Here is a 144179-nt window from a genome sequence, read left to right on the forward strand (position 1 = left end):
TAAGAAAGGAATAAAAACCATCAATAAACACAAAACACTACTCCCTATCACTTATAGGGAAATGCAAATTAGGGCAGTTCTTAAAGATTCCACATCAGATTTGGCAGATGATAAAAAAGGACAAGGACAATGAAAAAGGACAGGAGCACTAATGCACTATTGGCAGAACTGTAAATTGGCATAATCATTCTATAAAACAATTTGGAATAATATGTGAAAGTCACTAAACTGTCCAAAGCATTTCATCCAAAAATATCAGTAAGTATACACTTCAAGATCAAATAAAAAGAAGCATCCATATATATAACAATTTGTAGTAGCAAAAAGTTGTCCACTTCTTGAGGATCAGTTAATTTGGGGGTATAAGAATGCTATGACATTATAAGAAACGATAAAATGGACAATTTCAGAGACACTTGGGAAGACTTCTATGTATTGATTCTGGGAAGTCAGTATAATCAGAACAATGTATATACTAACCACAATATGAGGAAAAACAACTTTTAAAGACCTTTTTATCAATGCAATGATCAATTACAGTTTCAGAAGGCTGATGATGAAGTTTCCTTTCCAGGGGATGGATTCAAGATGCAGAATGAGGTATATTTTCAGGTATGGGCAAAGTAGCAATTTGTTTTGCTTGACCACCCAGGTGTCACTGTGGATAAAACACTGGATATGAAGTCTTAAAAGTCTTGAGTTCAAAATCCAGTAGACACTAAGCAACCCAGGGCAAGCACTTGTCTGCTCATTTCCTCAACTGTAAAAGGAAATGACACCTAACCTCAAAAGATTGACATGAGGATCAAAAATTCGTAAAGCACTTGCCATAGTGACTGAGTAGTTGCTTAATAGAATATTTCTTTCTTTCCTTCCTTGGTTACAGTATTTGTTTCCTCTCCTCCATTCCAATACCCTACGCCATAGAGGTGAGGGAGTCAAAGTATTAAGAAAGCAAAATAAAAATAAAAAGGGTCACTTAGGTTGTCTTTTTTAATGGCAAAAGCAACAGAAAATTGTGCATAAGAGCTAGAACTTCATGTACAATCTTTTTCGGTTTTTATATATAAACATCTATCTGTTAACTTGGTGTTGAAATTCATAAAAAAAATTTTTCTTCAAGTATTACTTGGCCAGATATTTCAAATGTGCAATGAGCTATGCTACAATAAATTGAAGAAAAGAGCTTACTTTCCCATCAGGAGATAGATTAACATTCTTTTAAAAAATCCCAAATTCCATATTTTTACCATATTAATTTCTTGCAAGGCAATGTGTGACCTTGTGTCTTGGGGCATTATTCTCTAAGATTTAAAGTTGAGTATTACCAAGAGGCAACTGGTGGGTATGAGTAAATTGTAGCATCAAACTACAACTGATAGTAATTGACTATGAAAGGCAGTTAAGTTTAAAAGGGGAGAGACCAGGAAAATAAGACACACAGAGCAAAGGATATACAATGTGCAATCCATATGCTACACTGGTATCCTCATAATGTTAAGAACATGTGAAAAATATCCCCAAAATATTGAACATCTCAGTGAAAAACTTCATGGCTGAGAGGCACATAGGATGAATAAGTTTGGATGGGTTGCAAACCATAAAGTATAACCATATCAATGAAGTAAAAAATTCAACGGATTGACATCTAAATATCTTTGAAATTGATAGAATAGTTGCTAGAGTTTATTTTCCTTCTTAGACCTCAAATACTTTCATGAGATGAAACTCGGCCTGTATCAATAAATACAAAAATGAATTCTACAAAACCCTAGCATAGTTACTGCAAATTATATTTTTATAGAAAAGCAAGTTCTCCATGTTCTAATAAAGCTGAAATGCATTATATGATGATAAAATTGTAGGAATTAGTTCTGAGATAAACCTCATGTCATCTATTACATTTCTTTATCCATTTTCCAGTTAAGAAACTGTGGTACCAGGGAAATTAAATAGCATAATGGAGATTGGAGTTATGAGAGATCTAAGTTTAAATATCTCCCAATACTTATTAAATACGTGACAAGTCATGATGGTTAAATACACATCTATAGAACTAAAACTGACATTTACTTAACATCTTAAAGAGTTTCAAAGTGTGTCAAATACATATGAACTCATTTGGACATTACAACCCTGTTAATAATCACCATCTCTATTTTATAGATAAGGACACTGAAGTTCAGTTTAGTTACATGCCTGTGATCAGTTAATTCCAGGGGTGGAAGTCTTCTCAGCACTACTCATATCACAGCTTCCCACATAATGTGCTCTGTAAATCTTCAACCACCATTATTACTAACCTAGAAAGTAAAAAATTATCTAACCTACTATATTTAGCCAACCCTAGACAATGTTTCACATCCTATTCACCTTACAGACCAGAGCCTATATAATACAGGTATTTATTACTTGCCTCAACTCAGTAACTATTCCCAATGTGCTATGCATTCTTTTATGAAAATGTATACTCTATATGGTTACTTTTATACATGTAAGGCCAGCAACTAACCCAATGCTTAGTATGCAGTATACAATTTTTAAAAAAATGATTATTTACTGACAAGATTAGATAGATCTGAGATACATTTAAATTCAGCTACTGATTCTAAATAATTTTAAATGATCCTTCACCCACTTCTTGATAAAGCCCAAATCAATGCCTAGACTTAATATTTTAAAATAACAAAATATCAAAAATTAAGAAAAATATTTAGACATCTGAAAATAGGCATAATCAACTGCTTATTCACATTAAGTAGTTGAATAACTCATATTTTCAAGTTAGATTTAGTACCCAATGGTGATAAGACAACATATTAACAACTTAGTACAGAACTGAAGTGTTAAATAAAATTAATGCATTATACATCAAAGAGAAATGAAGGTGTGAAAAGGGAGTTTGAATGTATCCTATTAAGAGGCTTATTCACATTAGCTATATCAGAAATCAATTTCTCAATGAAGCGGCACTCTGTGAAGTATTAAAATCCTTACTTTACAACCTAAGTAAGGCAAGAAAGCAATTCAGGTATGCTGTAATCATGTCACATTTAAAATTCATTAGTTTAATTGAAGGCATATTATATGAAGAAAATGAACTTGAGTTCCTTTTCCTTCAAATAAAATATAATTATAAGATATATTGAAAGGCAACTCTTCATAAGCAATATTGAGCTCAGATGCATAGAGAGCCCCTTTTACTAAAGTATAAAACTATCCCTATCACTGATCCATATACATCGGCAACAGGAACCAACTTCACACCAGACTTGAAGGCAATATTTTCAGCTCCTGCTGTCACTATATTCATGCTACCTGGAATGTCACAATCAACACTATATATGTCCTCTATGTTAAAGGATTTTAACATGCCCTGCAAGAATATTTCAATACACAGTTATCAGCTGGTTATTTGTTTATAAGTTTTCTAACCCATACAGTTAGATTTGAAGTTTCTTTCCCAGGAGCAGGTAGAAAATCCCATAAAAGCCAAAGAAATGGCACTAGGATCAGAGATGGCACTCATAAGATAACATATGTACCTTTGATGGAAATATACATATTATCTAGGAACATAAGCTACTAGTCAAAGTTATGTGGACAAGAATTAAAAAAAATTGTCAAATTTCCTGGATATATGTATATATCTGTGTGTATAGATATATTATTTGAACTGAATAATATTTAGGGGATACTACTTCATATAAGAACATAAACAATCCTAACTGTACAAGTTATTCCCTGATAAGTTTACAAACACACTGATTCCATTTTTAAGTTTATTTAAAAGAACAAAGTAATTTTTCTAAGTTAATTTACTATTAAAACAAAAACATATGGAAAGGTTCATAATAAATTCAAATATAAATGAGATATATAAATCCTTAACATGTTTTTAAAGATGATTTAAATGTTTCATTTTTTACAAATATTTGGAAGACAGCTCCTAGATTTTTGTCATTTCAAACTCTACCAAAGCAGGCTTTACAATGTAAAAGACTCTTGGCCATGTAAATGTATTTCCATTTTATAATTCTTTATCAGAAGGTGCTAAGGAAAAAACAAATAAAGTAAGTGGGCTATACTATATACGGGAATTTTTTTTTTCCTAAATGTACTCAAAGGTTTCCCCATGTTTTCAAATTCTATCTACTAAGAAAGAAAAGTTTAAATTGTTGCCAATTCTTACTACGAATGAAACTAGTGGAAATAATGGTTTACTTTCTTACATTCAAAAAAACAAAGGAGAAGGGGAAAAGGAAAAAGAAATAGTGTAAAGGAAGACAGGGAGGGAAAGGTACAGATTCCAGTGCTCTCTTCAAAAGGCCACTATAAATACAATGTGCAATGAAATGATTTGTTCATCTGGCTTCAACATTTGCAACAACTGTCAAAGTTCATTTCTGACATAATTTTTTTACATTCTAAAGAATTTTTTTTCCATAAAAACATTCAATCCACAAATTAGTAACTATATAGCTCCAATTCATTTGCCCAGATTATGATTTAGGGATTTAAATAATTTTTAAGTTGGAAGGGAAAAGGGGAGAGAGATAATTCCTTTTTCATTGTTTATCCAATTTATTTCTAAACCACATGATCTTTGAAAAATGATTGCTACAAAGTATACATGACAAACATTCTATTAGCATTTACTCCCATTCTCCAAGAATGAAGTTTCACATATATTTAGCAAATTCTCACATTTCAGAATCATTCCAAATGAAAACTAGTTTTTGCTCCCAAATTCTGTAACCTAGACTAAAACATACTGCAACTTTTTTTTAAAAAATTGGTCTTCATCTTTTGGATAGATTTACTTTAATGTTCTAACTATATATTATTTTCAAGGATAACACATTTTACAGTTCAAATATTGACATTATTGATGCAATCATACTGTAGAACAAAAAAGTGTCTAAAAGATTTCCCTCTTCTGGTCTTTTGTACATAACGGTTATAACTGAGTTCAAGATAATTTTTCCCACCACACACACACATTATAAAGATTTTGATTTCCACAATTTCATAGAATGTAGAAGAAATTACACCTAATATACATAAAATCAAATTATATTGCTTTTTAAAAAACATTAGAAAAGGTAGTTGTTTCCATTTATTTTTTTTTTTTTTGCATGATTCAGAGATTTAAAAATGCAAGAAAATCTAACTCGCATGATAGTTACTGTAGTTGGTGACTGGGAGGAAAAAAAAATCAAACTGTGAATATTCATTATGCAAATAAAAATATCAAATGTTGGTGCAGTTATCAAAATGAAAGCAGTCAATATTTTAGTTCTAAAATTACATACTTGTTTGTACAAAGCACATAAAAAAATTCTTGCTAACCCAACTGCTAATTGTAAGGTCTTCAGAAAATTTATCATTTAGCTTATAAAGAGATTGAAGAGCTTCAAACAAATATCAAAAGAAATTTTGTGTCTTTATTGGAATGGTGTTAGGTTTTATATACACCAATTTTGATATCCAGATTTTTTTAAAATTAGAAATGATACTACATAACTGCAATACTGGTCCAACATCTTGTCTTTACTTTTTTTTTTTTTTTTTTTTAAAGCAGGAAACAGAATGATAGTATTCAGAAAGCACTAGCAGGCATCAGTTAATCCAAGATACTAGCTTTAGTTCCAAAAAGCACTTGCAAAGAAAACCAGATTTTTTTCTTTTTGGATGGTTGAAAATTTTAATAACTAGGATAACATGAGTGTGTAAGCAAGTGTCATGAGGTTTTTTTTTTTAATTTACCTTAGAGTTGGTCTCTCTTTTACTCAAATATGACAGTTTTTCTTTGACATTTTTTCCTCAAAGTATAAAAAAGTATGAAATATAAACAAGCTCTTGCATTGTACACTTTGCTGTGTACAATTCAAGCATTATAGAGCTATCTACATACCATTAAATTCCATCAAATCTTGGATAATCCATTAATATACAAAATATCTGGTCACAGAAAGAACTAAAACCCATTTCTTTTTGTTACACACAGATTCAAATATTATCTAAAGGAAAACACTTTTAATCATTTTGGCTTTCTTCTACATTCGTATGTTGATACATTTATTAAAATATTCCTGTTGAATTATGTTTGGTCTTTTTCTTGTCAAGTCAGTTTGCTATCTTATCAGCCATCCAGACAAAACAGGTAAATCAGAAAGATGAGCTCTTCCCCACTTCCCTAACTGTTATAACTATGAAGTCAATTTTAAGACATAACCCCAAACACTGGGTTGTGGCGGCAAATACTAGGTCCAATTTCTTCATAATCCTTTTTGGTGTGGCATACTTGGTAGAACTCAGGCTGGAAAAGAAAATACAAAAATTGTCAGTAACATTTATTACCACACAATATATTTCTAAATGAGTAATTTTTTTTTTTTTTAAATCTACATCATCTGCTGAGTGAAATGAGCAGGACCAGGAGATCATTATATACTTCAACAACAATACTATATGATGATCAATTCTGATGGATGTGGCCATCTCCAGCAATGAGATGAACCGAATCAGTTCCAATAGAGCAGTAATGAATTAAACAAGCTACACCCAGCCAAAGAACTCTGAGAGATGACTATGAACCATTACATAGAATTCCCAATCCCTATATTTTTGTCCACATGCATTTTTGATTTCCTTCACAGGCTAATAGTACACTATTTCAAAGTCCGATTCTTTTTGTTTGGACATGTATACTTATATTGTATTTAATTTATACTTTAACATATTTAATATGTATTGTTCAACCTGCCATCTGGGAGAGGGGATGAGGGAAGGAGGGGAAAAATTGGAACAAAAGGTTTGGCAATTGTCAATGCTGTAAAATTACCCATGCATATAACTTGTAAATAAAAAGCTATAATAAAAACAAATCTACATCATCAGGTTTATCAAGCTTTACTAGGGTTACTTTGAAGTAAAAAATTTCTGAATCAAATAATTAGTAGTACTATTGGGAAAAGATCTATTTCACAAATGAAGAATGTAGGTCAAAAAGAAACTTGGCTCAAAGCATTCTGTTGTAGTTTCTCATTAAAGCTTTATAATCTTTGCCTATCTCCAAAAACTTTTAATATTTATTTTATTTTAAAATTTTCATTTTTACAGGAATTTATTATCTCTCTTTCCCACTACCCTCCCTGCTACAGAAAATTAAAAACAAAATAAAATTCTCACAGATAACACCTATTCCAAGAAAAAAAAAAATTCCAATAGTGACCACATTTAAAAAACTGTTTCCATTCTGGAATTTAAGTCCATCATCCAGTCTTAAGTCCACAGAGTTACAAAATTGTTATTATACTCTCTGACCCAACAAAAGCAATATTGGATCTTTTTACACAAGATAACCAAGGGAAAAAAAAAAAAAAAAAAAAAGAAAAGAACTTATATGTTCTAATTTATAACATCTCTCTTTGTGGTGGCAAAGAAGTGGAAATTGAGGGGATGACCACCAAATGAAGAATAGTTAAAGAAGTTGTAGCATATAATTCTGGTAGAATGCTATAAGAAGTGATGAGTGGGCTAAATTGTAAAGAAATATGAAATAATTATAGCAATATTGTTCAAAGAACAACTGTGAATAACTAAAATAATGAGTGTTACAAATATTCAAATCAAATATAAAGGACCCATAAAAGAAGTTGTATCCAGTTTTCCAGGGAAATATGTGTTTAATGATGGCCTTCTCCAGGGTTGGATGGAGGGAGGGAGAATAAAAAGTGCACAATAGATAATAAAAAGAAAACTCAGAAGGAAGGAAGCATAGAAAAGCAAGGTAGATTTGAAAACAATGGCTATTCTTTATTGTATAGTTTTTTTGTTTTTAAAGTAAACTGTGGAACAGATTCACAGTTTCGCATCAATTCCTCAATTCTGTGCTATGCTGTGCACGTGGAAATTTTTTTTTTGGTGTTTTTGTGTAAATTCAAAATGAATAAAAAAAATTAAGTCAGTCATCCCCCTAGTAGGAGATGGGTAGTATGATTCATACATAAACATTTTGTAAGCAAGCACCAAGTTGAGGCATGACGTTTTCATTTTGGATTTTTAAATTTTGGCTTTGCTCTTTTAATTGATATAGTTAACTGAGGACTTGGTAAAGAAGGGAAATTGTCCCTTAACATTTTAGCTATCTTGGTTGAAGAACACTTGTACAAATCTCAGATAGAATCATCAATCTAAAAATGAGATAAAAGTGGAGGTAGAGACAAGATTCAATTCTACATCGTAGTACAACAAGCTTCCAAACTTTTTATTTCGACCCCAAATTAGTTTTAACAGAAATAGTACTGTATTCAAGGTCAGTTAAGTGAAATGATGTCCCTGTTTCTTAAGGGCTAGAAGACAATGTTGGTTGGACTGTATCCCAACTGAAAACAATCTGTAAAATGAGAAGGTTGAAACATGATCTGAGATACAATTCTATCAATAAAGTTTGAAATCTACGACTTGAAACAAATTATGTGTTTCCTTCTATGTTCTCATTATCTATCTGAAGATAACCACAAGACAATTAGCTTGCTAAAAATAATATTTCACAACATTAGAGATATACAGCTGGAAGGGCCTAAAATGCCAAAAAATCTAAAGCCCTCACTTTCAGATGAGAAAATGAAGCCCAAGTAGTGACTTGTTCAAGATCAATAGTAATACAAGACACAATTTGAACCAAAGTCCTTTGACTCCAGAACCAGTGCCTATTAAACTCCATAGTTGTTTCCCTCTATGTTATGAATTTTTTAGGCTCTTCTTTAGAATAATATTAAATGAGTTTTTAAATTTGTTTTAAACAGATCTGTCTCTTGAATAAGTAGGGAACGGAATCTATCATGAAAAATAATAATCCAAAATAAGCTCATGTTCTATTCATAAAAATTCCCATCTTAAAACTACATTATACTATATTATATAATAAATTTAATACTTAAAGCAGCTAATGTAGCAAACACAAAATAACCTCATTTAATTTTGAGGAAGATGAGATACTAAGTTAAGTGACTTGACCAAAATCACATGGTTAAAAAAAAAGTTTAAGTTGGGACTTTAATTCATGTATCATTCTTATTCTACTACGTTGCCTTTCAAAAGAGAAAATATTAATATGTGTATCCTTACACTTCCACAAAGCTCAATAAATAAATCTTTCCGGGGCTTATTGGGATGTGCCATATAACTTCAATAAATTCAATATATCTTTTCAGGGCTATACAGAAACAAGTTATCAGTTACTATAGAAGAAAATATACCTTGAAAAAGTTAATATTTAATTTAAAAATTAATAAAGTAAAGAAATAATGCCAAAATTTATGATTTTAAAAGATGTGGAGGCTACAAGTATTTAATTAAATTAAAAGGAATTTACTTAACTAGTAAGAATTTATAGTATATTATTGACAGAATACTAAATTGTACCAGCATATCGGCATCAAGAAGAAAAGCAATAGAAAATGAGAAATAAGGATAATATGTATTGCAAACTTACTGTGGAAGCTAGCATTGATCCCCCAAACCATACTGCATATCGCTGCATGTGGTGTGTAATGACTTGCACATCAATAGGTTTAGGCTAAAACAGAAAAAAAATATATTAGGTATTAAAGCCAATTTAGGATTTAAACTTCAATATTCCTCCTATGCCAGGCAAAAATTACACATGTTGAAACAGATGCAATTAAAAGTTAATACTTATAGTTGACAGGGGAGGAGAAAAAGGAAAAATGATAAATCCATTGAACAGGATGACATTATAGAAAATGCATCTAATTGCACATCAATGGTGTGAATCTATGTATTTTCACATGAGGGATCATGATTAAAATGTGAAAATGAAACCAAATTTTAAAAGCTCTTCAAATGCCATTTACTTAAAGTGCATTATTGGGGAAATATTAATAATACCCTGTTTTTTATTCTAAACTTTTAAAAAATGTTGTGCAGTTACCCCCCAAAAAATAAAACTTTTTAAAACATGTCAAAAATCATTGATTTTTTTTTTTTTAAATGAGAAAATACAAATGTGACTTCTGGGAAGATTCACTTTGATTTGTTAGACCTCCAAAAAGTGAGTTGGTGAGAATCAAAATCCAGTAATTATGACAGAATAATTACAAAGTAACATTAATGTTACTTCAATATTAAAAGATAGCATGACTGTAGAAATTATACATGCCAATTATTTGGCAAAATAGAGATCAGTCAACCAACCAATCACCAATCATTTTCTTAGCATCTTGTACACACCAAGGTGGTAGGTGATACAAAGTGCAGGGTATTCAAGTACAAAGAGTGAAAAGAATTCCTTCTCTCATTGAGCTTACATTTTAATGGGGGAGACAAATACATTTATATAAATATATTCATCAATACTACAAAGGACAAATGATAAATACAAGTATAATCAAAGTAGTTAAATACAAGACAGTTTGGAAGGGAAGGCACAAGCAAATGCAGAAATTAAGAAAGATTTCATGTAGCGAATTGTAAATGTCATGTAGCGAACTGTAAATGTTAAAGGAAGAAAGGGACTCTCTGAGGCTGTGTTAAGATCATGTGAGGCAGTCAGTGCAAAGACAGAGCTAAGAGATGGAGTGCTGTACATAAGGAACATCCCAGCAAAATAGGATAGAACTAAGTCGTGTAGGATTTTAAAAGCTAACCAGAGGAATTTATATTCTTAAGCTAGAGGCAATAGGAAGCCACTAGAGTAAAATCTCTGCTGAAGAAAAAAAAATTGTCAGCAGTAGGATAGAATGGAATAAGTATGCTATTTAGATGCATATAAAAAATTTAAGCAAAAGATGACAAGGATTTTGAACTAAAAGCATCTTAATAGAAGATGATGGATAAGAGTGATGTGGAGATAAGAGCAGTATCTGGCAAGTGACTGACTGGCAAGGTGAGATGAAAAAGGAGTCAAGTCATTCAACAGCATTCAACTCTGAAGTTATGCATGAATCCAGGAAAATGGAAGAATGGAAGTGTCTTAAAAGCAAATAGGGAAATTTGAAAGTAAGTAGTATTTGGAGTTAAAGACAATTAATTCTGATCAATACAAATTATTAGCATGATTAGCACATTTCCCATGTCAAAGAACCTTAGGGGGGAAATTTTTTTTTTGTACAAGACAAAAGCTATTACAAAGAACAATAAAACTGACTTTAGTATTAGGTTTTACCATTATGGTTTTATAATTCAATAATATTTAACTTGTGCCTTGAATCCACCCATATACTTTTCTACTACATAGCACTCCAGGGAATGCTTTCATGAAGAAAACACAAAATAATCTCTCACCAAATATCATATCTCAGATCGTTTTAGTCTACATTTAGACAACTAATTACTATTTGTCTCAAGATCCCTTAATTATTTTCCAGGAAAATATAAAATGAAAAATATGACCCAATAAATGTGTGTATGTGTACTTTTATATGCATTTATTTAAAAGTGCCTGTTCTCTAAGAGTCACTGCTACAAATAATTTACAAGTTATAATAACTTCATTTGATATTCTATTTACCACAGATATGTAATATAAGTAAACAATCTATTTTAAAGAATAAGAATTTATTACATGATTCATAATTCATAAACATTATACTGAACATATACTGAAAGCTAAGAGATCATGTCATAAAAGCTGAGAAATAATAAGTTATAACTCTTCTAACAACTTGAATGATTATGGAATTTTACCAGGATGTAAACAGTTGAGTCATATGACTAACCTATGCATTACTATGTACATACATTCTACTCAAAATGCAATTAAGAAAACCAACCTTCAGTCTACCACCACTTAATTCTTCACTTAGCTTCAGTCTTGCATCAACAGTTCTTTTCAAATCTCGTTGTAGTCGACGTCCAAAATCCCTGAACATGGTTGAACCCCCAGAGAGCACAATATTCTATATTGGAAAAATCGAAATGGTTTTTAAAACTTATTTTAATATGAAAGCGCTTTAACATTGAAATCCCATTTTGTACTTTTCCTAAAAATGTTTACTTTTTAATGGTGTTAAAAATACTTTTCCATATTTAACAACTGATACCAATACTACAGGATTACCTTGCATGACACTTTCACTAAAATACTAACCTTGTAGAGAGGACGTCTGACATCAATGGGACAATTCTGAATTACCTCATCTACTACTTCTGAGATAGGCTGTGTGAAGTCTGGATTAGCAAACTGAAAAATAAGACAAATTGAACAAGTACAGTAATTAAGAAACAAAGTTTTTAGTTTCAAAATAATAGAAATTTTATGAACAACAAAAGTACAGTACTTGACTGATAAATAATAATTAATTGCTGTGCAGTGAAAATATACTTGACTAAATTAAATACTTAAGTCCCTAATTTTATTTTTTATTTGTAAATATAAATTAACTAGATGTTTCATAAGATAAATCAACTGTCACATAGAAAATATTTATTATAGAGAAGTCATTTTATATACAGAATTTAAATAAACTGAGAAATAACTAATAAATGGTCATCAATGTTTTAGTTTAAAAGAAAGTATTCATCAATATTGGTATAAGAAGAAAAAACTTTAAATCTCATTTATTAATGAAATGAGGAACAGGTTCCCCTCTTTTTCTATGTGCTTATACTGAAAGATACTGTTTATTTTACATGTTACCTCTAGAAATCAGATATTTTCAGCATGGGAATGAGAATAAGTACTATTAAACATTTACTATGTGCCAAACACTATACTAAGCACTTTACAAATAGGGTTTCATTTAATCTTCATAATAACCCTATCCAACAGGTTCTATTATTATCTCCATTTTACAATTGAGGAAACTGAAGCAGACAGAGGTTAACTAATTGTCCTGAACTCCTCAATTAGCAAGTATCCTGAATTTGAACTCTGGTCTTCCTGACTTCAGGCCCAGTGTTCTATCCAATGCCTCCTAGCTTCCTCTTAAGAATTCTGCAGAAGATGATAATCTCAATTAGTTGAACTTTTGGGAAAGGGGGAAAAAAAAAAAAACACACCTCCAAGTGGTCATATATCTGGATCTTTATGAATTAAAATAATGCATTTTTAAAGACTTTATTTTAAAATATAAAATATGAAGACTGTTTAATAAATTAAATTGTTCAAGTTCTATTCCACATTTCAATCAATAGTAGATCTACAAATCAGATTGGCACTTCTTAAACAAGTGCCTAAAAAAACTCCTAGTCTACTGCAAAAGAACATTTTATTGGTCATCGAAATTTTAGAGCTATTTATGATACAAACTTCTTAAGACTGTGAAGCATAATGAAGAAAATGGCTTTATGCAGAATATAAAAGTTCTAATTAAATTATATGATATTCTACTATCATGAAAAAAGAGGGGAGGGAGAAAAGGAAATCACAGAGATGATCTGTAGTAAGAAAATATAAGCAGAATAACTTTGCAAAGCAAATTATTGGGATGTCCATGATAGAGGAAAACCATGATGTATCCTAAACAAAGAAAGAGGAGGATAAAAATAGAGCTCAGGCATCTTCCCCTATCAAAATGTATCAACCAAATTCAGATAATAGGGAAAATTAAGTTGTTTACTATTTTTTCTCTTCCATCTTTTCAATCTGCAATCTCATTGTCTTCCTTTTTCTCAGGGAATTCAACATTCATGATAATGTTCCCTCTCAAACATCTTCTCAAGTTCTTCACTATCCCCCAAGCCTGTGATTTGCTATTCCACTCAACCTCAACCATGCTGGGATGAACATGCCATAAAGTTGGCTTTCATTCAAATGTTTCCAATTTCCATCACCAAAAACTATCATTCCTTTAGTATCCTATCATTCAATCTCTTCCTATATCTTATCCTTTCAAAATTTATTTTTTATCCTCCTATGTTATTGAATGTCTTCATCACAGGTCTTCATTATCTCTCACCAGACTTATTAAACCATTTTCCTAACTTGCTCTGTCTGCCACAAGTTTCTCCCCATTCCAAGGTACTTTCTTAAACCATTATCTCTGCTCTTGCTTAATTTTCTTCTCTTTCAATATCAAACCTAGATTCAACCAGTCTAATTTAACTCTCTCCTCTCAAATTATTTCTGTCCTATTTTACTAATTCTCCTATATATCTAACTCTAAATTTCCTTTGCTGCTTTATAATCCATTTCATATACCCTAACCCTTATTACAAGGCTCTAACATGGACTCTTCTCTTCTCTCTCCACATATGATCTTACTTGGTGAGCTCATTAACCCCTACTGATTTAATGATCTCTATACTAATACTTTGAGATTTAAATATCTCTTCTCTCTTGAGCTCTCTTCCACTGGATACTTCAAACTGGATATCTCATAGAATCTCAAAGTCAACATGTCCAAAGAGAACTCATTTTCCCTTTTTTTTTTTTTAAATTTCTATCAAGAGTACCAATATCATTTCATGTCTCAGGTTTGAAACATTCTGTCATCCTTGGTTGGGTCTTTACTCACTAAAAGTAATTAATTAGTTGCTAGTCTTGAGATTTCTACCTTGACAACATCTTTCAAAAAGATTGTTGATTTATCTTTCACATAGCCATCATTCCAGGTCTTCATTATCTCTCATCAGACTTATTAAACCGTTTTCCTAACTTGCTCTGTCTGCCACAAGTTTCACCCCATTCCAAAACAGCCTCCACACAGTTGTCCGTTTTTAATCAAATTCAAAAGTTGCCTACTATCTCTATAGTAAAATGTATATGCTTCTGATTTACTCTTAAAGACTTCACAACCAAACCCAAACCTACTCTATTATCAGTATTATTATGTTAATTCCTTAATTCAAAAAATGTCAAAGTGATCTTCTTCTTCCTCATTTTCAGCACTCCATCAGTAGTTGATGGTGATCATCATATTTTTCTTTTACATTGATAATGTCCATAACTGTAATGCATTCCCCTCCTCACTATAAATTCTAAAATTCCTTATTTTCTCCAATACTCAGATCAAGAGAAAATCTCTTCCTGCTTCTCCAATCGCCAGTTCCTTCCCTTTTGAACTACTCTGTGTTTACTTATTTGGTATATTTTTATGTACTTACATATTTTTTTCTCAGATAGAATGCCAGATCCTTGAGAATAGGTACTTAAGAACAGATAAAAAAGGGGGCACTTTGACTGGGAAAAAAATCTCTAAAATTTACAAGTGAAAAAAGTGCTAAATTGGGAACAGGAGTCCTAAAGATGTAATTCTGCCTTTGTCACATAGTTATTTTGTTTCTTAAATTTCACAAGGTATTTAATTTCTTAAATTAATCTCTCTGCAGCCTCTGACCAAGTCTATCACCCTTTTTTTCCTCCTCCTATTTACCTGACCTCTTCTCAGTTTCCTTTGGTACATCTTGTCATGTTTGCTCTTTGTAGAAACAAATGTCTCACTGAATTCTATTTTGGATTTTCTTCCTCTTCCACTATACAATTTGCAATATCGACTTTTCATTATCTCGTATGATTCCCCCCCCCCACATCAAAACTGTTGTCAGACCTATCAATTTGACCATTGCAACATCTTTCAAATATGCTTCTTTCTCTCCTCTGATACTGCTACCACCCTACCAAAGGTCCTCATCTCACTCCTGAACTACTTTAATAATAGCATAATGGTTGTTCTGACTGCCATAAGTCTCTCCCCATAATGCATCCTTCAGTTGCCAAAGTACCAAAGCTTCCTGAAGTACAAGTCCAAACATGTCACCTCCTATTCAAAAAACTCCAGTAGTTCCCTTTCACCTCTGGAACAATTCAAAATCATAAGTTTGATAGTCAAAGTCCTTCATAACCTAGCATCTCCTCTCTTTCCAGTTTTCTTATATCTTACTTCCCACTAGGTAGTCTGATCCAGTGACACTGGCCTCCAGACTGACAAAGGAAAAAGACTCCATTTCTGGCGTCCAACATTTTCTCTAGTTGTCCCTTATGTATGGAATGCCCTCCCTCCTTATTTCAGTTTCCTAATTTCCTTGGCTTCTTTCAAAACCCAACTAAAATCTCACCTTCTACAAGAAGCCTTCTTGATCCATTCTATTTCTGGTGCCTTTCCTCTATTTCACATTTATTTATATATAGCTTGTTTGCATATGGTTGTTTGCATGTTGTCTCCCCAATTAAATTGTGAGCTCCCTGAAGGCAGGTTAAACCCAGCACTTGGAGTATCTAATACATAACAGACACTTTAAAAATATTTTAATAACAGAAGGACATATATTATTAAGAACTGTACCATTAAAACATTGTTTTAAAATGCCAAAAAAACCACCTAACCAACTTTAATACGGAAAATTTTCCTTACATACTCATTTCAAAATCTTTATAATAATTTTAAACTATTAGACATCAACAATTATTTCAGAAAGCAATATTCAGTTTCTAAAAACATAAAATAAATCATATATACTTTCATATTTTTACTCAGGTGACTATGATAAAACTATGAATAATTTCTATTTCTTTAATTGAAGATTACTCCTCTCTCAATAAGAAATATTTGTCAACTAATTGTGACTATCTAAAACTAAAGTTAACATTTTCATACATGTAAAATCACAAACTCACCTCTGGGTGAAAGAAAATTTCTGGACCCAGGAACCGTTCATAACCAACATCAATTGAAAATTCTTTTTTTGAGATTGCATTGATTCCAGTATACTGTTTAATCCACTTTGACCCATCTGTATCATACTTGTTAAATTCTTTGACTAAATCTGGGCAGACATAACTATAACGTTCCTAAGTTTAAAAAAAAAAAAAAAAAGGTATTTCATTTCCAAAATAAGAAACATAATGGAATGGAATAAAGAAGGCATTATCAATGAGACAGAATTGCATAGGTAAAGAAGGGGAAAAACCACTTTGGAGAATAATTTAGGATGTAGGAAAATGAATAAGGCTGCCAGATAATTTCATAATTACAGTTTATAAATTAAATATTTGATTTTCATACTTTACATGTATGAATGGAATATGTAAGAAAAATAGTTCTGATTTCTATTTTTCTTTATGAAACATAAAAATAATACTTGAACTAAACCAGACTCCTATCATGAATGTCTTCCTTTTGTAGAACAAGTTAGGAACAATAATAAATGTTTACAATACAGAAAGGATGAAGTACATGCTACATCTACAAGGAAAAAAAAATCTTCAAAATTTCTCAATCCATTACAATAGGTAATAGAGTAACATATCAACACAGACCTTTGAGTCCCAATATGAAAAAAACTGAAACCATAAACTACTGGGCAAATAAATTTGTTGCAAAGGTTTTATTTTCCATTTTTCTCAACTGAGTGGTGAAACTGAGGGAAAGTGAATTGGGGGAAAGGAAAAATTATGAATAAAGCTGTGCCCCTAAGGAAGAAAAGATGAAGGAAATAAATATATTTTTAAAATGCTTTGAAATTTGTTTTTTTTTAAATTTTTTATTACTTAAGAGAAAGCCAAAAGGAGTTACAAAAAGTAACATGATGAATTTATTATACTTAACAAGAAAAGCAAGCTGTGAGATTTGCAGTTATAAAACTCTTCTTACATACAATCTGTGTGTGCTTGTTTTAGTTTATATTTATTAAGGTAAAAATAAACACTGCTTAAGTAAGATTAATTTTTATAAAATAAAAAAGGGGAAAGATGTAAACCAATCTCTTTAAGCTACTTGTGAACAAAAAAAAAAAAAAAAAAGAGATGTTATTTTCAGTAGCAGTCTACATCTTCTTGGTATTATAAATACTAATATAAAATGTGTACTAAAAATTCAATCTAGTTAAAGATGTAAAATTATGACAGTGAAGCAAAACTGCTTTAAATGGGTTCAACAAAGAATTTACTTTAAGAAAGAATGCAGAAGACATATTTACTAATTTTACTTCAGGTCCCTACCCAAACTAGTATGACTACCTTTATAGAGGGTAAATAAAAGAATGAAGTAGGGAACTAATGAATGGTCATTTGCCTTACAATAAATTCTGTAAGGACACGAGCCCAGATAAAGATGAGCTTTAGATTCAATGCAGACTAAAATATCACAAGGAGATGGAGACTCACTTAAGAGCTTAGTTTAGTCTTGTCCTAGTTCTTTGTTTGCTCTGAACTCAACCTGATGTATGTAATTTTTTGGTTTCCTTACAGGGAGTTTATAAACAAATATGACAAAAGGCCAATCACGGTAATCATAAGAAACAGCAAACAAGACTAAAGTTTGCCTACTCATACAATATACTTCTGGCAGTTTCATGGAAAATTTATTACAATTGTCAATGCTCCCAAAATAGGCATCTGAAAAGTGAAGAAAAAAACAGAAATGGTATTTACATAGCTTATATTAGAGGGAATAACAGAAGAACTTTGTCATATGCAAGAGAAAGGGAGGAAAAAAAGAAGGGAAGGATATTCTGGTCAGGTAAGAGAATTACTCTTTAGCATTTTTGAAATAAGTGAACATAGATATGCAAAACATATTACAAATGTTCCAATAAGTTAAATAAAACACAGACATGAAGGAGACTTATGGTAAATGAAAATATTTAATTCAGAACTAGTATTTCTCTTATATTTGCCAAAATATAACCAATTTAAACTTATGTAATTTCTTCAACTCTAAAATCTGTTGATGAGAACAACAGTATGACATTAATCAAGGAAACATGTGTTACAGAGAATACAAGGAATTTTACTAAAAAATCCGATGTTTAAAAATTTGCATTAAGGGATAATTTTTTTTACTTTTATCAAAAGAAACATATATAAACAATGTGTAATGACACTTGTATATAAGTATTTTCATTTCCAAGTTTTGTGAACTATGAAAATATTAAAAAGAATGTGCTCTAAAACAATTGGTTTAGTGCTGAGAAAGAACATAAAGGTGCTAGTAATTCTCAAGGACTATTTGTAAGAAATACAAGTAATCAATAATTAGTTTTAATGGGTAAATAACTTTTAAGATTAACAAACACTATTACCACTTAGGGTATTTTATGCTACATATTTAATTTTCAATTCCTAGGTACACCTCACCCTTATCCCAGTCAATAAATTTCCATTTTACCTTCACTGCCTTAGCTGTTTCCAGAGATTGTTCAGGAGGAATTCCTACTTCTCGTTCTCTCAATAATTGCTGAATAAAATATGTTATATCTCTCCCAGCAATTGGAATGTGCTTGATACAGCTGCCAATAACATACCCTTCAGCCTAGAAATAAAAAAACAAAAACCAAAAAAAGGTTAATTCAAATTTAAATAACTGTTATGTAACTTTTAGATCCAAGAGTCTGATGATATAAGCTGGGGAAAACAAAAACCCAAAAACCAATTGTTTTGTTGTTCACTTAGTAAGATACAAAGACAACTAAAATATATGACATAACAACACAAAGGCATTACAAGGATGCAATATAAACTGCTACATAAGGGGAAAGTTGTTTTTAATAGAAAAGATCAGGGAAGTGGCATCAGAATAAGGCTTTAAAGGATGAATACAAGATTTCCTATTAACAATTTAACAGCAAAGTTAATATGATTCAATTTGTAAATACTACACTTCCATTTATGTACCCTCTCAATCTGAGAAAACTTTCCTTTTAAAAAAAACTCCAACATCATTTTTCATTCATTACTTCTAACAAAAGTAGTAAAACTCAAAATTAAGACAGAGCAGAAATTCAATTTTTCTAACTAGGTAATTAACTATTCTAAGTTTTTTCTTCTATTAATATGAGAATTTATAACTGTATGATCTCTATCAACTAAAAAAAAGGTTGAAAATCTGTCTGTCTAAACTTAAGGATAGTGTACCTGTACTGTACTGTACAGTGTACTATAAGAGGTTGCCAACCTTCAGGTATCTTTGGACAAATGCAAGAACGCAATTCAGATAATTGGGCATTCAGATAATTCAGATAATGAGGACGTTGTCATAAGATTTGAACAAGATGGCGCTGGGAAGGAGTCCCGCCCTTCTGAAAAACAAGACTAAGTTCTCAATAGAGTGAGCAAACTTTTCACAGGTACTCCATGGGTTTGTTTTCTGAAAGAAATTCAATACTAAACTACTAGGTACTATCACACCCATCTCATGCCCATCTCAGACATGCCACATAGTCAACAGGGGCGAGGGCTGGCAACCCCTTACATGTACTTTCTATCAAACCAGGACAGTTTTTAAAGCTCTTGGATTTTATAAATGTACATTACATACGTGCTTCAGTAAGAAGCACTAATATTTTTTATTCAAGCAAAAGCAAAAGATTCAACTTTTTTGGCTAACTACTGGTCTAGAATAGAATAAACTTTGCAAAATACAAGAAAAGCAACATCCTTCTCTCTGTAAGTCTGTAATGTCATACAGAATGACAATTCAATTTCCAACTCCAAAATTTCCCAACTTATTAAGCCAACAAAAATATAATATAATGCGACCTATGAGTTGTCTCATGATTGTTATTATTGAATTAGAATTTTAAAATGGTGCTCATAAGAGGTTAATTAGGTCCAATGATTCTCATCTATAGGATGTACACTGAATGTGACTTTTAAAAGTAAATAGCACTGCCAACAATTTAGAATAAGTATTCTTAACTTGGGGTCCATGAACTTTAAAAAAAAATTCAGTATAATTGTTATCTTTTGCAATTCTATATATTTAAAATCATTCCAAGAAGTATTCCATAGGCTTCACCAGACTTTTAAAGGGATCCATAAGAGAAAAAGATTAAAAACACTGCTTTCAAAAATAAGATCAAACAATGATTTCCTGATTTAAAGAAGAAGCAGCAGTAACTAAAATTATTCAGAACTTTTAAGATATGCCAAATATTTTACATATATTTCATTTTATCCTCATGAAACAACTCAATGATAAAGAGAATATTGTTACCTTCTTTTTACAAATAAGGAAACTGAGGCTTAGAGAAGTTAGGTAATATGCCTTAAGTCGAACAGCTAGCTAGTAATTGTCTAAGCAAAATTTGAACCCAGGTTCCCTACCTCAATATCTAATACTCTATGTGCTATGCTCCACTTCTCTTTTTGGAATATAATACTAAAAAGGCATTATCTTAGGAATAGTTATTAAAGCAACAGTATTAAAAATATGGATGAGGATAATGAAGCAATAAAATCTCAAAATGTAAATAGGAAAATAAAGCAGTAATCTCTCAATACTCAAAGCGATCTGTAATCTCTTGATTTTGGAGTTCCCTCCAAAGTGAAGATCAAAACTTATTCATACTTTTGAAACACTCTTCTTTCTGTTCTCCCAAAAGTTCACTACAGAAGTCCAACCAACATGCTAGAGGCCTTTCTTACTTTCACCCATTATTTTAAGGCTGCCAGTGGAGCATTCTAACTTGTCAACGTGTCATCCCCTCCTCTTGCTTCAAAACCAGTTTAACTTCTCTTCCTAGCATACAATCCCTTGATGAAATGTTTTATCTTGTTCTTCTTTGAAATTTCTTATTAGTTACACAATGAAAGCCTGCTCACAATCACCATAAGACTGTCTGTTGCCCTCTCTATATTATTTATCTTCTCTATAAGCAATACCAATAAAATTTTTAGTATGGAGAAGGTGGTCTTTGCTTTCATGAATATCTTGGAGAGGATACACAAAATTTTGAAATTTCCAGAAAGCAATCCAGATGACTTTTTTTTTACTTCTTTTCAACTGTGGACACAGCCCAATGTCCAAAATATAAAATATTCATGTAAATAAGTACTGATATTGGCCTTTCCTAGAAGCATAGATAGGTTAAACTCCTTTGAGTGATATTTTCTTGAAGGTTCTGCAATATCTTGGAACTGGATGCAATTAACACCACATCTTTAACAAACAAGACTATCTGGAGAAACTCAGCATCCACAAAGAACTTTTTCTCCACCCCAATTATGCACTAGACTTTCCTCCATCACAGAAGCAAATATCTTTGATGAGTACATATCTGTTTTATATCTTAAGTGATGCTTATAATCAGATAAGTCACTGAACAGTAAAATCTTCTGAGGAATCTTAAGTGATCCTGAAATATGAATGAAAGATATCTTGCTTAAGTTTTTGCAATCAACCATAAGTCCAATGAGATCTTATATTCTCTACATCTTTTCAGTAAATTTGACTTGGCAAAAATGTGGTCCACTATTGACAAACTAGAAAAAGTGTGTTCCACCCTTATTAATAAACTCATTGAATATTCCCTCAATTCATGAATAGGTGACCCTTATAAAGATTTTATATACATAAGAGCAGGCACATGAGTCAATACTTATTGATATACTTTTGGTCCTCTTTTTCAGCATCAATAATGTCCCAGATTTTTTCCTCATACTTTTACAATCTTTCCAATACTCAGATACCTTGTATATCTTGTCTTCTGATACTCCCACAATTATAATGAATCATATTTAATGAAGTAATTTAACATATTAAAAAATATAGTTATTTAAAAGATGATTTCAATTCTATAAAAATATTAAAAATTTAAGGTTCTTATTAAGCTCAGTTATTTTCAGTAGTCACTTTAAATCCATTTGGCATAATGAGAAATGATGTAATTTATCTTTAAGCATTAGAAATGCAATAATTCAATAAACTTTAACAGAAAAAAATGCACTTTCCCCAAAGAAATGTAATCTGCCAGTTTTTATTAAAATGTTTTACTAATCAGAAATAGTTAAATATAATCACAACTAAAGTGTTACTTCAATTAAAAAAAATCACTATGAAAACTCAGTGATGTGCTTACTATTAATTTCAAAATATCCTTTGAATTTTCAAACTGCTAAATTATGAATGGACAGCCATCAAACAGTTATAAAAATGTCTAAAAATGAAACAAGCTAACTTCTTGCTGATTAAAATACGAAATTACATATTCCAATTATAGATTTTTGCAATGTGGTCAATTGTCCACAATGTAAACCATTCTTACAGCAAGAGTACAATATGTTTTTTTAAAACACATTCCAACATTTTTATCTGAATATATCAGTAACTAAAAAAAATTTCCAAATAACTATAGAAACTTCAGAGAGGACATTTTGGGAATTTAATAAAGTAAATTTTCACATTCTAAATATGCCATATTGGCTTTTACTTATGCCTGATAGTCTTTTTTTACACTGACATTCTCTTACTCAATATTTTAAAAACATTCTTACCACAGGAATGACGTGAGTGACACCATCTCCACTGTCTATAACTGTACCAGTCAGAGTCCGCTCTCCTACCTGTCTTGATGTCCAAGATGCAGCTAAGGCAAGGACAGCCTTGATAAAAATATAAAAAAGAAAAGTCAGTGAGGAATATCAAAAAGCATATTGGCTCTGTTTTCCTTTATAATCTCAAAAGCAAAATCTTCCCAAAAATGAGAAAAATCAAAACTGCCCATTTTTTAAATTTTCAATAAAAGAATTTAAATTCACTCAATCTTACTGATTTCTATAGTTAAAAAAAAAATAAGTTAATAATACAGTGCAAAAGATGCTAGAATCCTTCAAAATATTTATATGGGCTATACTTAGAAAAATATGGTGACGTAACCTCAGTGAATTAAGTTATAAATTATTGTTCTAATTAATTGGTCACATCCTTATACAAAAATCACTTTTAAAAGAGATTTACAGTTCCATTCCAAAGGCTCTTTGAGAAAAGAAGGAATTGTTTCTTGAGAAATGATCATATATAAGAAAAATGAACAGTAAAAAGGGAAAAAAAAAAAACCCAGCAAAGTTTATCACAACGTGGAGGAAAACTCTTCCAAGGCTCAAAATTGTAACGATGGCATAATCAATGGCCAAATCCCCTTTTTTCCCCTGAGGAAGGATCAAGGGACATTAACACTAAAATAAGTTTTATAAAATTCAGTCTGGGAAATGTATATAATTACTTAATTTTGAAATCTAGTCACCTTGCAAATAAGGCCAACTCTAACGGTTAACATTAAAAAATTGTTCATAATAACTTTGTGAGAAAAACACAAAAAGTAAACTTGAATGAGCATATGCCAAATATAGAATGCTAATAAAACATCAGCTTCTTTTTTATTCACTTGCAAAATGTTAGCTGAAAGAGAGGGAACAATCTCCTCTATTCCAATCCATGCTTTTCAGTAGGACCACAAAAAAATCCTTACAGATTTGAAGCTTTGGTACTAGTCCGAGCTTTAAAAATCTCAAAGGAAAGATTCCCTATGTTTCCACATTAAGCATTTCCTAGTCCTTAAAGTATGCTATAAAGGAATGAACATTTTTTTTTCTATTAATTCCTTCAATTATAGTCATGGAAAGTGTTTCTAAATGTTTGTCTTTTTTCATATATATACATTTATACATTTTCAACTAGGGGACTAGGGAAACCTATTTCTTCTTTATAATCTAGCATCTCAGTATTCTGTAAGAGTCCAGAAGTTTTTGCTGCCTGACTGACCACCATAAAAATTCCAGATGATAAAATTAATAACATTTAGCTATCATTAAGAATCAATAGGATACCAAATTAAGGACTTCAGATTATGAAGGGAAAAGTGCTCAATTTTATGGTTTTAAAAAAAAAATCAAGTTAATAGGAAATAAACCTAAAAGATTACTCTTAATTTTTGAAACAAATATATTTTCCCTTGGGACATTAACATTTTTCTATTTCTCCCTCCAATATATTTACAATTGACCAAAAAAAGGCAATGGAGTAATGGATGTGGGGGGGAAGAATAAGCATTTATTAAGCACTTACTTTGTACTAAGCACTGTGCTAAGAATTTTACAAATAGTATTTCATTTGATCCTTGCAAAAACCCTGTGAGGCTTATGCTATAGTTTTTCCCATTTTACAATTGAAGAAAATCCCCAAAAAAGATATAAGACTTGGCAAAGGTAAGATAGCTAGAAAATTTTTAAGGCTAAATTTAAATCAAATTTTTCAGATAGCAGGCACAGAACTTCAATCATAATTCCCCCTAGCTATATTGTGAGATCAAATTTCCAATGATGACTTTGGCTCCAAACATGTTATAAAGCTTACACAGGCAATATATAAAGGGAAAGGGAAGTTGAGCTTATTATGTGGTACATAAGGTAAAGAGTGAAGGACCCCAGATAAAAAGACTTACAGGAAGGCCTTCAACTCTGAAAGGGTATAATGGAGGTGGTTTTATAGAAAAACATAAATTGTACAATAAATACATGGGAAAAGAAAGCATGAATAGGTCGAGATCTGTACCAATTTGAAGTATTAGGAGGAACTAATGGTATAAATAACACACTTAGACAAATTTTCTGAATAAATTAGAATGACAATCTTATGTATAATGTATAATAATTAGCAAAAACAAGAGATTTGTAAAACAATGAATAGTACATTATATCCATTATAAAGAAAAGAAATACTAATAGTCACAACTTAAAATTTACTAAATATACTATGCTGAGAAATAATTTTGCTGTGAAAAACATGGGGAAAATATCATTTAAAATATGAAATTTTTAAATATTCCAAATTTTTATTCTTAAGATTCAGATTTAGAGAACTATAAGCATATGCTTACCTGTACAGCTATGTATAGGCCTGGTACATTAAAGGATTCAAACATAATTTCAGCTGTATATTCCCTGTTTTCTGGTGTATTTAGTGGAGGTTCAGTCTATTAGATAAAGAGTATTTAAAAATAAGCCAAATCCAAAATTTTCAAATAGTCCTATTAATGAAGAATTCTCTTCTAAGTAAATAAATATAAATGAGTAAGAATTTATTATTTTGCATAAACCATCACTAATTGATTCAATTAACTTCAACTATCTGGCAAAGTTATAGAATGGAGTATTCTAATTAACCAGATATAATGATCAACAGAAAGCTACCACACAGAATATGCCAAAATTAAAACATTCTAAATACTTAGAATTCAATTAAATATGTTTAACATAAATAATTACAAAGTTAATAGTCAATAACAGATTGATATATCACTTTGTTGGACATAAGTTACAAGGAAAATGTATTTAAAACCTTAGAAAGTTCTAAGGTATGAGTTATCTACTCAGCAAATATTTATCAAGTATTCTATGTTCAAGCCACTCTGCTTGACATTACATGACATAAAGTTAATAAATAAGAAACACCCACTGCTTGCATAAAGTTAAAATCTAATATAAGAGGAAGACGTGAACATACACAAAAAATAGAAAATGGGTATAACAGATATAAGAGCAACATACTATGAACATTCATAAAAGCTAAAATGTGGAAGAATTGAGAATGTAAGGGAATAATAGAAGACTTTAAAGAAGGAGAGAGTTTTTCCACTGGGTCTTAAATACTAAGGAGAATTTTAAAAGTTGAATCTAAAAGAAGAAAAAGAGGTCATGAGAGAACAACAAGAATGGAAATAGTAATGATGAGTAGAAATGATTGAAGAAATAGTACAGAGGTAAAAATAACAGAATTTTTACTATATGGTTATAAGAAACTTGGAGGAAAAGAAATCAAATATTATTAATCTTAATGTACTACACAAGGCTTACTTATGTTATCACCTCATAATAAAATAATTTTAAGCACTTGAATTAGAGCTTTATTATACCATTCTTGTAATCTAAAATATAAAAGTGTCTTATAAGTAAAACTACCTTAACAACTTTTAGATACATTTAATGGCCCAATAAAAACAGAATATTGCTCTGAAAATTTTAATACAAAAAAAAAAAAAATGTACTTTGCAACTCAAAAAAATTTTCATAAATCTTTACTAAAGTGTAACAAAACTGATATCTGAACTCACCAAAAGAAAATAATGATCTTCAGGTTCTGCCCGTAGATATTTAAAGATCACTTGTTCCATAAATCTCTCCATCAAGTCCCAATCTTCAACTATACCATGACGGATTGGCCACTGTTAAATAAACAGACAAAATAAAGCCCTGTTCTAATTTTATAATAGCACCAAAAAAATTCATCCAATTTAACTCTTATCCACAAGTAATAATTCACAATAATACTGTTACAAAATTGTATTTAAGTATTTTGTTAGATCATTAAACCAGTTAATAAATTATTTCTTAAAAACTACTATGAACTTTGATGTTAAAAAACATGAAAAATCATAAACCAAAAATATTTCTGCAAAACCTTTAAGTATGATCTTCAAGAAAGCAGAAAGCCTATTTTACATTTTTAAAAAGAGCCATGGCAAGATTTAATATGTACAGTAGTTAATGAATATATATTTTCTAAAGAACCATATAACTAGTAAGCTGTGGTCATGATTCACTGTATTCATATACACACATTCCTATTCATTTCAATGCATCCATCCTCCATTTCTTCCAATCCTCAAACTCCTAAAACTATTTCCTGGAGCTAACACTTCAGAGTTTATTTTTGCCTAAGCATGTTTTAGTCCTAAATTAATACTTTCATGTAACATGTTTGATAATTAGGTACCTTCAGGAAGACAATGCTTTTTATTTTAATCAATTTTTTTATTTGTTATTGATTTTTTAATCTGTCTTTTTTAAAAAGCAATATTTTTAAAAAGATATTTTAATATTTGATTCAACTCAAAAAGTATTAAAGCATTTACTGATTCTGAATAGTTATGAATTAGGATTAAAATGGAAAAATTAAATAATCCCTGCCCTTGAAGAGTTTTCATTCTATTGGGAGATAGGTGACAAACAGGGGGGCAAATGGGTAAAAATAAAGCAATTTAAAAGAAAACAGTGTTAATAACTAAGCAAGACTGGACTAGCCTACACACAAGAGGTAGGCACCTTAGCTGAGCCTTTAAACCTTTTTTCTGCCAAGGACCATCTGGATATTTTTAATATCATTCATGGGCCATATAAAATTATCAACAAAGAACTCAAGCAGTGAGAAGTTGTTGTACCTAGCTTTCAGATTACCACTGCTTGCAAGTTGTCTTAGGAAATGATTCTGAAGGCTGTTTAAGGCCCACAGGCCAGATTTAACTATTCTGGTCTTAAGACAACAAAAGACTTAAAGAAACGTAGATCATAGGATTATAGTTTTTGAAATAGAAGCAACTTTGCTGCCACCTATTATAAATCCTTCATCCTACAGAGGAGGAAACTAAGTATCACAAAAAGTAAGACTTAAGCAGAAAGTGACAAGAGCCAGGATTCGTAAGGATAGAAAACAAATATTTGTAGAAACACTATGGAATTTTTAAACAAAATTTCTCATATATCTTGATCGCCCACATAATCATACCTTTGTTGCATAAGTTGGCTTTTCTATTGCTTCATCCCCAATAAAGAAGTCTAGATCATCAACACCCTTCATCACCCTCCTTTGTGCTTGATCTCCTACTTTTGCAGACTCCTTAATAGCAATACCTTTAAAAAGGAACACAGGTACTTACAAAAGTTACAAGTTAGCAATCTTCCAACTATACTTAAATAATATTTTTCATCTATCCCATCTTGGATATAAACCAAATCTAAATCTTTCATTTTATCATACTGATATCTGAGATCATATATGAAATTTTAAACAGATAATGTCATGAAGAAATTTTAAATATAATGAAAAGCTAAAAATGTAGACAGAATGTTCTTTGAGTATTTCAATAGCTATGAGATTTATTTCAATTTTAAATAACAGTATTATCACTATCTCAAAAGTCATCTGAGAGTCTGGAAAGGAAAAGATGAAAAAAAGAACTGCAGAGGAAATACAAAAATATTTTCCCTTCAAACATTTCTAAACAATAATTTTGTATGACAATATACAAATCGATAATTTAAACTAAAAATTCTGATAGTATTTAATTTTAAATGTCATTTTTTTAAAAAATTAAGCCATTTTTTCAAAACCAACAATAATCCTCAAACTAGCAAATTAAACATATCACATCACAACTAAAACTTACTTAAATTATGAAATTTCTGAATCTTTCAAGTTAAACAGTTCTTCATTCAGAACAGTCCTTATCTGAATGTACTTAGGTTGATCTGGCATTGAACCGTGTGGTACCATCATTTTTAAAGTTATATCCTTAATAAATAAGGCAGAGAATACTGAAAGAGAAAAATTCTATATCCAAAGTCAGCCCCTTCTAACTTTTATATAAAATTTTTTACTACTAGAATTAGGAAATGTTATAAATCAGAAGAGAATGACATGCCCAAGATTCCCCATAAACTTGTCCAAAAAGTTGCTCAAATTGCTAAGCATTCAGAAAACCAATTGGAAAGCCATTATCTTGAATTTATTTTAGTAGATTTCTAAGTTGTTTGCTGATATATATATATATATATATATATGTATAAAGGAATACTACAATTGCATATTCCAGGTCTAGTTTTTCTGTCAATTCAAGAAAACAGGTTAAAATGGATTCAGGATAAAATGTATTTTAAAGTTCATCTTTAGTGAACCAATAATATACTGTAAGATCGAAGTACTATATGACCTGAGGATAAAATATTAATCCAAAAGGGCTAAATGTTAAAAATTATGAAATTGGTAGGCTTTTGAAAGCTATATGCAAAACTGTCAATTACTAGTTAGTCTAAAAAGTCATGCTTATTCTATTATTTTGTCATTCAGACAGTGGAAGCTAAAAATTATGTATCAAAAATTAATTACTGTTTAAAAACTTAAAATTGAGAATACTATACTATTTAAAACTCAAAAAATTCATCATCTAGGTCATAGTACTTTCAGACCTCATACAGAAAATGGTGCTCCAAGAGACTGGCATTATAAACAAAAACATGTAACAAGGGTTAGCTTACCAACACCTCATGGATGTATTTTGAAAAGGAGGGAAGGTGAATAATTAGCATGGTACCAACCTTATTACCATATGAAATATAAGAGCAATGATCACTACTACTGAGATCTTGTAAGCCATCCAACTAACTACCTGTATCTACACATACACACACATTTTTATCCCCACTGTTTTAAAAACAGAAAAATTTTTGTAAGATACAATTATCCTAGAACTATCCTATAAAACTCCCTATATTCCTTCAGCAACTCCAGGTGATTTATTAAGATTTGTACCAATAATTAACATGTTCTACATTATCATAAGCAATATTTCTAAGTCATAATGGTACCTATATGGCTCAAAATAGGCTATTCAAAAGTATTACTAACAACTTTCTGCTTTGAATACTTATGATTAAATGATGAAAATAATTATAAATACCATAAATTGATTATAATACTTAGTCAGTAGCCTCAGAACTAGTCTGGTAAGAAAGACTTGAAATAAATAATTATACTAATTATAAATATTTCAGATCTTCATAAGAAAAAAAAGAATAATAGTCAAGTTTGGATTTTTAAATGAAATGAACTTCTGAGAATCTATAATCCCGGAAATGAGAATGCAGCTTTCTAACAAATTAAACCTTCTAAATCCCGAAAGGTAGAAATATATCCAATTCCTCGATGTTGCTTAAGAATTAAAAAAAGAGATTTTTGTATTACAATTTACAGCTCAAAGGAACCTCAATTAATCTGGTCTTATCTTATTTAATAACTGAAGAAACAGAGTTCTGGAGGAAGTTTAAGTGGTTTGCCAAAAGTCACACAGGTAAAAAAGCTACTCTCTAGTAGATTTCCTGTAATACACTTATAACCATCACACTAAATTCATTGGATTAAAAAATAAGATTTTGGAAGAAACTTTTATACACACACACAGACACACACACACGGAACTACCTATATGTATATATAAATGCTACTATTCTCTATACATATGGCTCAAGACATTTAGCAACAGAAATGAAATCTATCACAAATTTAAAAGATAATATGATATATAAAAGTAAAGACAAAAGTAAAGAAGCAGGGCATCCTTTATCAAAACTTAAAGACTTATCACTACTGAAATATGGAGACAAAGTTCAAGAAAACAGCATTAGCATCAAAAACAGTAATAAATCCATTTGAAAAGACATTTTTATTATCATTCAGTCTACAAGCACTATACCTAAGTGGCACAGTAAGTAGAACATTGTGCTTCACTTCATGAGTTCAAATATGACTTTCAAATACATACTAGCTGTGTAGCCCTAGGAAAGTCACTTAACCATGCTTCCTTCAGTTTCCTCAGTAAAATGAGCTAGAGAAAGAAATAATAAGCCATTCCAATATCTTTGCCAAGAAAACCTCATATGTGATCAATGAAGAGTTGGACACAACTGAAATGACTGAACTACAGAGAGATCTTTATGATAGATATCTCTGAGACAGCTAAGTGATGCAGTGGATAGAACAATAGGCTTAGAATCAAGAAGACTCATCTCCATGAATCTAAATCTGTTCTCAGAAATTTACTAGCTATGTGATCCCATGTAAGATGCTTAACCCTGTTTGCCTCCTCTATAAAATGAGCTGGAAAAGGAAATGGCAAACCACTCGAATATCTATGCCAAGAAAACCCCAAATAGGATCACAAAAAGTTAGACATAACTGAAAAATGATTCAACAACTACAAGCATCATTAAGCTTAAAAATCATTGTTAATATTAAATGACATTATTAAAAACCTGAGTTATTATTAAGATTAAATGGCAACACGTTATACAATATTAAATAACAATGCTTTATCACCCATAATGGTCCTGGTATGCAAACTATCAAGACTCAAGGGATGCTTGTTGCAGCACTGCTCCACAAGGTTTTATGTGAGGGTATAAGAAATCAGGAAAGCTGAGGTGCTATAAGCACAAAAGAGACAAACAAATATACTTTAGAGACATACTAATAAACCACTTCAAATAATCAGCAAAGCCTGTAGTAGTGGAAAATATAGTGATAATGAAATATTATACTTCATTTGAACTAAGTAGGGCCTATAAAGAGAGCTGCAAGAATGCCAACAGATACAAGTCCTGTAAACAATGGTTAAGAAACTATAAATCAAAGAAGAATCCTCCACGTGTCTATAATGAAAAATAATCAGTTACCCATACTCATGAAGAGCAATGTCAACAGCCCTGGAGGAAGAAAAATTTTTTTAGGGAGGTGGATTTTTTTTTCCTTTTTGTCTTATTTCTTCTTTCACAACATGACTAATTTGGAAATATGTTTTTACATGACTGAACATTATAACCTGTATCAAATTGCTAACTGTTTAAAGGAGGAGAGAAGTGAGAAAGAGAAAATTTGGTATTCAATTTTTTTAAATGCGTGTTAAAAATTGCCTTTACAATAGTGTAATAGGGAAAAATATTGTTTAAAATTTTAAAAAAGGGAGGCAGGGAATAGAAAAGGGGGAAATATTTGGTTTAATATTTTCTAACAACTACTAATCACATTCTTCTTTTAAAAGAACTTTCAATTCTAAATGTAATTTGATGTTACATGTATTATTTGAAGTATAGTCATTTCTTCAATTCAGTCTTAGAATGGCACACTTCAAATGTGGCAAACTTTATGCCTATTATTTTAGTAGAATTATTTCCTAATTAGACAGAAGTTTATAGCTAGCACAAACAATATTAATTCTATTTATGTGTATAGTTGAGGAAGTACTTACATGAAGGGATGATAAACTGTGGTTCTGTATTTCCAGCATATCCAAGTTTTGTATACCTGAAAAATAAATAACATTCTGTTAAACCTTTCATTATAATTATTTGAAGCTAATCCATTATATTACTGAAATTTAATAATGATCTGCCCTTGGAAAAGGAAATGGATAATGGTATGTATTATAATAAAGTTGTGTGAAAAGTATCATTTTTGCTTGCCAGAGTGGATTTTCATTAATCTTCCTAAGTATATAAAATGAATTTTTGAACTATTATAATTTAAAAACATAACAGCTGAAGTTTAATAAGTAGAGTGTTTTAAACTATATGTCTAAGATTAAAAATGAATTGTCTTGTGGTCAATATCAATAAATCCATTCAGAAGGGTACAGGCTACTCTCTCTTGTCTTTCTTCTGTATATCCAGAATCCACTAGGAAAGCCAAGCAACAGAAAAAAAACATCTGCCTCTTGGGTTGGCCTATTTCTTTGTCTTCCTTCTTTACCCTAACTTCCTTTTTTTTTTTTTTTTCTTTTTAAGATGAAAGACAAAGTCATCCACAACTTTATTATCCATCTTCTTCTATACTCCACAATCCTTTGGCTCTACTATTTGTATTACATGACCTAAGCACTCTGGAGCCTTAAAATCTACCAAAAAGCTGAACTTTCCTTTAGATATGGTTTCCCCGGATAAGACTGTAAACGCCTTGAGAGTGGATATTGTCTTTCTTTTTCTATTTCTATTCCCAGCACTTAAATCAGTGCCAGGAACTGTGTATATGTTTGATAAATACTCATTCACTCATTCATAGATAAAACATAGGTTAAAAAAAAAAAACACCTAATCCCGAAATAAATCTTTTTTTTTTTTTTTAAAGTAAAATACTTTCTAAGTACCTCCATGTATACACAAAGCATAGAGATATAAGATAACAAAAGAAAGGTCCTGCCCTCAGTGAGTTTACATTCATATTGAAGGATGTGAGAAATTTTAAGGTGAGGACAATTATCAGAGACCCTTTGCTGAAAGAAGTGGCACACCAGTCAAGCCCTAAAGGAGGAAAATTCTACAAGACACACATGAGTGAGGATGGAACACACTTCAGGGATGAAGAAAGTCTGAACAAATTCTTAGAGGTAGGAAATAAATAACTAGTACAAATAGTTCAGTTTGGCTGAAATGTGGAATGAGTGTAGAGAAATAAATAGTTAGGTTAATTAGAATCAGAGAAAGTACTTAAATTACAGACTACAATTTATATTTTATTCTATAAATAATGGAGAAAGTTGGATGTGCAAAGCCGTTGAGATAAGAGATAAAATGTGATATCAAAAGAGTTTCAAAGACTGCAATCAAGAACATGTGAAAGATACTAATAAAAAACAGAAATAGAAAGAGCTTCTAAGCCAATTTGTAGGGAATTTTTAATGGCAGACTGAGAATTTTGTATTTTGTTCTAGAGGGGAAAGTGACTTCAAAAAATGTAAGAGTACGGTCATATCCTCATTTGAGCAATATCAGTTTGGCAGCTGTGTTTAGAATGGATTGGAGAGGGAAGAATAAGAGAAGAGCAAATGAATCACAAAGTCAAGAGCAATGATTTAGAAAGTGTTTTGGGGCGTATGAAGGATGGATCAGAAAGGAAAGAAATTGAAAACAGAGTGGTGAGGCTATTATACTTGTGTAATGCTCTCATTCTTCCCCATTCCCCTCTCTCCCTCTTTGTCTTTCAGTTAAAAAACAATTTTCTAGAATCCCAAGTAATTACCCTATTTCTCACCATTCTTACTTTTCTCAATGGTTCTAACTAGCAGTCTCTAAGCAAGTCACTTTATACTCATTCTTCTCTCTCTCCTCACATGCAACACACATCAGTATCTTCTGTTATTTTCTTCCTTAATTTACCACATCCAATATCCCCTCCATACTATTAATACCAACATCATCATAACTGTTCAGTCACTTTAGTCATGTCCAATCCTTCAAGAATTCATTTGGGATTTTCTTAGCCATGATACTGAAGTGCTTTGCCATTTTTTTCTCCAGATCATTTTACAGATGAGACACAAGGATTAAGTGACTCACCCAGACTTACCCAGAGTCACACAGTGACTAAATGTTTGAGGCCAGAGTTCAACTCAGAAAAATGAGTTTTTCCTCATTTACGCCCAAGACTCTATACACTATGCTACTTAGCTGCCATCATCATATTATCTCATCAAGTCAAAATTACTTTAAAGGAACTTTTAAAAGTACATATTCCCTTCTTTTTTAATCTATCCTACATAACACTGCTACTAAACTATACACTTTATGACTACACAGGAGTTGTATTATATATCAATATTTTATATTTGTATATCAATATATTCCATATATCCATATTCTCAAATGAAACTATGAAATACCAAAACTTCCAAATTAAAGTTTCAAGTCAACCAAATAGTAACGGACAAGTACATAATGGTTTTAAATAGCTAGCAGTATATTTTTAATTAAAAACTCCAAAAAATACAAACAGAGAAAAATCAAACAATATGAGCAACAGATCAAAGGTATTTCAAAGTATTCTCTCTAGCAACTATCATTGTATTCTGTACAAGGTAAAAAATTTCATGAATGCTTGTTAAAGGAATAAATGCTAAATCTTCCTAAAACACTGTAAAGGTACTGACATTTATTCAAAATCGTGCAACAGCTCCTTATGGACAAAAGGCATTAATTTAGCATTCAAAGTTATCTATAATCTGGCTCCTCTCTAACCTTGTTACCTATTATTTTCCTATACAAGACTTATGCTTCAACTAAAACATTCTACTTATTTTCCAAGAACATAATGAAATGAACTGGAAAACTTACGTTTCTTTGTTTCATTTTCTCCACTTAGAAATTAAGCTCTACTCCTCCTTAAAAGGATGATAGGATCACTAAATCAAAGATTTAGTTAGAACAAAAAGAAGCCTTACAGACTCTATACTGTAATTTCTCACATTATGGATGAAGAAATTAAGGTGCAAGAATTGAAGTGACTTGCTCAAGCTCTCACAGCCTCAGAGGCAGGTATGAACTGAGGCTTCTTAATTCCAATCCAGTTGGTCAATATTTTTTTAAGCATCTACCATGTAGCAAGCACTAAGCACTGGGGACACAACAAAAGAAAAAAGCCAGTCCCTAGTCTCAAGTTCACAATTTTATGAAGAAAAAGATATGTAACAATTATGTATAAAGCTATACATAGCATAAATTGGAAATAATAAAAAGGAAGTGACTAGAATTAAGGGCTAAAGAAGGCTTCCATAAGTGTAGTATTCAACCCATCCAATAAATTTCAGATCTCTCAAGGTATAAAAAGAAAGTTTTATTCATTTCTCATGAGAAGCAGGCATCACCGCCCCCATACAAGAAGTAGAAGTGAGGCCCTGAACTTATTAAAGGCAGGGGCAATATATATGTTTCCTACCACAACATTAACACCCTTTCCACTGGTTCATACTCAATGACTGAGAATGTGACCTTACATTGTAGGGCAAATGCTACAGCAAATGGGGAAGCAACATATAAATTCAAATTTAAACAATGATATGCTTTTTACTGACTCTGAGACATGTGTTTTCAACATATGGACTAGGTAGATAAGGGAGGGCTGAGTCAATCTGTTCTATACCTTCCCAGAACTGTTCTATCCACCTATATCCTGGGAATTATTTGCCAGTAAGGAAAGGCAGGGGAGAATAGGAACCTGATCACATAGCTTGGTTAATTTGTAGTTTTCCTTTTGAAGAAATATCAAATTTTTCCTATTCTGGTGGAATTTTAGCTAGAACTTGAAGGAAGCCAGGGGACAAAGATGAAGGATAGCATTCTATGGTGGGGGATGTAACATATAAGACTGGAAAAGTAGGAAAAGGTTATGAAGGGTTTTGAAGGCCAGACAAATTTCATATTTGTTTCTAGAAGTGATTGGGAGTCAATGGAATTTGCTAAGTTGGTGGGGGTGACATGATCAAACATGTGCTTTAGCAAGATCACAATGGTAACTAAGCAGAGGATGGACTAAAGTGGAGAGAGACTTGTGGCAGGTAGAACAAGCAGGCTATTTTTTCACATACTATTCCAACTATATATGAGTGAGACATATCTCACACCAGGTTACTGGCAATTTCAGAGAAGAGGAGAATATGAAAAAGACATAAGTTACAAGATTATAAAAATCAAAACATCTTGGCAACAGATGAGAGATGGGAGTGTTGAAAGAAAGTGAGGAGTAGAAGATAATCCCTAGGCTATCAGCCTGAGGACTGGGATAAATGTGGTAAACTATAATTGGGGACTCATAAAGCAAAAAAAAGGTTTTGTGTAGAAAGATACCAAGTTCAGTTTTGCACATACTGAGCAAGAGAAGTCTAGAGAATACCCAACTGGATATGTCTAACAGGCAGTGAAGGTTTTGTATAGAAAGATACTAAGTTCAGTTTTGCACATGCTGAGCAAGAGAAGTCTAGAGAATACCCAATTGGATATGTCTAACAAGAGGTAGGAGATATAAGATTGGAGGTAAGCAGAGTTTAGACTAAATAAGGAGATTCAAGAATCATTAGTATACGGATAAGTGAATTCATGAGTTAATGAGATAACCAAAGTGAAACTATATAGAGGAGAATAAAATAGAGCCTAGGACAGAGAGATCTGTGTGAAACCTACAGTTAACAAAAGTGAACTGGATTAAGAGCTAGTAAAATATTTCAGAAGAAAGTTAGATGAATAGGAAGAGAACCAAGAGAGCAATGCCCCAAGCAGCAGAGAGAAGAGAGAAAAAAAGAAGAGTGAATAATAGTGACAAAGGCAACAGATAAGTCAAGAAGGATGAGAACTGAAAAAAAAGGCCATTAGATTTGTCAATTAAGAGATCCTTAGTAACAACAGAGAAAGTAGCTTCAGTTGTACCGTTTCCTCTATGCCATGGTCCTTCTAAAATGGAAGTTAAGTCCCACTGATCTAGTGTCTTCTCCACCAAGGTACAATTCAAACTGTATAAGGTAATTAACAAATACTATATAATTTCATGTATATCAATTAGACCTAAGGTCCCTAAGGGAAGGAAACAATCTACAAATTGCAGTAAATCTAGCTTTGGATAAATCCTAATACTCCAACTTCTGGTATAAGAACTCAATATCTGACAAAAATTGCTGGGAAAATTGGAAAATAGTATGGCAGAAACTAGGCACTAATACCTAACACCCAATACCAAAATATGGTTGAAATGGATTTTATTAAATTAAAGAGTTTTTTTACAATGCAGCCAAGATTAGAAACAGAAAACTGGGGGGGGGGGGGGAGAAGGGGAAATTTTACACGCAAGGGTTATGATAAAGGCCTCATTTCTAAAACATATAGAGAATTGACTTAAATTTATAAGAATACAAGCCATTCTCCAATTGATAAATGATTAAAAGATCAATTTTCAGATGAAATTAAAACCATTTCTTAGTCATATGAAAAAATGTCCCAAATCACTATTGTAATCAATGCAAATTAAGACATCTATGAGGTACCACCTCATACCTCTCAGATTGACTAAAATGACAGGAAAAAATAATGATGAATGATGGAGGGGATGTGGGAAAACTGGGACACCGATACATTGTTGGTGGAGTTGTAAACTGATCCAATCATTCTGGAGAGCAATTTCACACTATGCCAAAAGGGCTATCAAACTCTGCATACCCTTTTATCCAGGAGTGTTTTTACTGGGCCTGTATCACAAAAGGATCATAAAAAAAGGAAAAGAATTTACATGTACAAAAATGTTTGTAGTGGCAAGGAACTGAAACCGAGTGCTTGCCCATCAGTTGAGGAATGGATGAATAAGTTATAGTATATGAAACAATCAGCAAGATGATTTCAGAAAGGCCTGGAGAGACTTACATGAACCGATGCTAAGTGAAGTGAGTAGAACCAAGAGAACACACAATGTATACAGCAACAAAAAGATTATTAATTATCAACTCTGATGGATATGGCTATTTTCAACAATGAGGTGATTCAAGTCAATTCCAATGACTTGTAATAGAGAGCCATCAGCATCCAGAAAGAGGACTATGGGGATTAAATATGGATCATAACATAGTATTTTTGCTTTTTTTTGGTTGTTGTTTGCTTACTTGCTTTTTTTTTCTTTTGTTTTTTCCCTTTTTGATCTGATTTTTCTTGTGCAGCATGATAAATGTTGAAATGAGTACAGAAAAACTGCACATATTTAACATAATGAATTACATGCTGCAAGTGAGTAGGAGGAAGGGAGGGGAGAAAAATTTGGAACACAAGGTTTTGCAAGGGTGAATGTTGAAAATTAACTTTGCATATAAATCTATTATTTTAAAAAATTATAGTTTAAAAGAACCTAAGATGCCATTGAAACCAAGCACCTTGGCTCCGTCTTTCAAACACAGAATTACAACAGCTATTTTTATTTTTTTTTGTTCCCAATAGAAAATCTTTAGAAAATAATTTAGAAAACAAAGTAACATAAAAAATGTAATCAAACATTTCCTCTAAAGAGAAAAGTAATCTATAACTAGATTTTAGTTCAGAAAAATAAATTTAACCAGATTATATGGTTGTTACTATGCTAATACAAAAATCAAAGACAAACATAAATTTTAATGTTTCACAGACACAAATCTGTTTCATAAAAGAAATTTTCAAACCCAGAAGCTGTTCTGAACTCTAATTTCCATTAGAAAAATTCTCCAGTCAACAAAGATTCAAGTAGCATCATTCTCATAAAAATGATATTTTAAGTTCTCTAAAATTTATAATTCTGTAACAGAAGAAGCACAAGTAAGATCAATGAGTTATATGTTGATTTTCATGGATAGAGGGAGTTTCCCCTCACCTGGGAATTCCCCATACACAGGACCAGTTGATACCCCTATCCTTCTATTCCTTTCTTCAGGTAGAACCTCAATTTTCTGAGTACCTGAAAAGTACAATGTCCCAATTTACACAAAAAGGAAAGATGATGAACTTGCTAAATGAATCTGATTGATTCTTGGCACAATTCTCGAATGTATTATTAAGATGACAGTTAAGCATACCACATAGAAAACAGTAATGACAAAAGAGATAGAAAGGCTTTATCTTAAGGATAAATTCACACCAGATTAATTTCATTTCATTTTATGACAGGGTCATTAAACTAAGTATATCAGGCAAATGCTATAGAGTTTACCTAGATCTTAGCAAAGCATCTGACAAAATTCTCATATTACTGTGGAAAAGATGGAAAAAGCAGCTATGTATCATAATATAGATAGGTAAATTCAGAAGTGCGTGAATAGCAGAATTACAAGTTGGAAAGTCATAGATGTTAAGTTTTTTAAATCTGTATATAATACAAAGCTGGAAAGACAGTTAATAAATATACTTTATTATAAAGTATGATGATAAGCTAGAACACAAGTCAAATCTATTAAATATAGAGAAGTATAAAGTCTTCCACTTGATTTCAAGAAACTGAGTATCAGATGATGAAAGTATGACTAGAGAGGAGTTTGAAAAAGATCTGAAGGTTTTAGTGGGCTATCAAGCTCAATGAGGCAAGAAAAAAAAAATGCATTTAGGCTTAGGACAATGCCCAGTTCTTAGTTATACTTTCCCTTGGTTAGATCCCAATTATAATGCTATGTTCAGTTCTAGAAATTACATTTTACAAAAGATATTAACAACCCTGAGAATATTCAAATGACAACAATCCAGAAAATGAGGGGTCTTAAGGTAAGGCTACATGAGAATCCACTGATGAAAATGGAGATAATATACTTGAAAGAAGAAAAGATTTGGGTAGAATAATACAGTATCTGTTTACAAATATCTGAAAGGCAATCATGAAGAAGAGGGATTAGACCCTGTTCTTTTGATTCTGTAGCTAGGACTAGGAGCACTGGATAGAAAATGAAAATGACAGAATCAAATTTGAGATTGAAATAAGGAAAAACTTCCTACAAATATTGTATCCCAAAACCAGAAAGGGCTGCCACAAGATACAGCACATTCCTCTCTCACTTGAAGTCTTTGAACAAAATCTAGATGACTACTTACTGCTATGTTGTAGAGGGTCCAAGACCTCTGCCAAAAAAAAAAAAAAACACCTTACAAATTTTTTTTAGACAAAAGCCATCACACCTTCTTCTAAATAGTAACTATAGGGAAAAAACTTTTTTAAAACTCTGTACAAAGTACAATAGAACATTTAGAAAAATGACTCTTAAACATGTACATTAAATCATTGTTGGAAAGGTCAAGCATTAGTACAGGTTAACTTTTTAATTTAGAGAAGGAAAAAAAAGGAGATATTAATTTACAATGCTTCTAAACTTATATAGTCACTATTGTCTAGAAACAGAATGACTGATGACAGGAAGACCAGTTAGAAAAGTACTATAACAGTCCAAGTTCAAGACAGTCAAAGCTTGAACTAAAATGACTACACTGGGGATGTAAAAGAGAATAATATTAAAGAAATTACAATAAAACTAGAATTGACAAGACTTGGCAACAGAATGTACATAAGGCAGAGAGAATTTTGTTAAAGTTTGAGGCCTCGCTGACTATGGACAGATAAGCAAGAAGGGCATAGATAAGGTGGAAAGATTATGAGTTTAGCTTGAGAAGACATTCAACTTTTCTTTTCACCATTAAAAAATTTCTCTCAAATAGTTTCCTAATCAAAATATATGCTGAGCTATTCTTCCTATGAAAAGATGATAATTATTTCTGTAATTAATAAGATGTATGTGTGTGCATAGGTGAGTGTATATGTATGTGTGTATATAAATTATTAAATATATACATATTTTAATCCAGGAATGAAAGTCAATCTTTTTTTGTCCACTGAGTCAAATATTTAAACTGTTTACTAAATAGTGAAGGGATACCAAAGGAATACAAAAATATAGTTCTTGATTTCCCAAATACCTATAATATACTTGTAAATATGCAAACCATATTTCCTATTTAATGACTGGGAGTAAGGGGAAGGGAAAAAATATACTTGTGATATAACATGCTGTTCAGAATATAAATGTCATAAAACTCCTAAGCAAAGGATAATATATGATTTAAGTGACAGAATGAGTTATGTGGTTATTAAGTAAAATTGAAGTTCAGAGAGTTCCTGACCAAAGTAACTATAAAAGGAAAAGTAATGACAAAATTAGAAATTTTATCTGAAAAATTAGATTTAGAGAGGAGAAAGGAAAAACTACATTTCTCTTGGGCACACTGTTGTCCAGTTAGTAATAACACCACAAGAAATAGTTGGAATGAGCAAGGTACATTTAGTGATGAAAATTCCAGAAGGCGAAAAGGGGACTTTTAATTTAATAAATTTAATAAAGACTAGGAAGATAAGGTTTATTCTCCTTTTTTACCTATGGTATGCATATATCAACCAAACTGGTAGTCTGTAGTGAGGAACAAAGGAACATAAGAAGTGAAATAAAGATATCACTAAAATGTATAACTTTAGAGGTAAATAGAATACTAGAAAAGTTAAATATGATAGATCTCTGGAGAAAACAAAATGAAGACAGAAAGGAGTACACTTTCTTGGATAGGTTCATGGAACCTATACAAAAAATAGACCATATGTTAGGACATAAAAACCTCAAAACTCCAATGCAGTAAGGCAGAAATAGTAAATGCATCCTTTTCAGACCACGATGCAATAAAAATTACATTCAACAAAAAGCCAGGGGAAAGTAGACCAAAAAATAATTGTTAACTAAATAATCTCATACTAAAGAATGACTGGGTGAAACAGCAAATCATAGACATAATTAATAACTTCACCCAAGAAAACGACAATGAGACATCATACCAAAATGTGTGGGATGCAGCCAAAGCGGAAATAAGGGGAAATTTCATATCTCTAGAGGCCTACTTGCATAAAATGGAGAAAGAGAAGGTCAATGAATTGGGCTTGCAACTAAAAATGCTAGAAAACGACCAAATTAAAACCCCCCAGTCAAACACTAAACTTGAAATTCTAAAAATAAAAAGAGAGATCAATAAAATTGAAAGTAAAAAAAAAAACTATTGAATTAATTAATAAAACTAAAAATTGGTTCTATGAAAAAAACAACAAAACAGAAATGTATAACTTGGCTGTGATTTCTATCAAACTCCTAATTTTAAACTCAACTGTATAATACCATACAAAGATTGTTAGTGTTTGTACATAATCAGTGGCACATTATCAAAAGATTTAAATTCATTGAAAGCAGTATCTTTTACATAGATAATTTATATAGATATTATAGTAGTTAGCTGCTATCTATTACAAAACTGAAGCTAGAACCAAAAAGGAGGAAAGTGAGAACAGAATGAATATAAGGTAGCATTTTCAATGATCCTGACCTGCACCCTAGAGCAAGATAGCTAGACAGCATTAATGTTCTCCTAATTATGTTATATGGCTACAAATCATGAAATGCCTTTTTTACCAAAGAATCAAAATTTTAGGTGATCCAAAAAGAAATAAAGGAAACTGTGTAAACAAACTGCAAACATATTACTGGTTTATGCACAAGAAATGAAATAAATATATGTCACTGAGATGTATAATTTAAACAGGTGGATCATTCAAGGGGTGTGTGAGCATTAACAAATGTAGATCCAACTGTTATATTACAACCTACAAAATAGTAAAAGACTTAGGTAAAAGTCTCCAATCTCCTGAGTTCTTTGAATAATTCATAAGAAGCCATGTTACAAAAATACACAGGAAAAAGAAAAATAGTTGTAAATTATTGTACTTTAACTTCTTTCATAAATTCAATATATTTCCTATAATGTGGTGCAACAAATAGCATGCTATTCATGGAGTCAGGATGTGAGTTCAAGGTAAGGCTTCCCATTTATGAACAAATCACAATAGTGGCTTTCATTTCATCTGGGGTTAAAAACAGTAAAGTATTTATTACATAAAATGATTGTAAAGGAAGCATCATATAAATGTGAAATTCTTGTCTATGGTAGTATAATCTTTTTCAAACTTAAATAACCTCTCCCTATTCTGGAATTTTTGCTTTCTTTGTTGATCTCAGCTTTAAATTACTTTAGGCAACCACAGGCAATGATGAGCTGAAAACTAGGTTCGACAACCTCTTATAGTTTTGAGTTCTGTAAATTGATAATTTTATATGGCCTGCAAATGATGTTATATATTCAAATTGCCCTTGGCAGCACCTCCATCCTAGTCTCATAGAGTCAACATTCAAGCTTAGGTCCTCTGACTTTTTCTGCCCCAGTTATAATGGAAAAGCAAATTTTTTTGTTGGCTCCCATACATTTTCACCATTACTTGACAAAAGTGATTTAGTCAAAACTTAGTGACAATACAAAGGGATTAAATTGTCCACGTGCTTTGAATGACAAACTCCTTTACTACACTTATAACCCAAGTCGTCATTTAAAAAAAAAAAAAATACATACATACATACATATATATATATATATATACATACATACATACATACACACACACCAAAATGTTTACAGCATTTTTTTTGTGATAGCAAAGAATTAGGGGGGGAAAAAAAATAGAGGTTTGGATAATGGCTAAACAAATCATAGTAAACTTTTAAAAATAATATTTGTTGGGGGCAGTTAGGTGTCACAGTGGATAAAGCACCAGCCAGGAAAACCTGAGTTCAATCTGGTCTCAGGCACTTTAACACTTCCTAGATGTGTGATCCTGGGAAAGTCACTTAATTGCAACTACTTCAACAAAAATTATATATAATATATACGTGTGTGTGTGTATACACACACATATAATTTGTTAAATGAGATGGCTCGGGGGGATGGGAAGGAGGCAAATAGCCATTTGGATTAATAACTATGATAGTGCAAGAAACAGAAGACATCAATAAAAACTTATTTTAAATGAATGACAAATTATATTTTTTAAATGTATACAATAAAATGCAAAGTATACATTTTGAATGCAAAAAAATACACTTCATAATATTTAAAACATCAATTAAACAAAAACATTCAAGCAACATTAAGCTTCATTTGAAAATGAGTGTGCCTATTTCTATAAACACGTTAAATTCCACCTATTAAATTAATTTTAATTTGTTAATTAAATTAATTAAATTAAATTAAAGATTAAAAAGAGCAATTAAAAAGATTACAAAAATGTTTTTCATAACAAAAAATAAATCTTTTAGAACGCAGATTTTCTGAAACAAGTGTAAATCAATTGTTTACATAATAATGGAACATTATTATTTTAGGTTAAAGGAATCACATAAAATTAATACTTGTCCGGTCAAAATGCACACAGCAGTCTGTAACATATAGGTCCATTCAATCAGCATTTATTAAATACCTGAGACAGAGATCCCAGTCCTCAAAGAGTGAATTTTCATTCAGCAAAGGTATATTAATTACTTACTGAATACAGAATTCCTTGTTAGGAGCTGAGGGAGAATACAAAACATAAACAAAATAGGATTCTGCCTTCACAGAATCTGTAATAGACATCTAGGTAGTACATGTACCACTCATTGTACCTGGAGTCAGGAAAACATGAGCTAGAACTTAGTAGCTGGGTGACCGTGGGGAATTCACTCAGCTACTACTACACTCAACTACACTGAGTCACTTCACTCAACTCTTCTTTGCCTATTTCCTCATTTGTAACATAGAGAAATAAGTACTATTTATGGTAATAAATATAGCTTATAAAATAACCATATCAATAAACACATTCAAGAATTACAAATAAAGTATTATCATAAGTTTAATGGAAAAAAACAAAGAAATCAATAAAAATTAATTTAAAAAAATAATAATATTGAAGGAAATTGTGAGTGAAGGGTGGGAAAGCTTATTTCTAATATGAACGATTATAGCATTTCATTAAAGGGGTAGCATTTAAAGTTGTTTTAAGGGCATTCACCAATAAACTTTAATTTTAAAAAAACAAAAAAGACAAAAGCTGCACAGGCAACTAATGTTGTTTTAGAAGTACAGCTAAAGGTGAACTGAGTCTACCAAGTGAAAAAGTATGGGGGGGGGGGGGGGGAATGATGAGGTGGGTTTTTTTTAACTGAACTGGGAAAAGAAGGGATCAAAATCAAAGAAGAAATAAGATTTCTGCTTAAGATGAACTGGACAATAACAATACCACCAGGGAGAAAACTCAACTTTTATTTTGCTTCTATTTTTTTTCTGCCAATGAGAACAACTTTTGACCTGGAAAAAGCAAAACAATAAATATCTAAGAGTTTGCTGATACCCAAGATAGGCAAGAAGATAAGAGAATATCTAGTGACTCTTCACTAATTCCAAGTCCCCTAACTCAAAAGAATAAATTCAGAAAGAATTCAGAAAGAACAAGCAAATGTGACTACTAACTTATGTCAGTGGTATTTAAAAGGTTATAGACAAAAGTAATATAGTAAAGGAAAAAGCTTTCTATTGGGCCTATATCCAAAAGAGATCTTAAACTAGGGAAAGGGACGCATATGTGCAAAAATGTTTGTGGCAGCCCTTTTCATAGTGGCAAGGAACTGGAAATTGAGTGGATGCCCATCAGATGGAGAATGACTGAATAAATTATGGTATATGAATGTTATGAAATATTGTTCTATAAGAAACAATCAGGAGGATGATTTTAGAGAGACCTGGAGAAGCTTACATGAATTGATGCTAAAAGTGAAATGAGCAAAACGAGATCATTGTACACACCAACATCAATATTATAAGACAATCAATTCTGATGAACATGACTTTTTCCAATAACGACATGATTGATGCCAGTTCCAATGATCTTGTGAAAAGAGAGCCATCTAAACCCAGAGAGAAGGCTGTGGGAACTGAGTGGGGATCACAACATAGCATTTTCACTCTTTTGGTTGTTGTTTGCTTGCATTTTTTCCCCTCATTTTTTTCTTTGATTTTTCTTGTGCAGCAAGAGAATTATATAAAAATGTTTACATATGTTGGATTTAATATATAACATATATTGGTTGCTTGCCATCTAGGGGAAGAAGAGAAAAAATCTGAAACACAAGGCTATGCAAGAGTGAATGTTAAAAAGTTATCTGTGCATATGTTTTGAAAATAAAAGGCTCTTTAAAAAATAAATAAATGAATGAGTGAATGAATGAATGAATAAATAGAAGAAATGGAAAAGGCAAAGTCTTCATTTTCAAAAATGGGTAAAGAATGAAAATAGAATCTGAAAACTATGAATCAGTTCATTTAACTTCAATTCCTAGCAAAATTCTAGAATGCATTACTAAAGAGATAATTAAGAAACATCTGGAAAAGAAAGCAGCATCAAAAAGAGCCAGTACGGTTTCACTGCCAAGTCAAGACAAGCTAACCTCAATATCCTTTTATGTTGGGGTTACAAGATTGGTAAACCAGAGGAATACGATAGATGTAGATATCATTCCTCTGGCTCTGGAATCAAGAGGACCTAAATTCAAATCCCAACTCTGCTACTTACTATTAGGTAACTAGTAGAGTCTAAATCTCAATTTCCTGATGTATACAGTGAAATGAAGTAAGATCTTTTCCAGCTCTAAATCAGAGTCTATTTTCATGGCCACCAACCTTTTTAAATGCCCATCACCTTACACTCAAAAAGGTACAACAAAGTATAATCTTCCCTCTCTGATTCTAATCTCCACTTCAGCTATCTACCAGTCATATTCTACTGCCAGATGAAGTTTTAAATACCACCTGTGTTCTATCATTTCCCTGTGACTTTTAAAAATTATTTTATAATAAGTTATGGGGAGTTATGTTATATATAACTATATAATAAGTTATAAGGATAATAAGTCCCTGTGAGGAACTCTACCAAAGTAGATGCACTTTCTCTAATTTCTCATCATTACGCAAAGAAAACCATTCAGATTAATCTCCTTGGTGTCCCAAAGGTCATATATAACTGAAAGATTGTCATGAAGTTCAAATGAGAATGTATCTTAAGAGGATTGTGAATATATAAATATCACTTCTCTATTCTTCATAGCAATGATATTCCTGAAAAGCTTTTCATCACAATGTATCAATTTCTCCTGACCCTGATCTAGTTCTATTTACTATATAACTTTTCTCTACTCAAAATCTCACCTATGTTCCCATTCTCTGAACTCCTAAATAGTTTAATATATCACACAAATAAGTACTTATTAACAACTATTATTTGTCATTGTTTGCTATATTTACTAGAGCCCATACTTAAAGTCAGGAAAACCTGAGTTTAACTCCTGTGCCTCTGACATCTCAAATAGCTTTCTGTCTCTGGGCAAGTCAACTTCTTTCAGCATCATTTTCCTCATCCGTAAAATGGAAATAATATATCACCTATGCTAAAGAACTTGGTTGTGAAGATCAAAGGAAATAAAATAGAAAATTGCAAACAAATTGTTATATAAATGTTAACCATTCTCATCTTCTCCCCAATTAGGTCATAAGTCCTAAAAGTAAAACTGTCAATTATTTCAAGATTACTTTTTAGAAAGTATAGAAAATTTTTTTAAAAATCAGAATGATCATTAATATTAATTATATTTGTTTTAAAAGATAAATTTTGTCTTATTTGCATAGGTTTTCAATTATTCTTCCATAGTAATAACCAAAATATATTTTCCTACAGAAACAATATTTTTAAAATATTCATTAGGCTCCAAGAGCTAGTCTACCAAAGTTTACTTAATTCCTAATGTAAATAAACAATTCCTGAATAACCCAAACAATACCATTAATTGGTTCTGAAGAAACATGAGTTTAGATTCAACAGTATTAAATGGGAAGAATTAGTTTCAAAGTAACAATGTTCCACACGTGGAAGATACTGTTCAGGGCAGGGAAAATTCTAACTAAAAAGTTTTTTAAAGCCTTTACAGAGAACTGCAATTCATGGCTAACACAGGACATCAGAAAAGGTGCCGGAAATATATTCCTTATGCACAGTAAGCTGAGGAATTCAATCCAATTATATGCAATTGTTTAAGGCAATGAAAATACAAAACCAAAAAAGTTCAATTTTTCCATCACAGTTCATAAATTATAATACAAAGCAAGGTTGGGGGCAAGGGAAGGGAATGAAGAAGAGATCACAAGGCTCCAAGAAAAGATGAAAGCTAAGAACCAACTAAGTGCTGGGAGAACTTTGTCCTTTGTTCTTGAAGAGGACCATGATGATCAAGAAGGGGATGACATGACTTCCAAGTAAATTGAATTAAATGATGTGGGCTGTGCAAGGTCCACAGCCTCATTCCTCTCCAGTCATCTGGGTCTAGTGGTAAAATAAACATCAGGACAACCAGTGATGGGCTGGGATGCTACAGAAGGATTGGTTTTTTGTTTTTGTTTTTGAGGAGAACTGGTAGGACTTCCCAGACACCTGAGTTGAAACTCAAAGAAAAGGATTCTAAAGTGAAGGTAAAGAGGGAATATATACCATATATGTGTGTGGAAAGGTGAAGAACTTACAGATTAACCACATATTGATCAGAGACTGCTAACTCAAGTAGATCAGCCCTATAGGCCCCAGTCATGTGATTTTAGATGAGGCCTGGACTGCATTCCATTGTCCAAAGAAGGAATTAAGTGGCCAAAGCTGTATGTCACCTTTTTCACTGCATTCCACTTACCAAATAGGGCGATAAAGGTTTATGTAACCAATCACAACCTATAGAGGGTGGGATTTGGGGGGTTCTTTGTCTGAAATGTATAAAAGTTGTAAGCATCTTCAAGTGAATGACTCTCCTCCTGTGGGTATCCTTGCTGTCCTTTCCGGCCCACAGGCCAGGACGGTCCGCTTCTCGAGATTCTAATAAATTCTTTCTGTACATCATTTGGAGTGACTCCTGAGTAGTCAGTTTGGGCAGGTGCAATTGGCCCAAACAGATGCATGAATAATGGTTTGTGCAAATGAAATGAGACACAGCAAATATGTTGAGTTCAAAAAAGAGCTTGCCTGGGATAAACAGTGCATGAGGGGGAGTGCTGTGACATATGGTTAAAAAGGAGATACATTTTGAAGAATCGTTAGTGCTGAACTTTAAGAAAAGTGATTTAAAATGTCCATATCCTTTGACCCAAAGAGTCTATAGCTTGACATAACTTTAGGGAGACTTATGATAAAATGAAAAGCCTTTTAAATACCTAGCAAAACTTTTGTTTTAGTTGCAAAGAACCAGAAACAAAGTAGAAGCTCATTGAAAGGCAAATGGCTAAAACAGGTGAAGTACATTAATGTGATGAATTACTGTACTATGCTACAGAAACAATAAAAATGATAAATATAGAGAATAAGATTTACATGAATAAATGGAAAGTGAGAACAGGAAAATATCTAAGTCAATGTAAATAAAAGAAAAAAATAAAAAACAAAGCATGATCCAAAAAAAGTATGCTCCCAGCTTCTATGTTGAAGAGGAAAACCATGGGTGAAGAACACTGGAGATGTGAACTGCTTTCCTTCTCCTTTTTTTTTTTATTCTTTATTAAATGGGATGGCTCTCTGTGAGGGAGAAGGCATAAATTAAAAAAAAAATTTTAATGCTAAACTAAAGAGTTTGTAATTTTTTCCCAGAGGCAATAGAAAAAATACAAAAGATTTTTGAGCAGATTAATTACAATCAAATCTATGCCTCTGAAAGATTTTGGCAGTTGTTGAGGGATTAAGAAAAAAAAAAGAGATTAAGCCAATTAGGAGGCTATTATAACATAGTCTGACCATATTAGTGGGAGACCATAGTCTATCATATTGGTGGTAATAAGGGCCTGAACTACAGTAGTCTCCAGATAAGTAAGGGTTCGAGGAAAAAAAAAGAGAAAGAGAGATGTCAAAGATACTGGAAAGGGAAAATTTACAAGACTTCGTAATTGCTTGTCAATGAGTCCTAGATAACGAATCTAGGTGACCAAAAAGAGAAATAGACAAATCTAATGGACAGAACAAGTCACTTAACTTCTCTATGCCTTATTTTTCCTCATTTGTAAAATGTACGTTTTGGACTTGAAATCTCCAAGATTCTTTTTCAATTTTAAATACCAAGTTTGATTTATCAATGAAATATTTATGAGGAAATTATCATGGTAACTTATATTTGCATAACACCTTAAAGTTCACAATCCCTTTAGAGTTTGTGTCATATTAGCCATATGATAACTCTGAGATAGGTCCTACAGATTTTGCTATCCTCAATCTTACAAAAGAGAAATCTGAGGCTCAGATTAAATGACCAGCAAAAGGTTATACCACTAAGTGTCTTGGGTGAATGTGCATAACAAGAAAAGTTTGGTGATTAAGGATAGAATTCAAGAGACTAGAAAACCAGGAATTTAATTTGCACGTATAAAGTAGAGAGAATAAATGAAGGTGAACATATATGGGAAAGAAATAAAAGAGGCCAGCTTAATAGTAAAAAGCAAACACAGTAAATGGGACCTCCCCATGGTTGAAGGAGACAGATAATGTAGCAACATTATAACAAAAAAGCAAAATAAAACACTTTTTTCCCCCTCAATAATCTCTTTACCTCTAGATTAAGATCTATCTGGCAATGACAACTCTGGAAGTTCAGAAAATGTTTATCCCTCCAAAAACCGTTCATATCTAGAGAAGTTATAATCAATCTAACTAAAGGAACAGAACAAAGAAAAATCCTAAGCTTACACTAGCAGGTAGAAAGAATAGGTAATTAATTCTTTTTGCAGGTGCTTAAAAGCCTGAGTCAAATCTCCTAAATGCGTACCCTGACCTTCCATGCCCTCCTTTGACTTTCTTCCAGAATCTCAAAAAAATAACAATGGTGATGCTGAGATTGCAGATTCCAGGCTAAATATTCGTTTTTAACTTTATAGTTGAGGTCTATCCTCGTAACCCCCTACTGCAGCCAGAATTTCAGAGTTGAAAGGGACAGCAGAACTTCTAAGAATTCTCAGTCAAACTTTCTAAAGGTTTTCAAAAGCTAAGTGGAATAATTAATTTATAATTACTGAAAATTGAATTGAATTGAAGCTTTTACAAGTTTACAAAGCAATTGACAAATACAACATTTATCCCTCCAACTTTGGGAGCTTAAATCCCCATTTTACAAATGAGTACACTGAAGCTGAGAAGGGAACTCAGGGACTCATTATTTCCTCTGACTCCAAAGTTCAATATTCAATGCATTGCACCTCCTAGCTGACTTGATGACTACCTTGCAAAGGATAGTGACACATTGGGGGCAGTGACTTTACTGGTAAACTAAATTAATAAAATAGTTAACATTTCTCTGTGATATTTTAAAACTGTACACTGAGATTCCACCTATGAACAGAGGCTAAAATGGGTTAAATTCCTAGGACAGATTGAAAGCCCTTCATCACAGAAAAGAATCTTGTTTTTGTGTAAAATTAATTACAATGTGTTAAAAAACATAACTGTCAAATTATATTGGTCAGGAAAAGTTTAAATAGGTACAGTGCAAAAGGTAGCATATTCTGAAATTCTCTATCTGTCCTTCCCAATCTCCTATACCCTAAAAGATGTCCTTCCCCAATTAATATCTTTCTCCCCCCCAAAAAAAACTAGACTAGAAATTTCATCAACAAATGCAGATCTGCAATTTCAATCTTAGACAGTAGTGCCTATTGCATTAAGAGGTTAAATCACAAAGTCAACAGATGTCAGAGAGATATGAACTGAATTAAGGTCTTCCTAATTAAATGGCTAGCTTTCTAAACTCAGAAATACTGCCTATTCAACGTCTTATACTTCTCTAAAAACTTCCAATGCTGTACTATCCCCTCCTCCAACCATCTTACCCCTTTGAAATGCACTTCTCCCCATTATATAAAAGATCCACTTCATCAATGCAGCTAGTTTCAGCTATTACCAGGAAAACAACTTCACTAAACTAATCATAATAATCAAACAGCTATTAGTTCCATAACCTTCTTAGGTGCAAACTTGCGCCCACGCCGCACACACACACACACACACACACACACACACACACCCCTACCTTATAAATTCAGAAGAACCTCTGGTGGTATTTTAGTAGGATATCAAAATAAAATGAAAATTTTACCCAATCTACCAAACTCTCATAACCTATTCCTCCATTAATAGAGATACCTCAATCTTGTTATCACACATATTCTACTTCCATATGCAAAAAACCTGAAATTCCCTTTATCCAATCACAATCTATCAGTCCATACCATCCTATGCTTTAATTACTCTTAATTTCACTTTATGATAGAGAACTGACTCAAATTTATAAGAACACGTCATTCCCCATTTGATAAATGATCAAAGGATATGAATAGACAATTTTCAGATGAAGAAATCAAAGCCATTTCTAGCCATGAAAAAGTGCTCTAAATCACTGATTAGAGAAATACAAATTAGGAGATAATGATAAATGTTAGAAGGGATATGGGAAAACTGAGACATTAATGCATTGTTGGTGGAGTTGCAAAATGATCCAATCATTCTGGAGAACAATTTGGAACTTTATCCAAAGGTCTATAAAACTGTGCATATCCTTTGATCCCACAATTATCACTGAAGGGGGAGGGAAACTGTTCCCTTTACTGAAACTGTGTTCCCTTTTGATTGGTGATCCCTTTTGAAGTCTCAGCCCCTCCTGAGGAAGAAATTTCCCCCAAAATTAGTTATCTTTTGGGGATGCCAGCCCCTTTGATTCAATTAGAAATCTTGGTCAAAAAGCACCCCTTTGAAGTGTAGTTAATTCCAATAAGAGATCTGGGCCCGACACTGATAAACATCTAGGCCTGGAAACTTTGGCTTCTTTTTCAACCTGAAGCCTTAAGACTCCTTTTAAAAGATAGTTTCTAAACTCACTCCTTGCAGAATGTCCAAAGCAGCTTGCTCTGCTTCTAGGATCCTGCCCAATGAGAACACTTTCTCTTTTCAGTGTCAGCCTCCATTTCCCTAACAGGACTTGGCTACTAAAAAAAGTCAGTCTCTTAGAGAAACTGGCTTCCTGTTCAACAATAAACTTCCATTTTTGCCAATTAATATTTTGAGTTTCATGAATTCTTTCCTGAAGAACCTGTGCACCGATCATAAGGGGATTTTAACAACTCTCTGACTGCCACTAACTTCATCATCACTACTGGGTCTGTATCCCAAAGAGAACCTAAAAGAGGGAAAAGGACCCACATGTACAAAAAATGTTTGTAGCAGCTCTTTTTGTAGTGGCAAGAACTGAAAACTGGGTGGATCAGTTGGGGAATGACTGATATATGAATGGGATGAACTATTGTTCTGTAAGAAATAATGAGCAGGCTCCTTTCAGAAAAGCCTGGAAAGGCATGAACTGATGCTGAGTGAAGTGAACAGAACCTGGAGAACATTGTACACAGTAACAAGATTATGTGATGATCAACAGGGATGAACTTGGCTTTTCTCAACAATGCAGTAATTCAAGGCAATGACTTGAGATGGTAAATGCCATCTGCATCCAGAGAAAGAACTAAAGAGACTAAATGTGGATCAAAGCATAGTATTTTCACCTTTTTGTTTTTTCCATTTTCATGGGTTCCCCCCCCCCCCCCAGATATTTCTTGCACAAATGAAAAACTTGGGAATATGTTTGAAAGGACTGCACATTTTTGACCTGTATTGGACTGCTTGTTATCTTGGGGAGGGGAGTGGAAGTAAAGAAGGAAGAAAAAAAATTGGAAGGCAAGTCTTACAAAACTGAATGTTAAAAACTATCTTTACATATATTTAGAAAAATAAAATATTGAGGGAAAAAAATTCTACTTTCTCTACTCATTCTGATCTATCCCTCCATCCCAGGATCCTTTCCAAGGCTTTGCTTTGCTCCTGGCTACACTCTATTCTTTGCAATCTTGAACTCTTGGTAAACCAGCACAAATCAACACCATTCTCTAATCTAATCCTTTTACTCTTCCTTACTGTCCTTTTACAAATCATTCTCTACCCAACTGACACTAGATTACATGCTCTTATTAAGAGCTGAAAGAAGTCAAAGCCATAACTGAATCCACTCCAAATTTGTTATGTAGTGTCCACTGTGCTCTCTTAACTGAAAGGTAATCCTCTTCCCTAACTAATCTTTAATCCCATTTATTAAAGTGGCTTTTCTAAACATCTTTTCTCCTCAAATTTCCTATTGTATTCCCTCCCTCTACCTTCTTAGCTAAAGACCTTACTTAGCTCACAGAAAAAACTGAGACCATTTCACTGAAACTTCCTCCCCCACCATTTTCTTGATACCAGTACCCTACTACCAAACGTTTTCAATCTCTGAAAAGATAATTCATACTACCAAGACCAACCTCTTCCTACTTGTACCTTTAACACCATTTACTTCTCGTCTTCTCCAGAAGATTGACTCCATTACCTCATATATTCAATCATTTGCCAAATCTTGTGAATTTTTTCTCCACACCTCTCAGAAACACACTAGTCTCTCCACTCCCCATTAGCAACAACTACTGACCAACTGCCACCAAAAGGCAGATAAACTCAAAAGCTCAGGAAGTCGTAGCATGCTTAAGACTACCACTTTGCTTCCAGTCCTCTCATAATCATCATCCTGAATAGCAATTCTTGTGGAGAAGTGAACCATGTTCCTCCCCTCACCACCCCCCAACAGCCACTTACAGGTAAGGCTCCCATGGATGTGGAGTTGGGAACTGGATAAGAATGGAGCACTATGTGCCAAGCAACTCAACCTACCATCACCAATTTGACATCTCTGCTTGAACAAGATGCACCTCAGACTTTGAACTTAGGAGCCCTGCTTTCAGCCCAGGTCTCAGTCCATCATCCTGGGAAGCAACCTCTGTGGAGACATAACTTGGCAAATGCTCCTATAGATGCATTAGACTTAGAAAAGTTCATGCAAATACAGTAGATGGCCCTGTCAAATGTTTGAACATCAGAAAGTGATATGATTTCATCAGTAGAAATGGCATTTAAAAAGTCATTACTATCTGCTTTGCCTCTGCACAAGAAGGACAATGAAATTTTCCATCTAACTTAAAGATAAAAACGGTCCATATATGTTAGATTTCTATTAGAATGTGAACTCCTGAAAATAAAGACTGTCTTGCTTTTCTATCTGCACCCCTAACACTTAGCTTTCAAAGGATTAAGAGTTTAATAAACACTTTGTAATTCATTCCCTTATATAGCCATCATTTTAGTTAAGGCCCTGGAATACTGCATTACCCCCTAACAATCTCCTTCCAAGAGGTCTCTCCCATTCTAATCCATCTTCCACAGTATTACCAAAGCAAATTTTCTCAAAGCACAGGCCAGACAACATCCTGTCCCTCCAACTCCAATGGCTCTCTATCACCTTTAAAATCAAATATAAACGCCTATTTGGCATTTGAAAGTTCTTCACAACCTGGCTCCTAACTTTCCAATCTTCTTACACATTACTCCCCTCCACATACTCTACAATTTGGCCTTACTGGTTTACCTGCTATTCTTCACATGCTTTCTTGTGATTTTGATCTGGCTGTCCATGGACAGTATACTCTCTCTTCGTATACTCTCTGTTCCAGAATCCCTTGGTTCCCTTAAAATTCATCTCAAAAATCATCCTTTTTGAAGTCTTTTTTTTTTAATAGTTTTTCCTCGTTCTGAGTTTCCCTCCACTCCAAACATTTCTCCACTAAAGTTATACAAAAATAATGAAATAATAACATTTACATGGTGTTTTAAGGTTTGTAATGTACATTTCATTTATTACTTTATTTGCTCCTCATAATGACTATATAAGGCAGGTGGTATTCTTGTCATTTGACAGATGAGGGAAATGAGACTGAGGCCCAGGAAGATCCAATAGCCAGCAAGTGACCGAGACAAGAATGTTAAAGTTTCCTAAGTTTAAGTCCAGTGTTCACAGGGATGTCTCTATCCAGTAAAGTTGAATCTTATACATCCCTATATATGTTATTTCCTCCCTTAGAATTTGTTTAAATGTGGTCCTTGCAACTTCAGTGCTTAGAACAATGTCTATTACATAACAGATGCTTAATTAATGCTTTTGACTATAAAAGAAAATTTAGGAACCTCTACCCCCAACACACAGAGCTCTTCTTGAGTTGTTCCTCTCTCCTATATTTTTTTTCCTCCTCCAGATTTCTCTAGACCATTAAAAGAAGTTGCTGTCTCCTCCCAATCCCCTTGACTTTCAGCAAAAGGCAAGAGTCTATTTATTAGTACTTTTAAGGTACTAACTTCCTGTACCTCATTAGTATATTTGGTGCCCTATAATGTTAAAATTGCTTTATCTTTTATGTAAATTCCTAATTTCAAAAGTCCCAAGATTCCAAGAAATTGTCTGATCTCTATGTTATTTGATCTTGTGACCCAGAAATCCCTGGTAATTGCCTATAAATTCTATTTTCAATATAAACCAGAAAAAAAATTATTTGCAATTCTATCACCCATATCCAAAAACTTATGTATCAGTGAAAATACCACCTTTGAAAAATAAAAATGAAAAGTATGGACATTTTCAAATTAACCAAAGAATCATAAATTCACAACTAGAATGGACCTTAAAGGCTTCAACCACTAGATGAAGAATCTCATCCCTAGAGAAGTTAAGTGACTTGCCCAAAGTCTTGCAAGAAAAGGTGGGATTTAAACTCAAGATCTCAAGATTTCAACTTCAACCTAATTTATACTACTCTATTTTTTCTCTAGTCTGAAATCATAGGGGCAGATTCTCTTGGAAAAGGAAAACAATGCTCTTCTTTCTTTTCACATTTGACTTCTTAGCTATCTAACAGATCTCAAAAATAAGAGTATCCAGAGAATCTATGCTATGATTTCAGAAGAACCATTTAAAGTTCACTTTAAGGAATTTACATTTTAAAAGGTTACTTGTAAATCTCAGATCAAGTCCAATGCAATACATTTGAAATTCTGTATTATGCATCTGTTGTAATGAAGAAGAATATTGTTATGATGCAAATGAAAAATGATTAATATACTCCAGGAAGACCTAGTAATAATCCCATTCAACTACTTTTTTTAAATTAATCATCCTAAATTCCATGACTAAGCATGATTAAATTTCTCATGTCTCTAATAGATTATTGACACTATAGTCATTACAACAACCTTAAGAGATCCAAAGTCTATGGAAGAGTGAGAAAAAAATGTAAGGAAAAAATTGAAGTCCCTCATAATAAAATGAGGCACACTGCAAACCAATATCATACTCTCCTCACCACAACCACACAATATTCCAGGACCCCAAAACAGAAATAATCCTACTCATCTCTAGTTTCACCCAATAGATTCTTTATTTTTTGTCCAAAGCAATAAAACCATATAGTAATTAATAAAGGAGATTCAACAAGTGCTATAAAAAAAAAAACTGACAAAACTGTATAGCCTTAAAGAATTGAAGTATTTATTAGTCAATATCATTTTGTCTTTATAAACTTTTTTGTTTGAGAATGTCTATCAGAGATAAAAAAAAAAAAATTCAGATCAAAATTAAAGATGTCAATTTTCTTCAAACTATGTATCAATATCCTTCATTATATATGCATAGTTAATATTGTAATATTAACAATCAGCAATGATCAATTTAACATTTAGTTGTAAAATAACTTCTTGGTATTCAAATTGGCAAAACGACCCTAACAACTCAGGAGATCAAAATTAATAAAAACTAACCTAATCGTAAGCCGGCTACCTTCATGTTCTATATTTGTACTAAAACTGGGTCTAAAGATAATGAGATCATTAAAACTAATTATTCAAGATGGGTTGTCACTCATTATACACTTGGCCTACAATTTTAGATGTTGTTAAGAATACCTAAAAGAGCTACAAATAAAAGTCATGTCACTTGAAATTTTCATACTATATGTTGAAAAATGCTCCTATTCATTTAACATTGCCAATTAACAAATGTATAAGGTGACAAGATTCCAGTCTTTTTTTAAATGGTGCAATTTAAATCCTTGAGCTAAATACATTTGTTCAAAATCATGTTTATTTTAAAGTAGTTTTCCTGGAATCCATAAAACATTTTATTTCTTATTACTAAGTCTTCTAAGAGTTCAATATTCATTTTTTATTTGTACCATACACTACATTTCTGTTTTACAACAGATATATAATACAGAATTTCAAATGTACTATGCTGAGTTTCAACCACGCTTCCTTTTTCTAACTATAAATAGTACCAACTACCTAAGCAAAAATTTTAACTATAAGTGATGAAAAGTTTATTAAAAAGAGGCACAAATGTTTAAAATAAAAACTTAATAAATTGATATTAAACCAAAGTTGTCTTGAAGAAATTATACTAAAATGGATTTTATTTCTATGCTTTGTTTCATCTGGAAAACAAGACTGGAAATAATATGGGATTCCTTTCAGCTCTGAGAGTTTTTTAGTCTATTAGCTACTAGTCATATCTCTAATTTACTGAACCAAGGTTCACAATTTATATATAGCATACAAATTTTATACACCTTTTACTATGCCAGATGCATTATAAAGTTCATTGTTAGGAAAAATATAAAACATTTTCCCATATTTACTATAATCTGTGATTGTATTACTTAAACTCTATTACTTAAATTGGCAGGAAAAGAGTCTTATAGCATTAAATTTACTGAACCCTTAATTTTATGATATTACATAAAGTTTCATGGATAAATGAAATCAAAGTTTTAACCCCCTTCTCTCCAACTAGAGAATTATCTTGCCTTCCACAAACTTCGATATCCTCTCTCTACTATGGAATATTTGTAAAGCGCCTATTAGGTGCCATGTTCTCCCAACCTTGATGACGGGGGGGCTCTATTGTTATTTATCTCTCTACAAGTCTGTGCAGAATTGATACTTGCAATATTTAATGAATTAAATTGCACAGTAAGTCCTATATCCTAAAGTATGAAAAAAGTATTTTCCCTCTCGCTCACACAACACATGTACATGAGTAGTCAAATCTTATAGCTCCCATCTCCATAATATATCTGCTCTTCTTTCTCTGTTCAAGTTGCCACCACTCTAGTTCAAGTATTCATAGCTGCCCTATCACAACCACCTCCTAAAATGAACTCCTTGCTCTCATTCTTAACTCTGTCAGATATCTCCTTCACACAGAAACAAAAATATTCTACCTAAAGCACATGAGATCTAGCCATTCTCCTGCTCGATAAGTTCCCACTGCCTCTAGAATAACATAAAAAAATCCTGTTTAATATTTAAAGCCCTCCCTATATCCCAAAGAGATCTTAAAGAAAGGAAAGAGACTCATGTTTGTGGCAGCCCTTTTTGTAGTGGCTAGAAGCTGGAAATTGAATGGATGTCCATCAATTGGAGAATGACTGAATAAATCATGGTATATGAATGTTATGGAATATTATTGTTCTGTAAGAAATGACCAGCAGGATGATTTCAGAGAGGCTTGAAGAGACTTACATGAAGAGATGCTATGTGAAATGAACAGAACCAAGAGATCATTATTTATACACTTCAACAACAACTATATGATAATGGCTCTCTTCAACAATGAGATGATCCAAATCAGTTCCAATTGTTCAGTGATGAAGAGAATCAACTACACCCAGTGAGAGAACTACAGGAAATAAGTGTGGACCACAACATAGCATCTCCACTCTTTCTATTATTGTTTGCTTACATTTTTGTTTTCCTTCTCAGATTTTTTTTACCTTCTTTCTAGACCCGATCTTTCTTGAGCAGCAAGATAACTGTATTAATATATATACATATACTGTATTTAACATATACTTTAATATATTTAACATGTATTGGACTACCTGCCATCTAGAGGAGGGGGTGGGGGAAGGAGGGGAAAATTTGGAATATAAGATTTTGCAAAGGTCAGTGTTGAAAAACTACCCATGCATATGTTTTGTAAATAAAACGCTATAATTTAAAAAAAAAAAAAAAAAAAAAAAAAAAAAAGGAAATTGACACCCACATCTAGATAGAATTATAGAGAATGAATATGGAACAACACATGCTATGTTCATTTTTTTTTCCTTTTTTCTTTTTTCTTTTTTTCTTTTTTTTCTTTTGTGGTTTTTCTTTTATGGTTACATGTTTTTATGTGTAACTGAGGAAAATAAAAATAAAAAAAGAAGGTAAGGCACATAAAAAAAAATTTAAGCCTTCACAATCTAACTGTAATTTACTTTTCAAGGCTTATTTCATATCACTCTCCTTAATATACCATTCCAAAGCCATTGTCTTGCCATTCCCTGAGTTCAGCATTCTAGCTCCATCCTGTGAGCCTCTGCATGTTACAAGTGCTTTATGTTTCACGCAAACTTTATTCTCTCCCCATTTACCACTACAACATTCCATTGGCATATTGGAGAAACATCTCATTATACTTGTCATTCAAAAGAAATAATTAACAATTCATTCAAGAAAAATCAAATGGTCAATCAATAAACATTTAAGTGTCCACTATGTTCCAAGCATTGTGCTAATTGCTAGGAATACAAAAGAAAAAAGATAGCCTTTGCCCTAAAGAGTTCACAATCTACTGGGGGCAGCAACAAGCAAAAAGGTATATACAGGATAAATATGAAATCATTTGGAGTGGGAAAGCACTAGAAATAAGGATTGGGAAATATGGAATTTTAACTGAGACTTCAGAGAAACCAGGGAAGCCAGTAAGTAGAAATGAGGAAAAGCATTCTAGTCATGGGGGACAATCAGAGAAAATGCCTTGAGCCAAGAGATGTAAGGTCATGGACCAGTAAGGAGGCCAGTTTGAAGAATAGTATATGACGAAGGATATGAACAGACAATTTTCAAATGAAGAAATTGAAACCATCTCTAATCATATGAAAAGATGTTCTAAATAACCATTGACCAGAGAAATACAAATTAAGACAATTCTGAGGTACCACTACACACCTCAGATTGACTAAGATGATAGGAAAATATAATGCCAAATGTTGGAGGGGATGTGGGAAAACTGGGATACTAATGCATTGTTGGTGGAATTGTGAACAAATCCAACCATTTTGGAGAACAATTTGGAACTATATTCAAAGGGCTATCAAACTGTGCATATCCTTTGATCTAGCAGTGTCTCTACTGGGCCTGTATCCCAAAGAGATCATAATAAAGAGAAAAGAACTCACATGTACAAAAATATTTGTAGCAATGATGCTGTTCTAGTGGCCGTGCAGAGAGTGGTGGGAATCCCCTTCTGGTCAGAGCAGGTTCAGTGTGAAAGACTTCATGAATCCAAAATATTAGTGGCAAAAAAGGAAGTTATTGGCACTGAGAAGAGAATGGCTTCACAGGCAAGAGTCCTGTTAGGCAGCTAAGCCCTACTCCGGACTTCTGCAAAAATAAGGAGTTTAGAATTGTCTTTTATAGAAGTCTGAGGCTAAAACTTACAGTTGGAAAGAAAGCCAATCAGCCCTTTTTGTAGTGGATAGAAACTGAAAATTGAACGGATGCCCTTCAATTGGAGAATGGCTGAATAAATTGTGGTATATAAATGTTATGGAATATTATTGCTCTGTAAGAAATGACCAGCAGGATGATTTCAGAGAGGCTTGGAGAGACTTACATGAAGAGATGCTAACTGAAATGAACATGGCAACAACAAGATTATACCATGATCAACTCTGATGGATATGGTTCTCTTCAACAATGAGATGATTCAAACCAGTTCCAATAGTTCAATAATGAAGAGAATCAGCTATACCCAGAAAGAGAACTATGTTCCAGAAATGAGTGTGGACCACAACATAGCATTTCCACTTCTTTCTGTTATTGTTTGCTAGCATTTTTGTTTTCCTTCTCAGGTTTTTTTTCTTTCTTTCTAGATCCGATTTTTCTTGTGCAGCAAGATAACTATAAATATATAACACATAAAAATATAAATATAAATCCATATAATTGATTTAATATATACTTTAACATATTTAACATGTATTGGACTACCTGTCATCTAGGAGAGGGGGTGGGGGGGGGAATGGAAAAAGTTGGAATATAAGGTTTTGCAAGGGTCAGTGCTGAAAATTTACCTATGCATATGTTCTGTAAATAAAAAGGGAGGGAGGGAGAAAAAGAGGGAAGAAGAAAGGGAATGGGGGGGAAAGGTAAGAAGGAAGGAAGGGGGAAAGCCAATGCCCCCAGGCCTAGATACTTGGAGTTTCAAGCCACTCCGAATCAGACCCAGGTCTCCCAAATGAATGAAAATCATTTTGAAGGCTTCCAGAATGGGGATCCCATATCCAAAAGATCAAGGGCAGTGGATTGGGGGGGAAAGGGGGTGGAAGGTACAGGGAGGGGGCTGATTTGCCTTAGAAATGCCCAGCCTGGGACATAGGCTCTCTCATAGACTCTATGGAGTTGGGAGCCCAAAAGGGCCGAGTGATTATTTTACAGATTAAAGGGGACAAAATTTCACCCCATCATTGTAAGCCCTTTTTGTAATGGCAAGAAACTGGAAACTGAGTGGAGGCCCATCAGTTGGAGAATGGCTGAATAAATGATGGTATATGAATGTTATGGAATATTATTGTTCTATAAGAAACTGTGAAGACCGCGTTAGCATCCTGGATACTTTACAATCAGCAGGAGACAGGATCAGCAAAAGTCCTTGACTTTTATTCTTTATCAAAGGGAGAAGAGAGCTCATGGACACAGGAATCTCCTCTCTCTTCTCCCCTACCAGGTGGCTCGTCCTACTCCACCCTCTAAATCCTGCCTCAATCTCCCTATATGCCAACAGATCAACTCTGCACAGAGTAGTGGGCAGGGCCATTCTTTCTCCAAGCATATGCTAATAAAATATTGTCCAATTGGTAATTAGCCTTAAGTGCTCGGAACTCATGGCATCAATTCAGTTTCAGCCCATTACAGAAACGATCTTCAGGATAATTTCAGAAAGGCCTGGAGAGACTTATGTGAACTGATGCAGAGTGAAATAAGCAAAACCAGATCACTGTACATGTCAACAGCAATGATCAATTCTGATTGGCTTTTCTCAACAATGAGATGATTCAAGCCAGTTCCAATGATCTTGTGATAAAGCGAGCCACCTATACCCATAGAGAGGATTATGGGAACCAAGTGTGGATCACAACATAGCATTTTCACTTCTTTTATTGCTGTTTGCTTGAATTTTATTTTCATTCTCATTTTTCTCCTTTTTCATCAGATTTTTCTTGTGCAACAAGATAATTATATAATTTCCCTGTATTTGATTTACATATATTTTTACCATGTTTAACATTAAAAAAAAAAAATAGTACAAGGTGAGGAATAGCTGTAAGACTAGAAAAGTAGAAGATTTGAAGGGCTTTGACAAACATCATTTTGAATTTGGTCCTGAAAATGACAGTTGTTTTTGTTTGTTTTTTGGAGGGAAGATAGTGAAGAATCAAGGATGAAACCTAAGTTTTGGGCTTTAGGGAATAGGAAGATGTTGATGCCCTCCACAGTTATTGGGAAGCTTGAAAAGGGTAAGGGTTTAAAAGGAGAAAATAAAATCTTGTTTTAGACAAGTCGAGTTTAAGATGTCTGCTGAACATCCAATTCAAGTCTGAAATGTAGGTGAAATTGTGAGATTGGTTAGGCACAATAGGTAGATTTGCAAAACATCAATTTAGAGATGAAAATTTAATGCATAAAACGAATGATATAATCAAATGAAATAGTATACAGGAAGAAGAGAAAAAACGCCCTGGTTAGAACCCTGTGGGATACTTTAGAATGGAAATAGTAATCTGAATGAAAATCCCACAAAGGAGATTGAGAAGGAGCTGCTTACTGCCCAGATATTCAGCTGCACAGGCAATCCAATGAGTCAGTCTATCACCATAGAAAGATAAGGAATGGGGGCAGCTAGGTGACTCCCTGAATAGAGCACCAGCCCTGAAGTCAGGAGGACCTGAGTTCAAATCTGGCATCAGACACTTAACACTTCCTAGCTGTGTGACCCTGGAGTCACTTAAACCCAATTGCCTCAGCAAAAAAAAAAAAAAAAAAAAGATAAGGAATGGGCCAATGGATAATTAAATAAAAGATTAAAAAAGCAAGCAGAAATACATCTGGGAAATTGATTTTTTTTTATCACTGAAAATACTATACAATCAAAAAACATTTTTAAAACACTATGTACCAGGCACTGTATTAAGCATTGAGAATACAAAGGCAAGAACGGCCCTTTCCCTTAAAGCAACTCATATTCTAATGGGAGAAACAATATATAAATAGTTAAATATATAAAAATAGATGGTGAAAAATCTCAGAAGGGAAGGATGCAGCAACTGAGGGGATACAGAAAAGCTTCCTACAGAAGATGGGATTTGAGCTAGAAATTGAAGGAAATCAAAGAAGAGGAGTATGTAAGGAGGGAAGGAATTCCAGGCAAAGGGAACAAGATGTGCCAAGGCACAAAAGACAGAAGATGGGTCTATGTGAAGAATAAGTATAAACTAGTGGAAAGGTAGAAAGAAGTCAGTTTAACACGAGTTATAAATGTCAAGAGATGTTTTTATATTTGATGCTACTGTAAGAGAAAGATGACATGGTCAGCCTAAACAATTTGAGTAGAGGATGGATTAGAATGGGGAGAAACTTGAGACAAAATGCTTCCCAAGGCAAAATCTGTAATTTCAAATTTCAAAGAAGGCATACCACAGATTCTGAAGAAAATGTGAGGTGACCCAAAAAGCTATGGAGAGATGACATATGGTGGATTTCACTTGGTTACAGCATATTGCAGTGGTTTGTACATAAAAAGTATCACAAAACTATCCAGAAAAAGTGATTTTAAAAGTAGGTTGAAAAGCTAGCCAAACAATAACAGATATTCAACCTAATTAGGTCACTGGTACTTATGGTCTATTAAATGATCTAGAGCAGATCCTCTATAAGACACAGACAAAAATCATTTAAGATAAGTTGCAGTCTACATTACTGGAGAAAGTAAACATGTGAGATCAAAGATCCACTCAATTATGTTATAAAGTAACAATTCATAAAACAGACAATCCAGAAATTTCACTGCTTCTCACTTTAATTGCTTTATTAAGGGAATTTATTCTTGTCTCAATATATGCTTCTAATTATACTCTATTTCAATAATGTCATTTCTGAACTTTCAAGGAATTGAAATCTTTTATAACTGTTCTACAAGACACTTTCAAAATACTTTTTATTATAAAAGATTCTTGTTTTTAATGAGTCTACTGTATTTCTACCTCTGCTAGTCACTGGAACAACAACAAAAATTGGTGCCTAGCTTCTCTATATTGAGTAGGCTACCAACACTGAATCCAACAGGGAAAGCACATTCCTTTTATCTTCCAAATTCCTAGACTTCTTATTTCTTCTGGTAGATAGATTGGAAATTCAGGCTCAGCTAGGACTGGAGAGGAAGCATTAGGCTATCAGTAAACCTAAACCTTCATTCAGGGTCTCTTTTACAAAGGATCACAAAATTTATAATTTGTTTCTCAGATTCCTTCATTCTGCTAGCTATTCCACCTAGCTATTCTACCCAACCTCTCCATCTTGGGATCTTCTGTGATGAAGCCTCACTTCCTGATTTTGAAAGTCAGAAAATTCTTTTTACCATTTTAGCTTTAAATTTTCTCCCAGATTTACTCCTTTTCTATTTCTTATTCTACCATATTACCTTGTCCTTTCTTCTCTAGTCTCTCTAAAATATCTAAGTTATGTTAATATCTAATTAATATCTGTTAATATCTAAGTCTCTCCCCCTCCAGTCCCAACCTATCCTACACTTTTGACATACTAATCTTTTTTAAATCCCACTTTCATAATGTCAATTGTTCTCTCCAGTACTTATGAAGACATCACATGATCAAACTCAAATGTTCAGCCTCAAAACCAAGGTCTTCAATATCCTAGCTGTCAATAACATATATATATATATATATATACTCATGTCAACTGATCTCTTCAGGGGCACATCAACTCTTTCCTACCTTCTTAATCTTTGTTCACAATTTTCCCAGAAATTTATAAGTATCCAAATGCTTCAAGGCTCAACTCAAATCCCTCCCCTATCAGGAAGTCTTGCCTAAATATATCACCTTAGTTCTCCTAACTAATCTCTATAATACTTATCTGTAGTATATATTTCAGCAAGAGACACTTTCTCATATAGCATTATATGTATGTTTTACTTTCCCATTAGGATCATAATTTTATGAGAAAAATGTTATTAGATACATTTTAACTCTTCAGAGCAATTAGCAGTATTAAGAATAGAGCAAAGACTCAATTCAACTGTACAATTAATGCCATTTTTGCTAGCTTTTACAAGCATATCGTTTTTGCATGATTTACAATTACCAAGTTACTTATATAACTGAATTCTAAAGAAGTATCAAGTCCCAAAAAGCAGCATCAAACACTTTAAAATATTATGTTTTGATAAAGTGGCACAATTGCAATCTAAAAGTCATCACTACCAAAATTAAAAAAAAAAAACACCTCTATGCAAAAGAATTCCTTAAGTGGGTTCCAGAGTAAAGTAGTAATGTTTATTTATTAAACATATACAATCTAAAATAAATCTTTTTACCTAGAGTTGGAGAAAAGAATCAACGTATAAAGGACTAAAAAGAATGCCTGAATCTATGAATATAAGCTCCTACAGCAGGGGACAAAACTGTAAACTTATTTATATCCTAATTGGTATAACAGCTACTATAAACAGCATTGGTACAGATAAGTACTAGTAGATACATTTAATGACGACAACAAAAAGGACAACAAATATTTCAGTCCTTTGGGATAGGCGAGCACATGACCATTCATTAATAAATATTAATATAATAATCTGTATCATGAGTGAGACAAACTTTGTTCAGAATTCCTAAATTGTGGCAACCCATACTTCATCAATTGTTTGCCATAAACGGTAGATATAATGACTGTGGCAATATAACCAAAGGAGAAGGAAAAAAGTTTTTATGATCTTTTATTTAATGCTTTACCCTAATCAGAAATGTACATAAGCTCCTATCCTACATTTGGAAAGTTTAACTGTTTAGCCAAAAAAAAAAAAAAAAAAAAATTCAACACTAAGAGTTCCACAATAAGGAAATAAGCATTTTGGTATTATCTGGTATTCACTGAAAAAAAAAAAATTCTAACACAATTTTTAAAATGACATGACAAAAGGAAAAAGTAACAGTATATTATTAAAACTGATGGCATCTAAAACAAAAGAATTAGCAAATCATTTCACTTAAATGTTGGAGAATCTTGAATACTATAGGAAATAAATTTTACAATGTGCTATAGCTCTAAGAATTTAATTATCAATAAAACTTTGAACAATTGAAAAGAAAAATCATTCTTAGCATAAAGAATACTTTTATATTCTAATTTCAATCTATAATGAAAAAATACAGAAATTATTCAAGATGAATAATCTAACTTTTTTCTGGATGGTTTAAAAAAATGATTATTGTCCTAGATAAAACTTTAGGCTAGTTTGAGCCCTGGCTGATTATTTCTCAATGTAGAAGGTCAGAGTTACTTCTGTTTAAATTCCCAATTTTAAATTGGTAAGAATAAGGGGCTGGGCTTGTGGGCACAAGTCTGTAATCTCTGTTATTTAGGATGCCAGTAAGGCCAAACTAAGTCTTGCACATATATATAATTATTTACGTCTTGTTTCTACATTAGAATGTAACCTCCTAGGAAAAAACAGGAACTACATTTGCCTTTCTTTGTATCCCCAGCACTTAGCATAGTATCTGCCACATATGTGCTTAATAAATGCCTGTTGACTAATATGATCAACTCCCAGAAGTGGGAAGCCTCCAGACTGCCTAAGAACGGGTGAAACCCAATTCAGAAACTCAATTGACCAAAGCTTCCAACACGGTCACTGGTAGGATAAGGCAATGAATGACTACTATATTTCCATTCTAGAAGAAACAGAGAAACCTAATCTCAAAAAAGGGGGGTAGAAGGGAGAAAAGACAAAGTATTTTGTTGGAACTAGGACCTTTTCTGAATCTTGCTAATTCTATTCTAAGATACCAACACTCAGTCTCTAAAAAGATTAGTGTCTTTCCTCTTTTTTGATTCAAACTTTGCCCAAATGACATAATAGAAAGATGGACTTGATTTATTATGTTTTATTTCTATCAGATGGGATAAATTAATTTTTTAAAAAAAGGCTTTAAAAGTAGCAAAAATGTTACAAAACAGGCAAATTTTGCCCTTGGCAACGCCTTTTAAAAGTGTCTCCAAAATTCTTGTTTTCTGTTTCTTTTCAGCAGTGTTGTCCTCAGATGTAAATTAAAATGTAAAAATAATAACGTTTTCCACTTCTCAGGGGAAAATGTCCCAATGTCAGACACCTAAGTAAATTACTTTTAATCCAGTCACATCCACATTTTGTTCCACTAGGCAATGCTAACTTTAAATAGTAATAATATATAGACACACAGTTAGTTATTAAACAGTATATTCACATAAATAATATATGGTATGGGGAGCTAGAAAATGTACCTTGGTATTTAAAAAAAAAAAAAACTGGATTTAAGTACAGGATTTGACACATCCCAGATTATAGACAGATCACAGAATCATATAACTAGGACTCTCCACCTTTAGATACCATTTTGTTCAGTGCCCTCTTCCTCATCTTACAAAGGAGGTTATAATAACCATTTCCTGTCAACTATGTGGAGAATCCTTTTGTGAATAACTTGGATTAGACAGTTCAAAGTCCCAACTCTCAAATTCTACCAGATTAAATGATATGTCACAAATCAAGCAGATATTAAGTACCATAAGCAGGATCTGACGCCAGGACCTCTGACATGAAACATGGTTTTTTAATGGAATTTGAACCCAACTCCTCCATTTCTAGAATCATGGCTCTTTCTACTGTATCAGCTTCTCAAATACTGCAGGGCAACTCTCTAAAACTGTTTCACTTAAGAATTGCATATTTGTGGAGACAGTTTCAATGTGGATGTTCCAGTAATAATGAAAATATAATTGTACCTTAATCCACCCCCGACAAAAAATTATTTAAATAAAATCGAGTTGTGATTGAAGACGATAGAACTGAATGATGGATCATTCCACCTTACCTCTTCTAAAAGTTTTCAAGCAGAAATGTAATAACTAGTTGCTAGATGTTATATTCTTCGCATCTATGAGATGGCTACTGACATTCCTGCCAAAAATTAAATTCTATCATCCCACTAAGTCAGAAGTCTTGATTTTACATTTCAGAATTTATAAATATGAACTAGTTCTAATTACTCAGGTTCATAAATAAGTTTTCTATGGAAACATTTCTTTAAAATTAAATGTTAATTAAATGCTTCTGCAATTCAAAAAAAATTGACCTTTCTGCTAGGCACACAGGTTAAATTCAAGGCCCACAGTTGAAAAATGGGGTCATGAGGACACTGAACTTCAGTCTCATTATACCAGCATAAAATAACCAAAAAATTATTACAAAAAATAACAAAAATTCTAGAACTACATCAAACTTGAAAATATCATAGCTATTTCAAAGATTTGAAATGTTATAGAAACTCATAGTACTTTTCATTATGAAAGATCTTATCAGAAAAAGATACATTCAGATACAGAACTACCTATTTGCCTTCTGAAAGTGGAATCCTGTATTAGGAATTCTGCTGCTTCTAACAGTGTAATCTCTGAAACTGTAATTATAGCAGACACTGTTTATGGGCATTAGGGTTTAAGATATCTTCTATTACTGTAACAGGTAGTTCTATATAGGAACTGGATAAACATTTAGGAATAAAGAAGAGGAAAAAAAAACTAGAAACCAAAAGATAATATGGGGAATTAGGTATCAAGTCAGACAAATTAAAAATACTATTTAATGGGAAACAGAAATGAATTTGCACTGACATGACTCCAAAATAGCCTACTACAGGCTCCAAAACTTTTGCAAATCACTGTACCGAAATGCCTGAGTTTTGTCTTCTATAAAATGGGGACAAAAATACTTTGCTAGAGTAGAAAAAAAGGTGCTTTGAAAACTATGAAGCATGATATGTAAACAAACATAGCAAAAAGTTTTATTTTACTTCGATACCACAACTTATTAAAACTAAAGTATGTTTAATATATAAAGTGTTCTTATAAACCACTTTTTAAAAACTCTCAAATATATTGGCCAGGTTAGCTTTATTCCAAATTGCAGTAAACTACACAATAGAAAATGAAATACTTCCAAGTTCACCACACTTTTTGTACAATCACCTTGAGAGCTACTCTTTAAAAAAAAAATTTTGCAACAGAAAGACTATACTCAATAAAATGTTTTCTCAGTTACTTTTTTCTGAGGCACAGATGCACTTTATTTTACTTCATAAAAACACCTAACACCTGCAAATCATCCTACCATGTATCTAAACTTGCTTAATTAAAAAAAAAAAACCTAGTAGATTTGTTCAGGTTTGAAATCGAAAACTACCTTATAAGGATATAAAAGATTTAAAGCAGGAAGAGGCTTTGACAAAACTAAGGAAGTTGCAGCGCGCTTGCTCATTGAGGGACTTTTTTTCTTTCAGACAAGAGAAGTAACACATGACATCTTTCACTCTAAATTAAAATGTGACTTGGTTCCCTAGCAAAATACGTGAAAGGGAATGGAGACGCTACAGCAGATTGGATGGGAGGGAGAGGGGGATATTTAGGGCTTAGTAAGCGAGTTTTGAGGAGCTGGGGGGCACTCCCGCTGGGTTTTGGTTTTTTCCTCCTTAAACCCTGTTCTCAATTCCCATGAAGGAAGCGCATTCCTCCCTTTCCCCAACCCACACCCTGGGCATGAGTCTTGTCAGAGCAACCTTGCAAAACCCACAACGTGGGCTTGTCTTTCCCCCCCTTCCCTCTGTCTAGTCCTCTTCCTCCGGTCCCCACCCCTCCTTTCAGGCTCTCCTCAAGAAGGAGGGAGGGTGAGAGAGCCAGAAAGAAATGGGTGTGGGCTTTTGATCTGAGAGAAGACCCTCCCCGCAAGCTTTGAGAAGCAAGGGGGTTCCCGGGTCTTCCGAGCAAAGGTGGGGGAGGAGCAGCCCGAGGAAATCGGAGTGGGGGTGGGGGTCCTCACAGAACCTTTCCTTTGTAGCCCCGAGCCTGAGCCCCAGAAAGGTGCTTCCCCCGCCATCTCCCCCTATACTTGGCCAGGGCCGAAAAGGGCGAGGTCGGAGGGAGCCGAGGGAGGGTCCCTCTCTTTGGGGCCCCACCCCTCTCGAACCCAGCAGAGCCGGTGACAAGACACCCCGACCCGCGGCGGAGGCAGGTCCCCGCGCCATTCATCTCCTCCCCTACACCCTCTCCCTCGCTCTCTCTCTCACACACCCTCGCCCCGCCATTTTCCCTCTCTGCCTGAGTTCTCCCGCACCCCTTGGGCGCCGCTCGGTCCCCGAGGGGGCCCGTCCTTGCCGCTCACCCGGTGCCACAGTCCACCACACAGGCCGGCAGCCGTCCCGCCATCTTCCGCCTCCTCCTCCTCCTCCTCCTCTCGCTGCAGCCGCCGCCGCCGTCGGGTCCGTGCTGGATGCGGGGAGGACGGCGGGCTGGCGGCGGGGGCTATCTAATCATCCACAGCCGAGCCGGCCTCGCGCTCCCGGGAGGCAGAAAGGAAGCTGAAGCGGCTGCAGCGGCGGGCGGGCGGGCGGGCACGGAGGGAGGGCAGCAGCCTGGGCCAGCGGCTTCCACTTCCGCAACCCAGCCAGTCAGTCAGGCCGGCAGGCCCCGCCCAACGCGCCGCGACCGCCTCCCCGCCCCACTCCGGCCCTCCCTCTCTACAACTTCTCCTCTCTATTCCTTTCTCGGGGAAGTCAAGATGGCCGCCGGCGCTGACGCCCAAGTCCGGCCCGGCCCAGCGGAGAACGCCGCCACAGCTTCCTCCCACCCAGTAGGAGGAGCCCAAAGAGCATGCGCACACGGCGGAGGCGGCGGCGGCTTCCCCACCCAAATTTCTGGCTCCGGTCCGAGCTCGCCCTGGCTAATCCAACGCCGGGTTTTCTAAGGGAGGCGGAGCTGGGAAGTCAGCAGAGGTCCTTACAAACGTGAGGAGCCGCCTACTTTTCTTACTCCTCCTCAGTTATTAGTTCTGTAGGTTGCAAGAGCTTTGTGGTGCGAGGCTGCTCTGCCAGCCACCTGGAATGGCTCAGTCTTAAAAAAGCAAGAAAAGAGGGCGTGGGCTTGCTCTGGAGTCCAAAGGAAAAGTTATTCTAATACAAAATCAGCGGCACTAAGTGGCTGCTCTTCACAGTAGGAAAAAGAAATTAAAAAAAAGATTATGGATAAGAAAAAACTGAGGCAAAATAGGACAAACTATATTTTAAGTGTTCTATTGTTCTTCGTGTGTTCTTAACTTTTTTTTTGTCCTAGACTCTCTTTGAAAGCCTTGTGAAAAGTACCCCTTCTAAGACTGTTTTTAAATGCATAAAATAAAACAAGATTACCAGGGACATAAACTATATTGACATTTATCAAAATTTATCTGAATTATTGTGGTCTATTCTTCAAAATGGTGCCCAAGAAGACAGGGCCAGATGGAGGTCACAGCGGTGTGCAGCACCTCCTCATAAAATTGGGCAGTTAATCAAGGAATGATAGTGATAATGATGATGGTGATCACACTGATGCTCAGGATCAATAAGGATAAATTTCTTGTAGTGATTGGTCAAATCTTCCGGATAGGGATTTTTGTCCAAATAAAGACAGGAAAAGAGAGAAGAAAAATGCAAAAAAAGGAGGAAAAGTAAAGATTATTAAGCAAGCATTTTATTTTTTACAATATGCCCTACAGGGTGCTAGATGTCCTGGATACAAAGACAAATGAAATAGTTTGTTCTAGAGGATGTTATAATATGCAAAAATGAATACAAGGTAACATGGAGGGGAAAAAAAAAAAACAGCAATTGGTGTGCTGAGAAGGCTTCATGTATGGAAACTAGGAATTCTGAGAGAGGAAGTGAGGAAGTGTATTCCAGGACTGTGCCAAGGAAGAGAGACAGGAGACTCATTGTGCTGTCCCCCAAGTGGAAAAAGGAGTAAGGCCAGTTTGATTATACAGTAGTGTTGGGGATTGGGGGAAGTGTCAAGCATTTATTAAATGCCTCTTCTTTAGGGCAAGAAGAATGTGTATTAAACCTGGAAAAGGTAGGTTATTGCAAGGTTGCTTTAAATGCCAAATAGAAATTTATCCTTGGTTCCAGAGGCAGTAATGAGCCACTGGAGTTTATTGAGTAGGAAAGTGACATAGTTTTGCACTTATGGAAAATTTATTTAGAATCTATGTAGAGGAAGGATTGGAGTGGAAAGAGGAAGCAGAGAGACGAATTAAGATACTACTGCAATAATTCTGGAGTGAGGGCCTGAATGAAATCTAGAGTTGTACACAGCTCTAGAGCTCCCACCCTGCATCTGAATTTTTGCTTTCTCAGGTTATTACTTACTCAAAATAATAGGACTCAAATGCTTAACATACTGTGATTATATAGTTTATTAAATATAATGAAAGTGAAAGAAAATAAATAAGGTGCTCATATAGAGAGCCATTTTACAAATCTTTGACTTGTCTTCTCAGATCTTCTTTGGTGACAGAATGAAATTCCAGTTCCCACTTCTGCCAGTAATGGTGGTGGTAATGGTAGTAGTTGTCATTTATCAGATGCAATCAATGAAAGAATCAAACCATCAAAAGGCCAGAGTTAATGCTTAGGTTTTTGAAGGTAAATCCAGTTCTGGCTATTCATCTGAACAAAAAGCCTCCTATTAACTATTTGGTTGCCTGACCAGGACCAACTATAAAATGCCTGTATATATGTTCAAAGGTACTTCCATTTTATATCATTATGATTCTCCCAAAAGCAGGCTCCCCAATAGCTTTTCCAAGTGAGGAGACACCATCAATTCTAATTTCATTGGGAGTCTAAAATAAGCAAAAATTATTTAGTCAAAAAACCATTACATTGAATTCCCAATCCCTATATTTATGCACACCTGCATTTTTGATTTCCTTCACAAGCTAATTGTACAATATTTCAGAGTCTGATTCTTTTTCTACAGCAAAATAACGTTTTGGTCAGGTATACTTATTGTGTATCTAATTTATATTTTAATGTATTTAACATCTACTGGTCATCCTGCCATCTAGGGGAGGGGGTGGGGGGGGTAAGAAGTGAAAAATTGGAACAAGAGGTTTGGCAATTGTTAATGCTGTAAAGTTACCCATGTATATATCCTGTAAATAAAAGGCTATTAAATAAAAAAAATATATATTTTATTTAGTCAAGCCATCTTATTCACTTCCCCCTCCCTATATTCCTCTTCTGACCAAAAAGTAATCTTTAATTTTGACAACAATACTAAAAACCCCGGAACTCAGGTCCTTCCCCAGCCACTCTCATAGGAAAGTAGCAATGTGTTTACTCAAAAACTTTCCCATTTAAAATCACACTTCATGGTAAGTTAAGTATCCACTCAGTTGCACTCAAGTATTTCTACTGGTTGCACTCAAAGTAGCAAAACCAGCTATAGGACTGGCCTCTCATCTGTTATCTCCATTTGTGATGTTTAAAAAGTTCAACAGATGTAGTTTCTGCTTAATCTTTATTAATAATGCTAAGATAATATTAATAAAAGATGTCAGTGACACTCTAGAATGCCAAAGACCCCTCGTGGAACCTACTTAATGTTTTTATGCCCTCGGAAGACTGATTGGTAATCAAGTAATGAGAGAGAATGAATATTATAATGAGAGATGGACCTATTTTAAGAGGGGTTGGAGGGCATAGCTTTGATCTTGACTGTTACTTCCAAATCACTCCCAGCCTTGACTAATTTAATCAAAATATTTATCCCCAGTGAAATCTTAGTAGAACACAATGGACAGGAATTCTCTTAAATAATATGGTTTAGATGGGATAAATAATTGGCAAAGGTCAGAAATGCCCTTCAAAGGCTGGGCTTTGAACAAGGAAATACAGCAGGGAAAAGGCCTGGATCTCCCTCATTACTGATTATCAATAATCTTCTTTCACATTTGTTGCTGCTTACTGATCTAAAGTTTTAATAAACTTAATTTGTGCATATAATCAGATGTATATAGAAAGCCTCCCAATTTTAGTCATGTGGTTGCCACCTAAAGTTATGAATTTAGCATATCCACAACAATAGAAGATATGTTTTTCTCTGTCCTGTGCCTTTTCCTTTCACCATCAAAAGCTCTGCCATCACTTCTTCATTACCCATCATCCAATTCTTCTTAGAAAAACCCAAGTCACATCATTTCACTCTCATTCAATCAGTGCCTTTTAAAAATTTTTCTCTTCCTCAGAAAGAAAGAAAAAATAAAAAAGAAAGGAAGAAATGAAAGAAAAAAAAAAAGAAAAGAACAAAAAAAATCTAGAACCTAAAAGGAGGAGGGGGGGGTGGTGAAGCCCATCAAATGGAAAAAACTGAATAAATTGGGATCTATGAGTGAAATGTAATATTATTGCACTGTAAGAAATGACAGTAGAGATGATTATAATGAATCTTAGTATGAATTAATTTAGATTGAAATGAGAAAAACCAAGAGGACAATTTATGGGAGATCTATAAAAACAACTTTTAAAGTCTTAAGATATCTATTCAGTACAACGACTAGCCATGATTCCAAAGGACTAATAATGACATACCCACCTCTTGCCAGAAAAGTGATGGATTCCATATGCAAAATGAGATTATAATGAAGATTTTCATTTTCCTTTTATTTAATTTTATTATGCCATTCTTCTTGGAACATTTGGTTGACTGAAACCTGTTTCCTATTAATATTAATTTCACATGTAATATATATCTACACACCTTACTGGGCTGAAACGTGACTCGTGGAATGATAGTATTAACAAAAGTATTAAGAAGTCAAAAAGGGAAAAATAGTCTTTTTAAAAACCTCCCAAAAATTTTATTTGTGGAAGAACTCTCCTAGTTCATTATTTGTGGAAGAATTTCCTTGATTCTGAATGTTGGGTTAACTTTGTGACATGTAAATCCCTTCTCAGTCCATTGTACCTTCTTTGAAATATAGCCTTATAGTTTTACAAATGCAGTATTTTGCAAACTCAGTATTTAAACATGTAATTTATTCTATTTACTAATTTGGCCTTAGTTGTTCAACCTTAATTAAAGGAAGTGTGAGATAATTAATTTGTTTGATTAGGCCTATTTGACTTTTATGGTCTAAGCAGCTCTAAGTGTGTGTATGTGTGTGTGTTTCTCTGGTTCTCAGACATAATTTCTCTAGAAAGGATTGTCACACTACAATAATCAGGGTTCAGAATTATTTTTCTACCTTTTCAATCTATGTTTAAGCATAAGAAAACTTGAATTTTTACCTCTATAATTTCTGTATTGTGGTAGGCTTATCATCAGTAACCTATCACATAAACTCAAAGAGGAGATATTTCTCCTATAAAACATTTTTAGAAGAAAAAAAGTGAAGATTTGTCTTTACTATTCTATATACTATATGCATATATAACTAAATACACATTCATTGACAAAGATATATATGCTATAAGGATTTCTTTTTTAAAGGAGGAGGGGGGAACAGTAGCAGCAAAAGCAGCATTGGGAGCTCAGCCCAGATGACAAGGAGGTCAGAAATCAGAAAAAGATTACAGGGAATCCTTTGCTGGCTCTAGTGCTATTTGGCAATTCTATTGTACATATGTGTTTATGCAGTTCCAGAGTGGAGAGAAATTCTAATGAGCAGTCACAAGGGATCAGTGGCCCGATGGCAGTTCTAAGGCAGAGAGGAGAGCTAGGTTTATGGTTTCAGGAAAATAGCAGCCCTCCTTGAGTAAAGGCCAAAGAGCAGACCAGGAAAGCAATGACCACACTTCTACTTGAATGATAGCACCTTGGAAGCACTAAAAAGTTGCAGACTCCTGGAACTATGTCTGATAACAGCAGCACCAAAAATAATTCTAAAGATTGGGACAAGGCCTCCCCTACCCTAGGTGAACAGAATCCAACTTCAACATAAACTTCAAAGTCAAGACATAGGCTGGAAAAATTAAAAAGGACAAAAAAAGAACTTGATTATAAAAAGGTACTATGGTGATGGAAGACAAAGATACAAATTCTGAAGATAAAAACGTGAAAAGAGTTTCAAACAAATCCTCAAAGAAAAAAATACACAAGCCAACTGTACACAAGCCCAATAATAATTTCTTGAAGAGTTAAAGGAAGAGATGAGTAATAGAGGAAAAAATTGGGAAGAAAAATGAGAATCATACAAGAAAATTATGAAAAGAGAATCAACTTGATAAAAGAGGCACAAAAAAAATTTGAAGAAAATAACAACTTAAAAAACAGAGCACAAAAACTCCTTAAGTACTCCTTAAAAAACAGGTGAGGTCAAATGAAAAAGAAGATACAAAAATTCACTGTAAAAAAAAAAAAAAACTCAAAAAGCAGAAAAGAACAAACAGAAAAGGAAGTACAAAAGGTCACCGAAGATAATAATTCTCTAAAAATTAAAATTTGGCAATTGGAACCCAATAACTCCATGAGATATCAAAAATTAATCAAAGTTAGCAATTTTTTAAATGTGAAATATATTTTTTAAAAAAATGACCTAGAAAATACATCAAGGAGAAAGGATTTAAGAATTAAAGCCATGATCAAAAAAAAAAAAAAAAAAGGAGCTAAGATATATTTTAAGAAACTTTCATGATATCCTAGAACCAGAGGCAAAAAATTAAAAGAATCTATTGATAAATCTTCTAAAATATAGCCCAAAATGAAAACTACCAAGGATATTATATTTAAATTTCAGAACTCCTAGGTCAAGAAGAAAATATTGCCAACAGCCAGAAAGAAACAACTTAAAAAGTCATTTAGCCAGTCAGGATCACACAAGACATAGTGGCTCCTATATTAAAGAAGAGGAGGACTTGGAATGGGATATTCCAGAAGGCAAAGAGGTTAGGATCACAACAAAGAATAATCTATCTAGCAAAATTGAATATTATCCTTTTGGGAGTAGAGAGGGAGGGAAGAATAGATATTAAATGAAATATAAGATTTTCAAACATTCTTGGGGAAAAACCAAAGCTGAATAAAAAATTGGACATTCAAACATAAGACACAAGTATTAATAAACATGAAAGAATAATCATGAGGAACTCAATAAAGTTAAACTCAATAAAATAAAGTTAGGTTTTCCATTCCTTTATGGGAAGATGATAATTTAACTCCTCTAAGAACTTTATCATTTGAGGAGCAGTTAAAAGGAGTCTATATACACAAAGGGTATAGATGTAAATCAATTATATTGGAATGATATATATATATAAATGAAGTAGTAAGAAAGAGGGATGCACTGGAAGAAAGAAGAGGCAGAAAGGGGAAAATTTTCTCATAAAAGAGATACACAAGGGAGAGCTTTTATAATAAAAAGGTAAAGGAAGGAGGTGACATTCAATGTCATCAAAATTGGTTCAAAGAGGGGAAAATATATATATATATATATATATATATATATATATACATTCAGTTGTATACAGAAATCTATCTTACCCAGTTAAAAAAAAAATAGGAAGGAAAAGGGATTAAAAAAAAAACCTAGAGGATTATAAAAGGTAAGGATTGATGGGAAGCAGGAGTCAGAAAGAAAATAGACTTTTGAACAGGGACAGCAAAGAGAGAGAGACAGACAGACAGAGAGACAGACAGAGAGAGAGAGAGAGAGAGAGAGAGAGAGAGAGAGAGAGAGAGAGAGAGAGAAATAAAAGGAAATACATAGGAATCAAATGTGAATGTGAAATGAAAAAACCCATAAAACAATGCAAAAGCAGACTGGATTAAAAATTAGAATCCAAATATATGTTGTTTACAAAAGACGCACTTGAAACAGAGACACGGAGTTAAAGGGCTAGAGAAGAGTCTTATATGCTTCAGCTGAACTAAAAAAAGGGAGGAGTAGCACTCATGACCTCAGACAAAGCAAAAGCAAAAAGAGACCTAATTTTAAAAAGATAACCAGAGAGATTACTTTTTATAAAAAGATACCATAAGCAATGAAGCAATAATATAAAAATATATATAGACAAGAGAGTCAAGTTATGAAAAGAGTCATTCTCCAACTGATACATGCTTAAAGGATATAAATATGCAGTTTTCAGAAGAAGAAAGTAAAACTAAATATAGTCATATGACAAAATGTTTGAAGTCACTATTGATTAGAGAAATAAAAATTAAAACAGAGAAAAAGGAAAAAAACTATATACAAAAATATTTATAGCAACTTTTTGAGATGCAGAAATTAGAAATCAAAGGTATTCTCATCAATTGGAGAATGCTGAATTGTGGCATATGATTGTCATGAAGTACTATTATGTTATTACAAATTATGAGGGGGAGTGTTATCAAAAATAAGATGGCAAGACCTATATAAACTGATCCAAAGTGAAGGGAGATGAACAAGGGAGATCATTGTGCTTGGTTTCAGTAATATTGTAATGATGATTAACTATGAAAGACTTGCTTATTTTGATCTATTCAGTGATCCAAGACAATTCCAAAGAACTCATAATGAAAAGATGTCATCCCCTCCAGAAAGAAAAATGATGAACTCTGAGTGCATATTGAAACATAATTTTCTTACTTGTTTTTCTTGTACTTTTTAACCAACATGGCTAAGATGAAAAATATGCTTTGCATGATTTCACATATATAATTGCTCTAACATTGCTTGCCTTTTCAGTGGATAGGGGAGGTATAGGAAGGGGAGAGAATAAATGCTTGTAAATAGAAAAATAAAATGAAAAACTTAATGACTTAAAAAAACTTTATCAATGCAATGACCAACCACCACTCTGGAGAACCTATGATGAAACATAATCTACCTCTTAACAGAGAGATGATGAACTAAAGATATAGAAAAAGGCTTACATTTTTAAACCTGACCACTGCATGGATCATTTTTCTTGATCGTGCTTTTTTTTTTAATTACAATGGGCTTCTTTTCCTAGTTATTTCAATGGAGGGGGAAAAAAAAACAGAAAAAAGTTCAGAAAGAAGCAGAGGCAAGAAGAGTAATTTTGAAAGTAATATATGGGATTTGTGGGGTTTTTTTAATGAAATAAAAATTAATGATTTCATATAAAATTCTTTTTTATGTGTGTTCTCTTGTACAATATTTTTGTATGTTTAAGTTCACTTTTTTAAAAAATACAGTAAAATCAACTGGCCAGGGTGATTGAACAGAGGCCAAGCAAGATGACAAGGCAACAAGCAAAAGACAGGTACTGAAAGAGACACAGTAGTAGGTAGGGAGCATTTATGTCCCTTATCATTGTCAGAATTATATTTGTAACAGTCAGGAGGTATCCTTTGGATGTTAACCAATGATGTTGTAAAGCTCAAATAAGATAATGCATATAAAGCACTTTGCAAGCCTTAAAATATGATAGAAATGCGAGTTTGTTGTTGTGCTTGAAGGTCATTGTATCTCCAGTACAGTGATTCCCTTATTCCCTGAGCCTTCTATTGCACTCCTGCTGAGCACAAGCAAAGTTAATACACTATTAGAACAATATAGAGAATTTGCAAATGTTTAATACCAATTTCAGGAGTGAGGAGGGGAGAGAGAAAGGAAGAAAGTAGAAAATCAAGGAGGGAAGAGAGAAAGGAGGGAAGTAGAAAATTTAGGCAATTTTACTAGATTTGACTCCAGAACACTTGGCAGTAGCTATGCCCATATACAGTGAATGGAGTGCTAGGTTTGGAGTTAAGAAAATCTGAGTCAAATGTAGCCTCGAACACTAGCTGTATGATCCATGTCAAGTCACTTAACCACTGTTTGCCAGTTTCCTCAACTGTAAATTTAGGGTAATAATAGAAACTACTTCCTAGAGTTTTTGTGAAGATCAAATGAAATAATACTTGTTATATAACTGAGGATTTTGTGTATATTGGGCACTGAATAATGTTTATTTCATTTTCCCCCTCCCTCCCATTTCAGTACTGGAGGGTTTGGGGTAGACCATAGAACAGAGTAGCAGAGGAGTTCCTGAGATTCTAATATTGGCTTTCTGCTTTTCCATTACTCATGAAGAGGTCACCATGAGAATCCCTAAAAGATTGGTGTAGGAAACTGGTTGTGAGTTAACTGTGAAACTCCAGTTCCACTGAGAGATAAGAGGACTATCATAGGAAAATGAGGTCTAGATTCTTTTTTCTCTTATATTACCATGCTATAGCTGAGAAAGAAATTCTAGTCTAAAAAAATGTGTTTCTGCCTTGAGAGGAGCTTTATTTAGGGGCTGAATGAAAGTTGTAATCTATGCTATACATATTTAAAGTTTCTTCACTCACTAGATACTTAATAATTTAAGTTAACTTTAAAGTTAAAAAAATGTTCTAAACTATTTATTAGGTTTCTCTTTTTCTTTTATATAAAAAAAGAGAAAGAATAAGGATCATTATTTGATTTTTGAGATTCTAATTTGATATAACTTATTAGTAGATAGCATAAATCATAATATACTGATGCCTTCTCACTTATCCTGTGATTCTTGTAAATGTATTGCTATAGATTGTCCACAGGGAGTCCTTTAAACATTCTGGGAATCTTCCTCAAGAACTGAGATTGCTGCACATTAATTATCAGTGGAACATATAAAGGGGCTATCACTTATTCTTTCTATATGACCACTCTAACTTTTCCTCTGGTCCTACTTTTTTTTTTTGTCTCTGGTGCACAATTTTTGTCTTTTGTGCACAATTCTGCATTAGCAATATGTTACAGATTAGTCACACCAGTCATGTGTCTTTTACCTGCATTTTAGGTGACCTGTAACTTTAATTCTTCATTGATTCACAGTTGCGCAGCATCACCAGAAGAAGGGAAAAAAACAGGCAGTTATTAAGTATCTCCTATTTGCTAGCACTGAGCTAAGTATTTTACATAAAATAACTTTTCTGATCCTCACAGCAATGCTGTTAAATATATTCTATTGCCATTTCCAGTTGAAGAAACTGAGGCAAACAAATGTTAAAATGTAAACATCTTTGTCTCAGGGGAAATTGGGAGATTATTAAAAACACTGCAATTTTTGAATTTCCAACCTATTCACCAACAAATTTTCATCATCATCATCATTTACTTAATATAATTCAAACAAGTCTTCTGATTTGTATCTGTTGTGAAACTGAGTTCTTCCTTCCTTCCTCCCTACCTCTCTCCTCCCTTTCTTTTTCCCTTCCTTCCTTTTTCTTCTTTCCTTCCTTTTTCTCTTTCCTTCCTTTCTTCTTTCTTTTTTTTTAAATTAAATACAGTCTCTGGCAAACCCCTCACACATAGATTCCAGAGGATTACCCCAAATTTGAGATACTTTGTGGGGCAGCATTCACTGAAAATCAAAACTGAAATATTTGCCACAAATATTTATTTTTATTAAGTCAACCTGAGAACATATTAGTTTAAAAGCAATTTAATTACACAGCACAATTAAATAAGTGGTAAGAAAGACTTTTTTTCCTCTTATAGACACTGGGTACAGCATACTCTCCAACAAGCTATCACACTATCAATGCGGGAGAGGAAACAAGAGAACACATATGTCCAGAGAACATTCATAAAGGGGCATGCGTAGGCAATGTGTTCCTCCCCAGCAAAGACTCCAATAAAGCAGACATCCTTCTGTCTTTTGGTGATATTATCAAACCAACTGCTTTCTCCACAAAATGGGGGTCTTTGGCTTCCCTGGTCTCTCTGCTCCTCTGACCTTCTTTATTCTTCACAGAGCATGGGGAGATGATCTGTTAGCTCTTTAGTTATAGGCCTGGGGTTTTATCCTTATCCAGTTGCAAGTAGACTCCACTTAGTCTGACCCAGACAATCAAGCTAGTGAAGTCTTTGTATGTTTTAAGTTTGTCTTTTCAAATCATTTTCTCTAACTGGAGAAATATAGGATAGAAAATATAGATAATCTATATAGAAATTATAGTCAATATAAAAAGTTTCTCATCCCAAATCCTTATCTGGGTCATGGTCCAGAATTCCTTTTAACTATAGTGCACTGGGCCCCTTTCAAATCATACCAAAGATGAGATTTAATTAAAAGGGATCTGGGTGGGGCCAGAATAAAGAATTTCTTTCCCAGTCCTGGCAATGATGCTGGTTAATAAGCAAACAACTTTGGAGCAAGGTGAAACTGGGCAGGGTGGAACTGGTAGAGCTGGTGACCTTTGCCCTCTTTCCAACCAGGAACCTAATTGCTGTGTTTCTTACACCAAAGTTTTTCCAACGCTCCAGTTTCAAAATACCACTCACCAATTTGAAAAATGGGGAAGTTTGATGTCCATGAAAAACATATTTCACTTGATTCAGATCATCTGGTTTCAGATTCTAGTTCTGTAAACTTATTGTGTAGGTGACCTTCGAAAAACCCCTTTTCTTCTTTGGGGCTAATATTCTTTATCTGCAAAACAAAAGAAGAGGAATATATTATTGCAAAGAGTCATTTAAGTTCTAATATTTTGTGAGTTTCATTAAGAACAAATACTGTGTTTTGTACCTTGTCTGCTTCCTTCCTGTACCTCACTACCCAATCCAGGGCACACGTTTGAAAAATATGAAAGTCATTTGTATCAATCTAAAAACTTGAAGCCAGTTCTAGTTTAGCATGATGGGGGGAAGGGGAAACTGCCTTTGTGGATTGTGGTTGCAGTTTTTCTGACACATCTTCTATTTTCATCCTCTTGCAAACTGACACAGCCTGCGACAGTTGTTCTTCCATTTCTAGAACAAGTTGCCAAATCATGGGGGAAGCTAATGATGCTAATATAATTAAATACTGGCTTTATTTTTTAAACCTAGAGGAAATGATTTTATTCCTTTCCTAAACTGGAGTTCCTAGTTAGGTGGATTTAGTCCTTACATAGCATCCATATCAGTGGTTTTTGTTTTGTTTTGTTTTTAAGGAATTTTAAAATTAAATTTGTGCCATTTAGTTTATATCACAAAAAGTGAAACCTCATTCAATAGAGATACAATATTTATTAAAAAAAAAAAAAAAAAAAAAGCAAATCCTGCTACATTGATAAAACTGGGACCGAGGCTGTTTGCATTTATATCATCTTGTAAACTAATAAAACTAAAAGTAAAATTTCCCTGCACAGAGGAATTTTCATATAAAACAGTTATTAGCAATAGAATACAATGTGTTCAGATAACAAAAGCAACAGACTGGAAAATTTTGCTGGATTTACAAGAAATAACTGATATGCTATCTTTTTTTTTCTCCTTTGCTGTTCCATATTATCAGTCCATAGACTCATACTAGCACAAAGACAAACTAAGCCTTTGGACCTTTTCCACACAATGCATTAAAGTAAGTACTTAATGATTCAATCTACCCTGAACTGGAAAAGGCACTTATGACAAGAAGTAATCAGTATATAATTACAGTAGCTTTTTGATTATTTCTGTATCCATTTCATCTACACTACTTATGAGCTTGAGCTATTCCTATCAGAAAAAATATATTAAAAGCTAAAAATTATTCAATCCTTAAATATAATGTCCTGGTTACAGAGCTTAATCCTCCCTTTACTGTGGGGAAAGCACACTTATCCTCAGTCAAGCATAGGTATGTCGTATTTGATACAATTGTTGTTCAAGAGAAGCTGTGTATCATTTGTGTAAATTCCTATAAATTAAAATATATTTTAATACATTGATAGCACATACAACCTAAAAAGATTACCCAATGAATTTTTTTTAAGTTGAGTAACTTTTTTAAGTATGAACCCACCCTTTAGATAATTATATATTTTTTAAAGTTTAAATTTCCCTATGCTGATTTCTTTTTTCTTTTCTTTTCTTTTTCTTTCTTTCTATTTTTTTTAAACAAATCAGGTCATCCTTACACAGAACTCTAAATTTTTATCACTGTTGCACACATTTAATAGCTAACTTTGCTAATACATCCTTAGAGTTATGGAATGATAAAAATAGAGAGAATTTTAAGGTCATCTACTCAAAGATCCTTATTTTAATCTTTACTTCTTTCAGAAGCTAAATAATCTTCCATACAAATTTTCTTAAGACCTTTATTTAAATTCCATGTATGTTTTGAGAATGATGAAAAGAGAGTAAGTAATTAGAGTGATTAAGCAACTTGAAAATGGGATCTATGTGAGCTGGATGCTTTGAAAAAAACCTGAAAAGACTTACATAGATAGATGCAAAGTGAAGTGAGCAGAACCAGGAGAACATTTCATGCAATTATAGAAATATTATACTATGATCAACTGTCAGTGACTTATCTAATTAGTCTTCAGCAACAGACATGATCCAAAAAATTCTGAAGGACTTATAATGAAAAATGCTATTCATTTCTAGAGAAAGAACTGGTGAGATCTGAATGTAGATAGAAGCATGCTTTTTAAAACTTTTTTTCTTGTTGCTTTGGTCTATGTTTTCTTTCACAACATGGTTATTATGGAAGTATGTTTTGTGTGACTACACATATATAATCTATATTAAATTACTTGCTCTCTCAAGGAGGAAGAATTGGCAATGAGGTAGAAAATTTAGAACTCAAAAATTAAAAATAGAAACAAATGTTAAAAATTATTTTAATATGTAATTTTAAAAATATGGAAATTTTCATATAAAAAAAAGAAAATAAAATTTATGAAGAAAAATTAAGGAACTTTTGACTTCTAAGTAACAGAGGACTAGCCATGGAGCCCTATTCCTATGGATATGAGCAAGTGCTGCTAGTGCAATTACTCCCTGATACAGCCTAGGGAACCTGCTTCTGGAGAGTCACAATGATATATAATGGAGAGATTTGGGATATCCTTAGGTGTTCTATAACCAATTCTGATCTGCTAACCTTTGATAAATTTAAGAACTTCTTTGGTTCTACTTGTGTAGTCAGAACTGAATTTACATTCAAAATGCATGAAAGCCTCAACAACTTTTTTTGTGTGTAATTTCTTGGTTGACAGGATCTGGTAAGAGAAGAGAAAGTCAATTCTATGGAATGAGAGGCCTTTAACCCTCTGTATATTAGGCCAAAATGGGCCCCAAGAACACAGCCCTTGAATTCTTTGGGTTTTGGGTTTGTTTGTTTTTTTACTTTTGTTTGTTTTCTTTTGTTCTAGGTAAAGAAGTAAGAGGTGACTATGATTTTATGAGCTTTGGAAGGTCTTAAGGGAAGCAAGCTCTGTCTCATAATGAAAACTACTTTTCTTTCTTCTCTGGTGAGTCTCTGCCTCCCACAGACTTATACAGTACTCCATACATAATAGAACAGTTATCCCTTCCATACGGCAACTTTCCCCATTATGGTTTCAATACAGCGAGAGTTGGCATAAGAAATTAAATAGGAATTTTGGGAGTTTTGTGGAAGCTGCAGCTGCAGACAACTTTTGAAGGCCAACAGATGACATAGAAAAAGTTAAAAAAAAACCAACAACTCAGAAATGCCTAAAATATTATATTATTAACTCAAATTTTACAATAAGTTGTTGGAAACACCTTGTAAAAGGACAAGAAAAAGTTAAAGTATAGACTTTGGTACAAAGGGAGGACCAGAGAATTTTATTCAGGTTTTCTAGACCTTGAAGGCACTCAAGGGCATTTCCTAATCTCTTCAATGTGGAAGGCATAAATGTACTGCCTGACTTTCTACCCATCTAAACCCATCCCATTCCCATGACCACAAAGGGAAATAATGCAAATTTTCTAGGCAACACATTCCTATGGTGAAGCTTGCCTAGTTGAGAGCCTCCTATACAGTTCTCTAGAGTTTTAATTCTGCCTTGGGGTTGAGGTTTCCTTAAATAAGAGAAGAACTTAAGGTCACTAAAAAATTTTTACCCTCCCTCTCACATCTTTACAATCTATTTGACAAGTGTCTGATTGTTCTAAAGTTCCAGCTTGAGCAGAGCGTGAACAGGCCTTTGATTTAGTCTAGTTTAGACATCAGTAATGACAAACTCAAATAGAGAGAGCACTAAGCTGTACATAAGGATCCCAATGGACCACATAACGACTTAATTTTAAAATGTACTATTGTCTCTGTTTTATTATATTTTTATCATTAAATATGATTATTATTAAATATTTCCCAACAATATCTAATTGTTCTGCACTTCAGGACATTGCAGGCCATGTGCTTAACCCCTCTGATCTAGAGCAATAGTTCTCAAAGTGTGGTCCACAGTCTTCTGGGTGACCCTGAGGTCTTTTAGGAATAGGGGCAAATAACTAAAACATTATTTTCCTATTAAAAATGCTCCTTATTTTCCCAATTAAATATCTGTATAAGGCCAGATTTTTTTCCATATACTTCAACCAAAACAACATAGCACAACAGTTAGAATGCAGTGGCAGATAAAGAATCCATCTGTCTTCTATTAAGTCAGTAATTAATGAGATTTGCAACAACAACAACAAAGTAAAGCAATGACACTTCATACTAAATGTTTTTTGTTTGTTTTGGAAAGTATAGATGAGGCCCTCAATAATTTTTAACTGTATATAGAGGTCTTTAATAATTTTTAAGTGTGTAGAGAGGTCCTGAAACCAAGAGCTTTGAGAATCAAAGGTGAGGAAACACCTCTCTTTGGTTAAGGAACTCTATAGTTTGGTCTGATAGGTCATATCTTATTATATCACTGCTGCTTTGCTATTACCAGCATAATTTCCTGAAGTCCCTATGTTATTTCAAAAACTCCTTGCCACATTGCCACTGTTTCCTTCCCCTACTATCCAAGGGCCATGTGGAAAGAATACATGGTTGCTCAGTACTTTTTGCAGAGAACCTAGTCAAACTTTCTCTCCTCTGTATTTGACCTCTCCAGCCTGTAGTACATGTGTACCCCCCTTTTTAAAGACAGATATGAGAGTGTAGTTCAAGTGGTAACTAGCTATGAACTTCAACATCAACACATTGTCAATGGGACAACAAATATGCAGTACACTTTGGAGTATACAACTTTTCAAGATTTCAATTTGTCTAGGAATTCATACTTGTTCAAGAAATAATAAAATGGAAAAAGGGATTAACCAACTCCTCTCGGGACATTTTGAACATATCTAATGTGTTATAATAATGGATTGCTCCCAGGAAGCCCCATATTTTTGCCTCTTTTTTTTCCTTTACAAAGCTTTTTATTTTCAAAATATATGCACAGATAATTTGACAACATTGACCCTTGCATAGCCTTGTGTTTCAGATTTTCTTCTCCTTCCTCCCACCCCCTCCCCTAGATGGCAAGCAATTCAATATATGTTAAACATTTTAAAATATATGTTAAATCCAATATGTATAAACATATTTATACAATTCTCTTTCTAAGAGAAATCAGATAAAAAAAAAAAAAGGAAGTAAAGGAGTAAGAAAGCAAAATTCAAGAGAACAACAAAGAATGAAAATGTTATATTGTGATCCACATTCAGTTCCCACAGTCCTCTCTCTGGGTGTGGATGGCTCTCTTCATCACAAGATCATTGGACCTGGCATCTATCATCTCATTGTTGGAAAGAGTCATATTTATCAGAATTGATCCTTGTATAATATTGATATTGTTATATACAATGATCTCCTCTTTCTGCTCATTTCACTTAGCATCAGTTCATGGAAGTTTCTCCAGGCCTCTCTGAAATCATCCTGCTGGTTGTTTCTTATGAAACAATAATATTCTATAACATTTATATACCATAATATATTCAGCCATTCTCCAACTGATGAGTATCCACTCAGTTTCCAGGTTCTTGCCACTACAAAAAGAGCTGCCATAAACATTTTTGCATATGTGGGTCCCTTTCCCTCCTTTAAGATCTCTTTGGGATATAGATCCACTAGAAACACTGCTGGGTCAAAGGGTATTCACAGTTTGATAACTTTTTGAACATAGTTCCAAATTGCTCTCCAGAATGGCTGGATCCATTCACAGTTCCATCAACAATGTATTAGTGTCACAGTTTTCCCACATTGCCTTCAATATTCATCCTTGTCTTTTCCTGTCATCTTAGCCAATCTGAGAGTGCTCTCCAGAATGGCTGGATCCATTCACAGTTCCATCAACAATGTATTAGTGTCACAGTTTTCCCACATTGCCTTCAATATTCATCCTTGTCTTTTCCTGTCATCTTAGCCAATCTGAGAGATGTGTAATGGTATCTCAGAGTTGTCTTAATTTGCATTTCTCAGATTAATAATGATTTAGAGCACCTTCCCATATTAGAAATAGTTTTAATTTCTTTATCTGAAAATTGTCTATTCATATCCTTTGACCATTTATCAGTTGGAGAATGGCTTAGATTCTTATAAATTTGAGTCAATTCTCTATATATTTTAGAATAGACCTTTACTTTTTAATTACTACAGCCATAATGATGATTATAAATGTGTGCTGTTTTAAGGTTTGCAAAGCCTTTTTTATATAAAAGGATAATAGCTTACATAAATTAGGGATAATATTAGTAACTACCTCACAGTGATGTTTGGGAAGATCAAATGAGATTATAAAAGGTGTTCCTAAGTCTTGTTCCCATTTTACCCGTAAGGAAATTGAGGATTTGAGGTTAAATGTCTTATCACATAGATAAGCATCAGCATCAGACTTTTAATTCTATATTCCTTATTTCAAATCCTAAGTTCTAAATTCTATATTGAAATACAGAATTTTGTCTTTCTTTCTCTCAATATGTATCGAGCACATTACTTATGTATACCAAGGAGCCAGGAAGAGAGCCTGTCGTTAGAAATGTTTATGTTGTTGAAGCATAATATGGTAGTAGTAATAGTTTTTGTTGTGCGTGGTAGTAGTGTTCAGTTATTTCAGTCATGTCTGACTTTATGTGACCATATTTGAGGTTTTCTAGGCAAAGATAGTGGAATGGTTGGCCATTCCTTCTCCAATTCATTTTATACATGAGGAAACTGAGGCAAACAAGGTTAAGTGCCTGGTAAATCTAGTAAGGTTGCCTAAAGTCACACAGCTAATAGGTATCTAAGATTGGATTTGAAGTCAGGTCTTCCTGATGCCAGATCCAGTACACTATCCATTGCACCACCTAGATACCCTTGTGGTAAGAATAATCACTGTTTTTGTAATCAAAAGACCCCAGTTTGAATTCCAGCTCTGCTTAGCTATGTGTTTTGGGGCATGTTACATAATCACTGGAGGCCTCAGTTTTCTCATCTTTATCAGAAGCTTGGACCAAAAGATCTTTTAAGGTCTCTTTCAGCTCCAAATTCTATGTCTAGGACTTTTATGTCTGTGACTGACTTTCTTAAAGGGTAATAGATTGAGATCTGGAATGATCACTCAGCATCTTAACTGGTCTCCTTGCCTGCCCAAACCAGAAATATCCATCAGACTTCTCTTGTTTAACCAGATTCCAAGTTTGGACTTTTTATGGTCTACCCACTTCTATTCACCCAAGGCTAAGCAGAGCTGTTGACAAATCCTATGCAATTATCAGCAAAGAGCAAAAAAGCTCAGTGTTGCAGCTATATAGGAAGTTGTGGAGATACTGTGGCACAGGCCCACTGATGTCCTAAGGGGGTGTAAAATTGCTTCATCTATATGTTACTTCAAAGTACACAAAAGAGGCACTTGTAACCATTTTAATTTTTTTTTAATAGTGGGCCTTTAGCAATTCATTTAAAGCTTTGTCTGTGTTCCTCCCCCCTGGGTTAGAAGAGCCATGGGGAATAGAACAGAGGGAATAGAAAATTATGCCCACGCTCACTGTGCCCAAAATAGTTCCAACTAGATTTACCACTGAACATGAAAGATCTAATCATTTGTTCAAGGTAAGAATCATAAAAGCTACAGCATTTCAGTCAGCTTTTACCTGCTGACCCCAGCCACTCCATGAGGAACCCCACTCCCTTGCTATTCAGTTTTTACCTTTTTACCAAGTAAGAACTTTCATGGTTTATTTTATGGTGAGATCCAGAGAAGTTGCAAAATATCTAAATTGATTAGGCAAAGCTTACACTCTTTGAGAGAAATGTCAGAAAATAGTATTTTTTTTAAATCTGATTTATGATTTTATTAGCTTAGGAAATTAACCATAAAGTGGCAAAATAAATAATAAAAACAAGAGCATCTGTAGTTGACAAACCTAAATTCAAAGCTTGCCTTTGTCAGTCACTACCTCTTTAAATCTGTTTCCTCTTAAAATTAAAATTAAATTTAAAAATAGTCTCCTTTGCTTTATTCAATGGCTAAAGTTTTATGATGAGTGTCAGGACATGGCACTCCACATATGGTATACATGATTAGGACATTGTACTTCTTATATGGTTTTGATGCAAATATCATCTTTGCTTCATTGAAGCAAATCTCAGAAGTAAGAGGCAAAGTCAACCTTGGCATTAGGCAGAATAAGCATCTATCAGAAAACCACTACATGTAAAAATAGATCCTTACTAAGTGTCAGTCATAAATAAAATGACAGGCAAAGTTTGTTTATTATCATCTTTAAGTTTTATTGACTGTATCTATTAGTTTATGTCTCAAGCACACTCTTTTCTGTTCTCTTACACTCCTGAACAGTATGTCCATGTTCTCTTTATCCTATTACAATTAAAGCCATACCAGTAAATAACTGGTATGGCTTTTCCTGGGTGTCCACGAAACCAAACCATAGGATGTAATGTTCTGGTTAGCTTTCTGGAGGTCTCAGGATCAGCCTTGGTCTAAGCAGAATAATCGCCACAAAAATATCAGGGATGAAGTCCCAAGTCTTTGTTATCTCCTTCACAGTCTCCTTCACCTGGGGCCCAGCTAGCTTTCTGGAGGCCCTCCAGAATGGATCTTGGTTTCAGTGGAGGAATGCAGGGGGAAGAAGAGCCACCAGAGGCTGGTCAGGGCTTCTCTCTCAGAGTGCAGGAGGCAGGAGAGCCACTAAGAGGTTGATCAAAAGTGACTGACTTTGTCCTTAGTTTAAATACCCTATTACAAGTATATCATCATAAGTGTCAATTTTGTAGAATAGGTGTCAACTTGTAGAACTATACTAAATATTAAGTACATGTAAACTAGAGAATCATTATCTTAATTCCACTGAGCTAACATCTTGTTTTAGGATTAAATCAATCATACTGAGCTTTAAGTATATTTCTCCAGAATTCCTGCCCTTTACAATAGGATCCTTCTTCATCTGTTTGTATGGCTGGTCCTATGCCACTAATATTGAACAAATGTCTCAATTGCTTATTTCTTTGGTTAAAATTATGAAGGCTACTGCTCTAGCTTAGATGTTGTCATCAAACCATTAATAGTTTAGCTCAGATTGGTTCACTAGATTAGTTTTAGCACTAAGAAGAGCCATATTAATGGACATTGTGCAGGTTGAAAAGTATTGTCTAGAGATTTGGAAATTTCAACTGAAAGCTCAAAAAGCCAGAGGCTTATAAATAAAGTATAAACTGGAGAAAAGATAAGCCATATTGGAATATGGAGTACCACTATACTGTGTAGGTATAGTAGCACCTCCATAAATACCAATATGGTAGTCTGAAATATTTATCCTGAGGTTCTGCATACCCTGCATGCCATTCACATCTTAAGTTTTTATTTTCCCCTAATATTTCTATTTCCTAGCAATGTCTTTCTTTGAAGTCCTGCAGCCTAATCAAACAACATTTTAAGTTTATCACATGGCAGTCTTGGTGTTAAATGCTAGACACAAAAACAAGAATGAGACAGGTCCTGCCCTCAAGAAATTTACACAAGGTAGAGATTAGGGGAACAAGAAATGATTAGTCCCAATTTCTTCTGGCTCCATTCTACCATATCTCGTATACCAGCTCCCAGGAGATAAATCATAAAGGCACTGGCAATATTTCCTCCCCTCTCCCCCCGCCCCAGCCCCAACCTCTCTTTACTGATAAAAATACTTCTTCCTAGAATGGAACTGCTCCCCAGAATGTCTCTGTTCATCACTGGACAAGTTCCTGCTTATTGTTACACACTTTTGGTAAAGCTGGAAGCACTTCTCTGAGTAGAGGGAGCTAAGGCTATGGTTATCTATACTGTCATTCAGGACTAGAGAGAATGAATCATTGCTTTCCACTTGATTTTTTGTATCCTTTAGTGAACAACTCCAGCTTTATAAATCTGGCTATGATCATTTCCAGCACCTTGTAATTTGAACCCAAATACTGATCATCAGCTGTTCTGTCACAAGAGCTAATTGTTTTTGTTTTGTTTTTTTACTAAAGGTTGATTCTCTAATCAATAAGGTCCATTACCTCACCTAAAACTATGTTTAATGGTGCAATGATGTATTAAGAGAGGCAAGCCTTTGCCTGAAAGGAAGAATAGGAGCCATAGACTAATAGAGCTAGGAGAGACTTTAGAAATCATCTAGTTTAATCTCATTCACTTTACAAATAAGGAAGATGAAGTCTTAGAAAGGTTACAATCTCCTAACTTCCCAGCTTGAGTGCATACATATGTATATACACTGTCTATGCATATATATATATATATACCATATCTATCTATCTATCTATAGGGATATAAGTTTACTATTGCAAGAAACTACTTTTTTGACTCTCCAGTTATTAGAATTTACTCTTTATCATCATACTACACTTTCAGTCTTTGCAATCTATATAATCTTGGATGATTGTCTAGAGACTGAGAAGGTCAAGGGTCATATATTTAATTAGTGCATATCAGAGTCAGAACCTGAACTTAGATCTTTAAGGTTCCAAAGATGACTTTATGTACAACTGCATGCTATTTCTCACCTAGATACTAAAAATACAATGACAAAAATGAAAATAGTCCTGCAAATCTAGCAGTAAATGGAGAAAAGAAGAGGCATGAAGAAAGAAAAATTTTTTAAAAATATTTTGATTACTTCATAATTTTGTCCTGAAGACAATCCTTCCTCTAAGAACTAGGATGAAATGCAAAAGAAACTAGAGTAGGATAAAGCTGATTTGCATAAACTTTGCTCTGCCTTTCCTCTTCCTTTTATTGAGGTCATTTGATCAGGAAAAAAACTGAAAATCAAGTTGTAGATGTTTATGTACTCTTGGTTAAGAGACAGGAAGTATATAACATGTTTATAGTCTACAAGAGATAGGGAGGAAGAGGGAGAACAACATATACATATACACACACATATATATGTATAAATATAGGTAGATACAAAACAAATTTGTAAAATAAATTCAAAGAAATGTGGAGAAGGAACATTAACAATGGGTATCAGAATTGGCTTCATATATGTGTTGACATTTGAATTTAGCCTTGGAAAATCTTTTTTAAATTCAATTTTATTTTTTCAATAAACAAAACTTGATTTTTATCTCCTCACCTACCATTTAAAAAAAAAGAAAGAAAAACACAAACTTTCAATCAAATATGAACAGTAAGCAAAAGAAATTCTTTCATTAGTCATGTCCAACAAATATTTACATATCATTAAAGTTAAAATGATTTAATCCAATACTTTTTTGTCAGGAGGCATGTTTCATTAGTCCTTTGGAATTATGGCTGGCCACTATATTTATTAGAATTATAAAAAAAAAAAACATGGTAAATATATATGCAAATCGAATATAGGCACACATATTTATACAATTATCTTGCACAAGAAAAATCAGATCAAAAAAGAAAAAAATAAAATAAAATAAAATTCAAGCAAACAACAACAAAAGAAGTGAAAATGCTATGTTGTGATCCATGCTTAGTTCCCACAGTCCTCTCTCTGGGTGTAAATGGCTCTCATCATCACAAGATCATTGGAACTGTCCTGAATCATCTCATTGTTAACAAGAGCCACATCCATCAGAAGTTTAGTTATTCCTGTATGTGCAAGAATGTTTGTGGCAGTCCTCTTTGTAGTGGCCAGAAACTGTAAACTGATTGGATGCCCATCAATTGGAGAATGGCTGAATAAATTGTGGTATATGAATATTAAGGAATATTATTGTTGTGTAAGAAATGACCAACAGGATGATTTCATAAAGGCCTGGAGAGATTTACATGAACTGATACTGAGTGAAATGAGCAGGACCAGGAGATCATTATATACTTCAACAACAGTACTATATGATGATCAATTCTGATGGACGTGGCCCTCTTCAACAATGAGATGAACCAAATCAGTTCCAATAGAGCAATAATGAATTGAACCAGCCACACCCAGCGAAAGAACTCTGGGAGATGACTATGAACCACTACATAGAATTCCCAATCCCTCTATTTTTGTCCACCTGATTTTTTATTTCCTTCACAGGCTAACTGTATGCTATTTCAAAGTCCGATTATTTTTGTACAGCAAAATAACTGTTTGGACATGTATACCTATATTGTATTTAACTTATACTTTAACACATTTAACATGTATTGGTCAACCTGCCATCTGGGAGAGGGGGTTAGTGGGAAGGAGGGGAAAAATTGGAACAAAAGGTTTGGCAATTGTTAATGCTGTAAAATTACCCATGCATATAACTTGTAAATAAAAAGCTATAATTAAAAAAGAAGAAGAAGTTTAGTTATTTTAGGGGCACAATTTCCCTTTTAAGCTTTGGAATTTCAAAAGGTGAAGGTGCAGAGGGAATGCATGCCAAATAAGGGATTAAATCAGTATAAATCCCAGCAAGAGGAGAGGGGACCAGTAGCTAGGTCAGTTTGATTGAAACATAGAAGGAAGGAGAGTGATATAAAAATCTAGAAAAGTAAATTTGAGTCAGGTTGTTAAAAGCTTCACATGTCAGAGGAGTTTGTATTTAACTAAAACCAAGAGGTAGCTTGTAGAGAGCTCTGTGAACTTCAGGAATATCATTTAGGACTGAATTTGTTCTATGATGATCGAAGGGACTGAATGAAATGCAATTCACAGAGTTGTAAAGAAGTACACTTGAATTTAATGTAAAGACTTCTTTCCAATTAGAGTGGTCTAGATTAGATGTACATTATTTCTCATTATAGTTCTTTAAGTGGAGACTGGATGACCACTTTTTGTCTATGTAATATTATTATGTTTTCTGGTAATGCTTTGGATTAGGTAGTCCCTTCCAACTCTAAAAGTCTATCCTATAATTTGGCAGTTGTGAGGATGATATAGTAGAGAAGAAGAGAGACTAGAGGAAGGAAGAGCAATTATGAAGCTATTGCAATGGCCCAGAAATGTTCTAAGCTAGGTTAGTGACTATGTGAGTAGAGAGAAAGGGACAGATGTGATTAATGTTATAGAAGTAGTTTGACAAGACCTAGTAACTAATTGGGAGCTAAAGGAAAAAGAAGAGTCAAGGATGACTTTAGGGTTGGAAAGATGGATGACTGTAAAAATGATGCCCTTGATAAAAAGAAATAAAAGGAAGAAGACAGACATTTTAGTAGGATAGAAGAATATCAATTCTGGATCATAGTGGTAAACAGTAATGGATAATGGTGATGAGATCAAGGATAGAGCCATCCCTAATTGAAATAATGTGAAGTTGCAAATCATGGAAGGTAAAAAGGTTGATGAACTGAAATACCAGGTGTTTGAGGAGATATTATCTTGGATGTCAAAGTTCCCAAATATGCAGCAGGAGTTGGGGAGGTGAGAAAGTCTATGAACTCCTTGTGTGATTTAGGGGGAGATAAGTGACTACAATAAAGATCTGGTTGGAGGTGATATAAATGAATGGGATAAACTTAAAGGGAAGAAATTGCGGAATAGAAGAAAAGTAGTTTGTAAATGGATATAATGTGTGAGAAGTATGCTTATTCTTTTTCCAAGAGTCAGAGAGAGTGAAAGCAGATGCACCCAGTATTGGAGATGGCAGTTAGGGATTCGTTGCAAGTTTAAATAAATACAAGAAGATGAAAGTAAAGTTATAGGAAGAGGTATAGATTATTAATGATAGAATGAACTGTTCCTGAGGGTAAGGTGGAAAAGGAAGAGAGAAGAGGTAAAGGACTTTGGAGGAATAGGGCTGGCATGGATAGCAGAAGAAATGTTTTTATCTAGGCAGCCAGTGATTCTGAATTATAACAATTAGAGAAAGTAGGAGTTTGCTAGCCATAGGAAAAGGAAATATCACTGGGTTGGATCAATCTCTTCTTGTGATAGAGGATGGCAATGGTATCAGTTTTTTTTTCCTTATTCAACACTAACATAACAAGATGGAATGGGCACTTGCAGCAATAAATATATCATAATTAGGTGTCCAAAATGCTGATGGAATTCACATTTAGCATCCGTTTCTTTGCCTCATACATAACAAGATGGTAAAGGATGATGAACAGGCAGAAGCTATGTTTGGTTTCCTCTTAGGCCTGCTGTCTGGAGCCTTTATTTCTAGACAGAGTCTAGGTAGTAAGAAGCCTAATATCTGAGGCTCTAGTTCTCAAAAGGATCACTAGAAATAAGAAACTCAGTATCCAGGTACTTGATGGGTATAGAGAGCTATGGCAAAAATTAGAATTCTGAATTTAGTGGAAGAACTAGTATAGTTCGAGTTGTGAAACATCTTTGAAAATTTCAGCTATGACCAGGAACTTTGTACTCCCTAAATTTGTTCCTGTGATCTCTATGTTTAGCACTGTCAGACTATTTGGACCTACCTTTCATTTTTCCAGGCTAGTGCTTTAGCTTTTCACCTCACTTAAACTCTCATGGCAAAATGGAAATTGACTAGATCATGGGAAGCCCAAAAGCCTCTGTTGCAACCATAATCTGATGGTTGTATAATTATATATTCCTACATTTGTGGTAGAAGGTTTAAGTTTTCAAATACAAGTTCTGAAAACTCATTGGTAAGGAAGGGCTACAGAGGTAAGAGGACCAAAAAGGACACAAAAGAATGAAGTGAAAGCAAAATATCTACTAGGAGGAAAAAAAAGAACATCGATTTTTGTAAGTTAAAAAAAATTGCCAGCATAATGTCTGCAGACATATCATAAATATTTAATTAATATTACTTATCTTGTTCATGCTCACTATGACTTTTTTCCCAAAATACTTTTGAAAAAAAATCTTGCAAATCTTTTTTGGCACATATATTTAGAATGTTTCCACTCCTTATGGCTAATTATATTATGTACCAGTCCTGCCAAACTAATTAATACAATTTATTTTTTGAATTCAGATCAGTTGTTGAGAAACCACCTTTCAAGATATCCCCAGTTCACAAAAAAATTAAAATAAAATATAGCAATAACTCCAATGTAAATTATGTTTCAGGAGAAAAACCTCTTTTCCAGTATATCATAAGATCTCTCATTTGAACAGTGTTTAAAAGTAGTATCATATATTTTATCTCATTATCATTTTTAAACTACAAAAGGTATCTATAGATTGTGTATATGTGCAATTCATCTCTCACCTCCAAATCCAAAAGAAAATTGCATATATACATTTCTTGTAAATGTGACACTTTCAGATTTTCATTTCCCTCTTCACTTGTTTTTCCTTCCTCTATTCAATGTTGTACTTTGTTTTTCTGTTCTCCTTACTGACATATTTTTAGGCTTGACACAAGGAAAGTCTCTAGTGTGCTCAGTAGCTCCTTTGGGGAGACTTTGCATATGGATTTAAATACAAATCACACTGGATAAGAAAGCATGGATAGGTTCTCATCTACATCAAAGGAGGGGTACATATACCAATGAGAACACAGATCAATTAAACTAACAATTATATATATACTGCAGATTATCTCTAATTCCCCAGATTGTGATTCTTTATCTTCCTTATTTTCTTCTGTTTTCTAAGGTGACATTTAGTTGAAAAAAGAAAAAAATAAACATTTTATTTTATTTTAATGTTACTTTATTTCTTAAATTTATTTCTGAAAATATTTTTTCCATGTCTTCCCTTACTTTTTTTAAGTGAAAAGAAAAGGAATGAAAACTAAAAATAAAAAGCCCAGTCCAACAAACCAATCCATCAACCATATCTGACAATTGAAAAGATATTCAACATCCCATATCTAAGTTGTAAATATGCAGCATTCAGCATTTTTGGTTGTTATTCATTCTATTTTTATTTGTATAGTCATTGTGTATGTCTTTCTAATTCTGCTTATCATTTCACAGAAGGCTTCCTGTGCTTCCCTGAACTCTTCATAATTATCCTTTTTTTATACAAAAATCCATCACATTAGTATGAATTTGATTATCATTTTGTGAATCAATGAGTACCTACTTTATTTCCACTACTTTGTTTAGTATGTTTACTAGTAAAAAAAAAAAAAAAGCTACTATAATATTTTAGTGTGTATAGGATCGTTCTGTCTTTTATCTCTGGGAAAAATGTAAAATGTTATTTATTTCTTTTTATTTTTCATTATTAACTTAAGCATTAACAAATATAAACATTTGCACAAAGGAACAAAAACAAGATTATATATTAAAATTTAAACTTCTGTTATACATAATTTAAAAAGATTTAATATTTTCTCCAATTATTAAAAAAATTTCATATTTAAAAAAATTTTTGAATTTGTACATTTTCTTTCTCTCTCCTTCCCCTAATCCTTCAGCGAGAAGGCTAGCAATTTGATAAAGGCTATATGTTACATAAAGTTTTAATGTTTATATTAAATTTAACAGGATAAAACAAAATTGCTCTGTATGCCTTTCTGAATTTCTACTCATATCTCTGTCCCTGTTTTTTTTGTTTCACTGATGATTTTTTTCTTTCCTTTTTACATGGCTATCACATTGCAACAATTCCTATCTCCCAAAATTCTTTTACTTCCAAATAAAAACCTTCCCTTGTAAGCAATATGATCCCTATTCCCAGAGCCAGAAGATGATGTCTTTAACCCTGGGATGCAGGAAGTTAGTGAAGTTATAAGAAGTGATGTGAGTCACAGGAAGCAGACACATCCAATGAAAAGGCTTGGGTCTTTTGCTATTTAACCAGCGTTCTACTTCCTGCTGGTCAGGTAGAGCACATGTGAGGAGCTGAGATGCCTCCTGGGTGTGTTGGGCCTCTCCTTGCAAGGACTAAATAAATATTTTCTCTTTGTACCTGAAGATTAGTTAATTTATACTTATTTCCAATTAGTTAATTGTTAATTAGTACCTCTGATTAGTTAATTTGGTAAAGAGGGTCTAGCACCCATCCCATCTAATACCAAGATTAAAAACAAAAGAGCATCTGTCCTCAAAGAATTTTTATATATTTATATATATATATATATATATATATATATATATATATTTATATTTGTTTTTAAGATTTTTGAGTTCTAGTTCTCTCCCTTGTCTCCATCCACAATTAAGAAACCACATGTGAAATTATGCAAAGCATTTCCAGAAAGTTGTGAAAGAAAACATAGTTCTCCCACCCTAATGAAAATAAAAATGTTCAAGAAAAACTAAGTTAAAAATAAAGAGAGGGATACAGAGAGAAATAGAAAATTCTGTGTTCAGAAACAATCAGTTCCTTCTCTGGCTATGGATAGGATTTTTCATGATAAGTCCTTTAGAGTAGCTGTGTAAGATTATACTACTAAGAATAACAAAGTCATTTACAGCTGGTTATCCCAGAACATTGCTATTACATTGTACACAGTGTATTTCATTTTGTTCATGGAGGACTTACCAGGTTTTTGGTTTTTGTTTTTTCCTGAGAGTATCCTGCTCATCATTTCCCAAAGAACAATAATATTCCATCAGAGAAAATTGCTTCAATTTTTTTTTTACAATTACTATTGTTAATTGTATTTCCCCCAAATTTATTCTCTTTCCTTTTACCCCATGCCTCCTCAAAAGTATTTTGCTACAATATTTTCTCCTCGGACATGCACTCCCCTTTATCCCCCTTCCCCTTTTCCAATATCCCATTCTCCTCAAGGAACTTATAGAGATAAGGACACAATATATGCATAGATAAATAAATACAAATTAAATGCAATAATTTGAAAAAGAAGAGAACATTATTAATGAAGGGAATTGGAGAATGTTTTTCTTGTAGGAGACTGACACTTAAATAAAGATTAGGATTCAGAGAGGTATAGATGAAGAAAGAGTTCATTCCATACATGGGCAACATAGAGAAATGGACTATGGCATACTGAACTTGAGGAATAGCTACTAGCCCGCTTTATCAAGAAAACTGAATTGTGAAGGTTGAGTAGTATAAAATAAATCTAAAAAGCAGATTGGAGTTATAATTTTACAGGTCTTAAACATCAGACTATAGAATCTTTTTTTTTTTTTAAATCCTGAAAGCAGTAGGAAACCACTGAGGATTTTTGATCAGGAGCATGACAAAAAGGTAAAGAAAAGAGGGAGGAAAGAAGGAATAAAGAAAGAAAAGAGGAAGAGAAGAAGAAGGAAAAACAAAAGGAAAAGAGAGAGGGAGAAATAGAGGGATGGGAAAAGCAAGAGAAAAAAGGAAGAAGAGAAGGAGGGAATTCGGAAGGAAGGAAGCTCGGAAGGAATTAAAAAGGGAAGGATTGTTGCCTGACCATTTATTTCTGCCATTTTCTTATCTCCAAAATTTTGTATGATTCCAAAAGTCTTTTATTATGATTCATTCAGAGGTTTTGCTTGCTTGTATCTTCTCATATATTCATAGAGTCATTTAATCATGGACTTGGAACTGCAAGAGACTTTAAAGGTCATTGAGTCCACCTCATTAATTTTATAGATGATTAAACTAAGCAAACAAAGGTTACACATCACACAACTAATAGGTATCTGAAGCAAGATTTGAACCCAGGTCTTCTTGTCCCTAAGGACACTATTTTATTATCTCCACTATGGATAGTAACTATTTATTTATATAAGCAATTCCATATGAATTTTCATCTTTATCTTACTTCTCTTTCCTGCAGGAAATTAAAAATTCATTTGATAATATTCTCATTTTCAAGTTCACTAATTTCTGTTTTTAGGTATAGACTTCCTCAGATTTCTTTTTATTAAGGGGTTTATTTTTCCATTTTAGTTTCTTGGTCTTTATCCTTTTGAACTTCTTCACTATGTTTTTCTTATAAACTGCCTTTTCTATTAAAAAAAATCTTTATTCAATGGAACACTCCATTCTTTCTATTCTTTCAACATGAATAGAAGCAGGTGGAATTGAGAATTAAAGGAAAATTGCTTCCTTCTTGTTGCCATCTGCTTGTCTTAAAGTCAAAACTCAAAATCACTAAAACTCAAAACAGTTTTCCATGGATCTTACATAGCCCTCATTTCTTCCATGAAGAATACTTGAGTTGTCTTCTGACTATTCTATTTTTTCATAGAACTGTTTTTAAAAAAAAATCAGAGGCAGAGCTAAGATGGTAGAGAGGTCATGAAGTTGCCCGAGTTCTTTCCAGTTTCCCTTGAAAAACACATGAAATATCATTAAATCAAATCTCTAAGCATATTCTGGACTGACAGAATCCACAAAAAGATGGAATGAAACAAATCTCCAGCTTAAGATAATTTAGGAGTACTTCAGAAAAAGCCTGTCTCACTTAGGTAAAAGGTGAGAACAGACCAGCAAATGCAAATTAGTGACTCTATGAGACATCAAGAATCAGTCAAACAATATCAAAAGAATGAAAAAGAAAATAGAAGAAAAAAGTCTCTAGCACAAATGTTATAATTCTTGTTTGCAGGAACTTATTTGTAACCAATGTACAAGAAAATTGGCACCAGAAATTATTTTTAAAACAATGTTTCCAAACTTATTTTGCTTACTTTTTTTTCACTTCCCAGCATCTTCTGAATCTCCTCCTCCAAGCAAATGTCAAGAATGATCTCTGGCCAGTTACCCACTTTTATTCTTCCTCCTATTTCCTTCTTTTTTCCTTCTTTTCCTTCTTTTATAATTTTCCTTCTTTTATGATTCTTTATTTTGTTTTGTTGACTCTAATTCCAGCTTTTCTTTCCTGTTCTTTACACACTGTAAATACTCATTCCTCTTCTGAATAATATATGTCAGGATAGAGCCATCTGCATCAGTGATACTTGGACTTGTCTTGAATATCATTATTCTTTTTTTATATTTATATTTATATTATCTGAAATTTGTCCATATGTTTTAAAATTTAATCATAATAGACAAGATATAAAGAAAAGAAGGATGTGGTGAGGGATGACTTTACCTTACTGACCTCCTTGTCACTTTAATTTCTTTCTTCATGTACTTGAATTTGAATTTCTGCTTTACTAACTGAATAGTCTCCTCCCAGTCTCTGACCTTATCTTTTAAGATGAGTATAGTTAGCCTTTTTTACTTTCGACCTTCCAGAATTGTGCATGGAATTGATATGATGTTGATTGTACAAAGATTTTTTCCTTTTCTACCCTGAATCTACCTAAATTGAATTAATAAAATAGTAGTGCCTATAGTTGTTCTAAAGCATGTTTCTCTTAAGGATTCCTAAAGTTCAGGCTCAAGCCAGAATAGAATGTTTAAATAATATAACTTTGGGTGATTTCAGATAAGGTAAGAAGAAAGTGTTTGCTATAGCCCTTGGAGTGTTAAATTGCTTTTAGGATAGGACCATGGTATGAAAGAACAGAAAAGAGTAAATAACTGGAGGTCATTCTGGTCATGGCACGAAAAAACTGTAAAAGAACTGTAATAATCACTATGAACACTGAGACCCCCAGTCTATTCTCTCCCAAGTCTAATGCTTAAGAACTGGCATTGGAGAATAGCAAAGTCAACTTATGGGAGTGAAGCCAAGATAGTGGAGTGAAAAGGAAAGAAAATAAGCAAGAAACAGAAAAGAACCTTGACCATAGAAAGCTACTATGGTGACAGGGAAGACCAAAACACCTATTCAGACAAGAACAAAATGTCCACAGAGGAAATCTCAAAGAGTGATATGAATTAGTCTCAGTTCTAAAGAGGCTTCTTGGAAGTGCTCATGAAAAAAATTTTAAAAGGCAAATAAAAGAGGTAGAAGAAAAAATGAGAAAAGAAACGAGAGATATGCAAGAGAGATTCAACAGCTTGGAAAAGGAAGGCAATTCCTTAAAAATACAACTGGACAAATGCAAAAAAAAAAAAAAAGTCCACTGAAGAAAACAATACCTTCAAAAAGATAATTAATCAAATGGGGAGTAAAAATTACAAAAAGTAACTGAAGAAAATCAAACATTAAAAACTAGGACGAAGCAAACGGAAGCTAATGATTCTATGAGATATCAAGAAACAGTCAAACTAACTAAAAAGAATGAAAAAAATGGAAGACAATGTAAAATATTTCCTTGGAAAAACAGCTGACCTGGAAAACAGATCTAAAAAAAGAAAAATTAAAAATTATTAGTCTATATGATTAAAAAAAAAAAAAGAGCCCAGATAGTATACTTCAAGAGATCATCAAGGAAAACTGCCCTGATATTCTAGAAACAGAGGGGGAGATACTCATTGAAAGAATGCACTGATCATCTTCAGAAAAAAGATCCCACAAGGAAAGCCCCAAGAAATTTCAGAACTATAATCTCAAGGAAAAAATACTGCAAGCTGTCAGACAAATACAATTCAAATATCAAGGAGCAACAGTAAGGTTTACCCAGGATCTGGCAGCTTCTCCAACAAAGCATCAGAGGACCTAGAATACTGTATTCCAGAAGACAAATGACTTGGGGTACAACCAAGAATTAACTACCCAGCTAGACTGAGCACCACCTTTCAGGGGAAGCATTGGAGCTTCAATTAAGAACTGGTACCATCTTCTAAAGAGAAGGAAGAATTTGATGAGAGCATCTATGGCTTAAGAGCCATAGTAGAATAGAGCCATAGTGAGTAGAAAGACCCACAAGGATTGCCAGAAAGAACAATGACAAATGAAATGATTAAAAATCTTCAAGTGGAGAGTCAAGTATCAGGAAGCAGTGACTAAGAGCATGACATTGGGAATAATCTGCCAATCAGTCAATATTTATCAAGCACCTGCCATGTGTCCAGTACTATATTAAATTCAAAGGATACAAAAGGAAGTAATAGATAGCTCCTGCCCTCAAGGAACTTGCAATCTAATGGGGGAGGAAACATACAAAATATAGAGAGATATATAGATATAGATATCAACCTATATACAAGATACTTAGGAAATCATAAACAGAGAGAAGGCATCAGAAGTAAGAAAGATTGGGGAAGGCTTCTGGTAAAAGACAGGAAGCTAGGAGGCAGAGTATTCTAGAAGGATGGCTAGATAAGATGTCTGGAACTAAGAAATAGCAGTGTCTTGTTTGTGAAACACCTAAGAGACTACTGTCACTAAAAAAAAGTAAGCAGTAAAGAAGACATAAGAAGACTGGAAAGGTAGGAGAGGGTTATGTTATGAGGGACTTTGAATGCCAAACAGAGCATTTTGTGTTTGATCCTGAAGCTAACAGAGGAGTTTTTTGAGAATGGAGTTGGTGTGTTGGCCTATAGTGTAGGAAAATCACTTTAATTGGGAGACACTTAAGGCAAGCAGACCCACCAATAGGCTATTAAAATAATCCAGAAATGAGGATGAAGACCTGCAATAAAGTGGTAGCAGCAATAGGAAGGGAGCATATTGGAGAGATGTTACAAAAGTGAAATCAGAAGGCTTTGACAACAAATTGATTGTGAGGAGGTTAGAGACAGTGGGAAGTCCAGAATGATTCCTAGGTCATGAGTCTGAAGGATTAAAAGGATAGTGTTACCCTTCACAATAATGGGAAAAGTAGTATGTGTAGGGGAAATGATTTATTATTGTGGTGTGGGAAAATGGTTATTAACTGTTTAAATCTACCTTTATGTGATTCAAAGTTGTCCACACCCAAAATTGTTGTTTCCTTCCAGTAACTCTCTAGGAATGCCAAAAATCGCTAGTATTTCTGATTCCCCCAGGTCCTAGACCCGTCCAAAGCATTCCTGTTTGGACTTACCACACACGTAGGAAATTCTGAGGGATCCAGTCTAAGCTTCTGCTTTGGGTTTCAGTTATTCATATCTATCTCAATCTACTTTGCTTTCAGGCTTCCCTCTTGGCAAAATTGCTTAACTGGCAAAATTACTTAACTGTGTGCTTGTAGGGTTCCTGTGTGGTAAACCTTGTCAAAATCCTAATAATGTAAATCTTCCAGAATCTGAGGAGAAAGAACTACTCCATTTCTAGCGTGTTCTCCTATGCCAAATGATCTAACATGTTTCTTTTTAAAACTATTTCAGACTTGAGGGTCTGTTCTTATGAACAAAGAGAAATATAGTTTAGGGTGAAAGATAATGAGTTAGTTTAAAATGTCTACTGGTCATCAGTTTGAGGTGTCTGTTATCAACTCTGAAAACAATTGACCCAAGAGTGACAGAGCTTATGCAACTGCTGCTAACTCTGAAAATACCAAAGACGTCACACCAGTTATCATAACCAGACTTAACTCTGAAAAATAAAATAAATAAAACCAAACTGCTAACAGTGGTCATAAGCAAAAAGCTTTCATTATTCCAATGGAGGTGAGAAAAAAATACTTGTGCCAGGACTTCTAGGAGAAGACCCACTTTATTAGGGCCAAACAGATACATGTAGCAATTGAATTGTAGTAAATTATAGCCATTTAGCAACAATGAGACAGGTTTGAGTCACAGCAGGATTTCATGATCCAAACATGGCTTCTGAGGGTATTTGGTTGAGTTCAGGAACCACCTAGGACAGATTCAAACCAATTTGGAGATTTTTGCTGCAACAGAGTTTATCCAGAGAGTGAGTACAATTTGTTGATATGGCAAGCTCAAGACAGCTTGCTTTCTGTGTCTTAGCTCTGGAAAACAGGATGTCTCCTAACAGTAAAAAGAGAGGAATCACCTTGATATGTGGATTCTGACATCTGAAATGCAGTTGGACATCTGAGATTTTGAGATTAGCAGAGAGGTTGGGGCAGAATAGATAGATCTTTGAGGATCAGTAGCATTTCTTTATTGTCATTTATTTGTTCAGTCTTGTCTCACTCTTAGTGACCCCAAGGGCCATCATCACCTAATGTCTGTCCAAGATCATATTCATTGCTTCTATGACAATTATTCATCTTACTCTCTTCTCTTTTTGTCTTCAATCTTTTCCAATATCAAGGTCTTTTTCAATGAATCCTGTCTTCTCATTATGGAGCCAAAGTATTTAAGTTTTAACTTCAAAATTTGTCCTGCCAAATAGTCTGAATTAATTTTTTATGTTGTCACTGAATTGATCTCCTTAATGTCCAAAGACCCTCAAAAGTCTTTTTTAGCATAACAATTCAACAATGTCAGTTCTGTGGCACTCAGCTTTCCTTGTAGTCCAAGTCTCACAGCCATATGTTGCTCCTGGAAAAACCATAGCTTAGACCATAGGGACCTTTGTTGGCAAAGTGGTGTCTTTGCTTTTCAATATTTACCATAGTTTTCCTTCTAAAAAGTAAGCATATTTTAATTTCATGACTTCAGGCATCATTGGCAGTGACCTTTGAGGCTACAAATATAATATCTGACATTGCTTGCACTTTTTCTTTCTCAATTTGCAAGGAAGTGGTGGAACCAATTGTCATTATCTGGTTTTCGTTTTTTTTTTTTTTTATATTAAATAAGCTTCAGGCCATGTTTTTTCAGTAGCATTTTATTTTCCCAACTATATTGTAAAGATAGTTTTCAACATTCATTCATTTTTGTAAAGCTTTGTGTTTCAAATTTTTCTTCCTCCCTCCCTTACCTTCCCCTTCCCCAAGACAGCAAGCAATCTGATATAGAACAAATATGTTCAATTTTTTAAAACATTTTCATATTTGCCATGTTATAAAGGAAAAATCAGATCAAAAGAGAAAAAGACTATAAGAAAAGGTAAAAAACCAAGTAAAGAACCACAAAAATGTGAAAATACTATGCTTTGATCCCTATTCAGTCTCCATAGTTCTCTCTCTGGATGTGAATAGCACTTTTCATCATAAGTCTATTGGAATTGCCTTGAATCACTTCATTGTTGAAAAGAGCCAAGTCCTTTACAATTGATCATCACATAACCTTGTTACTGTATATGATTTTTGCTATGTTCTGCTTACTGCATTCAGCATCAGTTCATGTAAGTCTTTGCAGGCTTTTCTGAAATCAGCCTACTCATCATTTTTTATAGACCAATATATTCCATTACATTTATATACCATAACTTTTCAGTCATTCCCCAACTGATAAACATTCAATCAATTTCCAGTTCCTTACCACTACAAAAAGAGCTGCTTAAAAACATTTTTTACACATGTGAATCTTTCCCTCTCTTTTATGATCTAAAAGGTGTTAACCTTTTCCATGAGACACTCTACCAGAAAGCTGATGATGGTTGTCCCTTCCCCAAAGTCATAAAGGCAAAGGGGGGCATTGTAGGCATCAATGCCCCATCATTGACAGAGATCAATGGTGAAGCTACCACCTAAGATCTGGATGGTTTGAGTGAGCACTATGCCCAGTATAAGAAGGCAAGTATACTCCAATTAGAAAGTCAGAAGCTGCAGCCATCGAATTGCTCTTTGTCTCTAACCATTACTACTAAGTCAAGGCCTTTCCCTGGATATGCCCTAACACTCTAGGCCATCCTTCATAGTCCAGGAAGAAGCTGAGATCCCAGAGTTTTGTGCTGACCCTTCCCATCATTCCTAACTTATGTGGTGAATCTAGTGACCTCTCCTCATTCTACTTTTTCCAGTAAGCAACTTTTTTTCCAATAAACAACTGTCCAGAGAATGCCAGTCTCTTCAAAAATCAGCCTGCTCTTGTAATATTTAGTTCACATATTGCTGAAACCTAACTCTTAAACATAATTTTTCAGGCAAATGAAAGGAAGTGTAATTGTTTGGTAATTTGAACATTCTTTAGCATTGCTCTTCTTTAGGAATAGGACCTAAACTATTCTTTTCCAATCCAGTAACCACTGTTAAGTTTTCCAAATTTGCTGGCATTTTGAATGCAGCACTTTAACACCATCATTTTTTGGGTGCTAAATTGCACAACTGGAGTTCCTTCATCTCTGTTTCCCTTATTGTTAGCCTTCCTAAGGCCCACTTGAGTTCATTCTCCAGGATGTCTGATATTAAATCAGTAACCATAACATTGTGACTATCAAAGTTATTAAGATCTTTCTCGTATATTTCTTATGTTTGTTCTTGCCATTTCTTCTTAATCATTTCTATTTCTGTTAGGACCCTTTGATTTTTGTCTTTTATCATACTCATTTTTCATGAAACATTCCCTTGATATCTCAAATTTTCCTGAAGAGAGCTCTTGTCTTTTACACTCTTATTATTTTCTTCTATTTCTTTGCATTGCTCATTTAGCTGTCCTCTGGAATTATGCTTTCACTTGGGCATATCTTTCCCTACCTCTTCACTTTTTTTCTGCTTTCTTCTTTTCTCAATTTGTAAAACCTCTTCAGACACCCGTTTTACTTTCTTGATCCCCCTTTTTTCTTTAGGATGTTTTTTGTTGCTGCTTCTTGTACAATATTGGGAACCTCTGTCCATAGTTCTTCAGGCATCCTATCTACCAAACATAATCCCTTGAATCTATTCAGCATTTATACTTTATATTCATAAGCAATGTTATTTAGGTCATACTTATATGTCTGATGGTTTGCCCTGCTTCATTTTGTACTCCAAGGCCAAACATGCTTGCTATTTCAATTATCTTTTGATTCCTACTTTAGCATTCCTATTCCCTATGATGAATGTGACATTTTTTTTATGTTATTTCTAGAAAATGTTGTGAGTCTTCATAAAACTGAGAACTTTGACTTCTTCAGCATCAGCAGTTAGAGCACAAGCTTGTGTTAATGTGATATTGCATGGCTTACCTTGGATTCAAACAGATATCATTCTGTCATTTTTGATATTATGCCTCAATATTGTTTTTCTCACTCTTTTATTGACTATGATGTCTACTTTGTTTCTTCTAAAGAATTCTTGCCTACTGTAGTATATGTTATGGTTACCTTAATTTAATTCACCCATTCCCATCCATTTAAACTCATTGACACTCAAGATGTTGAGGCTTAATCTTTCCATTTTCTAATTGATAACATCAAGTTTACCTTGGTTCATGGATCTTTCATTCTAGGTTCCTATGCAGTATCAATCTTCACATTACTGGATTTTTTCTTTTAATCACTAGAAACAAGCACAGATAAATTTCCTTTTGGCTTTGGCACAGCCACTTCATTTTTTCTGGAGCTGTTTGTAATTGTCCTCCATTCTTCCCCAGTCATGTGTTAGAAACCTTCCAACCTGAGAAGCTTATCTTCTAGTGTCATATTTTACCATTTTAATGCTGCCTATGGAGTTTTCTGAGAATGTTTTGGCTTTATTGAAGTGGTTTTCCATTTTTTCCTACAATGAATCACCTTTTGTCAGAACTTTTCATTATGACCTTTCTGTCTGTCTTGAGTAAGTCCACATAGCATAGCTCATAGTTTCACTGAACTATGCAATGCCCTCCATCTTGACAAGGCAGGAGAGGAATTATCAATATAGAGAAGGTAATTAAATTCATAGTAACTGATAAGATCACCAAATGAAATAGTATAGAGGGAGAAAAGGAGAGGCTCCAGAATGAAACTTTTAGGGGTACCTATAGTTAGAGTATGTGATTTGAAAAAAGAATCAGAAAGAGACAGAGCAGGAGTGGTCAGATGGGTAGGAGGAGAATCTGGAGAGAATGTTGTCTCAAAGGACTAGAGAGATTAGCCTTATCAAGGGGTCCTCAAAACTACGTCCAACGGGCCAGATGAAGCAGCTGAGGACGTTTATCCCCCTCACCCAGGGCTATGAAGTTTCTTTATTTAAAGGCCCACAAAACAAAGTTTTTGTTTTTACTATAGTCCAGCCCTCCAACAGTCTGAGGGACAGTGAACTGGCCCCCTATTTAAAAAGTTTGAGGACCCCTCGCAAAGGAAGAGAAAGATCAACAATACCAAAGACTACAGAGAAGTCAATAGAGGAATAGAGAGGAATCAAGATGGATTAGGAATGCTGACTGGGAATAGAGCTACTATATTCATTTATGGGAGAAGAAACCCTGACTTTCTTGCTTGAGCCTCACCCTGGCTAATACTGAATTATAGCAATTATATAGTTCTCTGAGAATAAAAGGAGAAAACACTCATTGAAAGGAAAGGAAGAGATTCCCTTCGCTGTTTTTTAACTTGAGTAAACTTTTATACCTTGCAACTTGTAAGCCTGAGTGCTTGTTAAGTGTAGTCTATGGTCATTCTTAGAAGTAATACCACACTTTGGGATCCACCAGGCCAATTTTTGTGCAAAAATAAATGAGTCAAAGAAGTTTGAAGATATTTCAAGTACTGCTGGAGCCTTGGTGTCAGAAAGGGGCCTCTGATACAAGTTTGTGCATATTTTAGCTGCTTATTTGATATACTATTAACTTTTCATGACCTTAAAAAAATCAGTGTGTTCCATCAAAAGCTTTTTGTACGCTACTGAGCCAGAGCTAAATTTCAAAAGAGAAGTGTAATTATAAGTATTTGGGAATTGGGGCAGTGAAAAATGGTGAGAGATTATATACTGAGCATTTAAAGGGGAAGCTTGTAGACCTAATGTGGGAGGAAAAGGGGGAAAAAAGGAAAACTTCTTTGAAGATACTTTGGACTTTAGGGCAGAGAGAATAGAAGAAATTCTTCAAGTTGGGGCAATGTGTACTGAGACTTGAAAACAATAAATATCTTTTACCTTTTTTCCATTGGTTTATTCTGAGATTTTTCTTAAGTTTAATCATTTTCTCTTGTATAAAATCCTTGGGCTTCACATGTAAGCTTTGCTATTCTTTCCTACTGATTTGTGCTAAATCTGTTAATTATTTCCAGTAGGATTTTGGATGGTTTTCTGGGATTTTCTAAGTATATCATCATATTATATGCAAAGAGTGACAGTTTTATTTCCTCATTGCCCATTCTAATTCTTTTAATTTCTTTTTCTTTTCTTATTGCTAAAGCCAACATTTCTAGTAAATGTTGAAAAATAATGGTGATAATCAGCATCCTTGTCCTACTGATTTTAAAGATTATAGCTAATTGGTTACATGGGAATAAAACTCAGGTCTTTAGATCCAACAAATGCATACTCTATAAAAAGGAAAATAGAATATGATGTATGATTGGCCCTACTCTGTGTCTTGAGGATAAGGAATACTGCTTTCCAAAAGTAGGTCTAAATGGTAGTATCTCTTCTAGAATTCAAGAACTAATTGAGAGGAACTGACAACAAAATTTCACAATTTCCTACTTCCACTCAGCATTCATGAAAAAGAGATCAGAGTTTAGTAAGATAAGCCCTGAGTGCAGGTTATAGGACTCCACCCTGGAGGAAAGAAATTTAAGTAAAGCAAAAAGAATTTAGAGTAAAATCTTTCCTAGTGAAAAGACCAAGATATCAACAGAAATGGAATTTCTGGGAAGCTCAGTGGTTTAAGCAAAATTCATGGTGTCACAGCAACAAGAAGTTCCTGAGTCACAATCAGCTGTTACAAGCATCTGTTCGTATGATGAATGTATAATTTCCTCCCTTTAATAGAATCCTAACCAGAACTGGAAGAGATTTTAGAAGTTTTCTATTCCAACTAAGTACATAGTAGATAGAGTACCAGGCCTGGAATCAGGAAGACTAATCTTCCAGAGTTCAAATTTGACCCCAGATACTTACTAGCTATTTGAACCTGGACAAATCGTTTAACTCTGTTGGCCTCATTTTCTGTAAAATCAGCTGGAGAAGGAAATGGCAAATTATTCTAGTATCTTTGCCAAGAAAACCCCAAATGATGTCAGAAAGGGTCAGACGTGACTGAAAAAAAACACTGAACAACAACTGAAAGCCTGCCCCTTCATTTTACAAATTAAGAGAGGGAGACCTAGAGCCAAGTCATCTAACTTCAAATTTAGCATTGCATTAAAGATTTCTAGATCTTCCTGTTTGTTTTTACTACTCCTTGCTGTGCTATAACCAGCTCTGATTTAGCCCCTCTGCCTTAAGGAAAGGAACTATCATTTTTGCTTCTTTTTATATCCCCAAGGCTTAGAAGAATCCCTGACACACAGTAGGCACTAAATAAATGTTTATTACAATTGCTTATTGGAAACCTCCAGACTTGTAGATTTTGGTTTAGTGGAGTAAGCTTTGTTTCATAAACTCCAAAGTTTACACGTAGGCTCCTAGGTTATTTCCTTGGTCCACGGCTCTCCCAGTTTCTGGGCCTCTGAAAGCCAAAAACTGCTTCCTCCCAGGAAAAACCACAAACATGACAAATATAGACGGATTTCCAGATAAACTGGTTAAAGATCGAAAGTTATGGAAAATAGAATAAATCTAAATAAAGATTACTGTTGGTAGTTTTCAACTTATAATCTTTTCCTGGACAAGTGATAAAGTAGACAAGCTATTGCTTGTCTACTTTAGTGGATAAACTCGAGTACTATTCAAAGAAGTGCTAGATATGATCAGACAATAGATATAATTTTTAATAGCTTACTTTCCTAACTGATGTAAATAGCATATGAGCTCCTGCAAAGCATAAGCTTTGACTCTGGTCTACAGGCTCTGCATCAAAATCAGGGCTCTCAAACTTTTTGGTCTTTGATTCTTTCAGAATTCTAAAACTATCAAGAGCCCTCAAAGAATTTTCAGCTAGATTGGTTATATCTATTGATATTTACCATATCAAAATCAAAACAGTTTAGCATTATTTTGAAAATAGTTTTGAACTCTTAAATCCCTAAAAAGGTCTCAGAGATTCAGAGTGATCTTCAGCCCACACTTTGAGAACCACTTCTCCAGATGACCATGGACACAATATTCACAGTATTAATAATTCAAGGGAAGGAGATGCAAGAGGAGAACTTAGACAAGATAGCTAAACTATTCAAGAAGTCTTCTTCATTCCTTCCAGATGCTCTATTCATCACTACATATAAGCTGGTCTGAACCACGATATTCTAGCCTCTTCTCATTATCAGCCTCCCTAAATATTCTAGTGGAGATGCTGATACTATCAGCTTTCTTTATATTCAGCTGTTTCCCATAAACCTGGTGACATGGGATACTCAGCTAAAATTCTTGCTTGTTATGTGTGTGCCAGGAACCATCTGTGTCTTCTCCACTTCTGGGCTCTACAGTTTTCTAGTCTACCTACCAACCTGAAAGGTATTGATAAACTACTTACTTTCTTTTTTTAATTATTATAGCTTTTAATTTAAAAACATATGTATGGGTAATTTTTTCAACATTGACCCTTGCAAAATCTTCTGTTCCAAATTTTCCCCTTCTTCCCCCCACCTCTCCCCTAGATGGCAGGTATTTCAATACATGTTAAATATGTTAAAATATATGTTAAATCCAATATATGTATACATATTTATACAGTTATCTTGCTGCACAAAAAAAAATTCGATCTGGAAAAAAAAATCTGAAAAGGAAAACAAAAATGCAAGCTAACAATAACAGAAAGAGTGAAAATGCTAGTTTGTGTTCCACACTCAGTTCCCATAGTCCTCTCTCTGTGTGTAGCTGGTTCTCTTCATCACTGAACAACTGGAACTAGTTTGAATCATCTCATTATTGAAGAGAGTCACATCCATCAGAATTGATCGTCCTGTAGTCTTGTTGTTGCCATGTATATGATGTCTTAGTTCTGCTCATTTCACTTAGCATCAATTCATGTAAGTCTCTCCAGGCCTTTCTGAAATCATCCTGCTGGTCATTTCTTAGAGAACAATAATATTCCATAACATTCATATACCACAATTTCCTCAGCCATTCTCCAATTGATGGGCATCCACTCAGTTTCCAGTTTCTGGCCACTACAAAGAGGGCCACCACAAACATTCGTGCACATACAGGTCCCTTTCCCTCCTTTAAGATCTCTTTGGGATAAAACCCCAATAGTAATACTGCTGGGACAAAGGATATGCACACAAACTCCTTGCTTTCAAGTAGACTTTGCTCTCTGGAAGGATGTTTGTAAGTCCCACTGGGTGTCATTCAATAATTCCAGTTAAAAACTGTTTACCATTATAACTCTAATGCTGGGAGTGAGGTTAGGGGAGAAACAAGCATTTGTATGAGATGTGATATTACAGATAGCAGTGAACTTTATGATGTAGATGTAATGTGACTTTGTATGGCAAAATTCAGCCATTTCTACTAAATCTAATAAGTTATCTTGGAGATAAGTCATGTAAGACTTTAAGCAGTACGTAAGGAAATATTTTTCAAAATCCTGGAAATAATGTGCAAAGGAGAGATAAATCTTTATATGGAAAAGTAATTAGCAATGCAGAACAGGGGCAACTAGGTAGTACAGTGGATGAAGTGTTAGAGATATTTATCTTCCTAAGTCCAAATCTGACCTCAAATATTTATTAACTATATCATCCTGAGAAAGTCACTTAACTCTATTTGCCTCAGTTTTTTATCTATAAAATGAGTTGTAGAAGGAAATGACTCTAGTATCACTTGCCAAGAAAATCCCAAATGGAGTCATAAAGAGTCAGAAATGATTAAATAATAACAATTGTGTTAAAAACAGGATGAAGCTAATTGGGGATTCCCATAAAGGTGAGGTGATTGAGGAACAATCCTCAATATGTGTAGAACAAAGAATTACTCAGAAGAACTGTTGGAATGGCTTTAGCAACAATAAATGGAGCTGCTACAAGGAACTAAGTGGGAATTTTTCTCAGAATGTCAGGGACTACTAGAACTACATAGCTATTTCTAGACTGGGGGAAAGAGACAGAAGGAAAAAATTTTTTAAAAATTAATTTGATAATATATTTTAAAAGCAATAGTAAATTACATAGTAGATTTACAGTTGGAAATGCTTGTTTTATTTCATAAATTACAAAATAAATTTTAAACCCCACAATTATAGCTAGTATTCTCAGCAATATAATGTTCCAAAGCAATTCCAAAGGACACATGATGAAAAATGCTATTTCCCTCCGGAGGAAGAACTGATGGAGTCTGAATGTAGATTGAAGCATACTTTTTAAACTTTCAAGAAATCTTTCCTAGAAAACCCGGACAGTAATACATTTTTGGAAGAGCTGTGAGCTGATCCAACCATTCTAGAGAGCAATTTGGAACTATACTCAAAGAATAATCAAACTTCATACCGTTTGATTCAGCTGTATCATTACCATATCTATATCTCAAAAAAAATCATAAAAAAGGAAAAAGGACCTACATATGCAAAAATATTTATAACAGTTCTTTTGGGGGAGGAAATAACTGAAAACTGAGAGAATGCCCATCATTTGGAGAAAGGTTAAACAAGTTATGGTGTGTGATTATAATGGAATACTACATGCTATAAGAAATGATAAACAGCATAATTTCAGAAAAAACTAGAAACACATATATGAACTGATGCTGAGAGAAATGAGCAGAACCAGGAGAAAATTGTACATAGTAATAACAATATTATATGATGATCAACTATGATTGACTTAGCTCTTTCAGCAATACAATGATTAAAGAAAATCATAAAAGACTCATTTTAGAAAATGCTATACACATTCAGAGAAAGAAATGATGGGTCTGAATGCAGATTAAAGCATACTATTTTTACTTTACCCCCATTTTCTTTTTCTTGTGTTTTTTTTCCTTCTGTTTTATTTCTTCTTTCACAACATGACTAATGTGGAAATAGGTTTACATGATTGCACTTGTATATTCTATATCAGATTGCTTTCTGTCTTGAGAAGGGAAGAGGGAAGGGAGGAAAGGAGAAAAAAATCGTAACCAAACATCATTCAAAAAATAAAGTTGAGGGGTAACTAGGTGGTACAGTGGATAGAGCACCAGCTCTGAAGTCAGGAGGACCTGAGTTCAAATTTGATTTCAAACACTTAACACTTCCTAGCCATGTGACCCTGGGTAAGTCACTTAACCCCAATTGCTTCAAAAAAAAAAAAAAAAGACATAATAAAAAAAAATGAAGCTGAAAACTGTCTTTATATGTAATTAGGAAAAAAATACTATTAAAAAAAAGAAATCTTTCCCAATATCTTTGTATATATACAGGAGCTGTGTGAAAAGCTGGTCAAGGACTTCCAAGTAAACCTAGTGGATGGGATCACCTATAAGGCTGGGAAGTGATCATCTTTGCCCACCCACTCCTTACAGTAAGGGCGGCTACGTCAAGGCCTACCTTAAGTTTTCTATCGATTATTCCTACTCCCCTCCAGCCAAATCCATTTTTGGTTTCTCACAAAAATGAGGCTGAGGATGTTCACATTTCAATCTTTCACCTTCCAGTAGATGATCCCCAGAATGCAAAGCTTCTTTTTGAATGATGAAATTAAACTCAGGATGTCAGGACCATCCTCCCTTTTCAGTAAATTCAATACCTTTTTCCAGCCTATATGGATATTCTGTGATATACAGGGAAAAAAGACAGCAAAGAGAAGGATCTGGAACATACAAACATTATCCAGAAACAGGTACTGAGGATCAAGGTAAATGCAGAATGAGATGGAGTAAAAGTCCTACAACATTGACTGAGTATTGGATCAAAATCAAGGTCCTAATACCAGATGAAGGCTCAGATCTCTTCTAAAATAATTACTATAAGGATGGTGAGATGAAGGAGGAGACTGAGAGCTGAGCCTGAAATAAACAAACTTTTTATCTTAGTCAAGAAACCCAGACTCATTTGGAAAAGAACTAACGGCTGAACATAGGTCTGAGGTCTACCACAGGTCTGATTTCACTACCAACTTTGAGATCCTTGGGAGGGATTGTGGTAATCCTGATGATTTTCATACAGGCTCCTAAACACAGAGCCAGTTTTATAGAATCTTTACAAAGCAAATTGATATTGGATCCTTCCTAAGCCAGGACTGTCAGAAGTCCTAGTAACTGTGCAGAACTGAAAAACACACCTTATTATCCAAAGCCAATCTATCAGAACATATGCCATTCAGTTTTTCCCCAGGCATAAAGAGCTAGAAATAGATATTACAGGAACCTGCTGTAAACTAATCCCCTTCTGGGAGTGAAGGTTGTGATAGTGTAAAGGGCAGCCAGTTAACTATTGCCAGTCAACCTGGCAACTGACAGATCAGGTTTAGGAAGTCTACTTACTTGGCTTAGCCACAGGGGTAGGGATAGGAGTGATTGTGGTGGTATCTGGCCAAAACAAAAGTCAAGTTTTCAGGACAAAATATCAACTTTTGAATTCCCATAATGTGAGACATAGGAAAATGGGAGGGGGGCGGGGAGAGAATGACTGAAAAGCAGGTCCCATTTCTTTGCATTTACAAGTGATTTTTGAGAATTTTTAAGTTTTTGTGGTCTATCATTTGCATACTCCTGGGGTTTTCAGGCCTTGTGAATATGGGTCATTGAAGCAATGTAAATTACCTGAACTGAGTTATCTCATCCAAATGCTGTAATTTTGTTCTTCTGAAGTTAATTTGTTAAGATGTTGACACAGAGCTCTGTTAGATTGAATGAAAATTTGAGAAAAATCGCCCAGTTCATGATACGAGAAATAAAAATCTCTATGACAAAGGATTTGTGAGAGTCTGGGAAAGCATCACTGGAAAGTATTTTCTTTTTTTTTTTTTTAATAGCCTTTTATTTACAGGATATATGCATGGGTAACTTTACAGCATTAACAATTGCCAAACCTCTTGTTCCAATTTTTTACCTCTTACCCCCCCCCACCCCTTCCCCCAGATGACAGGATGACCAGTAGATGTTAAATACATTAAAATACAAATTAGATACACAATAAATATACATGACCAAAACGTTATTTTGCTGTACAAAAAGAATCAGACTCTGAAATATTGTGCAATTAGCTTGTGAAGGAAATCAAAAATGCATGTGTGCATAAATATAGGGATTGGGAATTCAATGTAATGGTTTTTAGTCATCTCCCAGAGTTCTTTTTCTGGGCATAGCTAGTTCAGTTCATTACTGCTCCATTAGAAATGATTTGGTTGATCTCGTTGCTGAGGATGGCCTGGTCCATCAGAACTGGTCATCATATAGTATTGTTGTTGAAGTATATAATGATCTCCTGGTCCTGCTCATTTCACTCAGCATCAGTTCGTGTAAGTCTCTCCAGGCCTTTCTGAAATCATCCTGTTGGTCATTTCTTACAGAACAGTAATATTCCATAATATTCATATACCACAATTTATTCAGCCATTCTCCAACTGATGGACATCCATTCAGTTTCCAGTTTCTAGCCACTACAAAAAGGGCTGCCACAAACATTCGTGCACATACAGGTCCCTTTCCCTTCTTTATAATCTCTTTGGGATATAATCCCAGTAGTAACACTGCTGGATCAAAGGGTATGCACAGTTTGATAACTTTTTGAGCATAGTTCCAAACTACTCTCCAAAATGGTTGGATTCGTTCACAACTCCACCAACAATGCATCAATGTCCCAGTTTTCCCACATCCCCTCCAACAATCATCATTATTTTTTCCTGTCATCTTAGCCAATCTGACAGGTGTGTAGTGGTATCTTAGAGTTGTCTTAATTTGCATTTCTCTGATTAATAATGACTTGGAGCATCTTTTCATATGACTAGAAATAGTTTCAATTTCTTCATCTGAGAATTGTCTGTTCATATCCTTTGACCATTTTTCAATTGGAGAATGGCTTGATTTTTTATAAATTAGAGTTAATTCTCTATATATTTTGGAAATGAGGCCTTTATCAGAACCTTTGACTGTAAAAATATTTTCCCAGTTTATTGCTTCCCTTCTAATCTTGTCTGCATTAGTTTTGTTTGTACAAAAACTTTTCAGTTTGGTATAATCGAAATTTTCTATTTTGTGATCAGTAATGATCTCTAGTTCTTCTTTGGTCATAAAGACCTTCCCCTTCCACAGGTCTGAGAGGTAAACTATCCTGTATTCCTCTAATTTATTAATAATTTCATTCTTTATGCCTAGGTCATGAACCTATTTTGACCTTATCTTGGTGTACGGTGTTAAGTATGGATCAATGCCTAGTTTCTGCCATATTAGTTGGAAAGTATTTTCATATCTGCCCAGTGAGACATTCTGGGATATTTTGGTAGGAACACCAAGAACATTGTCATGTTGAATGATTCTGAAAAATTATGGACCACAATATAAAGATTATGCTATAGATATTTTAGTATTACAGTTGAAGAAAATTATGTAAGAAAGAATCTACTTTCTACAGACCCATTTTTATCCTCTATTAGTCTATAAGATATTTCAAGGCACTTAATTTTTGCCCTTTGAAATTAATATCTTTCCATTTTGGTGTTTGACTCAGGCTATGAATACTTGAAGACTGAACAATCTGGAAATGCTGAATGGAGTTTTTAGAATAAGTGAAAATATTATCAAGGTAAATTACAACTTTATGGATCAACAGATTTTGAAAAATAAAGTTCACAAATTGTTGTAACATTTTTAGGAAGCTGTTCAGTCTGACTGGCCAAATGTATACTACATTGACCAAATTGAGAGAGCTATTTGTAATGTTCTCTGGCTTGGTTTTCTTGGGGTCTCTGGAATAACCTTCTTTCAGTTCAGTAATCACCACAAAAGTAGCCAGGGGTTAAAGTCCAAATTCTTTATTATCTCTTTCAAAGTCTTGTCTCCTTTCCTGGGGCCCACTTAACTTTCTTGAAAGCCTTCTGGAGTTTTGGTTTCAATGGAGAAGCTAAGGAGGAGAGCTTGCCACAAGGTGCTGTGAGTTGGGATGAATGAATCTGAGTCCAAGGGCTTGTGCTTCAGACTCCAGTCCGCTTTTCTTCTGTAGCTTTCTGTCCTTCTCTCTGAGGACTTAAGTTCCTGACTCCAATTCTCTTGTCTTCTCTGCCTCTAAATCTGGCTGACTTTGTCCAAGCTTATATGCTCTCTTATCATAGATGTGAATCTTGTAAAACTATAGTAAATACTAAGTCCATGTACTGAACTAGAAAACTATTAAGCACCATGCTAAACTAGATAACCATTGTTTTTATCAATTCCACTGAGTTAGCACCTTGTAAGAATCCTTGTTTCAAATTCAGAGTTCTGGCCAATAACACTATTTTCTACTTATGTACCTCCAGAATCCAATCTAGATTACAGGTTACTTATATATGATCCAAGTTGATATAGGACATCTTTAGCTGATTTTTCTAGCAGATCAAATATTACAATTAGGCAGCAATACAGCATATATTTAGGGAATGGTAATTATAACAAAGGCTTAGATTTCCATGTGTATGAAAAAGAACGGAGTCCAAGAAGTAGAGAATCAATAGCTAGATGAACAGCTTACATTGTTATATCTCCAAGAGCTCAGGGAGGGCCTGAATTTCCACTCTTATCTGGGGATATATTTGGCCTGTTGCATTAAGTCTGTGCCAAATAAAGGGATGACTCATCTTTCTCTGCTGCTTTGAAGATATCCCTAAAACCTTATTATGGTGGTGGAGTATAGGAACAAGGAAGGGAGAATTCCAAATCTGAATTTATTGAACCATGTAGAATCTATGGTAACTAGTCAAGCGAGAGGCCACAGAGTGATCATTAGGCCTGGAACAAGTTTGGCAAAATACTTAACCAAAGGTCAATCTGGATTTCAACAATTTTTATATGGGCTAATGCATCTGAGACAATATTGGCTAGCCCTCTTAACTATTAGTCCTTGTTTTTTCTTAGTCTAAGGTAAGTCCTAAAATGGTGGACCCTGGAACGTGGTAAATTTACTTATCTTTCCTTACCCTTATTGCAGTGTGAACTTAGTGGTTAAAAACTTCTCTCAAAGGTCACTTCCCAGGAGCTCAGTGGTTTGTTCATCATGAGATACATGGTCTCCCATTGGACAGAATCAAAAATAGTCATTTAGGATCTTAAAGAAGGGAAAGGGACCTGTATGTGTAAGAATGTTTGTGGCAGCCCTCTTTGTAGTGGCCAGAAACTGGAAACTGAGTGGATGCCCATCAATTGGAGAATGGCTGAATAAATTGTGGTATATGAATGTTATGGAATATTATTGTTCTGTAAGAAATGACCAGCAGGAGGATTTCAGAAAGGTCTGGAGAGACTTACATGAACTGATGCTGAATGAAATGAGCAGGACTAGGAGATCATTATTTACTTCAACAACAATATTATATGAGGATCAATTCTGATGGACGTGGCTCTCTTCAACAATGAAATGAACCACATTAGCTCCATTTGTTCAATAATGAATAGAACCAGCAGTGAGAGAACTCTGGGAAATGAGTAGGAACCACTACATAGAATTCTCAATCCCTCTATTTTTGTCTGCCTGCATTTTTGATTTCCTTCACAGGTTAATTGTACATTATTTCAAAATCCAATTCTTATTGTGCAGCAAAATAACTATATGGATATGTATACATATATTGTATTTAACATATACTTTAACATATTTAACATGTATTGGTCTATCTGCCATCTTGGGGAGAGGTGGGAGAAAGGAGGGGAAAAATTGGAAAAAAAGATTTTGCAATTGTTAGTGCTGAAAAACTATTCATGCATATATCTTGTAAATAAAAAGCTATAATTTTAAAAAATAGCCTCTTAGAGGAGATAGTATTTGTGCTGAGCCTTGAAGGGAATTAGTGTTTCTAGGGGAGTTGATGAAGAAAGAGATCTTTCTAGGCTTGAAAGGATAGTCTACATAAAAAAAAAAAATTAGGAATTTGAGTTATTAGGACCATGTTGGCTAGAATATAGATTATATGAAGGAAAGTAATATGAAAATGAAATATGAAAGAGAAAAGGATGCCAAATTATGAAAGGCTTTAAATGCTTACCAGAAGAGATTATATTTTAACTTAAAGATAAGGGGGAGGCATTGAAACTTCTTAAGTGCACTCTAGGAATATGACATTGGTTGCCATGCAGAGGTTGGACTATAGGCTGAATACAAGGAGACAAATTAGGAAGCTATTGTAATAATTCAAGTGAAGAGTGATTTTGATGTGAATAGAGAGAAAAGGGTAGAATGGATGCAGATTTTTAAGAAATTGAACTGTGGAGATTGAGCAATTTAATATGTGGAGTGAGAAGTACTTAGTGAGCATAAAAAGTGATGTTCTATTCTGGATATACTGAATTGAGATGCCTATGGAATATTACAATAGGATTAGTATCTATTTTATGTAGCCTGGAATGGTTTCCTTTTAAGAAAAGGAAGCAATCATTAGGATTTGGTTTGTCTGATTATACTGTAACTTAAGACTAGAGTTTAAACCATTGGTATTGATTCCTTGCTTCCTGAGGTATAAAAAGATTAGCCTCCGGGAAGCTAGTAAATGAGAGTCTTATTGAAATTCCTACTGCTAAATAAAGATATAGTTTTTTAAAAAAAAGAAAAATATTCTTACTAATCTGTGATGTTTCTAACAAAGCATAGCCATCAAAAAAGACTATAAAACACTTATAAAAATAAGGCAAAGTTTAAAGAAAGCAGTATCCATTTTGAATTAGAAAATTTTAGGGTTTTTTATTGTAATTATATTTATTGACTTTTATGTTTCATAAATATTTCATTGTGTTCCAATCCCAGGTCTGAATCACTAAACTTGACCAGAATAGACAGAATAAACAGGTGGATATTTTAAAAAGGCACCTGGAAGTACAGGGTTGAAACTCAGGAAATATATAAAGATTAGATATATAGATAATCATTTGTACATGTACATATACACATATATCTATCTATGATATTAGTCAGGAAGGATTATATAGAAAAAAAGAGCTCTTGGGTATATCCAAGCATAAAGGATTGGTTATGAATGATATATCTTCAAAGAAGAACAAAAAGGATTAGTTAGTTAAGTAGAAAGAGAAACACTATAAATCAATATTATGAAAAGCAGGATAGGGGAGAAAATGCAAAAGGGCATAGTCAATAAGATTAAATGTTGTAAAAAGGTCAATAAGAATGAGGACTAGTAAAATCTATTGTGTTTAACTCTGAAGAAACTGCTTGCAACTCTGAAGAGTGCAGTTTCAGTTATGCACCAAACCGTAAGAATAAAGCTATCCTAAAAAGAACTGCCCCAGAATTTTAACGTTTCACTGCTAAGACTAAATAGAATTGAGGGTTTAGATATCTATTCAGTTATAATCAGCTTTGGAGATTAAGGGGATCAGAGACCGTATTTAAGAAAGGTACAGTAAGCAAAATTCCATAAAAAGGAAAAATGAAATACATTATATGAAAGTGATCAAGGATAAATTTCCATATGAAAACTATGATGGAAGCATAAATTGTGTTCCTGAAAAGCTAACTGAATGAAATATAGAGGAGATTCATGGAATTTACAGCCATTCTCTTGAAAAAGACTTTGACCTCTTGATTAGACCAGCAACATTTATTTCTACCTTAATATTTGGTTATTAATTGCATTCACCCTTCTCCATTACTGCTTAATGTACAAGCCCTTTCTGATATGTTTAAAAGAGGTTACAAAGTTCTAGAGGAAATCTGAAGCAGAAGAGAGCCTGGAGGGATAGAGATTAGGAAAGACTTGTGGAAAAAGTAGTATTTCAATTGTGTCTTGAAAGGGAAGGACTACATCAGACAAACCTGGAGTGGTCATTTCATTCAAAATTTTAAAATATATGGAGGGAAATAGTGTAAGTTGTTTGAAGAGTATGGAAGTGCCAGGACCTTGTATGCCAGTTAGGACAGTCTTTCTAAGAAAACTTCTATCAAAATTTACAATTTTTTTCTTCTTTCCCTTTTTTTCTCTTTTTTTCCCCTTCTTTTCTACACTGTCAATATGTGTAGTTAAATAAGCATCCATTAGTCCTGAATGTCTAAAAATGATACAAATTATTTGCCTTCATAGTTCATTTTTGTTTATTTCCAGCCCCACCATCCTTTTCTTTATGAAATCCGTTTTTTAGCATCTTTTGAGTATTTAGGAAAACTATCATATTCTTAAATAATTGTTAATGTGTCTTTAGGAGAAGTATAAATACACTTAGTCTTTTTCTCTTCTCACTTGATATACATGATTATATACATTTCCATTCAGGGCTAATATATACATATATATAATCTTTCGAATATTCATATTATATACTTCAATGTGATGATTATGTCTAATAATATAGGGAAATTTTGGAGGTGTTAGTGGAAAGTTGGGCAAAGAAAGTAGTGGAAAGAGCACTGAAATTGGAGGTAGAGAACATGAGTTCAAATCCCAACTCTATACCTGTTCATCTTGAAGCTAATCATTTCACCTCTCTGGAAGGTTTCCTCATTTGTATGTAACTCCAATCTCTATGCTTTAGACAGTTTCCTAAGGGATAGTCCTGTGTCTCTGGAGCATGACTTCTAATTGGCTGAGAGACTTCTGAACTATGTGCCTACATAAGTAGAAAAAAAAAAAGACTTAAATTCTAAGGAATTACTGGGAGAAGCAGAGGTGGGGAGGTTGGGATGGGGACAAGGTCTGAGAGAAGGGAATGGGAGAAGGAAGATGAATTTTCAAATCGTATTTCAAATAGAAGATTTCCCTGGAGCAAAACACACATGGGAAGGTCCTTGATAAATCCTTTGACTTCTAGTTCCTGCAGTCTTAGAGACTGTTAAGCAAGGACTTCATTTCCTAAATGCCATAATATTTGTATAAAATATTTACCACAGTGCCTGGTACATAGTAGCTATTTATATAAATCTTTTTTCTTTTAACTCTCATTCTTGGTAATGTTGTTCTCATTTGCAGTTAAAGAAATTATTTGTCTTGTATATTCTTAAGAATTAGAGAGAAGTTGGAGAGATGGTCTCAGAATGAATGATCTGATTAAGGATTTTTGACCTTAGGGAAAGGAAAAAGCTGGCTTGGGTTCCCATCAGTTTTATTAAAATATCTTTTGCTAATCTAATCCAATAAACTTTTATTAAATACTTTTATTGTGATAGGCCTTGTAGTAAGTGCCATGGATACATTTAATAAAAAGAAAGGTAGTCCTTGCTCTGAACAAGCTTATAATCTAGAGGCAAAAAACACAGGAAAAAAGTCAGGAAGGGAGGAAAGAGGGTAGGGTGGGGTGAAGGAGGTCGGAAATGAGAGACTGGGGGAAGGGGGCATCTTGTTCTGTGGAATTGAAACCAGGCAGGACAGCAGACACAGTAGAGTAATCTGAGAGTTCGGTTTTGCTTTTAACCAGTGTGTTCTCTGGTTGATGTAGTAAAGAAAACACATCCGGTGGAGGGTAATGAACACTGTTTTGAGTACCTCAAATCTGACATAGATTGGGAGAGGCCTATATATGAGAAGATACAGGGGTTCCATCAGTACTGGCATGAATCCTTTCCCCTTTTGACCAGTGTAAAGAACCCCAAAAACTAATCTCTTTTGCAATTAATTTTTTCTCCATTTTCAATCTTATGCTTCTTGTACTAAAATATACCTAGTTTCCCTTTTCTCAAAAATATACAAATTTCAAGTCTAGTTTCCTGTATTTGGGGGGATTTGTACATCTTTAAGTTCTGCTTTCTCCTTGTATGTATGAGAACTTTTTTCCCCTTTGACTCTTCATTTTTACCTCTTCCTCTTATTTCAGGCTCAGTGTTATTCTTCAGCCTTTCCCATTCTGGTTCCATCTACATCGAGCCTGTTTGCTCTTTGCTTCCATTAATTTTTCCTAATATTTCCTCAGCCTGTCACTATTTCCTTCTCTGTCACTCCAGACAAAACTTTCTTCAAAAGTGCTTCCTTCTGTCTACAAAAAACTCACCTCTCTGCTGCATTCTTGCTGCATTTTTAAAAATTCAAACTTTATCATGTTATTCGTTCTTCCTTTATCTCAATACTACTTGCAACACAAATTGCTTATTTTCTCCTGTCTCTTGCCAAAGAATTACACATTAAGGAATCCCAGGAAGCTGAGCTGTGAGAGTAGAAAGAGCATTGAATCTGGAGTCAGAAGATCTAAGTTCAAATGGTAGCTGTCCTGTTTACTACCTGTGTGATTTTGGAAATGTCTTTTAAGCCCTCTTGGGCCCATATTACTCATTTGTGAAATGAGGGGATTGACATGGATGGCCTGCAAGGCTTTGAATCCTATGATAAATGTCACTTACTGTCACTAGCCTCTCTCTTATTCTAAGACTGCCTTTAGTCATTAGCTATAAACATAGAAGGTTAGAACTTCTGGGCTAGTGTTTATTAGAAATTGGCCCATATACTATTACCATTGCAGTGCTAGCTCTTTGGAGAGGACACAAAAGAAAAGATTAAGTGAAATCATGTATATGAAAGCAATGTAAATTGGGGAATCTGCTTTTCCTGGAAGCTTTCATCTTGTGATTATGTGATCTCCTTAGTTTTATGTGTTCTGACATGTCTTTTACTCTGGCAGCACTGCCATGATCCAATCATGAATTTCTGTTAGTCATAAATACTCAGTCACAGACTGGATGACTAGCTGTCACAGGGATATCATAAAGAAGTTTTCAGCATGAAAATGAAGGGAAGCAGTATGATTCAGGGAAACAAGCAACTAAAGAGGAAGCAGAGGACTTGAGTTCAAAACCCATCCTGACACTTATTATTTGTGGGGTCCTCAATCACAATCTCCTTAGGTATCTGTTTAAAAATTATGGAGTTGGCTTAGATGGCCTCTAAAGTACAGATTTATGATCCTATGAGTTGAGCTATATGACCTCTAGGGTACTTTCCAGTTTTAATGTTCTAAAGTTGTTCCTCCTTTCAGTGGAGAAGTAGAGGGACTCTGGGCACAGAATATTGCACAGGCTGACAGGAAAGGTTGATGCATTATTTGGTTTTGCTTAATTGTTTTTCCCCTTTGTTACAAGAGAAGGTTCAATAAATAGGAGAATGAGTAAAGCTTGGAAGAATATGTAATAATGATGATGATGTTAATACAATAGCTAACATTTATATAGTACTTACTATGAGCCAGGCATGGTGCTAAGCACTTTATCATTATAATCTCATTAGATCCTCAAAACAACCTTGAGAGGTAGTTATTATTGTTATCCCCATTTTACATATAAGAAAACTGAGGCAAATAGTGACTAAGTGACTTGTCCAGATTAAAACAGCTATTGATAATTGTCAGAGGCTGGATTTAAATTCAGATCTTCCTGACTTTAGGTCTGGTACTCTATTTCCTGCACTATCTAACCTGATCATTTTATCTCAGAATGATTTCAATTTTAGAAGAAAAGGCATCTAGCTTTTGATTTTTCTAATTTACATGTGTATACAATAAAACTTTTTTAAAAGAAATTTTAAGATTGTCACCAAAGTTTCTGAAAGATGGTAAAGATGAACTTTCAGTTACTTGAGCATTTCCAGAAGGGCCATCTATTTGCTAGTGAGACTAATTCAGTCATTAACAATGAAACCCAGAATACAAACCATTTGTATAAGAAAAATTTTGGTTATATATTGTTCACATATGTTCTCTTCTCCACTAATGCAGCTGCCATTCATCATGTCCTCATCATTTCTCCTCTAGACTATTGCAATAGCCTCCTATTTGGCCTCTTTGCTTCAAGTCTCTTCCCACTGCAATTTCTTTTTCACATAGCTGCCAGTCATTTTCTTAAAGAACAAGTTGGATCATATCATTCTTCTACTCAATAAATTCTAGTGAGTTTCAGATCAACTATAAATTCCTCTGTTAGACATGGAGAAGTATTTATAGTTTGGCCCCTTCCTACCTTTCCATTCTTCTTTCATTTTACCACCTTTTTTATATTTTATGGTCCAGCCATACTAGCCTATATGCTTTTCTTCACATACAATATTCCATTTATCATCTCTATGTCTTTGCAATGGCTGTCTTCCATCTTTAGAGCACACTGCCTTCTCATCTTTGACTCTTAGAAGACTTGGTTTTCCTGAAAATTCAAATGAGGTACCATCTTCTACATGAAGCCTTTCTTGATATCCAGAAAATTCTAGTAGTATTCCTTTCCAAACTACCTTCTTTTATTTTGTATATATTTTTGTATATACTTATACATGTACATATGATTTTCTCAAGAGAATATCAGTTTCTTGAACAAAAGGCAGAGAATTTAAAAGAGAAATAATGGGAAAGGATGGGAAACAAAAAGGTCTAGCAGTATTAGATCTCAACATTCCTTCAGAGTAACAGTAATCAAAATTGTTTGGTTCTGGTTAAAAAAAAAAAGACAGAATTGATCAATAGAACAAATTAGAAACCCAAAATATAAAAAATGGAACATAGTTTCATTGTGTTCAATATATCCCAAGATCCTGCCTACTAGAATAAGGACTCTGTCACTAAAAAAAAAAAATCTGTTAGGAGAATTGGAAAGCAGCCTAAAAGAAATTGTAGTAAATTAGACTTCAAATAATTATTAAATGCTTACTATATGCCAGGTACTATACTATGTGCTAGAGATGCAAAGACAAAAACTCCCAAAAAACATAACCAACCACTTCCTATTCTCAAGGAGTTCACAGTTTAATAAGGGAAATGACGTGCAAACAACTATATATAAGCAAGATACAGACAAGATAAATTGGAAATAGTCTTAGAGGGAAGACTACTGGAAGGAAGGAAAGAGGACTGGAAAAGGTTTCTTGCTGGTGAAATTTTAGCAGATATTTGAAGGAAGCTAGGGAAGCCAAAGGGCTGAGATCAGGAGGGAGTTTCTAGGCATGAGGATAGTCAGGAAAATTTCCTCGAGTGGGAAGGCAGAATGTCTTTTTTAGCAACAGCAAAGAAGACAGTATCACTGGATTACAAAGTATGTGGATACACACCTCTCAGATTGGCTAAAATGACAGGAAAAGATAATGATGAATGTTGGAGGGGATGTAGGAAAACTGGGACACTGATACATTGTGAGTGGAATTGTGAATGGATCCAACCATTTTGGAGAGCAATTTAGAATTATGCCCAAAGGATTATCAAACTATGCATGCCCTTTGACCCAGCAGTTTCTACTAGGCTTATATCCCAAAGAAATCTTAAAGGAGGGAAAGGGATCTACACATGCAAAAAATGTTTGTGGCAGCCCTTTTTGTAGTGTCAAGAAACTGAATACTGAGTTGAAGCCCATTAGTTGGAGAATGGCTGAATAAGTTATGATATATTAATGTTATGGAATATTATTGTTCTATATGAAATGATCAGCAGGATGATTTCAGAGAGGTCTAAAGAGATTTACATGAATTGATGCTGAGTGAAATGAGCAGACCCAGGAGATCATTATACATGGCAAGAACAAGACAATAATGATCAATTCTGATGGATGTGGCTCTTCTCAACAATGAGATTACTCAGGCCAGTTTCAATGATCTTGTGATGAAGAGAGCCATTTCACCCAGAGAGAGGACTGTGGGAACTGAGTATGGTTCACAATATAGCATTTTCACTCTTTTTGTTGTGCTTTGCTTGAATTTTATTTTCTTTCTCATTTTTTTTTTTTACTATTTGATCTGATTTTTCTTGTGCAGCAAGATAATTGTATAAATATGGTTGGATTTAACATATATTTTTACCATGTTTAACATATATTGGATTACATGCCATCTAGGGGAAGGGAGGGGAGAAAGGAGAGGGAAATTTGGAACACAAAGTTTTGTAAAGGTCAATGCTGAAAAATTATCCTTGCATGTTTTGAAAATTTAAAACTTTAATAAAAAAAAAAACAAAGTATGTGGAAATGAGTAAAATATAAGAAGACTAGAATGGTATGAATAGGCCCAGTTATAAAGCTTTAAAAACTATAAACAGAGGAATTTGTATTTGATCATGAAGATAATAGGGAGTCATTAGAGCCTTACTGAATAGATCTGAAATTTTGGAAATTCACTTTGACAGCCAAATAGAGATTGGACTGAATGGGGAGAAACTTATGATTGGGACATTAACCAGCAGGCTATTTTCCTATGCTATTAATTATTACATACCCTTGCCTTTTCCCAGAGATAGCCTTCTCTTTTCCCGTGGTTCATAAAAAACAAGTAACAACATAGATGCTAGCACCTGACAAAAACCCCGATAAGTCTGCTGTTATAATAGTTTTGCCTATCAGCCAGTAAATAGAAACCAAATTAAGATTAGCAAAATGTTAACAATATTGCAGGGAAAATTTTTTTTTGTTTTGTTTTTTTAAGGAGGAAGTGAACAAAAAGAAAGCTTTGAATGGATGAATTATCAATGGTGCCAAAGCTCTACATAAGATTTTAGTTTACTCACATGTAAAGATTCCCCTGGCTGAGGCTCAGAAGTCCTTTCTCCACCACTTTTAGAAGGTTGCAGTTCTCAGATAGAATTGATAGTAGGGAGATCTCTCATGTCTCTGGCCATTCTTCATGATTCTACAATGCTCTATGACAGGCTTATCACTTCCATGTAGCAATGGGTTTGGGCCCATTGGTCAGCCAATTGGTGTAGAGGGCCAGAACTCTGGAGAAGTTTACTTAAAACAAGGTGTTAACTCAATGAAATTGATGAGATGATGGTTCTTTAGTTCACATATATATTTAGTACTTAGCATGGTGATGTAATGGTTCTCTCAGTTCACACATAATGGTATGCTGTAATGATGTAATTACAATAAGGTATATAAGGGCTAAGAAGGACTGGAAGATAGACTATCTTGACTATCCTTGCGGTGGCTCTCCTGCCTCCTGCACTATGGGGGAGACTGGTTGATACTGGCAGACTGGCAGACTGCTGGAAGAGACTGGGTCAGACAATCAGACTTTGAGTTACACTGCTGGCAGAGAATGGAAGCCAGACTGACTGAGACTGTGGAGCAGACTGATTCAGACTGGGAGACTGAGAGAGACAATAAAGATTTTGGACTTTATTCCTGACTATTCTTGTGATGATTATTCTGCTGAGATCAGGGCTGGTCCCAAGGACTTCCAGAAATCTAGTCCAGATATTACAACTTGGCTGGCATGTGAGAGAACCTTGAGAGATGAGACAGATAATCTTTGCTGAATCTCGAAATAAAACTATGAATTTCTTTGAGTGACTTAGGGTCTGGATAGTCAAAGGCTTTTTACTTGGGGATCTATCATTAATCTGAAAGATGGAGTTGTACTATGTTGCTGTGGGTACAGATTCCCACTAATCCCTTAACTAAGGAAGAGGCAACTACTTCTATGTAACCGTGCCCTGGATATCTCCAAGGAAGAGGAACCCACTAGTCTCTATTGACCATCCATTCCACTTTTGGACAGATAATAAATAATAGCTCATTAATTTCATACTTTCTAGGGTCCTTTAGATTAACTTCTTTAATTTCTCTAATTCTATTATTACCTAGTTTTGCAGAACCATTCTACCATTTTAAATATAATAGTTCGATCTGAAGTGTTTAGTCTTTATATATGATATATATATTAAACCATTTACAGAAGTCTAAGTTGGTAGTATTGTCATTGATTAAATAAAATGTAGTAAAATTTTGATTTTTTTGTTCTTTTGAAATGTAGCTTTTTGCTGTGAATAGAAGGCTGGTCTTTAAATTGTGAAAACTAGGTTCAAGTCCTATGTCTGATACATACTTACTTGGTAACTCTGAGTAAGTTATTTAACCTAGGAGTGCCCTAGCAGAGTCTTGAAAAACATAATTTACAAAGGAGATGTACATGTGTATCAGTGTAGAGAAATTCCACACTGGAAATTCTGAACATTGATGAAATCAAAAGTCTGAACCAAAAAGCTTCACTATTTTTACCATGTTGAAGGAAGGGCAATGTAAGTAGTGAAAAATTCTATTTGGTCAAGAGTGACATGAATTGTAAGCCATATCATACATGGATCATATCTGAAACAGAATTCAGGTATCATCTAGCCTGATTTATTGGTAAGGTAACAAAGACCCAGAGAAGTAAAGCAACTTGCCCAAATTCATACATGTAATGGCAGAGCCAGGATACAAACCGAGGTCTTCTCATTTCAAATCCAGAGCTCTTTCCATTGAACCACATACAGGTTTTGTAGATGGGTTATTGGAAAGTACTTTTAAGCTACAAAGATAGAGAGAATTTTTAAATTGATAAAAACTGAAGCCAGAACAGAATCAATTTCAAGGCCAAAACTCAAAGCAGGGAAAGTGTTGGATATTGGTGTCTAAGGCAAAATTCTGATACCTCATGCTAGTTCTCCTTCTACTTCAAAGCTCTCTTCCACTGAGGGTCTTTTGTATACATATTAAGAAAATACTTATTCTTTGATAGATGTAGTAATAAAAATAAACTTGTTCAAATCACCCATTGATTATAAATCTTAACTAAGCCACGAATCAGAAAGATATGTTTGCCAAAGATTTTTGTTACTGTCATAGAATATACTGTCCTATGAAAATTATAAATGGAAAAGGGATTTCCTATAGATAATCAAGTCTCCCAGATGGCCATGTTTTATATTCTGGTATAGTATTTTTTGCATCAAAATCTCCTTAATGAGATCTTTGGCCGCTCAAAAGGGATCGAGGACAATTTGTGTAAGAAAAAATAAATTGATGAAAAATACCTGTTGTTCAGAACATGACATGCAAATAAATAGATGGAGAGCTTTTTGAGTCCATCACTTACATGTCTTATAGAAGTACTGACAGTGAATGGAAAGGAGGAAAAATGGGTTGAATTGATTTTGGGAAAATAAATGAATTTTTTCAACTATCCTTAGTTTCTCCCTTTCAGAAAAACCCAACTTTTAATACTAATGTTTTCCTAATGATGATACAAAGCTGAAAAATAGATCTTAATCCTCAAAAAAGCAAAATTATAGATAACTCAAAAGACAATGGGAATGAACAGTGCATATTTGTGGGACACGAAGGAGACCTGACTGACTTACTTAATAGTATATTTTAGGTTAATAAATCTAGAAAATACAGGAAACTCTTGGTTCTTTTCTCTTTTTGACTTGTACAAACTTTGACTTCTGCAGATTTTTATGACTCTTTTTTTGTTTCTTTTTTAAAAATGTTTTTTGTTTTATTTTATGTTCTGAACCATCTCCTTCCCTTCTCATCCTACACTAGAGAAGGCTACCATTTGACATAGATTTACAAATATGTGTAAAGCCATATTCTGCATATTTCTGTTTATCAGTTCTTTCTCTGGAAGTAGCATCTTTTGTGAAAAATCCCTTGTGGTTAACTTGAGTGCTTATAACAATTAGAAAAACTTGGTCTTCACAGTTGTTTTCCAAACAATATTGCTGTTTCTGTATATAAATTCTCTTATAGAATATACTTTTATTATGTGTTTTTTATTCATGTTACTAATTAGAACTCTAGATTTCTATTATATTGAATCATTGACTTACAGCTAGAAAGGATCCCAAAAGTCATCTAGAATAACTTTGATTTTACAAATGATGAAGATGAAGCCCAAAAAGATTAAGTGATTTATTCTGATCGTTCAGGTAATAAATAACATAGAAAGGATTTGATCCCAGGTCTGTGGCTTGAAATTCTGCATTTCTACTACATCATTCTATTTCTCTTTGCAATAAAGTACTATGTTACTAAAATGATTATAATATTTACTATGTATCAGTCTTTATGCTAAGTTCTGATAATGTAAGCAAAAAAGAAAGATGGTCCCTGAATCTCAAAATGTGAGTATTCTAATGGGGGAAAACAACACACACACATACAAAAAAGGAAACTGAAAACTTAGTGAGAAGGAAGATAGTTCCCCTGCAGGTGCATGGTAAAGAAGGAAGTCTGGAAAATCAAGAATGTATCCTGAAGAGTAATGAAGGAGCGAACATGGCTAAACTGGATTCTCCTTTAAAATGGGGAAAACTGACTGATCAGAGGAAGGGGCCACAGTAGCCTTCTGACCCCATAAGATCCCTCCAGTCCTGTGGACTTCCCTGATTGGTCAGTTCTTCATGACTCCTTTATTTTGTTTTTCTTTCTTTTGAATAGTATTTTTAGCTTTCCCAATTAATGAAAAGATAGTTTTCAAAACCTTGTGTTTCAAATGAAAACTTTACTTTAAAAAAAAGTCCAAGGCAGCTGTGCTTCACTCCTCTCTTTGCTTCCCTGCCTGACTCTTTCTGGACTGCTTTCTCTATCACTTTCTAGCAGCCTTATCACCCTGGAAAATACTTCTGCTACTAGGTCCCAGTTGCCTTCTCATTCTGGAAAATGAGACCCGAGAAAGTTAACTAATAATTATAATAGTTAGCTCTCAAATTTATAAAATGTTTCATTCATGACTTTTAAAAGTGTCATTAAAAATTATAGGTTGGAGTCATTTATAAAGTCATTAACTAATTTGGGAGAGTTAAAAATAAATTAGACCCAACCAGCATCTAAGCATAGGAAGACAATGTGGTATTGCCTTGGTAGTGCTTTAAATTTTACAGTGTTCTTTATATTTTTGTTTTGTTTGAGCCTTGTAACAACTCTATAAGTTGGGAGCTTTATTATACCCATTTTAAAGATGAAGAAACTGAGACTAAGAGAGGTTAAATAACTTGTCCAGGATCATAAAGCTAATAGTATTTAACAAGGCAGAATTTAAACATGTTTTCCTGACCTTTCCAGTATAACAACAAAATGATTTTGTTGGGATTCCAGACCAGTATTGCAAGGTGTCTCAAAAATATTTGCAGGCTTAGACTCATCTTTAAGTTAAGGGGAAAAATTTATTACAATTGTAATGCAAATTAAAACAGGCTAAGTTTAAAAAAAAAAAATAGCAAAGAACCAGGAGCAAGAAGTAGATTTATAGGAAAAAGAGATCAGGTGCTTCATGTCACTGATATGCTAATTTTATGGCTTAGAGGTAGAACTGAGGAGTGGTCTTAGAGAGGTCTTAGATGACAATGTACCCCATTATTGTCTCAGAAACTTTCTTATTACTTACCAACAGATTGTTATCTGATAGCCAGTGATGTTTGTGAAACTACAATATTTTCAAGGCCAGGTAGCCTTAGGGTTGTTGCTATATCCTCCCCAGGAGCTACACTACATCAATTTGACTAGGGTCATATAGAAGAGTATTTGAATCCAGAGCCTCTGATGCTAGAGCCATAGATTGTTCATTTATTGCACCAAATATTAACCCAAAATAATATAACTTATGAGTAGCAGAGTGGGATTTGAACCCAGGTTCTCAGATTGCTAAACTAGCCTAGTTCTTCTATACTACATTGTCTCCTTATATTTTTAACTCTCTCAAATTAGGCAATGACATTGTAAGTGAATCCAACCTATAATTTTTCAATGACACTTTTAAAAATCATTAATGAATGATTTATAATGGGTCTGAAATTTATACTGGGTTGAAAAAAACAATGCTCAACTTAAAGTGCAAAAGAGAAGACTTGGTTAGCAACATAATACAAGGGGCAAACCGATCATAAATCAAGATTAATATTCTTAGAGTATTCTTTTCATGCATTTTTATGTGCTAGCTAAAATGCAGATTGAATAAGTCATAATAGGAAAATCCTAAAACGTGTGCAAACTTGTAAGAAGGTGTGTAGTCATGTATAATCTCATACTTACATCTACAGAGGCAGTTAATTTTTATGAGATTCAGATTTACAACTTCCACTCTTCAGATAGCTCCTAACTGGAGACAAATGTGACTACAAATTTTGTCAAGTTAATCACTTTTAATTGTTTCACTGAAATTAATATAGATTTTTTAAAGTTCCCATTACTGGCAATAGTTGCATAAAAGAATTCGATATAGGGTCAGAAGATAGAAGTTGGAATTCTATTTCTGTCACTTATTAAATGTGTGACTGGGTAAATCACTTAACTTCACTGGTTCCTAATTTCCTAATCAATAAAATGAGAGGATTGCATCAGGTGATTTGTAAAAATCTCTACTATGACTTCATATGGTATATTTATCATTTTCATTTCCACATAAACTCTTCCCATGTTACAGAAATTATGAAAGCAAAACTGGCCAGTAAAATCAAATATACCTGCCATATTTATATATGTAACATTTGACAATTGTTGTCTCAACAACAAGGTGGAAGATGGTTTTTTCATCTCCTTTCAGATGTCAAACTTAATTGTTGTAGATATAGTGATGTAGACATCAGATGATAGTAGGCATTAAAAGTTGGGGTTTGGTCATATGAAGAATTCACAACGTCGATTCTCTTTGGCAAAAGGTAGATTTATTTAGGGGAATAGGTTACAGACAAAATGAAGGGATACAATAGAACCAAGAATGGTAAATATGAAAGAGTTGTGAGAGCATACAAAAGACAAGTTTGTCAGTGAAACTTACAATTATCCAATGGAAAGAAAATACCCCATGAGGTTGGAGCATATCCTTAGCTGGCAGTCTAAATCCTGAAAAGGACTCAGCATCCTAAAAGAGTTAATTAGCTATAAAAAGGAGAAGTGGGGTTGGGAAGCATAGTGTAATTAGAAGAGATATCACGGGGCATGGGGGGAAGACTAGAGAGAAAGAAACCACGAGGCAGAGTGCCTTAGTAGACTGACCAAAAGGAAGGCAGTAGCAATGGGAAAACCCATAAATAGATTTTATAGGGAAAATTTCTAACCTCAGGGAACATGACTGGGATTCCTAACAGTATATGGCAAGATGAGACTGTTCAAGACCTCTATAGAGGGTGGGTCTCAGAGGTTTGACTAGACTTTCAGACTAGACTACCTCCCCAGAGGATTGGATCATGGAACTAAACTGATCTCTATCAGAGCCTTCTCCCTGCCTGCCCCAGGGATCAATTCTTTAGTTTCTTTTTAGTCCAATATACCATTCAGGACCAAAGCAATTATAATTACATAGTATTCAAATTTGTTTTATTGCTCTTTTCATCTACAATGATGTAGTCATTGTGATGTGACTTACTCTCTTCCCTTGTCAGGAAGAAGACCAAATCTCGTTCAAGTAGAATAATATGAAGTCCAAGCCTATTGTTAATTCATCCATCCTGTCTCTAATCTAGTTAGCATCTTTAAAGACCTTCACCACAATTTCTGAGACAACTATGGTGAATAACAGGTTTTCCAGACTATCTAGGAAAGAACTCTTTAGCAACCACCCCTTCCCCCAACCTCTGGGTATCTTCAAACAACCTTTTGATATATTGATTGCAGAATTTAGACCTGGTCTGCCAGGTCTGGCTCCTAAACCCTTCCTCTGAGTTCCTGCCTTTACTTCTCTGGTCTCCCTGAGAAACCCCAAGAATAAATTTCCCCTATAAAAGATCTGTTTATGATGAAGACCTGTACTCAGTTCTCTTCAGGACTAAGTCTACTATGAACTACTCTCTCTCTTTCTCCCTTATAATGCCTTCTTTTTAATGTCACCATTCTCCTTACTCTAGCTAGCTCCAGTCAGTCTAACTCACTAGACAATGACTTTCTCCCAACTTATGAACTATTTCCTTTCTCCTAATTGTGAGTCCCTTGGGGAACTTGTCTTTTTCCTTAGTCTAACTATATGCTCTCCCAATTCTATTTCACATTTACCATTCTTGGAATCTCCTTCCCCTCAAAAAAATCTACTTTTTTCCAAAGAGAATGACCATTGTGAATTTGTCATATGTTTATTTCAAAGTAGGCATTGCTATCTCAGCCATGTCAATTGTGTAGAATATTTTCCTGGTTCTGCTTAGTTTATTCATGTGTCAGTTCATGTAAGTAATTTCATGTTTCTCTGAATTCTTCATATTTGTTGATTCCTATAATAAAGAAATGTTATTTTATGGTACAAGCTAGAATAAGGATTAAAATACAGAATCAATCAAATTTACAAGGATCAGTTTGGATTCCAGAAAAAACAAGGCTGAAATATACTTCCTCTTGGCAGAGAGATGTAGGACTACAGGTGTGGTATTGTTCATATTTTCTAAGATGTAGATGATTTGTTGATAGCCTTTATTTAATGGTTTTTCTTTATTATAAGAGAGGGTTGATGTTGTTGAGATAGGGAAATTAAAAAAAAAATTCATAAAACAAAGAAAAACCATGCCAGCCAGAATCAGTTTGGCTCTTGCTACTTTCTGTTCCTGCTCCTGCCTCCTCATCTCACTTCTCACTTTCACTATAAGAAACACTTCTCCTTCGCTAAGAATGACTTTGGCAAATGTTATTTTGCTGTCTGAATTTTGGAAAACACAAAAACAAAAAGAAGAGATGTTCTTCTTTGGCCCAATTCTAGGAATATAGACTTTATTAGAGGAGCCAGACATGACTTTTCTTCTCCTACTGGGAATTTCTGACTTCCTGCTTACCATCCTTGACTCTTTTCCTGCTTTCTTTGCACCCTCATGAGGGTTGAGGAGAACAATGAAGAAAAACATGAGCTGACAAGACTTTTAGCCAGCAATGACAAATACTTGTATTAGCTTGAGGGCAGATAAAAACTCAAATTCAGTCTAGGGAAGTTGATCTATCAAAATTCATGTTCCCAAAATCTTTACATCCAAAGGTTCTGATAAAGGCCTCATTTCTAAAATATATATAAAATTGACTCAAATTTATAAGAATTCAAGCCATTCTCCAATTGATAACTGGTCAAAGGATATGAACTGATAATTTTCAGACAAAGAAATTAAAACCATTTCTTGTCATATGAAAAAATGCTCTAAATTATTATTGATCAGAGTAATGCAAATTAAGACAACTCTGAGGTATCACTATATATCTTTCAGATTGGTGAAGATGATAGGAAAGGGGGCAGCTAGGTGACACAGTGGATAAAACACCAGCCCTGAAGTCAGGAAGACCTGAGTTCAAATCTGGTCTCAGACACTTAACACTTCCTAGTTGTGTGACGCTGAGCAAGTCACTTAACCCTTGTAATGTTCTTGTTTGGTTTTCTGGAGGTCTTGGAGCAGCCTTCATTTCAGCAGATTAATCTCCATGAAAACAGCCAGGTGTTAAAGTGCAAATCCTTTATTATTTCCTTCACAATCTAGTTTCCTTTCCTGGGGCTGGGCAACTTTCTGGAGAACCTTTCAGACTGACTTTGGTCTCAGTAGAGGAAGTGCAGGAGGCCAGCCACCACTGTGCTGTGAGAATGTGAGTGAATCTGGCTCTCACCCTGGCTGAGTTTGTCCCAGTTTATATGCTCTATACTGAGTATAAATCAATCATTATATTACTAGGAAACCATTTTTGTTATAAGATTAAATCAATCATACTGAACTTACAGAACTATTAATCACCATTCTAAACTAGATAACCATTGTCTCATCAATTCCACTGTCTTAACATCTTATAAGAGTCTTTGTTTTAATTACAGAGTTTTGGCCCATAACAAACCCTAATTGCCTTAACAAATTTTTAAAAAATGACAAGAAAAGATAATAATGAATGTTGGAGGGGATGTGGGAAATCTGGGACATTAATACATTGTTGTTGAAGTTATGAACTTATCCAATCATTCTGGAGAGCAATTTGGAACTATGCCCAAAGAACTATAAAACTGTGCATATCCTTTGATCCAGCAATATCTCTATTGGGTTTGTATCACAAAGAGAAAATAAAAAAAGGGAAAGGGACCGATATGTACAAAAATGTTTGTGGCAGCCTTTTTGTAGTGAAAAGGAACTGGAAACTAAGTGGATGCACATCAGTTGGGGATGGTTGAATAAATTATGGTAAATGAATGTTAAGGAATATTATTGTGCTATAAGAAATGATCAGGGGGATGCTTTCAATAAGGCCTGGAAAAACTTACATGAACTGATGCTAAATGAAGTGAATAGAATCAAGAGACCATTGTACAAAGCAACAAGATTATATGATGATCAATTCTCATGGACCTGGCTCTTTTCAACAATGAGTTTGTAATGCCAGAGAAACTGAGGCAAGATAGAGATTAGAGAGTATTTAATATTTTGTGTGAAAGGAGAGATTTACTGGGACCAAATGGATCCATGGTTTGGTCCCAGGGCTGAATGAGACTATTGTCTCCAAGAATTCAGAATCCAGCTTCCAGCATCCAGCAGCCAAAGTGAGTTCTCAATGACATATTGATTCACAGTAGCTAAACAAAGGCAGGGGGGTAGAGTCCAAACTCTGGTGATTGGGAATCTCCAGGCAGAAACCATCAATTTAGTTCTGACAGGTTGGGGGGTAGGACCATAAAGTCTAACAAACTGGGAGGGAAGAAAGTGTCTGGCTAGAGACAGAAAGTCTGGACTCCCCCTTTTTGAGTTTACACATTGACAATTTATAACCTCTGTGTTATGCCAGTCTTAATGAACTGGAGGTGGGATTTGCAACTAAGGGGACTGAGGCAGAACAATTAGGGAAACTGAGGCAGGACAATTAGGGAAAATGAGGCAGGACAATTAAAAGAGAACTGTGGCATAACAAGGTGATTCAGGTCAATTTCAATATATTTGTGATAGAGTCTTTTGTGTCCTGAAAGAGGACTGTGGGGACTGAATGTGGATCACAACTTAGTATTTTGACCTTTTTTTGTTGTTGTTTGCTTGCTTTTTTTCCTTTCTCATTTTTTTTCCTTTTTGATCTGATTTTTCTTGTGTAACATGATTATTGTGAACTATATATAGAATAATTGCACATGTTTAACATATATTGGATTACTTGTTGTTTGCAGAGGGAGTAGAGGAAAGAGAAGGAGAAAAATTTGGAATATAAGGTTTTCCAAGGGTGAATATTGAAATCTATCTTGGCATATATTTTGAAAATAAAATGCTATTATTTAAAAAGGACATGTTCCCTTATTTAACTCAAACCTCAAACCCAAACCCCCGGGGAAAAACCTTAGAAGTTTGGGAAAATGTTATATCCTCCTACCTCAAAAAAATCTGTATGCCACAACCTATTCACTGATTATCCTTTATTAGTGGTGATTATACAACCAAAAATAGTTAGGACAAATTGGATTTTTCTAGCTTGCAAAATTTGTGCTTCTTAATTATAAAGATAACTATGAAGAAAAAAGAAACTTCAGAGTAAAACTTTGCTGTCCCAGGCAGAGAAAGAGAGGAGAGCATTACTATCATTCAAACTGCTAGAGAGAAATAGTTCAGCCACTTCCTAATTTATTCTTACCACATCTGTTATTATCTGGGGTTGTCAGAAGGAAGCCAGCACCTGAAAGGGTCAGCTTATAGACAGCGGTGCAGTCTCTAGTTCCACAAAACCTTTATTCCCTTTGCTCCTTTGCTTGTTGAACTCCCTTCAAATCACACACTTAGCCACCAAAAACTAAAACTAAAACTGTCTCTGAAAACTAAAAGTCACTAGTCTAAATTTTGATCATGTTGCCACACATCTATTTCCAATTCACTATTCTTGATAGTTGCATCCCTTGCACGATGGGAAGAAACAATACTATCTAAAATATATTTCCTAGGAATTTGTCTTGGTGACTCAGAATAATCTTCTCTACCTATAGAGATCCATCTCCAAAAGCCTGCTATAATCCCACAGAATGGATAAACTTCTGCTTCAGATCTAAAATGTCAGTATCACCATAGAAAGAGTAGGAAAGCATCATAAATAGGATAGTTTATATTCCCAAAGGATAAAGAACATTTTCCTTTTACCTGGTAAACTTGATTAATGTGATTATATATTTCTATACCAAGCCCTTAATTTTGTCTTTAAAGACCGATACAATGAAGTCTTCTTGAGTAGCTGGGTGTTAAGTAGATGAACACTGGACCTAGAGTTAGAAAGATGTAAATCTTCCCATCTCAGACATCTACTCCCTATGTAATCCTAGGCAAATTTGCCTAAATTTCCCCATTAGTAAAATGGGGATAATAACAGCACCTACTTCTCCTGTTGTTATGATAGAATAAGATAATATTTGTAAAATGTTTTGCAAATTGTGTAACATTGTATGAATATCTTTTTTTAGAAAAAGACAATATGGACGAGAAAACCCAATTCTGGTATTATTTTGCTGGGAACCTGATATTAAGCAGTACAATTGTAATGACAATAATACTGTTTTTTTGCAATAGGATCATAAGATACTATGGAATCATTGGTCAAGATCTAGAAAAGACCTCAGAGACCATCTAGTCTGATCTCTTGATTTTGAACATGAGGTAACTAAGATCCAGGAAAGTGGTAGTAAGGCTTTTTTTAAGGGTACATATCCATAGGAGGGGGTTTTGTGGTTTTGCTATATTGTAAGGTCAAAAAATTTACTTAAGTTATTTCCAAGTTGAGTTTTTTCCTTTTAAAATTTTTTCTTTTTTTAATATTTAATTTTTTTAAAGTTTGAGTTCAAAATTCTCTAACTTCCTTCTGTCTTCCCTACACATTGAGAAGGCAAGCAATATGATATTGAGATAACTTTTTTCAATAAAATGATATATTTTGTGTCTTAGCAATATATTCTTTGTCAACTCTTTATCAAAGGCAATTTCTACTGATTAGAAATGGAAAGTGTTTTGTTTCTTTTGAAATATTTTATTAATGACTTTTTTTTTATTATTGTCACTTTCTAATGAATATCCCTATCTACTCCAAACTTCCCTTTTCAACAAATAAGTACAGTTGAGAAAAACAAATCAACATTTTGATCATATCTGAAATTGGGCATACTCTGCCACCTCTTCCCCAAAGATTGGAACCATGTTTTACCATCAATCTATTGGTCAATATAT

General features: G+C 33.9%; 1 protein-coding gene and 1 pseudogene across 1 annotated transcript; one reads left to right on the top strand and one right to left on the bottom strand.

The window, feature by feature from the left end:
- Positions 1-5557: 5557 nt before the first annotated feature.
- Positions 5558-72131, bottom strand: ACTR3 (actin related protein 3). Its single transcript, XM_031959981.1, has 12 exons — positions 72055-72131; positions 32542-32597; positions 28248-28372; positions 26797-26907; positions 25564-25659; positions 23183-23290; positions 19077-19220; positions 16586-16759; positions 12119-12211; positions 11802-11927; positions 9503-9586; positions 5558-6322 (listed from the first exon to the last, which is right to left on the bottom strand). The coding sequence occupies exons 1-12, from the start codon at positions 72096-72098 to the stop codon at positions 6227-6229; spliced, it is 1257 nt and encodes a 418-aa protein (XP_031815841.1). The 5' UTR covers positions 72099-72131; the 3' UTR covers positions 5558-6226.
- Positions 72132-116134: 44003 nt separating this feature from the next.
- LOC111720191 lies at positions 116135-118215 on the top strand (annotated as a pseudogene).
- Positions 118216-144179: the final 25964 nt, after the last annotated feature.

This window comes from Sarcophilus harrisii, chromosome 3 (assembly GCF_902635505.1).
Source record: "Sarcophilus harrisii chromosome 3, mSarHar1.11, whole genome shotgun sequence".
NCBI classification, from domain to species: domain Eukaryota; kingdom Metazoa; phylum Chordata; class Mammalia; order Dasyuromorphia; family Dasyuridae; genus Sarcophilus; species Sarcophilus harrisii.

What these genes read in the sequence shown, in the direction of transcription:
- ACTR3 (XM_031959981.1), bottom strand. Translation starts at nt 72,098, where the DNA reads ATGGCGGGACGGCTGCCGGCCTGTGTGGTGGACTGTGGCACCGG. An exon ending in ACAGTTTATCATCCCTTCAT is followed by an intron (nt 28,373 to 32,541) that starts GTAAGTACTTCC and finishes TCCTTTTTAAAG; the next exon opens with GTATTGCTATTAAGGAGTCT. An exon ending in GCCTATACATAGCTGTACAG is followed by an intron (nt 23,291 to 25,563) that starts GTAAGCATATGC and finishes ATTTTTATCAAG; the next exon opens with GCTGTCCTTGCCTTAGCTGC.